Genomic DNA, 144,179 nt, shown 5'->3' with positions numbered 1-144,179 from the left:
AAGTGAGGGAAAGAAAGATTGGATTAAGAGAGAGAGAAAAATGAATCAGAAAGAAAGGTAAACTTTTTTTTAAATTACAGCAAGGAAGAATAAAAAAAATAAAAAATTTTAAAGGTAACATTTTTAAAATCCCCAACAACAATTAAAACCTGAAGGAATGAGACTCCACACTTGTAATAGTTAATTTTCAGTGCCAGAGAGGTTGACTGGCAATAATTAACACTTACCACATTGTTAAAAGGGTTCTTGGATTGAAATGGACAAGACTACACTTTCTGTGGTGAGTTTATATCTACCACGCAAACACAGCAACTTCACACTGGTGAGGCAGACAGTGAGATGCCGTTTTCGCAAAGCTAATGGCGGGTGGCGTATTTTGGATAGCAACTTTCGGGATTCCGCATTTAACCACGAATCTGCTCCTTGCCTGAAGCTGCTGTGCAGCATTTGTGCATAAATAACGGTGAGCACCATTAGCCTCAGCGTTATTTTGACAGCAAATTCTGGCCCAGTATATAATTAATTATTGAGAATTTCATGACAAACCCACAGTAGTGTTGTCAGAAGATGTTAATAATTTTTGTGCACATATATTATGTATCGAGGACATAAGTATAGATCAACCAAAAGTAATCAACTCATTTCACCTTCCATAAATGAGCATTTTTTTAAGCAAGGTTGAAAGTTCAAGTCTGGAATTGGTGTCTGTTACCTGAAAGTGAAGTAAACTAACGATTGAAGATTGGGGTAAAAGGGAGAATGTTGGCAGTGTATTAGTTTTATGGTTCCATTAATTTCTGTAGTTCAACTTCAACATTTACAGGAACGGATTTTTACAATATTATCACAAGGCAAAGATGCATCTTTCAATAGTCAAAAGGTTAAAAGATTGCTAGTATCCCAAGGTATGCTTTAAAATGGTTTGCTTATACATAGATTCAGCTTCACAGAGATGAAAATATACATACAGTACAGAACCACAGTATGCAATTTTCTATTTAGATTACTTGTTATTAGAACTTAGGTGATTTAGTGAGATGAATGACTTCCATTTGTACTCAGTATTTGTATTTTTTAAATCTTATGGTGGAGTTTTGCATTGTTGACTATGGATGGGGGACACACTTCTAGCCCTAATTTTTCAAATGATTGATTTGAAAAGATTTTTCTTAAAAATGTTCAGCTATTTTCAATACAAAAAATAAAAAATAGTCCTAATTTGATCGAGCAACTTTGCCAGATACCCAAGAACGTTCACTTTGGGATGATAATCTCTTGAGGGCTTCATTTTGAATTCCAGAGCTATCTGTTAATATGTGATGCAGCTTATATTCATTATGAGTTCCCCTCCTTTCATGGGAGGTACTCTGCAGAGTAATAGTATGAAAACATTTGTAAATTCAGTATACTGTAGTTACTAGCAGTCACTTTATTTTCATTCTGTCTGTCACAGCCCTTTACTATCAGTTACCAGTACAAGAGTAGACTTACTGCTAATAGAATTGTTGAACCTCACGTTTCCTTGAATATGGACAGGTAAGTAAAAGATTTTACTGCATCACAGCACTAAACCTAAATAAAATGCAAGAGTTCAGGTAAAGAACATAATCTGGCTTTTTTATCAGAGAAATGGGGGTTGAAATTCAACTTTGGTGACTCAAGCCCATTGTACACCCCGCCCGATTTTCTTTTGACTTCAATAAAAAGTAACATTGAGTGAGGTGTATAGTGGCTGCCCAACCACTACTGCCTGATTTGCACTCCCGCTAAAGTTAAATTTCACCCGCATGATGTCAAACAAAATCACACGTTTCCATTTTCTGCCTTCTTCTCCTTTCCATATTTTGGTGCGATGCTATTCTTTGGCTAATCTACCAGAAAGAAACTGTGTGATATGTTTTCCCTCCCTAGTGACCCAAACAAGGAGATAATGGGGCAACTTGTGTGGGGCCACATCAGAAGTAGGAGCTTGGCTGGTGGTGGCTGAAAAATTGGATGCACAAGATTGTATGTCTGATTTGCTGCACACCATGTGATTTGGTGCAAAAAAACAAGGTCATGTTACAGGGAGGAGCAGGCCTCATTTACTTGGCTAAATATTTAAATCAAGTTCCATGCCAAATCTCGTGACTTAAGGCGAGGTTCCACCTAGAGTGTGCATGTCACCCATATAAAATGGGCACACTGGATTCGTGGAACCTGGCCTGCTCAAGCAGTCTTCTTAAAGGGAGATGACAGTTTCAGTTGCTAGTAAAAGGGGGGTACAGTGTGTACCATCTACAGGATGCACTGCAGCAACTTGCCAAGGCTTCTTCGACAGCACCTCCCAAACCCGCGACTTCTACCACCTAGAAGAACAAGGTCAGCAGGCACATGGGAACAACACCACCTGCACGTTCCCCTCCAAGTCACACACCATCCCAACTTGGAAATATATCGCCGTTCCTTCATCGTCGCTGGGTCAAAATCCTGGAACTCCCTACCTAACAGCACTGTAGGAGAACCTTCACCACACAGACTGCAGTGGTTCAAGAAGGCGGCTCACCACCACCTTCTCAAGGGCAATTAGGGATGGGCAATAAATGCAGGCCTGGCCAGCGACGCCCACATTCCATGAATGAATAAAAAAAAATTACATTGTGCTGCACGTTCCATATATGATTTGGTTTCATGGATAGTCTGCCATTTTTGTTTTTTGTCTTGATAATATTTTCCTTCATTATTCTTGGTTGCTGCAGCCATTTAAATCCCATCTATGATTTAGTTTATCTATCATTCCCTTCTCCCTCTCATTTTCCCCCTTCTCTCTCATTTTACAAAGGTAGATATAGACAAGGGAGGCCATTTGCTTCATTTAGTTCATCTCCCACCACAGCACCAAATTGTCTCTTGAATAATTCCAAAGTTCTTGCGTCCACTAACCAAGCTGGAACACTATTCCAGGCATTACTCAATCTTCACATGATTAAATGCTCCCTAATATCCGTCATGAACTTGCGCTTTACTAGTTTGTACCCAAGTCCCATTATTATCCTGCAGTCATGGTTTAACAGTGCTCTGGATTAATCTTTTCTATTCCACTTATATATGATTGAAATAGATATTTCCTGTCATCTGTAAACATTCCTTAATTCCTGTGACACCTGTAGGAGGTGCTGTAATAGGATTTTCCTATTTAGAGCACTAATTTTTCAGTCAGAAAAGCCTGCGATTGAAATTCCCGATTAAAAAGCTTTGTTTGAGTTTGTCTGAAATTACATGGTCTGGTCACTGGAAGCTCTATATTCTTCATAGCAATGAATCACCATCACTTCTGCCGTGTGTGGTGAGTTTTAAATTCTTTTATTTATTCATTTAACATGTTTTAATGTATGTAGTTGTTTTTAAGAAATGTTTTCTCCTTCCAAGTAATATTTTCCTCAAATTTATCTTTGGCCATATCTTGTGCCTAGACTCCCATATCTCCCAGGGCCCTTGAACAGTACTGCCAGTTTTGGGTCTGACACTACTCGTATATTATATTTTGATCTCAAAAATTTTCTATAATATATACTAATATTTGTGGGTTTTTTCTGCTCCATTGCTCCTGCCTCCGTCGGTGTCTATTGTGGGCCAGTGCTTCCCCCATCCCTACCAGTTGGCTGCTCCGTGGATGGCTCTGGGTCACCACTGTAGCAGAGATTTCTTCAAGCCTTCCCGAATCTGTTGCTGGCTGCGGAGAGAGTCTTTGATAAAGATTAAGTGGCAGTGCTCAATTTCTGCTTACAACTCTTGTCAGCCGCTCCCACATGTGACATGCAACTTTTACCCTACTGTCCCACCCCGCTGGCTGCTTGCTGGTTCACTCACTATTGCCAACATCTCCATCCGCCCCCCCCCACCCCACAAAAAAGAGAACCTGAGAGCAGGCTGCCCAGCCATCATACCCTACTAACTGCTTCCCCTCTCCACTTTGGCCTTCCTGGCCAATAATTCACCCCTGCCCCCAGTTGATCGTGTTGGTGGGAGATGCAATCCGTTAATGCTCCTTAGAACCAAAGATTAGTCCTGACATCAAGAAAAAAAGATTAGGAATTGCTCCCAACCTGTAACTGGGGCTTCGCAATGTATTATTTTTTTTGTGTCGATGGACAGCGGCTAGGATGCAGTGGTTTAATGTTAATGAAATACCATTGTATTCATTTTTTTTTCTATTATTAATTGCCAGGTCAAATAATTATTCTCCCCACTCCCCCATCCTGCTCATCCTTCCCCATTCCAAGTCCCTGCTTTTCCTCATCTCCCTGCTCCTCATTGCCCCATTACCCCTACCTCCCCAACCCCACTTTTGCTCCCTCATAGTCTTCTGCTCCCTTTCCCCTGCTTTTCTTCTCCCGTCCCCATCCCTTTTCTCCTCCTCCCCAGCTCTGTTCTGCCTGGGATTACCATACTTCTGTCACTGGTTGCTCCAGTACAGCTACTTCCTCCGGCTCTAGCCATCACCACAATGTCTCTATCTCTGGTTTTATACTATGCTGTACCTTCTCCTTCTTCCACTCTCTAACCCTGCTGTACCTCTTCTTTGCTCCTGGCTTCTAACACTACTTACCCTTCCCCCTAACCCTCAGCCTCTAAACCAGCTCTGCCTCTCCCCTCCCTTAAGCTTCTAATTCTTATATGCCTTATCCCCCCCCGGGCTCTGATTCTGATGTACCTTCTGATTTGCCCCATCCACCTCCCAGCTGCTAACCATTTTCTACTTCCCTGTCCACCCTCTAAATGTGCTCTACCTTCCCCATCCAACGTACCTATAGTACTTTCCCTTTCTAGCCTTCAGCATTGAATTCCTCCTTTCACTCAATGTCCAAATATCTCCCACCCTCTAACCCCATTTGATCTGAATCTACATGGTATCAAACCATATCTCTTCTTTGCACTGTTTCCAAGACTTTTGCATGCCTCAGTGACCAGAACTGAATATACTATTCAGTTTCAATTTCCTCCTCCCTCCAACTCCCATTCACCCCTTTATCTCCCTCATTCCCCCCATTATCTCTCACGCCCTCTTTTTCCTTCTGTTTCTCATTCCCTCTTTATCATGTGTTTCTAATCCTCTGTCGCTCTTGCACACTATGACTATGATGTGGAGATGTCGGTGATGGACTGGGGTGGACAAATGTAAGGAATCTTACAACACCAGGTTATAGTCCAACAATTTTATTTTAAAATCACAAGCTTTCTGAGATTATCCCCTTCGTCAGGTGAATGAGTGAAAGGTTCTCAAATCGCATATCTTATATTAGGCTGGGACACCATCACACCAATCAAAAGGTGTTGTTGGTGTTCAGACAGGTTAGCCACGGAAAACACTAGGTCCCAGTACACTGAATACACATTGTGTCAAATTACACAGACAGAGAGAAAGAGACCCAAATGGCAGAGAGAGAGAGAGAGAATATTAAAAACAGATAACTTTTTTTTCCCCTTGCTGGTGGGGTTACGTGTAGCGTGTCACGTAACCCCACCAGCAAGGGGAAAAAAAAGTTATCTGTTTTTAATATTCTCTCTCTCTCTCTCTGCCATTTGGGTCTCTTTCTCTCTGTCTGTGTAATTTGACACAATGTGTATTCAGTGTACTGGGACCTAGTGTTTTCCGTGGCTAACCTGTCTGAACACCAACGACACCTTTTGATTGGTGTGATGGTGTCCCAGCCTAATAAAAGATATGCGATTTGAGAACCTTTCACTCATTCACCTGACGAAGGGGATAATCTCAGAAAGCTTGTGATTTTAAAATAAAATTGTTGGACTATAACCTGGTGTTGTAAGATTCCTTACACTGTGACTAGTGACAGCTTGTTTCGTGAACTTTAAGAGATGCTTCCATTGTAGTTGTGGATCTGGCTTTTGCACTGCAGATTTCAGCAGCATGCTACAGGATTGCGGCAGCAACACTGCTGCTCCTCACTTGTTCCATGACTGATTTGTTTAATAGCTGAATGTGTTGCAGGCTACCACCGATATGCTGGGCATTCGGAGTTTGATTTAATAGTTGGTATTGTGACTAATTCAAAACATAACCCAGCTGAATTAGAACAAAAGCAGCATGTTTTATTATGATTCAATCAGGATTGAGTAAGTACATAGGTGCAAAAAGCTGCATTTTAGTCACAGAAGATGTCCATGCAACTCCTGAGATCATTCTTTTAATAAGTTAGTGCAAAATCCAAGCTTCATTTTCTGTATACCAGGATGGATAGATTACAGCCCCTGAGTTTGGAAAGTTTGTATACATACAGGCTAGCCAGTGTTAGCTCAGATCAGAAATTTGAGTCTGATTGCCCATTTGTGTCTCTTGGTAAAACCATCTCCTCAAATCTTTCAGTCCTTGTTATTCTTCAAGAGATTCCCTGCTTCTTTCTCCTTTCAAAAAGGATAGGAATAATGATGCATAAGCTAAGCATCAGCATTGAGATTTGAGGCCCTGAACATACTTCCACAGCATGTTACACAAATACATTATACACATGAAGCAATTAGTTATGGTTCTTGTTTTCAAATTAACCATTAATTCTCTCTTTTATGCAACAGAATGCTACCAGACCTTCTTTCTAAACAACTGGAAAACTGGTAAGGAAAGGAATTTCACTACATTAAATAAATGGTTTAAAAAGTGTATTTCAGTGTCAGCCTAATTCAGTGTTGGTACTCCTACCTCCGAGTCAGAAGGTTGGATATTAAATTCCCAATCCAGGAATTGAGCAAGAAATCTAAGATGACACTTCGCTGCAGTACTGAGGGAGTGCTGCATTCAGGTAAGATGTTAAACTGAGGCCCCTTCTTTCTATTCGTGTGGATGTACCATATTCCATGGCAAAAGAGCAGAGGGTTCTCCTGATGTCCTGAGCAACATTCATCCCTCAATCAACATCACCAATTAACTGGTCGTTTATCTCATTGATGCTTGTGGGAGCTTGTTGTGTGACAATTGGCTGGTGTGTTTGCCTACAAAACAACAGTGATGTGTTTTGGGATGTCCTGATGACATGAAAGGCACTGTATAAATGCAAGTTTTTTTTCTGTGTATTAATAAGCCCGTCATTGACAGATGTTAAGGTTAAGATGTTGCTAGGAAAGCATCAACAGTAAGGCGTTCTAGGTCTGGGAGAGGTTCATATTCAAATAGTGGTGGAAAGCTAAGGACAACTCAAATCATGCCATTGGAATACACCTTTTAGCTGTTTGGTCGAGAATGAGATTTTCTCTGCATTCACACCTCTGAATGAAAGGATGGACGTGTTCTTCTTCAAAGTTTTGCTGATGTTGTCTTTTTCTAATTAAAAAAACTTTTTCTGTTCTAATTTTTGGTCTTATTTTCTCCCTTTCTCATCATTGTTCTTATGAGCTAGTGAGCAATGCTGGGGTACAATTGAACAGGCGGCTCAGGTCTTTGGTAACTTAACCAAATGCCCCATCTTTGTGTGTGAGCCTTGTCCAGTATTAGATAGTGGACAGTGAAGGCTTAAGCTACATTCTGGGAATGACCAGAGGGACCAGTGCGGTGACACTGTGCACTCTGGGATTGTAGTCCAGCAGTATAATATGCACAGAGTGCATTCTGGGAGTATTGGCTGAGCCTCTTCATTCAGATAATGCACAGGCACAAAATGGTAGGTGAGGAATGCAGCAGAACTCAAGCCTTGGTTTTAGAAACGGAGTCAGGCCTGAGTGGAGAAAATTTCTTGGAACCATTTCAAGCGTTTCTTCTTTCTTTCATTATGGAAGTTTTCTTTTCAGAATTATTTCTATATTTATTATGTTATAATAATTATGTTATTTGTTATTTATATTAATGATTTGGATGAGAATTTAGGAGGCATGGTTAGTAAGTTTGCAGATGACACCAAGATTGGTGGCATTGTGGACAGTGAAGAAGGTTATCTAGGATTGCAACGGGATCTTGATAAATTGGACCAGTGGGCCGATGAATGGCAGATGGAGTTTAATTTAGATAAATGTGAGGTGATGCATTTTGGGAGATCGAATCGGGCCAGGACCTACTCCGTTAATGGTAGGGCGTTGGGGAGAGTTATAGAACAAAGAGATCTAGGAGTACAGGTTCATAGCTCCTTGAAAGTGGAGTCACAGGTGGATAGGGTGGTGAAGAAGGCATTCAGCATGCTTGGTTTCATTGGTCAGAACATTGAATACAGGAGTTGGGATGTCTTATTGAAGTTGTACAAGACATTAGTAAGGCCACACTTGGAATACTGTGTACAGTTCTGGTCACCCTATTATAGAAAGGATATTATTAAACTAGAAAGAGTGCAGAAAAGATTTACTAGGATGCTACCGGGACTTGATGGTTTGACTTATAGGGAGAGGTTGGATAGACTGAGACTTTTTTCCCTGGAGAGTAGGAGGTTTCGGGGTGATCTTATAGAAGTCTATAAAATAATGAGGGGCATAGATAAGGTAGATAGTCAAAATCTTTTCCCAAAGGTAGGGGAGTCTATAACGAGGGGGCATAGATTTAAGGTGAGAGGGGAGAGATACAAAAGGGTCCAGAGGGGCAATTTTTTCACTCAAAGGGTGGTGAGTGTCTGGAACAAGCTGCCAGAGGCAGTAGTAGAGGCGGGTACAATTTTGTCTTTTAAAAAGCATTTGGACAGTTACATGGGTAAGATGGGTATAGAGGGATATGGGCCAAGTGCAGGCAATTGGGACTAGCTTAGTGGTATAAACTGGGCGACATGGACATGTTGGGCCGAAGGGCCTGTTTCCATGTTGTAAACTTCTATGATTCTATGATTCTAAATGTTATTTGGATGGTTATTCAACTGCATCAGAAATCATATTTGCAACTGAAATCAGTTTGAAAAAATAGAGCAATAAGATTGGTCATTGTGTGAACATACCAACGCTGACAGACAGGAAAAGACCCACTAGTCCATCCAGCCTGTCCCACACAACAGCAATGTCTTGTGCATCACAAAAATACGCTCCCCACCTCACCCGAAAGCCATGTAATCTCCTGAGAGATGTTAAAAACCAGATAAAAACCCAGGCCAATTAGGGAAAAAGAATCTGGAAAATTCCTCTTAAACCCCATTAGGCAATCAAAGCTAGTCCAGGAGACCACTCTGGCCCTGATTAGCGTCATGCGGTACCTACCTTTTGTACGAGGTGATCTCCACCCCAACCAGAAAGAAGTCCAGCTCTTGCTTGAAGGAATTTAGCGAATCAGCGTTCACTGCACGAGTCAGCAGCCTGTTCCATAGGTCCACTATTCTCTTGTTAAAGAACCATCTCCTGACATCTAACCTAGTTCTGCCTTTACATAACTTGAGATTGTGGCCCCTGGTTCTCCAAAACCTATTTAGCTGAAACAAGCTGTCTACACAAACACCATCTAATCGCTTCATTATCTTATAAATCTTGATCAAATCACCCCTAAGTCTACGCTTCTCTAAAATGTAGAGTCACAGCTTTTTGAGCCTATCTTGGTAAGATGCTTTAAACTGGGAATTAATCTTGTTGCCCGCCCCTGCACCTTTTCCAAAGCCTCAATATCACCCATGTGAGGAGACCAAAACTGGACAGTATTCTAACTGAGGCCTGACCAAGGTCTTGTACAAGGACAAAATGATATGCGTTGTGTTATAGTGAATTGTCCTGTAAATACACCCTAGCACCCTATTTGCTCTAGCTATTGCTTCACGGCATTGGTCATGAACATTTAGAGATCTATGCACTACAGTGCTGAAATATCTTTCATTCTCTACCGGCTTTAGTTCTTTTCTAAACCGGTAAGATTATCTTTAAACATGGCTGTGCTATCCCCAAGCTCAACCAGATAGATGGTTCTTAAAAGCTAGCTCGATGCTGTCTGCCAACCAAGGAGCTTAAGTGGAGGCCATCTCTCCTAAATAATTACCTTGACCCGTGAATATCTGCCAGTTGTTGATGATGAAGTTTCTTTTTACAAAAACCCTGAAGCCACATGTTGAATTCAGTGATTCGACTGTTCATCTCCAGCAATCTAGTCATGATTGGTAGTAGCCCTAAGGCTATTACCCTTTCACCCTTGTTCTGGAGGGCTGTTATAAGGTCTTTGCATGAGGACATGTTGCATAAACTTGGTTTGTATTCCTTTGAGTATAGAAGATTGAGAAGTGATCCGATTGAGGTGTTTAAAACATCAAAAGGATTCGATAAGGTAGATACAGAGAAACTATTTCCTCTGGGTGAGGAAATCAAGGAGGGGACATAATCTTAAAATTAGAGCCATGCCATTTAGGAGGGAAATCAGGAAGCACTTTTTCACACAAAGGGTGGTAGAAATCTAGAATTTCACTCCCGCAAAAGGCTGTGAATGCTAGGACAATTGGAGCTTTCAAGACTGAGATCATTAGATTTTTGTTAATTAAGGGTATCAAGAGATATGGAGCTAAGGTGGGCAAATAGAGTTGAGGTACAGATCAGCCATGATTTAATTGAACATTGGAGCAGACTCGAAGGACTGAATGGCTTACTCCTGTCCCTATGTTCCTATGTCCTGCAAAGCAAATGGATTTTTATTCATTATATCGTTTATACTACTATGTAACCTGACTACAGTACCTTGGCACTCACCTCTCATCAGGTTATCCATATACTCCCGGAGATCAGCAATGCTGGCCCCAGGGAAACATAGGACTGCTCTTGAAATAACCTTATCTCATTGAAACATACAAAATTCTGAGAGAGCTTGACAGGGTAGATGCTGAGAGGTTGTTTCCCCTAGCTGGAGAGTCTAGAACTAGGGGCATGGTCTCAGGATAAGGCGTCAGCCATTTAAGTCTGAGATGAGGAAGAATTGCTTCATTCAGAGGGTTGTGAATCTTTAGAATTCTCTACCCCAGAGAGCTATGGACGCTGAGTCATTGAGTATGTTCAAGGGCTGAGATAGACAGACTTTTGGACTCTAGGGGGGGAATCAAGGGATATGGGGATCAGGCGGGAAAGTGGAGTTGAGGTCAAAGATCAGCCATGATCTTATTGAATGGCGGAGCAGGCTTGAGGGACCGTGCGGCCTACTCCTGCTCCTATTTCTTACGTTCTTATGTACCTCTATATAGGGTGCTGTCTGTGTGTCTAATGATGGAGTGAATGCTGCTTCTCTTGATTCCTTGTCAGTGCCTCTGACCTTGTCCTCTTTGTAGCTGATATTATCAGATGGTACATTTAAAAAAATGGAATTATTGAATTGGTTGGTTTAAATTGGTTGGTTTGTGTGGTTTCCTTGTTTTTGATTGTAATCTTTTCACACCTGTCTATACTTGAGCAAATCAGCATGGTTAATTTCAGATAGTTTTTATTTGAGCAAATTGGAAAATATGATAGATGAATTTTTATGCTAACATATTTAATCTGTGAGGCATGCAAAATACAAGGCTTTGAATTGTATAGATTGGAGTATATTTTAAACAGCAGGAATGACAAGCTATCGTCCATTTAAATCTGTGTTTTTAACATTTTTATACAACCCATACACATTATGAAGCTACCAATTTACAATATTATAGTCAATGCTAATTGTGGTCTCTGGTGTGGCATGGTGTGTCAACATTTTTGCAGCAACACCAGAAAGGACAATATAGTGGAAGTTAAAAGGATCATTCTTTCTTTCCCCCTCTATCAAATTGTAAAAAGCTCAAGTAAGAAAAGAAATAGTAGAAATGGCATCATTGCCATTCTGAAGCCCTTCTCCACTGGAGACAAGGGCCCTTGTGTTATGAGAGAGGTTGCTGGGTATAAAAAATACAATGGTGCAATTTACATCCATAAATCCACTCTGGAATTTCACTACCCTTAACATCTATGACAGAATACAGTTTGCAGCATTTGACACACTGCACAAATATGTATTTCCCTGGTTTTGTGCCCTTCTCAATTGGTGCAGCACTAACCCACTGAATCATCATTAATAAAGCAGGGGACAGAATCCTTTTTTTTGTTGTACTACTTTTCTTAAGCATCACACATTGTACTAACACAACCCTAGAACCCCTTTCAGTTATTATAAGTCCATTGGAACTTGGCTCCAACTTTTTAATGTTCTATTTTATTTGCTGTTATATATTTACATATGCACTTAGTATGCACTTCATTAGAATTTGCAAAATATTTGTCCACAAAGCACCATGTGGACTATCTTACAGTTCATACTTTTCTAAATTAGTACAAGAAAATAAATTCAGTACTTGACATTTCAATTTGGTGAATCATATCTGAATGATTTCTCCTAAGGAACAAGAAATTGTCTGCATCACAGAAAGAGGGCAAAAGCCACGTTGATAAGCGAGTCAAACTTACATCTGGAGCTATAAAGGGGGAGAAGAGCAGGTAATGTAGTATTCTATACTAAAGCTACTTAAGTGGTTTGTTTTGAACAGGGCTCAATCCTGCTGCATCATGTTGTAAGATATTTCTATATTATATATTCTCTTAAGAAATCTTAGCTGAGCCAAGAATTAAAAACTTGTACTGGATTTTATTAACTGCTTTCTGGAAGGGGAATCATTTTTCATGCATATATGTGTGTGTGTGTGTGTGTTCATGCTCACATGTGCTGAGAAAGTAGAGCAGATATACAATTCTGAAACAAAAACAGAAAATGGTGGACACAGATTAGTCAGCATCTGTGGTACCAATCACTGCCCCTCTCAGCATTTCCCTCCAGAATGTCTGTTCACTTGTGAACAAGGCCCTTGCCATCCACAGCCTTATTGTGGATGATTGCACTGACATCCTGATTTTGACTGAACTTGGCTCACAAATGGCAACATCTTGCCCCTTATCGAAGCCTCCCTGCTTGGCTATATTTTCCATCATCTGCCCAGCCCAAACTGCCATGATGGTGGTGTGGCCCTTATCATCAGGTCACACCTTGACCTCTTCCTCTACTGCTCTGGTACCTGCTCCTCCTTTGAGCACTTCAGTTTGTTCCACCTCTCTCATCTCTTCTTTAAAATCCTCATTGTCTACCGCCCTCTCAAACACCACCTAAAGTTTCTCCCTGAGATATCTTGGTGATTTCAATCTCCATCGCAGCTTCCCTCGCCCTCTCTCCTTTGAATTCACTGCCTTCCTGTCCTCCCTATAGCTCTCCCCGCCCATATAAGCTCTCCTATTCATATTCATGGCTACCCTTTACCTTGCCATCACCTATGGTCTCTCTACTCCTGTGATCTTGATCACTGACAAAGCCATCTACAACCACTGATCTGATCCCTCATCAACCATACTTCCCTACCCTCTTCCCCCTTCCAACTCCACTTCCTTCTTCACATGCCCCTGGAAAAAACTCTTCACAACTGCATTTCCAAACTTCCAACTACTTAGCCTTTGGCTCTCCGTTCACCATTATATTTCTGCAGCTGTCAATTTACTCAACTACTCCCTCATCTCCACCTTTCATGCTCTTGTTCTCAGCAAAACCTTTACTTTCTCCAATCCTGGTTGTTCCCCGATATGGCCCCCATCTTTGCTCTCTCAAGTCCGAGGGGCACAAATTTGAGCGTATCTGGCATACAATTGGTTTAGCCATCAGTCACCAGATTTGGATGGATCACATCAAATGCTATCGGGTTCACTATCCTCTTCTGAAACTACTCACTATTCTAGGATCATCCCGGTGAGCAAAGATAACCCCCAGCTTTAATTTTCAAGACTGAGATCCATAATTTTTTGTTGGGTAAGTGTATCAAAGGATATGGATCAAAGACGAGTAAATTGAGTTGAGCTACTGATGAGCCATGATTTGATTGAATGGTAGAACAGGCTTGAGAGTCTGAATAGCCTCCTCTGGTTCCTATGTTCTCCATTATCAACAATCTCCTTAAACCTCTCTTTGCTGCCCCTCCACTCTCGCTTCCAACAAGCGCGAGGTGCTCATGGACTTCTACGTCACTAAAATTGAGACCATCCAGTCAGCTTCTTCTGCTGCTCTCCCCCCTTCCCCTTGCCCACCAAGCCAAACCTCCACCCCCGCCCTAGCCCCAAACCCACATATCTTTCTCGTTTCTCCCCCATTTACTCTAATGCCCTCTCTGAGCTTCTGAGACCCACCTCCTAGTCCCATGACCCCATTCCCACTAAATTGCTGACCACCCAACCTCTCCTTCTGGACCCCATTATAGTTGACATCGTAAATGGTTTCCTCTTGTCAAGTACTGTTCCCCTCCCTTTCAAAATCGCTGTCATCGCCCCCTCCCACCCCATCTCCAACCTTCCTTTCCTCTCCAAAGCCCTTGAATATGTTATCGCCTTCCAAATCCATGCTCATCTTTCCTGTAACTCCCTGTAATGCAATCAGGTTTCCACCTCTGCCACAGTACCAAAATGGCCCTAACCAAAGTCACAAACAACATCTTTTGTGATTGTGACCACGGTGCATTATCCCTCTTGTCCTCTTTGACATCTCTGCAGCCTTTGACATGCTCACCCACACCATCCACTTCCACCAACTCTCCCTCTTACCTATCCATCCAGAGCATCTCCAGCAAAGGCTTTCCATCCCACCTCTGCACCATTATCTTTGGAGTCCTCCAAGGATCTATCCTTGGCCCTCTCCTCTTTATCATCTACATGATGTCCCTTGGCGACATCATCTACAAACATGGGGTCAGCTTCCACAATGACATTGATGACACCCAGCTGTACCTCACCTCTCTTAACCCTCTGTTGTCAGAGTGCTTGCCTGACATCCAGTCTTGGATGAGCCACAACTTCCTCCAGTTAAATATTGGGAAGTTCAAAGCCACCGTCTTTGACCTAACCAAAAACTTCATACCTTTGCCACCAACTCGATCCCCCACTCCGGCCGTTATCTCAGGCTGAACCAGACTGTTTGCAAACTTGGATTCCTAATTGACCCCTGAGCTGAACTCCGACCCTACATTCTCTCCATCACAATGACCGCCTATTCCATCATAACATCACTTGCCTCTGTCCCTGCCTCAGCCCATCTGTCATAGAAATGCTCCATCCATGCCTTTATCACCTCGTGACTTCACTATTCCAGGGCGCTCCTGATTGGCCTTGTGTCCTTCCCCTTCTGTAAATATCAACTCATCCAAAACTCTGCTGCCATATACCATCCTGCACCAAGTCCCGCTCATCCACCACCACTGTCCTCCATGACCTATATTGGTCCTGGTTGTCTATCAAATTTAAAATTCTCATCCTTTTATTTAAATTTCTTCATGGCCTCAACCTTTCCTATCTCTGTAACCTCCTCCAACCTTACAACCACCCTCAATCTCTCTGTTCCTCTGACTCTTGCCATTGTGTATCTTCTTCTCCCATCACCCCACAATTGACAACTGTGCCTTCAGATGCTTAGGCTTCACGGTCTGGAATCCCCTCGACCTCTCTACCTCCCTCTCTTTCTTTAAGCCCTTCCTTAAAACCCACGATTTTGGTCACCCTTCCTAATATCTCTTTCTTTGGCTAATGTTCATTTTGTTTGATTACACCTCAGTGAAGTGCCTCTATGTTAAAGGTTCTATATAAATATAAATGGTTGTGCAATTCTAGTGACATAAATTCTCTCCTGATCCTGAAACTTTGCAGCTTTTGCTCTATAGCTAATCAAATTATATATCATTTGTAGCAGATCTTGGGTAATGCTGACACTGGGCATCAGTGCTCATTGACATGGACTATAGCCAGGGCCTCTCAGGCTGGAAGTAATACAGCTGGATTTTGGACCTGAAGCACCCAAATTATGTCCAAGTTAGTTGCAATTAAAGGGCTCTGAAAAAAAATTCTAAAAAGGACTCTAAAAATTCCCAAATGTTTTCTTATTTTGGTCTCAGAAAATGGTTTAAAGTACCAGTGCAGGTTAAGTACTGTATTACTTTTAATGGTTGCCTGTCTATGGAAACTGTCAGCATGAGTAAAGAGGGTTGGGAGAAGCCCAAAGTGTAAAATGGTTAACTTAGTCCGATAGGGTTTAAAGCTAGTTCTAAATCTTTCAACTTAGGCCTGAGAGACTGAAGAGAAAAATACATAATTTAGACGAAGAAAATAAACGTGACTATATTGCAACCCGAAGAGAATTCTTCTACCTTGGTCTGGATTCTTTAAAATCTCAAAGCCCTTATCTCCAAGCTACAATGGAAAGCGCACTGATTAGTTACCTGGGAATGTCAAAGGGCTCTCTGGCAGCAATCAAAGAACTGACCGATTACTACTGTCATTAAAATGGTCAATTACTCAATACTTGAGAGACATTTGTTTTCATTTATTTGATAGTATTATATAAATCTGGATCAAATGTTATACATTTATGTTCATGCTGCGTATTTTACTGCTTTCATTATATGAGTTACTTTTTAAATTACAAATCAAAATTTCATAAATATTTCATATGTTTTATAGTTTCGCAAAAATGAATAAAATTGAAAGTCAAAAATATTAATGAGAAAATAATAGTCTGTGCGTAAATACATGTGAAACAATTATCCAGAGTATTGGCCTTTTGAGAATTCACAGAAATTGAAACTTTTGTTAATAGAATTGTGCTAAAATTTAAAGTCATGATTTTAAAATTGATTTCTTCCAGACCTTTTCAGTTTATGAAATCAATTGGAGTTTGTCTTAAATGCATGGAGACATGAAAATTGTCAGCAAACAATTGCTTCTTTGCTGAAATGGATTATTTTAAAATTAGAACTGGCTGAAGATCCTTAAATTTTTTTTGAACAGTCTAATTTAAAATTTGCCACTTTCCCATTGACAATTGATCACTCCGCTTGCTGGGGCTGTTTGGAGTGGGGTAGGAATACTATCACTGAGCCAGTGGTCACTCCGTCTAAGCGTAGGTATGGAAATACAATTTTCAGAGGCACCCTGCAGTATTCCTCAAAAAGTTTTCAAAATAGATGCCAAATATGATGGGCCAGATTTTGCTGACAAGAATTGCAGCGTCTGAACAACACACGCTATTATTAATGCGCAAATCAGCCAGCAACTTGTAGTCAGAAAGAGATACCCCGTGAATTGCAAATCGCCATAAGTTGCTGGTCGATTTGCACTGCTCCACTGTTAGCTTCGCGAAAATGGCATCTCGCGCTTAACCTCCCCCATGATTTTCATGAAGTTGCTGCATTTGCACATTAATTGCCCATTAAATTCACCACAGAAAGTTAAGTCTTGTGATTAATAGCGTAAGTACCCTTTTAACAATGTGATAATTGTTAATGACTGCCAATCAACCTCTCTTCCCCAGAAAGTAAACAATTATAAATTTTGAGTCTCATTCCTTCAGGTTGTGAATGTAGGAGATTTTTAAAATGTCAAATTTTAAATTTTTGTTCTTACTTTTCCTTTCTGTCTCTTTTCTCTCTCTCTCTCTTAATCCAATCTTGCTTTCCCTCGCTTTATTTCTCTTCCTGTACCTGATTTGACCTTGAATTTATCCACTCCATTTTAACCTCCTTCTCAGTCCTTCCTCTATTTATTTCTTATTGGTTAAGGAGATAGACTGTTTGATCCATTGTTCACCAAAGTTCCAGATGCCCCTTTGCCCTCACGGTGGCATTATCAGGAATTTAAAAAAAAATCTAGACATACATGAACAAGTTTAACTAATGGGGCACGCAGTGAGATGCCCTGCTCCAGCAAAATTTGGCCTGATGGGTCAGATAACAATAACACCTAATTAATAGTAACTGATCAGAATTGCTTACTATTTAAATATTACCATCCCTTCCAAAAATACTGTCTTCAAACAATTCAAAATCAGAATGTTCCGATTCTTTACTGCTCAATGTAGGAAAATGAATGGCTTGTCATACTTGAATACATATAATAAAAGGATTGCTAACAGCACAGTTTGTATGCATGGCTTTGTTCCAATATGTTAATCTGGTTATACTTGTGTGTATAGAGAGAATATTTTGTGAAAAATATTATGCTGTCAAAGAATTTTGTCCCAATAGCTCCCAATCTTCGTTACGCTACAACTAAACAGTCCGTGACTTTTTGCTATCACTTTGGTTCAGATATCAATGACGATTTACTAGGTAAATTTTCAGGAAAACTAGTTAAAGATTTATTTAGTAAGGCTTTATTAGATGAAGTTTTACTAGGTAAAGTTTACCCGGTACTAAGATGATTATTAAGAAAGTAGTAGCAGGACATTTGGAGACTCATAATACAATCAAGGAGAGTCAATATGGTTTTATGAAGGGGAAATAGTGTCTGACAAATTTATTAGAGTTCTTTGAGGAAGTAACGGGCAAGATGGATAAAGGGGAACCATTGGATGCAGTATATTTGGATTTCCAAAAGGCATTCAATAAGGTGCCACATAAAAGATTACTGCACAAGATAAGAGCTCATGGTGTTGGGGTAATATACTGGCATGGATAGAGGATTGGCTAACTAACAGAAAACAAAGAGTCGGGATAAAAGGGTCATTTTCAAAATGGCAATCTGTAACTAGTGGGGTGCCGCAGGGCTCAGTGCTGGGGCCTCAACTATTTACAATATATATCAATGACTTGGATGAAGGAACAGAGTGTCTTGTGGCCTAATTTGCTGATGATACAAAGATAGGTGGAAAAGCAAGTTGCGATGAGGGCACAAAATGTCTGCGAAGGGATATTGACAGGTTAAGTGAATTGGGCAAAAATTTGGCAGATGGAATATAACGTGGGAAAATGTGAGGTCATCCACTTTGGGAGGAAAAATAAAAAAGTAAAATATTATTTGAATGGAGAAATACTACAAAATGCTGCGGTACAGAGGGATCTGGGTGTCCTCGTACATGAAACACAAAAAGTCAATATACACGTGCAGCAGGTAATCAGGAAGGCAAACGGAATATTGGCCTTTATTTCGAGGGGGATGAAGTATAAAAGCAGGGAAGTCATGCTACAACTTTACAGGGTGATGGTGAGACCACACCTGAGTACTGCATACAGTTCTAGTGCCCTTATTTAAGGAAGGACATACTTGCATTGGAGGCAGTTCAGAGAAGGTTCAGTAGGTTGATTCTGAGTATGGAAGGGTTGTCTTATGAGGAAAGATTGAACAGGTTGGGTCTATACTCATTGGAGTTTAGAAGAATGAGAGGAGGCCTTATTGAAACATACAAGATTCCGAGGGGACTCGATAGGGTAGATGCTGAGATGATGTTACCCCTCATGGGGGAATCTAAAACTAGGGGGCATAGTCTCAGAATAAGGGGTCGCCTGTTTAAGACGGAAATGAGGAGGAATTTCTTCTCCCAGAGGGTCGTGAATCTTTTGAATTCTTTACCCCAAAAAGCTGTGGAGGCTGAATCATTGAATACATTCAAGGCTGAGTTAGACACATTTTTGATCCATTTTGATCCATTTAGACACATTTTGGTCCATCACCGGCATCTCCACATCATGACATTTTTGATCAGCAAGGGAGTCAATGGAAATGGGGAAAAGGAGGGAAAGTGGAGTTGAGGTAAAAATCAGATCAGCCATGATCTCATTGAATGGCAAAGCAGGCTTGAGGGGCTGAATGGCCTACTCCTGCTCCTATCTCTTATGGTCTTATGGTCTCATTCTACACAATTTGTGAAATCGGCATCTAAATTCTGATCCATCAGAGACTATGGCCATGATTTTAACATTGAAAAATGGGTGGGGCGGAGGCAGGTGGGGCATTGAAAATCACACCCGTTTCAGACCCACCTCCAACCCGCCCATTTCTGGTTTTCCGGCTGGCAACCAACCCGCTCCCAGGAAGCAGGTAGATGACGAAAACCTTTCAAGGGGGCTGTGGGCCTCCGTTTTTACAGATTTTACAATTTCAATCCCTGGGGTCGGGATTCTCGGGCCTTCTCCTTTATGCCACGTGAGAGGAGGCGAGAAGGCCCGAAACTGCAGGTAAGTGCCTTTATAGCACAGCTTGTGGGCTCGAAGGAGCAGGAGTGCTTCCCCCAGGCCCAATAAGCCTACCTGCAGCAACCCCACAACGATCGCGGAACCCCCCCCCCCCCAACAACGATCACGGACCCTCATGATGACAACCAGACCCCCAACGATTGTGGAACCCCGCAATGATCCCCGATCCCGACACTTCCCCACCCCCCATGACTGACCCCCAATCCCCCTCCCCCCTCCATGATCCCATGCCCATTTGACCCCCCGCCCCCTTCAAAATCATGCCCTATGATGACTTCCACTTTAATAATAAAGGTCAAAAATCTGTGGCACTCCGATTCAGTTGGGGTGATTTTAACACACACTCCCGTAGGGAAACAGGCGGTAGTGGCCTGAAAGTCATAGTGTTGTACATGCTGCCCCATTCCTGCTCGCTGCCATTTTCCTGGGAACCTCCACTTGGGTGGCTCAGGCACCCACCTGTTTCAGGCAGCAGCTTCATTGAAATATGCTAATTGGAGTCCAATGACTTACATGGTAAAACTTCATTGATATCTGTACCAAAAGTAATAGCAAAAATTCACTGACTGTTTCATTGGTACCAGGCATTGTGTGGCCGAGCCAGCAGTCTTTAAAGGGACCACTGCAGGCCACTTGGGAAAAACTAAGTTTAAAAAAAATATATATTTTTGTGACGAATGCTTCTCCTGATCCCCAAAAAAATCTTCCACCCACTGCTGGCCCATGCACGATCCCACTCCTATAAATTGCTTCCACTCCCCCCACAGATAAAATTGCTGGCTTGGCTCATTCTGGAATTCATCCCCTCCCGGCGAGCTGCCTGAGAGCACTGCAGTCATAATGTAAATGAGGCATGGCCTTCAAATTGGCTTGGGCCTCTTGGTGGGTACTTTGGGTGGGTGGTGCAATCACGCCACCCACCGTCCACCCAAACTTAAAATCAACCCACATGTGGGGTGAAGCTTTACTGTAGTCTGACCTATTATCACCATTGCAGGAGTTTTAACTGTAAAGATTGCACCATTTTTTAAATTGCTCTTACACTTGTATATGTATCTGCAGAATACTACTTTTCTGTAAGGGGTAGGAGTCAAACAAAAATGATTGATATACAATTGAAGCACTAACTCCATGTCACCTCAGTCGCCTCTGTTGTAAACCCACTGAATCCGTACCAGTTCTTTCAAATATTCAGCACTGAGGAAGGACAAAATAGTTTCAGAAGGCCCAGCTTAGTGCAATATTATGTCCAAATAGGATAGTGCCCTAGACTAAAATCCATAAAAGCTTCCTTCCAACATAACTGTATTTGTGCTGCTGATATGGCTGCTTATGTTATGGCTACATTGAAAAACTCGACAAGAAACAAAAGGGGTGAAATTAGTTTTGGGCGGTAGCGCAAAACAGGAGATGGTGAATTGGCAGCCCATTTTACATCCTTCCCATTTTTCTTTTCCATTGAAGTCAATGAACGAGGTATGTAAGGCTCCCAATTCACTATCGCCCGTTTTGCGCCAACGTCCAAGACCATTTTCACCCCCAATACCACTGAACACTGGTAGAAAGAATGTAGTTTGTCCACAAAAGGATTTGAGAACTTTGTCTTTTCCCAGATGTCAGAACTCCAGGATTCCATTTGAGATAAAGTCGAAAGATATATATAGCTGCTTTCTCATTAATGTTTATTTGCTAAGTGCACTCAAGACGTTATATAGCTTCAGGTTCAATCAAGATGTCCTTATCGGTCTTGTGAACAACTACTTTGGCACATAATGAAAAAAGATCCCTAGTTTCCATGTAAGTGGTGGAATGCAAGAATGACATGGTGTCAACTAAAGCTGTTAGATGGTTAGGAAGTTTATACATAGATGCTTAGGGACATATGTTCAGTAAGACATATGATACTATTAGTATGAATTGGTAAATCTTTTTTCTCTCCAGCTCATTTCCTCAGGTACAGTCATAATAGTCTTTTAGTGAACTCCTGACTCCTCTATATGTTTAAGGTTATAAATCTATTTCTAATATTGCATCTTTCTAATTAATACATTAAGTTCAGATTATTAAGGAAACAATGATCATGACTGTGTTGATAATATGAATAGTGCGGGGATGGGTAGGTGCTACAGATAGATAGCCAAGGAATGTTCTGCATTGGCTCTGCACCATATCCTGAGGGATGACATCATTTGATGGCATATTGGTAATCTGAAGCTGTCTGCTTATCTGCAAAACACAAATTCATCTGGTTAATTTCACAGATACACTTGTGATATAATTCAGTTTAATACAGAAAATCTTAAACACAGTGGTCCAGAATTTGCTGAGAAAATAATGGTGTGTGAAGGACGCACGCTGTTATTAATGTGTAAATTGGCCAGCAACTTGCGGTGAGGAAGAGATACCCCATGAATTGTGAATCGCTACAAATTGCTGGCTGATTTGCAGTGCTCCGCCATTAGCCTCGCAAAAATGACATCTTGCACTTAACCTCCCCGTGAGTTTCATGAAGTTGCTGCATTTGCACATTAATTGCCCATTAAACTCACCACAGAAAGTTAAATCTTGTAATTAATAGTGTAAACACCCTTAATGACATGTTAATTGTTATAACTGCCAATTAACCTCTCTGGCCCAGAAAGTGAACAATTAAACATGTGGAATCTCATTCCTTCAGGTTGTGAATTGTTATTGGAGATTTAAAAATGTAAAATTTTCTTACTTTTCCTTTCTGTCTCTTTTTTTTCTCTCTCTCTTAATCCATTCTTTCTTTCCCTCTCTTTCTGTACTTGATTTGATATTGAATTCACCCACCTTCTCAGTCCTTCCTGTGTTTATTTCCCAATCCTTAAATCTCGGTGGTTATGGAGATACCCTGTTTGTCCCTTTGTTCACCATGGTCCCAGATGCCTTGTTGCCCTCACTGCGCCATTATCAGCTCGCACTTCCAGCAACTTTGTGGGCAAATTATTATTGAGCGGAAGGGTGCAGGAACAAGTCTGACTAACAGGGCATGCTGTGAGATGCCCCGCTCCTGCAAATTCTGGGCCAAAGATTTTAAAACTGCTAAATGCTGAGAAATTCACCATTTATAATATTGTACTATATATTTTTGTAGCATTTCCAGCCCAAGAAAAACAAAGGAGACTGCTTGAAGTAATACCAGTGGAAATGGAGGGCTTGAATTTCCTCTTGTAATCGGCATAGTAAACAGCTTTGGCAAGGAAACAGCACATACCAATGGCAGTAACCCTTGGTCAAAACATCTGTCAGTATCATTTGAGACTTTCTCTCGTCTTGCTGTGCATTTTTGCATTCCTTTGCTTATTTGAGTAATTCTTTTAATAAAGTTATGTTGAAGAAATGAGAATGGTATTATAATATTTCAGTAAAACATTATGCATTTAAACATGGTTATGCTGCACTAAGATTATTGGGTTAGATTAAAATGTACTTATATTAGCAAGTCCTCTAATGTATTTATAACACCTGTGCATTGTAAGAGCAATTTTCCTTCCAAAGATTTCTCAGTAAAAATGAATATGGAGGGGAAACTTATTTTTTTTTTAATGTTTGCAGTCCACAATAATCATTAATCCTAGTTTTAAATGGACCATCCTCCAATGTTTTTTTTTATTCGTTCATAGGATGTGGGCGTCGCTGGCAAGGCCAGCATTTATTGCCGATCCCTAATTGCCCTTGAGAAGGTGGTGGTGAGCCGCCTTCTTGAACCGCTGCAGTCCGTGTGGTGAAGGTTCTCTCACAGTGCTGTTAGGAAGGGAGTTCCAGGATTTTGACCCAGCGACGATGAAGGAACGGCGATATATTTCTAAGTCGGGATGGTGTGTGACTTGGAGGGGAACGTGCAGGTGGTGTTGTTCCTATGTGTCTGCTGCTCTTGTCCTAGGTGTGGAGATGCCGGTGATGGACTGGGGTTGAGAATTGTAAACAATTTTACAACACCAAGTTATAGTCCAGCAATTTTATTTTTTTAAAATAAAATTGCTGGACTATAACTTGGTGTTGTAAAATTGTTTACACTTGTCCTAGGTGGTAGAGGTCGCGGGTTTGGGAGGTGCTGTCGAAGAAGCCTTGGCGAGTTGCTGCAGTGTATCCTGTGGATGGTACACACTGCAGACACTATGCTCCGGTGGTGAAGGGAGTGAATGTTTAGGGTGGTGGATGGGGTGCCAATCAAGGGGCTACTTTGTCCTGGATGGTGTCGAGCTTCTTGAGTGTTGTTGGAGTTGTACTCATCCAGGCAAGTGGAGAGTATTCCATCACACTCCTGACTTGTGCCTTGTAGATGGTGGAAAGGCTTTGTGGAGTCAGGAGGTGAGGCACTCGCTGCAGAATACCCAGCCTCTGACCTGCTCTTGTAGCCACAGCATTTATATGGCTGGTCCAGTTAAGTTTCAATGGTGACCCCCAGGATGTTGATGGTGGGGGATTCGGCGATGGTAATGCCGTTGAATGTCAAGGGGAGGTGGTTAGACTCTCTCTTGTTGGAGATGGTCATTGCCTGACGCGAATGTTACTTGCCAGTTATCAGCCCAAGCCTGGATGTTGTCCAGGTCTTGCTGCATGCGGGCTCAGACTGCTTCATTATTTGAGGGGTTGCGAATGGAACTGGACACTGTGCAATCATCAGCGAACATTCCCATTTCTGACCTTATGATGGAGTGAAGGTCATTGATGAAGCAGCTGAAGATGGTTGGGCCTAGGACACAGCCCTGAGGAACTCCTGCAGCAATATTCTGAGAGGATTGGCCTCCAACGACCACTACCATCTTCCTTTGTGCTAGGTATGACTCCAGCCACTGGAGAGTTTTCCCCCTGATTCCCATTGATTTCAATTTTACTAGGGCTCCTTGGTGCCACACTCAGTCAAATGCTGCCTTGATGTCAAGGGCAGTCACTCTCACTTCACCTCTGGAATTCAGTTCTTTTGTCCACGTTTGGACCAAGGCTGTAATGAGGTCTGGAGCAGAGTGGTCCTGGCGGAACCCAAACTGAGCATCGGTGAGTAGGTTATTGGTGAGTAAGTGCCGCTTGATAGCACTGTCGACGACACCTTCCATCACTTTGCTGATGATTGAGAGTAGACTGATGGGGCGGTAATTGGCCGGATTGGATTCGTCCTGCTTTTTGTTGACAGGACATACCTGGGTAATTTTCCACCTTGTCGGGTAAATGCCAGTGTTGTAGCTGTACTGGAACAGCTTGGCTAGACGCGCAGCTAGTTCTGGAGCACAAGACTTCAGCACTACAGCCGGGATGTTGGCGGGGCCCATAGCCTTTGCTGTATCCAGTGCACTCAGCTGTTTCTTGATATCACGTGGAGTGAATCGAATTTGCTGAAGACGGGCTTCTGTGATGGTGGGGATATCGGGAGGAGGCCAAGATGGATCATCCACTCGGCACTTCTGGCTGAAGATGGTTGCAAACGCTTCAGCCATGTCTTTTGCACTCACGTACTGGACTCCGCCATCATTGATGATAGGGATGTTTACAGAGCCTACTCCTCCTGTTAGTTGTTTAATTGTCCACCACCATTCACAACTGGATGTGGCAGGACTGCAGAGCTTTGATCTGATCCATTGGTTGTGGAATCGCTTAGCTCTGTGTATAGCATGTTGCTTCTGCTGTTTAGTATACATGTAGTCCTGAGTTGTAGCTTCACCAGGTTGGCATCTCATTTTTAGGTACGCCTGGTGCTGCTCCTGGTATGCTCTTCTACACTCCTCGTTGAACCAGGGTTGATCCCCTGGCTTGATCCCCTGGCTTATTGGTAATGGTAGAGTGAGGAATATGCCAGGCCATGAGGTTACAGATTGTGCTGGAATACAATTCTGCTGCTGCTGATGGCCCACAGCGCCTCATGGATGCCCAATTTTGAGCTGCTAGATCTGTTCTGAATCTATCCCATTTAGCACGGTTGTAGTGCCACACAACACGTTGGATGGTATCCTCAGTGCGAAGACGGGACTTTGTCTCCACGAGGACTGTGCGGTGGTCACTTCTACCAATACTGTCATGGACAGATGCATTGGCGACAGGTAGATTGGTGAGGACGAGGTCAAGTAGGTTTTTCCCTCATGTTGGTTGACTTACCACCTGCCACAGGCCCAGTCTGGCAGCTATGTCCTTCAGGACTTGGCCAGCTCGGTCACTAGCGGTGCTACCAAGCCGCTCTTTGTGATGGACATTGAAGCCTCCCACCCACAGTACATTCTGTGCCCTTGCTACCCTCAGTGCTTCCTCCAAGTGGTGTTCAACATGGAGGAGGACTGCTTCATCAGCTGAGGGAAGGCGGTCGGTGGTAATCAGCAGGAGGTTTCCTTGCCCATGTTTGACCTGATGCCATGAGATTTCATGGGTCCAGAGTCAATGTTGAGGACTCCCAGGGCCACTCCCTCCTGACTGTATATCACTGTACCGCCACCTCTGGTGGGTCTGTCCTGCTGGTGGGACAGGACATACCCAGGGATGGTGATGGAAGAGTCTGGGACGTTGGCTGAAAGGTATGATTCTGGTGAATATGGCTATGTCAGGCTGTTGCTTGATTAGTCTGTGGGACAGCTCTCCCAATTTTGGCACAAGTCCCCAGATGTTAGTAAGGAGGACTTTGCAGGGTCGACTGGGCTTGGTTTGCCTTTGTCGTGTCTGGTGCCTAGTGGTCCGATGCTAGGTGGTCCGTCCGGTTTTATTCTTATGACTTTTTTTAGCGAGATTTTACAACTGAGTGACTTGCTAGGCCATTTCAGAGGGTAATTAAGAATCAACCATTTTGCTGTGGGTCTGGTTGGTAGGTTTCCTTCCCTAAAGGACATTAGTGTTATCTTATTAATTTTAGTCTCAGTGACAATGTTTCTCTATATGAAAACATTACAGGCACATTTATCTGTGAATTGCATTATTAACATCGAAACATTACCAAGAGTTTGTATGGACTACTTAAATACCTGTTATCGAAGGCTGTTAGGTTTCATTTTGATTTGATTTAAGTTTTGATTTCGCCAGGTTATTGCTGGAACATAACCCTAATAGAGATTTCAAACATGTTCTTGTATTCATTCTTTAAGCAATTATATTTGCCCAATTTTTTAAAGACCTCCACTAAATCATAATAAAATAGATTGATATGTATTATGCCCACTATTCTCCATACATTGAGTTCCCAATGTCAATTGTGCTGTTGTTGGGAATAATCAGGGAGTCACCCTGTGTAGCTTTTATATACTTCCTGGTGACTAATTCCAGAGTAACATAGGCCTCGTTCTGGTGCCAGAGACATGGTAAGGAGATTCAAACAAGAAAATACCCTTTCAGGAAAATAATTGTCTAAACTTCACCAAAAATATAAGCATCTGAACAAGCACCCTAGTTTAGAAAACTTCTATACATTGGGGTTATATGTGGTTTGGGCTTAATGAAGAAATTATTTTTTCAGCATTTATAATGAAAATGCTATAATTTTTTTTATTCGTTCATGGGATGTGGGCGTCGCTGGCGAGGCCGGCATTTATTGCCCATCCCTAATTGCCCTTGAGAAGGTGGTGGTGAGCCGCCTTCTTGAACCACTGCAGTCCGTGTGGTGACGGTTCTCCCACAGTGCTGTTAGGATCAAAATGCAATATAACCAATTTTTTGTAATGTGTATTGTTACAGTTTCTAATTAAACAAGATAAAGCTTATGTATATTCTTATTTCTAATAATGGAATTCAATGTTATGTGAATGTGTTTAAGATAATTGCTCACTTCTTCAGCTTTCTTAAAAACTCGTACAAAGTTTAAACCAAGCAGCTTGTTAATGTCATTGTCTGTCCAGTTACGCTGGAGAAGCTCAGCAATTAAAGCAGGATATTTTGAAACATCTTCTAGACCAATTGGACCCCTATTAAAACAAAACAAAAATACATTATTATTTTTCTTACTGTTTCAACAAATGGATAATTCTCGGCTGAGAAATCAGAAACAAATGCCAACCACATACCTCTCAAAACCATCAAAGTCACTACCGATGCCCACGTGATCTGCACCAGCGACATTTCGAATGTGGTCAAAATGGTCTAAAATTACAACAGTAGCCAGTTTAGTAAATGCACTGAGATTTTAATCTGCTCTTATCATTCAAAATGGTCACTGGTTATACTAACCTGCCACTTGGGATAAGGTAGCAGTTCCTTTACAAGAAATAAAGTTGGGATAAAAATTTACCATCACAATGCCTGAATTGTTTGCCTGAAAAATAAACAAAGCAGTCAATTTGTGCAATTAAACTGTATTAAAATCACAGGATACCTGAAGTTACTTGAAAAACATTTTAGGTGTTGTGATTCAGTGAATAGCACCATGGAGCAATGGAAGGTTTTACACACAATAATTTCCCAATCTCTGGTGGGCCATTAAAGTGAGAGGATAAATGAAGGCTCGCTGCTTATTTATGGGTGGGAAAGAAGACATCTTGTCCTATGTTGCTCCCACACACGTCCTAGCAGCAACTCAAGGCTAATCGGACAGAAACCTGGGCCAACCTGGCAGCAGGGTGCCTGACCATTCTTCCTGATGAGGAAATAATATCTGCTTTAGAGACCCTAATAGAGGGAGAAAGCAAATAAAAACGAGGAGAAGCCAAACAAGAAACACATTGCAGTATATTATTGGTCTGTGTGTGGGAAGTATTTAATGCATTTTCATTATCATTTGTGTATTTCTAATATGCCTCATGAATGTAAATAGTATTAAAATGTTTTTAATTTTACAGACTCAGCAGCACCATTTAGATGTTATGATCAATTGTAGGCACAGATATTAGAATTATTATAATTTTCCTGTCACACCATCAATCTGATACAAAACATTCTCAGCTCTTCTAAACTGGTTGAAACAAAATCTTGGGCAAACTGGAACATAGCTAACCTGTCATCTAGTGTCAACTTGGCTCAATTGATAGCTCAATTCTGAATTAGAAGGTTGTGGATTCAAACTCCACTCTAGTAAGAAAAGCACACAATCTAAGCTGGCACGTCAGTGCAGTATTAAGGGAGTGCTGCATTATTGGAGGTGCCGTCTTTTAGGTGAGATGTTAAACCTGTGTCAGTGGTTCAAGTGGATCATGGCACTCTTTGAAGAGCAGGGAGTATTTCCCAGTATCATGGTCAACATTTCCCCTCGATCAACACCACCAAAAACAGATTTTCTGTGTGCTTTGAAAAGAAATTCATTGGTTGTGAAACATTTTGGGATGTCTTAAGGGTGTGATAAGATGCTATAGAAATGAAGGTAATTTCTTTTATTTATTTTACTTCAGAAGATTAATCATGAGTGATCTCTTAATTGAATGTCCAGAGTCATAAGGTATAAAGTACTCAATGTGTCAAATTAGTTCTTTAACTGCAATGTGTGATAAATCAAAGACTTTTAGTATTGAATGTTTGACGTGAGCAGTAATGCCACTGTGGTAAATTGTTGCCCATAAGGCAAAAGCTGATGCCCTATATATACACAACGTAATTTATATGCATCAGTTTAAATATTGTTCCCCTATCAGTAACTATAGTTTTCAAAAGCATATAGATGCATGTATTTCACGGTTGTCTATTGTTATAGCAGTAGTTCTGTTATGTAATTGTAATGTATTGAAGCTATGGCATTTCCTGCAACAATCAATGAAATGAATCCTAATGTTACTGTTTGTCAGATCACTGCATTTGAAATCACACTGATTGCAAGAGCTTGCCACCCGTTGTCGGGAGTCATGACATAATCCTCCCCTCCATCTCAATGGCATGTAAAAATATAGTAAAAATCCATAAAGCTTCACATATTGCATAGAATGCCAAATTCTAGAGTGTTCTGCAAGTCAATGATATATCTCAGGATTCAAATAATGTTAAATTGCTCAAGGTTTGTTCTTATGGTTTCTGACATCTCAATCCCTAAATACAATTTTGCCTGTAATACATCGCAGACTGTGTTATCAAATATAGAAACCCACATTTTATGTTTTCCCTTTTTTTTTGTTAACAATTCAGGTAGAAATTGCCTTCAAACAGATGAAGAGAGAAAATGTATTTATTTTTATTTGAACTGTGAAATCAAATGGTAAATGGTAGTATGAAACATTTAAAGTATGCACATGATTACTCGTACCAGCTTACGGAGAATATCATCTTGCACATTTCTGTAGTTGTGGCATAAAACAAATGCAGAGGAATGACTGAAAATGACAGGAGCAGCTGATACTTCAAGTGTAGCCAACACCGTATCTTCAGAGACGTGGGACAGATCAACCAACATTCCAAGACGATTCATTTCTTTCACAACTTTCTGAAAGGCACATACAGCAAACAAGTTTTTTTTTCCTGTATGAACAATGATAACTTTATATAGTGTCTTTAATGTGGAAAAACATCTTACGGTGCTTAAAATATGAACCTGCTGCCATCAGTCATGCAGAAGTTTTTTTTTATTCGTTCATGGGATGTGGGCGTCACTGGCGAGGCCAGCATTTATTGCCCATCCCTAATTGCCCTTGAGAAGATGGTGGTGAGCCGCCTTCTTGCACCGCTGCAGTCCGTGTGGTGAAGGTTTTCCCACAGTGCTGTTAGGAAGGGAGTTCCAGGATTTTGACCCAGCGACGATGAAGGAATGGCGATATATTTCCAAGTCGGGATGGTGTGTGACTTGGAGGAGAACATGCAGGTGGTATTGTTCCCATGTGCCTGCTGCTCTTGTCCTTCTAGGTGGTAGAGGTCACGGGTTTGGGAGGTGCTGTCGAGAAGCCTTGGTGAGTTGCTGCAGCGCATCCTGTGGATGGTACACACTGCGCCGGTGGTGAAGGGAGTGAATGTTTAGGGTGGTGGATGGGGTGCCAATCAAGCGGGCTGCTTTGTCCTGGATGGTGTTAAGCTTCTTGAGTTTTGTCAGAGCTGCACTCATCCAGGCAAGTGGAGAGTATTCCATCACACTCCTGACTTGTGCCTTGTAGATGGTGGAAAGGCTTTGGGGAGTCAGGAGGTGAGTCACTCGCCACAAAATACCCAACCTCTGACCTGCTCTTGTAGCCAAGTAGGAGGGGTGACCAAGACCTTGGTGAAAGAGGTGGGTTTTAGCCAAGGTCGTAAAGGAGGAGAGGGAGGTGGCGAGTCAGAGGAGTTTAGGGACGGAAGTGCAGATGTATGGAGCCTAGGGGACTGAAGACACAGCCATCAATGGTGGAGCAAAGGGAGGAGGAGATGCACAAGAGACAGGAGTCAGAGGAACATAGTTTGCTTTGGGTGGATGGGGAAGGGAGAGGTTACAGAGATAGGGAGAGGTGAGGCCATGAAACCATTTAAACAAAGTTGAGTATTTTAAATTTGAGGACCAAGAAGTCTATGGGAAGTAAAATCAGGCGAGGTGTAAAATGGGCAGCTGGTCCGCTGCCATCCGTTTCCCACCATGTGGGAACAGTTAAAATTGCGACCCCACCCCCCCCCCCCCAATGTCTACGGATGATGTCACCAAGGTGCAAAGAAGTTAATAAAGTTAAATGTTTATAGTATGCCTAGAACAGATGGGAAACACCTTAAGAAAATAGAAAAGGCTTTGGTTTATATTTTCAGAGGTTCCATATATATACACAAGACTGAATACCTGAAGACTGAAATTTGGCAAATGTTATCCCGATAATCATAAACATAATGAAATATGAGCCTGGGCACACTGGACCAGTTGGTAGAACATCAATAGTGGGGAAAAGTTCAAACATTTTATGCAATGCTATCAATATTCATCCAGAGAACAGAAAGACTATTAGATGTTCTTATGTCAACATAATAGGAAGAAGCAGATTTACAGAAATTCTTTGAGAAAATAGCTAAAATAATGGAAGTAGGCTATCCCGTGAGTATAATTGACTTTGATTTTCAGAAGGTATTTGATAAAAATTCTGCATTGGTTTAAGGTGCACGAAAAGTGGCCTGGTAATAGATAGCATGTGGTGGTGATAAATAGAAAACTTCTGACTTGGGGTAGTTACTAGTAGGGTTAACTTCTGTTCACAGTATTTATGAACAACAGAGGATGGAACTTTTCTTAATAAATTTGCTCATGACACCAAGCCATTTGGGCTGGTGACTAGTTCCAGATAGATTGGTACAGATCCCTTTGAATGCTGTCAATCAAGTGATTAAGAAGAATTACCAGCAGGTAACAAATGCTCCTTTATAAAAAGTATGCAGTAAGGAACTGGGAGAAATGAATTATGGGAGATCCTACAAGAAATTCTCAGTGTAAAATACTCCATCAGGTCTCCAAAAGAAACTACTACCCACTTTTCAAACCAATGATGATTAACGTTGATAAATCAAAATAAATTGTCCTGGTAATGGACAACTTTATGGAACATGTTTTGCACATGGAAAGAGGATCTCTGGGATATGACCATTTGTGGAGTGTAATTAATACCCTTAAAGATGTTCCGTTCTTGATGTCTTTAAAGAGATACAAGGAGAAGGGAAAAGAGCTACTACCATGATGGTTGCCTTAATCTCCATCCTGTTAAAAGTTGAAAAAATACACAAAATGTGAAAGCTATAGAGTAATCACACTCCCCAGTGGGTTGCAAGGTTTTTAGTAAGGCTTATTTGGTCATTTGGCAAATTGGTCTCATTTTCCTGCTTGTTCACACTGATCAGATAGGTTTTGTATCTCGCAGACTGTACTCTAATACTAATGGTTAATATTGGCACACTTTATATACCTGTCAAGTGCTTGAGGGCTTCATAAGGTGCAACATGTCTCGATACAAGCTTTAAGTTTTTTTTTTGCAGTAATCTCTACATGTACATCACAATAATATTCTCTGATATAAGGTCCATGAACTCTGATATAGTACATCATCATGCATGCTTTCTTTCTACACAGTAACATTATACTTATTCGCAAGAGTCTAGTAAACTTTATAATATAAATCAAAGGCAGCTTTTCATAGCCTCAGATAGGGTTTACTAACTTTTCCAAAATCAGACAGTCCATTGACACCAGGTTTTACACTGCCACTGTCCACTCTGCTGGTATCTGCCCTGAAAAATGAAGAACATTTAAAATAAATGATGTTTTGATTAGATGCATTCTGCATTTGTTTGTACAATGTAAAAAAACAAAGTTAGAGATTGCACTGTGGCACAATGTGCTGAAAACCTACATGTTGCACCATGGACTGATGTCAATGATTCTCAACATGCTGAGTTCCCAAGTCTAGCCAAGAACAGATGCTGAGCAGGTAGCAGGTAGTTCCCCATAGCAAGTGAGCAAAAATCAGGAAGAATCATTCTGTACTGTTCTTATGCACCTCTATGTCAGCTTTCAAAGTGATTTTGGGGTAGGCCTGGGAGCAGGCCTTCTGCCTTTCAGTTATGAATGATGCATGGCAAGGGCAAACCATTTTCTGTTCACTCCAAATACAGCAGAGACATGGATCCACTGGATATTTTTGCCATGACAATTTTACAGTTTTGCTTTAATTATTTGTGCTCAGATAACATATTTCTTAGTGGTTAAATCTCCAATTTACAGGAAGACAAACTGGGATCTAGACATTCATAGTGGTTACCACCTTGATGTTAGCATGGTCAAGGCTCCATTATACTGGACATGGAGCTTAGGCACTTTTGCCAGTGTAAGCCCATTATTTGTACTTACAGTCAAAAGAGGACTTCCTGCCATAGCATCAGTACAAGTAATGATGTTACTGTATGAAGGGAAAAATCCAGTATTTGCCAACTCAGAGGAAACTGAGTACTGCCACAAGTGGCTATACTTTTGTATAATAAAGCATTTTCTTACCATGGTGTATTACAGTTATGTGTTAATGTCAGGTAACGGACTCCAAGGTCATAGAACATGCGCAAAGCTGCCAGACTGCTGTCGATTCCATGTCCACTTTCGATACCAATAAGGCTGGCTATTTTACCGCTATTAAATACTTCCATGATTCCTTTAATAGAATTAAATCAATATTGTTACACTTTTCAAAAATATTATTCCTACAGACTGCCTTTTACAACCTTTTTGCTGATGCTTTGACATCTAAAGCTTATAGCAGTATTTTGCCTAAGACTCCACCATCTAGGGCATGGTAAGAACTTCTCCTAAGACAGCACCATCTTTGTCCAATTTCAAAGTCACAAACCATTGCTTAAATCCACAACCTCACTTTTATTACCCAATTCCTTCTTCCAAATCACAAATCTTGCCTCCATGTGTTCTCCAAATAACAGAGGGCGGTCAAGTATTTGTGAACTTCCCTATCACCCTTATGTTATTCTGTTTGCTAGCAAAGTGTACACATTGTATGCATTTAAAATAACTGTTGTGGAAGGAGATAAAACTTCTTTACATTCCTCATCCAAATATGGATTAGATAATGACATACCATCTGCTGTTGTTGTTAGATGAAAATCTTCTGGGAACATCTGTATCATTCTTTTTATCACATCTATTTGCTCCAAAGTGTGCCGGACTGCATCTTTGTTCTGTGCATTACAGGGCGCATAAGCAACCCAAAACTGGTGCAATGAAGCAGAAACACATGTAACACTGGTCCAGCAAAGTCAGGTAACAATGGTTATTCAATCAGAAAAACATAATCATTGGTGCCTGCATTCTCTCCTGTTCAGTCCTTGTTTCTGTCAATTATTTTTTTCTATTATAATTGTCCTTTTCCACATCTGCTTAGTAAGAAAGATATAATAGAAGTACTAATCCTGACATAATTCATGACTATGCATCTCTAATGGTGTTTCATATTATTGAATATTGAAATCCACAGCTAGTATTATAATTTACTTTTATTAAATTCTTGGAACATTGGTAAAGGTGAAGGCCATCTTGTGAGTGAAGATGAACTGTTAAACGTCCATTACCTAGCAGGTAGTTCCACATTATTCATTGTAATAAACACGGTGGGAGTGAATTTCCTCACGATGGTTTGCTACGCTATTAAGACAATGGAAAGACATTTGCATCCGCCGGTGGTCAGGAGAGGTATTTACATGAGGGGTTTCCAGGATCAGTTTATTTGCATACCCTTTGGGGTAGTGCTTGGCCTAAAACCAGTGCAAAAAGGCATGTAATCTGCTGGATGGCATAGAAATAATGAAGCAGTCCGTGCCCGCATGCAGCAAGACCCGGACAACATCCAGGCAAGTGCCTGGCAGTGACCATCTCCAACAAGAGAGAGTCTAACAACCTCCCCTCGACATTCAACAGCATTACCATCGCCGAATCCCCGATCATCAACATCCTGGGGGTCAGCATTGACCAGAAACTTAACTGGACCAGCCATATAAATACTGTGGCTACAAGAGCAGGTCAGAGGCTGGGTATTCTGCGGCGAGTGACTCACCTCCTGACTCCCCAAAGTCTTTCCACCATCTACAAGGCACAAGTCAGGAGTGTGATGGAATACTCTCCACTTGCCTGGATGAGTGCAGCTCCAACAACACTCAAGAAGCTCGACACCATCCAGGACATAGCTTCCCGCTTGATTGGCACCCCATCCAGCACCCTAAACATTCACTCCCTTCACCACCGGCGCACTGTGGCTGCAGTGTGTACCATCCACAGCATGCACTGCAGCAACTCGCCAAGGCTTCTTCAACTGCACCTCCCAAACCCGCGACCCCTACCACCTAGAAGGACAAGGGCAGCAGGCACATGAGAACAACACCACCTGCACGTTGCCCTCCAAGTCACACACCATCCCGACTTGGAAATATATCGCCGTTCCTTCATCGTCGCTGGGTCAAAATCCTGGAACTCCCTACCTAACAGCACTGTGGGAGAACCTTCACCACACGGACTGCAGCGGTTCAAGAAGGCGGCTCACCACCACCTTCTCAAGGGCAATTAGGGATGGGCAATAAATGCTGGCCTCGCCAGTGACACCCACATCCCATGAACGAATAAAAAAAAATTAGAGAGCCGCCTTTTAAATCTGACCACTGTAGCAGCAGACTGGGGGACATACATGTAAATAAGGAACAGCGCTTGGCTCACTCACTTGACATCTTAGATAACTTCACTGCATGTTTTATCAATCATTTTCTCATACTTTAAGAATGTCTTCAGCAGTAATCACTGGAACAAGCAGCAAACCAAGGCACCAGGGCATGGTGCCCAGGCATAGAAGAACCACACAGAATTTACAGACTCGGACCTCCAAGTCCTTTGGAAGGAAATACAGCTAAAGAGACATAGACTGTTGGGTGTCTGCGCCAGCAAACATACCAGAAATCTCACTCGTAGCATCTGGAGGGAGGTGGCATTGGTACTGACAGCCAACACACTCATTCCCAGTACTGCAGACCAGTGCTGCAAGAAGTTCAACCACCTCAGTAAGGCAAGAAAGGTAATGCACTCTCTCCTTTTTCTTCCTTTACAGTGGCACAGGTGCAATGGGCTGAAAGGCCTCCTCCTGTGCTGTAATGTATGTTATTATGTTAAAAACAAAACTTTTCCTGTTGTGTATGGATGATTGCCAGCAATGTTGTGAGCAAAAAAAACAGCCTGGTTTATAATGATGCTTTATATGCAAAAGAGTGGGGCTGAAGGGAAATGATCACCTGCACTACTGTACTGCAAACTTCTTAATGGTACAGATGATTTCCTAACTGATTTCCTTTCCCCCCTTAAGATTATACCAATATATTTTTTGTACATTAAGTCTGAAGAAGAATCTTCTACCTGAGCACCAACCAAACCAGCTTGGAGCTTCTCAATGTTGGTCTGAGTAACATTCCAGGTCTTAAGGTCTACTGCAGAAAGATCATTGTGCACCCTCTTCCTTAGCTGCCACGGCATGTCATTGTGCCTGAAATAATGAAAGTTACATGTCCTCCTTTTTAAAAAAAGAGAGAATAAGTTCTTATACGCTACTGTAGATTAGTACACAGATGCATTACAGTGTGGATTGGCAGAGCTTCATGGAAAGTATCCTCATACAAGTGAGTTCCCATTCTTAACCAATTTTTTTGTGGAGATGCTAAACTGATGCAAGTTATTTCCTTTTTTTGGTTAACTGGTGTCTGACAGATGCAGAAATCTATTACCAATGTTTCATACTGGACATTCTACTTGGGTTTAGCATTACCAACCATTCCTGTAAGCAGACTTTGCATCCCCTACAAACCAAAGTCTGTCGTTACCTGGGTAAACATTAGTGAGATTGAACAAAAAAAACCCATCGCCACTGTACTCTGGTTTACTGGAAAGCACCACATGCCACCATGTGATTCTTACCTTTGGTAGGCAGAATGAATATGCATTCTATCAGACCAAGCCTCAGGCCATAAACCAACAGATATTTAATGTAGAAGTGGTAAATGAACAGTACTCAGTCTGCCAGACCAGGATGTTTATTCTTTTAACTTGCAGGAACAGCCATCCAAAACTAATATTAATTGTGTTCATAATGCAGCCAGCAATACAGAATCCAAAATGATAATTGAACCCAGACAAAAGATATTACATTTTTCACAACATGCTCAAGAGATTTCAAACCAAACTATTGAAAAATTCATATCAAAAGAGTATGGATATGGGTTGTACACTCTTTCCCTGTAAGAATATACCCCAAAGAGAACATGGGGTAACATTTTGTCTTCACCGCCTGGGCAGTAATCTGGTGGCGCAGATCGCTTGGCGATTGTAGAAACCACTAATTTTCAGTTCCATGGAATGAAAATCCGGCGGGTTTTACAATGGGTGAGCGCTCTGCTCTGGCAGATTACCATCCATGGGAGGAAGATGAAAATTTACTGCCACATGTTGGAGTACTATGCTGCTCTGAACCCTATGCAGATGCCACATAATCAGTGAACTTCTGCTGATATATATGAATCACCCATAATGAACAAAGATATGTGACTACAGCATAAGATCAACTCACCCAGAAATTGTTCCTTCCACCTTCAAGGGAAGCAATTGATGATGAGTAAACTGGGTATGTTACATTAGACATCTAGACGATCAAGGTGGCTAGCATGTCACAAGCTCCCTTTGTAGAATCTTTCACCATGCTGACAGCAGCTGTCTGCCAAGTAATTCATGTGAGAATTCTGAGGCTTGGGCAACAGAAGCAGGAAGGCATTACCTGGAGGCCATGTATGTGAACATACTACATAGCCAGGGATTTGGTGCCTAACTTTTTAGGTTGCAGAGGCAAGCAGTTGCTGCTGAAGCTCACAACCTCAAACTAATGGCATCACGTTTGATGGGGTTTGGTATGTGTCTATGCTATTGTCAGCGGGATATTGGCAATGCACTTCTTTTGATTGCAAGTTGTGTCGCTTGCTATGCTGCTTGGGAGGAGTTCTTGATACCTGTTATCTGCAAATCGGGGGCTCAAATCCACTACTGTTAGTTGTCATGACCACTTAGTGACTTATCCTTCTTGGGGAGAGTTGTGGGGGATGGGGGCGCAAGAGGAATTAAATAGAGTATCTGGGGTTGCATTGGCTCCAAACTGACATGCTAAGTGATGGGAGATTTGAAATGATCCAATCATCTATGGCAGACTCAGTACTACCTGTGCCAGGCAGGTTTGCAGTACCCCAGGGCACTACCAATGATGGCAGCCTAATTCATTAATAGGATGGAGGGGTAGATTTGTTAACTCCAGTTAGATCTACAAGCCATTGCCTTGTCAGGTAGGTGGTCCCAGTGTCCTTGTGGGAAGAAATTCTACACTCTATCAGGCAAATTAAAACACTGCTTATGTCAATTTTTTTAGTAATTTGTGTTTGTGACTCTTAAACTGGCAGTGGGGATTTCTGTCAATGCAAGACACCCATCTATCCAACAAAAAAAAAATCTTTGGTATACATTTTTGTAGTCAGTAAAGCATGAATCCTAAACTTATTCATTTAATGGATCTTTCACTTTGCATATATGCCTAAAATAAATGTAAAAACAGACTTGGTAACAACCGATTGGATTTGTCAATATGATCTTATAACATGTATTCAGGGCACAAAATGCAAATATTTGTTTTTGCTCCAGATTCACTTGAAACCCAGCACAGGGTCCCATGTTAATCCAAATATTATCATTTACATTAATTTACATACTCAAGTTTGAAGACATAAGCTGTAATTTTTCTGATTCAGTGAAGAAAACATTAACGCTTAGAGTGTGGCATGCAATTTCCACACAATCGGGAATATAATCATTTACTTACCCATCGATCAATGGCGTTCTTTTCATTAACTGCACAGCTCTTTGACGAAAAGAAAGTATAGCTGTGTCCTTTTCAAAACACTGCATTAAAATTAGCATCAATAAAATATCCAGAGATTTTAGTATCATTTCTACAGGACTTTTAGTACCAGAAACTATTTCTCACAAGAAGTACAATGTGCTTCTTGTTATTTGAACTTTGTTAACATGCCAAAAATTTTTAAACAATGATTTTGTTACAGGAAATAGCATATCCTGTCAATGTACATTATGTTTTAATATACAAAATCAGATGGACGCAACACAGGGCTCAAATTTTTTTTATATAACATAAAACCAGATTATTTTTGATTTAGAATTTGAGGCACAAAATTCAGTCGATTTTGTGCCCCTCTAAAGAACTTCCTGTTTTTAAAATCCTCTTTGCCAGCTTTCAGAAGGCACTTCTTGTCCTTGGTGACAAAGTATATATCAAAGTAATATATTACGATTTAAAACTTTTAAAGGATTTCTCCTTAAATTTTGCTAAAGGCTTTCCATGGGTGTTTGATATGTGGCGCATTGAGGGGTGAGATGAACTGTACCGAGATGGATGAAGAAACAAGAATTAAGGTGCTTGAAAACAGCTCAAAACTTTCTTTAAAAAAGTACTTTTGAATTTTTAAAAATCATATTACTTTGAATACATGTAGAACACTGAACTAAATTATGGATATTTACAAATACTTTCTTACACATTTTTACATTATTTGAATATTGTGTTTAAGACTCAAGCTTTAGGACTTCTGTCATAAGAGTTTTTTTTTAAAAACCTTCATTTTGTATTTGCAAATTGCTTCCTGTTTCACTTTATAAAATTCATATATCCTGTGGTCAGGCTGCCAAAGAACAGTATACATAAGGTCAGGTAACACTTGTAAAACCTCTCAAATGTGCTTCAGCAAACATTTTAGAGTTAAACATAGCAATCAGAAGTATTTTGCTTCATAAAGACAGTTGTTTTCAGTTGGAGGAGGGGTTAAAGGGGTTACAAATTGACAAGCCTAGTTCAAAAGTTGCAATAGAGATTGATGACTTTCATTTTTACCATTCAGATTTTTATGCTATAGTTTTCAATGTGTGTGTGAATTTTAAAAAAAGTATCTATTTTTGTTCACACATGGATGCATTCCCCCAATACACTTATCGGTCTCCCACTGTTCAAGCTGTATGCAAAGCCAGTTGGAGTTTTTTTTTATTAGCAGTGACATTTTTGCAAATGGTAATAAAACTTTTGAACACTTTCATCTGAAATTCAATTCCCAGGTCAACATTTAGGAATAGGTTAGATAGGTGGTTAAAGGAAAGAGGAATAGATATGGGAACAGAGTGGGCACATGGGGTTAGGACTTCTGCTCGTGGAGGATAAACACCAAAATAGACTGGTTGGGCCAAACGGCCTGTGTCCATGTCTGAACATCAAGCACTGAACACTCTCCTGATTGAAAGCAGAACTGCATTTGGAGGATGACACAATAGGTGGAAAAATAGATGATATACTTTATAGAATGTATCTTGTTCAGTTTTTTTTAAAAGACAAAAGTTTATTACCAAATGACAAATGGTATACTGAATAAAACAGAATAGATGACAAACATTACAAGTAAAATAAATTAATCTAAGGTTACACAATAGTTCAAAAAGTACAATAATTACAGAGGTACTACAGGTCTGTTTTTTTTAAAAACACAGAAAAGCTTGATCTGTTCTATAGTAACAGATCCATATAGCTTTTGGCATTAAGGCATGCAGCTTAATGTTCGGATTGAACTTGGATACACATTCCTACACGCACTCACTCACATACAGTTCCATTATTAAAAGATATTTGTCAGTTTTCTAGAGTGCTACGCTTTGGCTAACAAAATGTTTTAGTGTTGTTGGTGACATCCGGAAAGATAAAGTACATGTATTCAAAATAATTCTTCAATTTCAAAAGGCTTGCATGTTACATTAACAGCTTCCATATTCACCTCATACCAAATTTTAAAATTTCCTTGTTGTACAATTATGGATCTTTAACAATTATATATTATATTTTAACTAAGTGCTTTCAAAATATCCAAGTATGGGGCCAATGGCCATCTTATGAAGCTTTTGTTAAATATTTTTCAGAAATTTATTTTGGTTAATACCACTATTTATGATTGGAAATATAAACATAAAACAATACAAATGGGAAACATAGCATCTGTTGTGAATGGGATACAAAAAAAAACAGGAATATAAATAAATTTGTGTTGGGATCTAAAGGCTCGAGTTTAACTATTAAAAGGCTTAACCTGAACGATGTCTCGCAAAAGCAAGTTTCTCCTTACCGTACAACATTTCTGTGTGGCATGATCACATAAAATATACTTTCGTAAAGTAAGGTAGCTTACAGTTTTCTTTCTACCAATGATGCACAGTACTTAATCTTTCAGTCAACCTCGTAATGATTCAGGATTCAGTAATGAGGGTGTACTTGTAAAATCCTTACTAACCAAGCTGCATCCTGCTTAAAGAGTAACAAAAATCTTTCTGACACCAACATTTAAATATAGATCCATACCATTATCCTTTCAGCTCTATAACCTGGAAACACCCATTATCCATAATTTATTCTTAAATATATGGAACTTTATACAAACGCATGTTTGAAGCATTTTTTTTTACAACCTTTAACTATCGAAAGAAATATTAGTGTGTCCTCTTTCCCAGTGTCAGTCACTTTAACTCACCATAGAATGTGATAGGTAATAATGTTGGCTTACAATGGGCTTTGTTTACTGTAGTCAGTAGTAGAATTTGTGTACGATTTAGAGATTTTACCAAAGTAAGCACAGATGTTATATAGTATGTCAAGTACTCGGCATATATTAAATTGAACTCAATTATTTACATCAATAGGATGTTGCCTTGTATATCAATAGGCTACAACAGCCACAATGGATTCAGTTTCTCAAATCTTAGTCCCATTTATACTGTAATTTGAAATCAAATCAGTTTTTAATCTGGTTTGCAAATAACCCTATAAACACCGACACAATCTGGTTTGTGAAGTATCAGACTTTTAACCGTTGGTGGTCTAAACAACCTGCTTTAGGCATAACTGAGACAAAGCCAGGAATTTTCCCGATCCATTCACCTCGTAGGCAGTATAAATAGGGCATTACAAATTGTCAAATATCAGCAGTTGGTATGTTGGTAGCCCACTCAACTAAGCCCTTTGACATTATTGTTATTGCTTCCCATTGTCTTTCACATAACTGCCAATTCACTAAGGCTTCACAAAGTTTTTCCAACCACTGCTAAGTTTTAAGAGGCATATTACTGATTAATAACCTTTGCACCACAGGGACGGTAACAAAAGTAACAAAGTTTTTAAAAAAGTATTTCTTGAAAGTTACTGTGCAAAGTACCCATTTTAATTTACAAAGCACATATGTTGGTTCTACATAAACATGAAAAAAAAAATCAAAATCATACTGTTACTGAAATGAGAACAATTTTAACAAAACCATTAATAAGACCCCCAAAAATTCTTCCTTTCATCATTTCTGCCATTAATATAAAAGGAAACAGATTTTATATTGACAATTCTAGGTTTAGGACAATAAAGGTTTTCTATAAAGCTTGTTAAAAGACTTGAATATTGCCAATAATTTTTGCTGTTTATAAAATGCATCTGCAAAAATTGATTGCCACCAAATATATATTAACATAGGGTTGGAACCAGCGCACTGATTAATTTCACACTCTGGGTTCTTTATAGCCACATTTTTTATACCACTGACCACAAAGGATCCAGACCGTCAGAGGTAAATGCTAGGTAAATCTAAAGGGAGTATGTAATATATATAAAATAAAATGGAATCATAATAGAAATAATTTGCAAGATCACAAGTGCTTGAATTGATAGAAAACTGATCACTGATCATTCTATGTGCTCCAATAGAATTGAAACACTGTCAAATATAGAGAACATTCAAGGAAGATCAGATTGAACTGCTGGTTTTCAAGTAAACTTTCAAACCAGTCTAAACGGGTTCCAATTACACTCCCAGATATGTCAGCAAATGTGGCTAATATATGCAAAAAATTGGGCTTAACCCAACATTGCTGGTGCCCATTTTGGACAGTAGAAAATAGGCTATTATACTCATTTCAATGTTTCATTTACTTCCACAATCTGTGGTGCAAAGTAACTGTCAATATTCAAAGCTTTGAAAAAGTGAAAAGTCAGCCAAAGTTCAACACAAGAACCTTTGCATTTCCTTTCAAGTAACAAAGAAAGTGACTAATGTTTAATACATTTATAAGTTTTCCTGGGCAATAGCAAATGCATCTGCCACTGAATATTCAGTACAAATTTACCTCAATAGGCAAGGAAATCCTCATTTAAATACAATCTTCACGTTTTAAAGACACCAAATTCATGGGAAAGTGTTTGGCGAACCTCTTCTCATCTGTTGACAATCATGTAGCACCATAACAGTTCTTACTGAAATGCATTGTTCCCTTACTTGTTTGTTGTAAACAATTTTACAACACCAAGTTATAGTCCAGCAATTTTATTTTAAATTCACAAACTTTCGGAGGCTTCCTCCTTCGTCAGGTGAACGATGTGAAAGAGGAAGCCTCCGAAAGCTTGTGAATTTAAAATAAAATTGCTGGACTATAACTTGGTGTTGTAAAATTGTTTACAATTGTCAACCCCAGTCCATCACCGGCATCTCCACATCATTACTTGTTTGTGGTAGGGTTCATGATGAAAACAGCACTCTGTTCTTCTGGTTTTTTCACATCCCAAATACCAGTTTTGCCAAACATTTGCATGAAGATAGTGCTGTCTTCATATTTCTCGAAGGGCATATCTTCACTTTAGATACTACTTGGGTGTAAACAGCAAAATATTTTCTCAATATTTGGATTTTAAATAGATTTTAGATTGTTTTATTTGCTATTTATATGGTCAGTTTATTGCTCAAACTAAACAGTTAAAATTTCACGGTGTTTTAAAAATAAAGTTCAAAAATGAACAGTAAATTCAAAAGTAAAACCACAAGTTGTTTAACTATCATTTAGTCACAAAGTAAAACATTTAACTCATTGTAAAAATCTTGTTACAGTTTTAAAATTTTATTCACATCAATTTTCTCGTGTCTGTTAAATGTAAATCCAGCATAAATTTAAAATCTTTAATATATATCTTCAATTACATTGCCAAAATTTAGGTGGATTCCCCCTGCTCTCAAATGGACTATTTCATCTGTCATAAGTTGATCTTAGCGAAGTTCCTTATACTGCTTGTTCAGCTCATATGATCCAGTGTTATTTCTTACAAAATGAGGGAAATCATAATTTAGCAGTAAAATCAAGGATTATAAACTTTTCAAGGACCCATTACAAGTCAAAATGCTAATATTTATTTTAATGTTACTGGCAGTCTCTTGTCGTTGGCTACTACACTGCACCAACAAAAACCCAGGACAATCCTCTGAGGAGTTAATGGTTCTATAGCTATTAGTCCTTTAAAGATGCTTTTGAATAATTCCCACTTGTGATACAACATACTCAAATGTAGATTATGTATACTCCCTTTAAATATAGACCTTGATGCCTAGATATTTTCAGTCTGAAGCATCAAAGCCCTTGTGAATGTTCCCAAACTTTAAATACTGATCTGAAATAAAGGGTACAATAAGTTGGCAGTAACCCCCTCCTCCAAATAAAAAAAAGTTTAAAAATGTCAGTGTACACTATGGTTGGAACAAAGGTGATTTTCCCACTTATTTGAAATAACTCAATAGTATTGTATGGAATTTCAAAGACAATCTGTCTAGTAAAATAAAGTATTCACAGAACAAAAAAATTGTATCAAGCAGATTAAAGCATGACAGCCTTTTAAAGATGTACAAAAAATGTGTTAACATGGGACAAGCTACACAGTTAAGGCTTTTCTCCTTCCTATTTGCAGTGGAGTTGTAAAGCATGTATCAGAGGCTATTGAGTTCTCACCTGAAACGTTAACTCGGTTTCTCTCTCCATTGATGCTGCCTGACTTGTTGAGTATTGCCAGCATTTTCTGTTTTTATTATGTATCAAAGGCTATTGTGTTTATAGTCAGCCTGCTGTAATTCAAAAGTGGAGGAAAACCTGTGTAGACTTAGACAAGATCAGTTCCCTGGAAAATTGTGGTACTAATCAAAGCTTTGAATAAAACCTTTGTTCCAAGCCTAAATTTATACTGCTACTTAACAAAGACAAAGCTTCCACTCAACAACTCCTTCACCTATCCTTGTCCTCAAAAAAGATTTGTTCAGTGATACGCTTATTAAATAGCACCATGAGCAAAGTGCATTGTGAATACAATAACTTCACTGCCACGTAACAGCTGAAAACTACATGCATAAATATAAAAAAGTTAAATAAATACAGAAATACCATCTGTACCTAAAACGTCAGTATTTAGGACACGGGGTGGAGCACTGCAAGAGAAATTGAAATATCAAAATGATCCTCGAGCATTTTGCTTGCATCTAGGTTATTTATATGTATGTTGTTACTTGCAGTAAGTTCTTACAAGGGTGAGAACTGTAATGTTGACAACATTAAAAAAAAAGACAAAAATCACTTTTTGAAACGTTGACATTCACTTTCTGTTCACACTAGTACAAGCTTATTTCATGACTTCATCCACAAAGAGCCACTATGTATTGTAAGTATAGTTTTTCCAGGTTTGATTTAGTCAGAGTTGCTCTGTTCAGGCTGGGAGCAGTGGTCCTTGTTGAGGATGATGTTAATGATCTCACCCTCGTGCTCCTTCATGTGATCCATCAACAGTTCTTTACTGGTGGATTCAAATCCGCAGATACAGCAACAGAACAGTAGGACACAGTACTCCATGCCAGCACGAGTCTGATTTCCACTTTTTCCTGGTGAATCAGAGACATTTATGTCTGAATTCAACTTCTGGCACTTTTCAAGGCTTCTGGTTTCACCAGTAATGTGACACATTGTCTCTGGAGTTGACATAAGCTTGTCAGAATTTATAGAAAGAGGATGAACTGATGGTGGTGATGATATTTCTTCAACATCCTCAGCTGAAGATTTCCTCTGGGGCTCTTGAGACCTAAAACAAGTTAAAGATTTGATATAAAACACATAAACAGAGTAAATAAGTATACCAATTATGTATTAAAAATGGTACATCCTGTCATCTTTCCAATCAAAAGTTCTATGGTTTGTTCCATATTAATTGTGTCCACACCACCAATGTTAAGTGATACATTTTGGTAGGAAGAATGAGGAGAGGTAATATAAACTAAAGGGCACAATTCGAAAAGGGGTACAGGAACAGAGAGATCTGGGGGTATATGTACACAAATTATTGAAGGTGGTAGAGCAGGTTGAGAAAGTGATTAAAAAAGCATACGGGATCCTGGGCTTTATAAATAGAGGCATAGAGTAGAAAAACAAGGAAGTCGTGATGAACCTTTATAAAATACTTGTTTAGCCACAGCTGGAGTATTGTGTCCAGTTCTGGGCACTGCACTTTAGGAAAGATGTGACGGCCTCCATTGTGATGGTCATCCACTTTGGGAGGAAAAAGAAAAAAGCAAAATATTATTTGAATGGAGAAATACTACAAAATGCTGCGGTACAGAGGGATCTGGGTGTCCTTGTACATGAAACACAAAAAGTCAATATACACGTGCAGCAGGTAATCCGGAAGGCAAACGGAATATTGGCCTTTATTTCTAGGGGGATGGAGTATAAAAGCAGGGAAGTCATGCTACAACTGTAAAGGTGCTGGTGAGACCACACCTGGAGTACTGCTTCCAGTTCTGGTGCCCTTATTTAAGGAAGGATATACTTGCATTGGAGGCAATTCAGAGAAGGTTCACTAGGTTGATTTCGGGTATGGAAGGGTTGTCTTATGAGGAAAGATTGATCAGGATGGGTCTATACTCACTGGAGTTTAGCAGAATGAGAGGAGATCTTATTGAAACATAAAAGATGCTGAGGGGACTTGGTAAGGTAGATACCGAAAGGATGTTACCCCTCATGGGGGAAATCTAAAACTAGGGGACACAGTCTCAGAATACGGGGTCACCCGTTTAAGACGGAAATAAGGAGGAATTTCTTCTCCCAGAGGGTTGTGAATCTTTGGAATTCTTTACCCCAAAAAGCTGTGGAGGCTGAGTCACTGAATACATTCAAGGCTGAGTTAGACATATTTTTGATCAGCAAGGGAGTCAAAGGATATGGGGAAAAGGCAGGAAAGTGAAGTTGAGGTAAAAATCAGATCAGCCATGATCTCATTAAATGGTGGAGCAGGCTCAAAGGGCCAAATGGCCGACTCCTGCTCCTATTTCTTATGGTTTTAGAGAGGGTGCAGAAGAGATTTACTAGATTCCAGGGATGAGGAAGCTCAGTTACATGGATAGACTGGAGAAACTGGGGTTGTTTTCCTTGGAACAGAGACGGTTGAGAGGAGATTTGATAGAGGTATTCAAGATCATGACGGGTCTAGACAGAGTAGATAGAGAGAAACTGTTTCCATTGGCGGAAGGGTCAAGAACCAGACGGCATAGATTTAAGGTGATTGGCAAAAGAACCAAAGGTATCATGAGGAAAAACTTTTTCACACGGCGAGTGGTTAGGATCTGAAATGCACTGCCTGAGGGGGTGGTGGAGGCAGATTCAATCATGGATTTCAAAAGGGAACTGGATAAGGAAAAAATTGCAGGGCTACGGGGACAGGGCAGGGGAGTGGGACTAGCTGGATTGCTCTTGCATAGAGCCGGCATGAACTCGATGGGCTGAATAATCTCCTTCCGTGCTGTAACCTTTTTATGATTCTATGACCTGATAGGATTTTCTTATTTCTGTGCGAGTCTGCGACACTGTAGTTGCAGGCACCAGCCACCGAGTGTCACTGTGGAGCAATTTGTTTTCCTTCCCTCAGCTATGAATTGGTGCCATACTGGATGGAGATAAATATATTTTAAAAAAATTTCCCTCCCTCCAGGCTAGAAATAATTCTTAAAATGTTTGTTCAGCCAGTGCTTTTGCCAGGCCTCCTGTCCCTTTAGGGCCTCTGGTGGCAGTGCAAGATTTAGCTATCTAGGGCTGAGCTTCCCAGTGCATCGCTACCCTCTTAAAAATTTTGAAGATTTTCATTTCACAGCATCAATCTCCCCTTAGGATCAAACACCCCACCCACTGCCATACCATAGATGCCACCTCTGGTGTCAGTGTCTCCTGAAATGTGACTCGCTAGATACAGTGAAGAGGCCTGGTATGATGGCATTTGTGTCCCTGAACACCAGCATTCTCCCCTCATAACTTGCCCTGCTGGAATGAACAGTTCACCAAACCTTGTTTACTTGGCCCCAACTTCAGCCTGCAGAGATTAATTAGCTAACCCAAAATTCAGTAGCTGTTAGGAGAATCCCCACCTACAAACCCCTCCCACTTAGAGTAGAAAATTGGAACTGGGATCTTCACAGCTTGCTTCCTCACTGTCACCCAAAATCTCTCTTCTCCCCCCACCTAGCAGAAAATCAGGTTCCCAGTAAAGAAAACCTCCTCTCCCACTGGTGGAGGAAGCTCACCTACTAATCCCCTCACCTTCCCCCCATAACAATGACCAGAAATTGAAGGCCTGTGAGATTGGAGTCTACCTTCTCACCCCCACCCACCCCCCATCCCAAGCCAAAAATCTGGGCTGGGGACCATCTCCTCCCCTACCCAAAGGGAAGGGAGTCTTTTCTTCTACACAACTAAAAATAGTACAGGCATGAATTTCTATCAGTGTAACCTAGCATTGCCAATTATTCAAATCATAGTTCATCAAACACTTAGTGCAATCACTAAATGTGAAGATGTTCAATTACCCACAGTTGAATTAAGTGCTCACGGTGAAGGGACCATTAGAAGTTTCCACACGGACTGCAGCAGTTCAAGAAGGCAGCTCACCACCACCTTCTCAAGGGCAATTAGGGATGGGCAATAAATGCTGGCCTCGCCAGCAACGCCCACATCCCATGAACAAATAAAAAAAATCGAATGCATTTATCCTCACCTGCTGCTTTGAGAAATGGCTTCATTTATGGCCTTATTCACCTGTTCATAATTATAATTTTGGTCACTTGCATGTTTCCACATATGGGACTTCAAAGATGGAGGATGGCTACACACATAACCACATAGAGAACACCTATCAAGAAACAAAATCAGATAAATTGATCCACATTTTTGTTTTCATCCAGGTAAATACAGTACATTAATAAAACCCAATATAACCAAGTAGTCTCACAGGTACAGAAATAGACCCTTAACCATAGGGTCACAAATCTGAATTGCAATCTTGATTAATATTCAAATGAGTCCATTGTCATTGGCTTAGTTTCAAGTTCTTGGACATGTTGCTCAGCCAATCATAAGAGATGCAACAACAATGGCTATGGCAAAGTTGGTGACCAAGGCCAACTTGCTCTCCTGGCTGGAGATAGCAGTGATAATCTAACAGGGAGAATAAATGAAGAAATATAACGAGAAAGGGAAACATTTCCTCTTTTTATAAAACAAGTGCTCCTCATACACCTGGTGAAAAGTAGAAGCCCACATTCTGACTCTATAACGGTCAGGATTTTTCTGAACTTAACATTTTTGACTCCCAAAATGATGCAACACATTATATGATGTAATCAAATGGATATGTAATGATATAACACTTTAAACTTTTCTCTCTGGTCACTATATTTAAATAAATTCTAAAAGGTTAGAGTACTTAATATTTAAGGACACTATGGGGAAAAATCTGAAATTCATTAATTGGAAGAAACTACTTAAAGCTGGTAAATATATTTCAACACTTTCCATAAGTATTTAGGAGCCAGAGGGACTGATTTTTAAAAAAATTACATAATCACACATAAATGCATGCATTTTTCTAGTCATTTTCCACTGGTTTATTATTTGAATACCAAAAGGCCCATCCCAACAATGAACTCACCAACTAGTTGGCTGCACCAGATTATAGCATCTACACATAAAGGCATACATTCTGCAAAGGTATGCCTCCACATACATTGTCAAATTTTAAAATGTAATTTAAATTAACTAGTGAAATGAGTAGAAGTATGTCAGGAATATATACAACACTTGAGTAGTTTACCAAAAAGCTCTTCAGACTCTTGTTTTAGTGATAAACACTTAAAAACAAGGATTAGGTGTTAGTTTAGACTAAATTTAACTTTAGATGAGGGCAAATGTAGAAAAGTACCTCACAGTATTTTACATATCTCCACTTAATGAGCAGTATTGTTTGCTGCAGCTTTGATTCATTGTCTGAGAGTTCAAAAGCTAGTGTGAGCATTGGTAGATTAGAATCATGAATGGGTGCCATCCTTAAAACTGGAAACAGCAAACAGTAGATCCGGCTGGGACTCCATTACAGCTCATGAAAGTCCGGATAGATTTAAAAAGTCAGTGAAGTAGCAAATGCTAGGAATGGATAATGATTTTGCCCCCTCAAATTGTTGAACAGGGCAGCTCCTTGAAGGACTATACTTGAATAAACCTATGGTATGGTAGCTAGGCTAACTGACTGAGTGAATGCAAGCCACACATTGATTTATCTTGAATTTAGCCTTGCAGTTCTGAAAAATTTCATATTCAAACACAATTTTCCTTCATAAAGAAAATAAAGATTTTATTTATTCACCTGCAACTACTGAACTGTCTGTTTGGAATTTACTTACTTGTACTGTTCCAGCAGCTGAACAGCCTGCTGTTCCTGTGGATGGCACCTCATATGACACTTTAAGCTGTTCATATTTGTTGTAGCAAAGTCACAACTACTGCACCTGTAAATCGATCAGGGACTGAACATGAGCATGTATCTTTAAATGTTTGCTTCACTGTAATATAGTATTGACCTTCACTTTCATATCTTACAAACTAGAGAAGTGAGGTTCACTAAAACTCCTCAGCATTTCCCTCAAAAGTGCTAACAGATTGTTTTTGTAACAAAATATTGGGAGCATATATATTTTGAGTTCAAGGTGAGGGTGCCAGGGCTAAGAGAAAGAAACTTCCACTTTTTACACAGGAAAGGATCAGAATTAAACATAATAACTGGAATCACTAGTTCTTTACAAATTCAGGAGGGTAATGGATAGAGGACTCTCAAAGGATTCTGTATCAGATAGGAATTAATTTGTGGGGGAAAATATTTTCTTTGTTTGTAATGAGGTTGCAAAGTGTTCGTTATACACGTGGTTACAATTTCACTTCCAAACAGAGAAAACTTTCCCCTATGTTTCTATACATTCTACTCAACTGTGTTTAAGATGCCATATCACACAAAGTGCCATATAATCAATTTTGCCAAAGGTTCCACGCCTGAAAACATTAACTCATCTGTTCTCTCCATCTGGTCTGCTCAGTGTTTCCAACATTTTCGGTTCTTGTTTCAGATTTCCAGTATCTGCGATTTTTTTTGATTTCTGTTTATATTGTTCAATTCATTGTCACTTCCCTTCCACAAATAGCTATCCTGAAGAAGGTCTATTCCTCTCTTTGATGTGATTTGTCTCTTTTACCCTGTTCACCTTTACTATCTCTTTTCCGTCTTGTATTTCATCTTGTATTTGTTAAGATCCACTTTCACAGCCACATCTAGTCAGCACCTGTCTCCAGCTCCGACTCAGAATTTGGATTCCAGCTCAAACTTCACCCTTTTTTCTCACCTACCCACTCTCAACATCTCCATGATATTCAATGTTCCTACCACAAATCCACCCTCTCCTCCATGTCACATACATTTTCTTGACCTCTCTCTTCAGCAGCAATGATTCACTATTTCAGAGCTGTCCTGGTCCTCAGTTTCATATTATCCATCATACAATCCAGTGCTTTAACAAAAAACTTTTCTTCTTCCTGTCAGTTTGCAAGAACTACAAGCTTCAATTATAGTTGGATGCCAGCCTACCCCCTGATCCCTCTTCACTTTCTTCTGACTCCACCCCCTTTTAATCTCACCCCTTGCCATATTTTCACAATCCTCTCTGGCCTTGCCCTTTCAGATTCTGAACGATCCGTCCTCAGCAAGTCATCAGCTTCATCCCCGTACATCTCCATTAGAAGAGTTTTAACGAAGGGTCCACTCTCAAAACATTAACTCATCTGTTTTCTCCATAGGTGCTGCCTGATCTGCTGACTGTTTCTCGCATTTTCTGTTTTTGTTCCATAGTAAATCTCCTATTTATAGTTCTCCACATTGGAAAGAGGATTAAAAAAAATCTAGAATTGGTCAAGGAATAAAAAAATTGCAAACTTCATTCGTAGAAACAGACATATCAATCTGACGGATTGATGGCATCAAACTGTGGCTACATTCATAATGTATTGGCACTTTGAAAAAAATTAGTAAAGGGTTTTATAAGGAAAGGACTTCCATTTATATAGTGCCTTTCACGACCTCAAGTCATCCCAGAGTGCTTTACAGCCAATGAACTACTTTTGAAGTATAGTCACTGTTGTAATGTACGAAACATGGCAGCTGATTTGTGCACAGCAAAGTCCCACAAACAGCAATGTGATAATAACCAGGTAATCTGTTTGAATGATGTTGGTTGACTGATAAATGTTGGCCAGGACACCAAGAAAACTTCCCTGCTCTTCTTCAAATAATGCCATGGGATCTTTTACGTCCACCTAAGAGGGCAGACGGGGTCTCTGTTTAATCTCTGGAGTGCCCAGCCTGGATTATGTGCTCAAATCTCTGAAGTGGAGCTTGAACCCATAAGCTTCCTCAGAAGCAAGAGTGCTACTATTGAGCCATGGCCGACACATGAAAAGTTATCTTCAAAATGTAATTAATGATGTAACCGAGTAATAGTTTATTTCTAATTCTAGTGAGATCCCTATAGAATGCCTTCACAGGATTAGTTTAGAAATATGTACAATGATGTGGTCACATCTATCAAGATCCTGATCTATGATCCAAAACACGGCTATTGCTTTAACAGAACAAGTTATAAATATGTTCCTTTATTTTGCTGCCATCTGGTGCTCTGGGAATGTTCAAACAGTAAAGCAGCAAAAATCAAAGGCACTCAGCTTACTCAAAGAAACAAACTGATCAGTTACTTTATCAATACAATACAGGTAGAACTGTTGAGTGTTACTTTGTGTCATAATGACTTCCTTGTTGCAGAATCTGATTGACTGAAGAATCAAATAACATAGGAATAGAATTAACTTTGGCCAATGACAGAGTTTGCTACAGATTTTGAATTGAGAAACTATTTTATCAGTGCCCCTCTCAAGTCACACACCTTGTTTGAAATTATATTCTTATACCATTTTATCTTGTAGCACAGGCTGCTGCAATTGATTCAGCTTGAAAGCAAGAAACCTGCAGAAACAGTTAACAGAACTATTGAATTCTAAAAGGAACAAAGTGATTTCCTGCAATACCAAGTGACAATGCGAGCCATGGAATTCTCCACGTGGATATACTGCAAACCTATGCAATTTCATTACAAAATAGTCTATGCTGTTCCCATGGATTCTATTTTGTGCAATCAATTGACAATTCATTGCAAAAGGCTGTTCTAGCACCACTGATATGATAGGAAATCATGACAGGATTGTGCTGCAGAAGTATATGCAAGAACAATTACAGTAACAAAGACAAACATCGAAAGACAAAGAATAATTGCTGCTGATTTTTCCTAAATCTATTTATTTCCAACTACTAAATATTCCACAGTGTAAATTACAACAGCACACTATTAAACCATGTTGTTATCCTGCAGCTACTATTCTGAACCTGGTATCTGTATAGTGCATTGTGCAGCTGGCTGATTCAAATTACATTGCTGGCTGTGTCTTGTTACGAGTCATATTGAGCTCAGTGACAGGTTTAGAAGTCTACTGCCCAGGTGATTGATTTTTAAGGTAAGGTGTTTGGGGGCAGGAGCTTTGCTTCCCACATAACAAATATTTCATACTAAGTTTACAAATTGCTGAGATGGGACTCAAAAAAAATGTTACTTTGCACCAGGCAGGAGTTGTTCTGTTCCTGATGCAAAGTATGCAACAATCAACTGGCTTGGTTAACCCACCCAATGGTTTGTAACTGATAGCTAATTGCCTTTTTAAAAAAAATGGCAGAGAATCAATTTGCAAAACTTAAAATCTACAATTTGTGCATAGAGTCATCACATCTACATACTGGAAACCCTTTCCACATTTGGCAATGTCAATTGTGCCACAATATATTTTCTTCAATGAACATGCACTCAAAACTCTCAACATCATTTGTACTGGTTACATAAAAATACAAGGTGGAAACTTTTTTTTTGGGGGGGGGGGGGGGGGTGTGGAAAAGAAGGTTTAAATAATTAAAATGTCACTGCATCCTATAGTCTTAAGATCTTACGATTGCTCCTGTTTAGATCACAAACGGATCACAATTCCTCAATAGTTAAAATGGAATTTCCTGACATTCTTACTGACAACTTTAGAAAAAAAACTTTGGCATTTGAGGTATTGTAACCGTGGCTTCAAAATAAGAGTTTTTTTGAGCACCAAAAGCTACTTAATGCAGATTGCATTTTTTTAAAACTCACTGCTGCAATTATCATTTATTGCATGCCTTTGTTCACACTTGTGTAACCTTGTTCTTGAAAGTGACTGCAAAGTAGGAAGAACCCCCCACAAATGCATCAAAGTGGGTGCCAGGAAGCCACATGAAACTAGCACTTTCAGGTTTAAGGATGAACACAAAGGAAACAGATTGCCGAACAAGGTCCTTTTTATGGAGATGCTGTGTGTTGAATAAACTGTAAATTGAGTTTGTTATATTAATGCCAAGGTCAAAACCTGAAAATTAGTCCTTAAATTTATTAACAGTTTGGGCTAACAATTAACTTGAAAACAAAGATCTGCTTAATACTAGGATTTCAGGAATCATTCTTAGAAACCAATAAAATACTGACTCTACCCGTGAAGGTAAATATGTAAACCTCAGTGATGCAATTTCTAAATTACAATTTTTACTCAATTTCAAAAGGTGAGAGAATACAAAGCAGCGACTAAGTCTACCACAGACGATACTGTGGCAACTGCAACTTTGATTCAGAAACCTTAAAATGCATCCAAAAAATAAACAACCCAAAATACCACATACTCTTTGTGTGTTAAACAGCTTGTCAGTCTATCAAGAAAGAAAGGCTTTATATAGCACCTTTCACAACCTCAGGACATCCCACAGTACTTTAGAAGTGTAGTCATTGTTGTAATGTAGGAAACGCGGCAGCCAATTTGTGCACAGCAAGGTCCCACAAACAGCAATGTGATAATGACCATATCATCTGTTTTTAGGATGTTGGTTGAAGGATAAATATTGGCCAGGACACTGGGAAAAACTCCCTTGCTCTTCTTCGAAATATTGCCATGGGATTTTTCACGTCCACCTGAGAGGGCAGATGAGGCCTCAGTTTAGCGTCTCATTAGGGGCTCCATGGTCACCTAATTAATGCTATAGTACCTTGTCCAGCTTTCACATTTCATCAGTAAAAACAAATTGTATTTTCCTGTGTTTGCTGGACTTAGAGTTTATGAATAAAACCCATTTTAAGTTGGCAGTTCAATAACCTACTGAGAAAGTCTGACATCCAATTTCATATGAAATCTCCCATCATTAATAGATTATAAAACTAGAAATGTGTTAATAAACCTGAGTCAGAGGCGAGTAGGTTGTCACATAGCCAGACTCCAGAAAATATATTTTTTAAACAGACCTTTTAATAAACTCTGCCCTCTTGCAAACAGAGGTACTTCCAGATCATAGAGGTCACTGCACTTTTATTTGTGAAGTACTATCGATAAAGGTTGCCAAGATTGATATGTATACGTAGATGCAGGTGAATTGGTATTAAACAGTGCTTTAGAATTTTCATCTGCATTAGATAAAGACTTAACAGTTATTGCAGCCATGCAGTGCTTATACAGATGTGCTGCATCTTTCTAGGGATATGTTTCATATCAGATTTTGTCCCAAACTTGTCAATGGAGTTGGGGGGGCGGGGGTGAAAGAGGAGGAAAGTATCTGTTACTAAAACATATTTATCAACCATATATTAACTTGTCTTTAATTCTTTTATAAAGAGATTTAAGCTGAATAGGTGATTGGGTCTAGTTCCATTTGTACAATATTGCAGCTTCACAGTTTGTCTTTTTGTAAAAAATATCAAAAACTAGACAGTAATAAACATCACTGACTTAGTCAGTAAATCAAAATGATACTTCAGTATACCTTCTGCAGTAAAGAAAAGGAATATGATTATACAGCATTTATTGAATGGTTCAAGCTTTATAGGCAAACCACTAAACAAACACAATTATGATCTGTTTAGATGTATGTTTACAAAATTTAGCAAAGTACTTAGCTAGGTTTTTTGACTGCACGCACCTGTAAGGTTTATCAGAGTTGTGGATTCTCCTGTGATTTCTTACACCAACATATGTCGAACTTGTGTAGTCACACACATCACACTTGTACAGTTTCTGAGTTGATAGTATTTCTAGATAAAAAGTTAAAGAATTAAGAGTTGTTTATGATATTAGCTCAGAATGGCAATAAATGGCAATATAAAGATATAAAAACTATTTTCTGCTTGATGCAGGTATCTTTTAGTTACATAATGCATATACAATAGATTTTATATAGGACATACAGTGCACCATGTCAGTGCTTGCTGGTACCCAAGTATCTTTATTTGGGGTGGGGGGGAAGCTGGTAACAAGAAGTGTAGGGATACAGAAAATATAGTTAGTCTATCTCAATGGCACAGCACATTTTCTGTCACCATTCTCAGATTCATGCCAGCAGGACATTGTCAGTCTTCACCAGGCTTGCCCATCATTGCTCAATGGTCAATGCAGGAGGTCTATTATGATGCCCATCATTTCAGATGAGGATCAACATCTGAGACTGTTTGAAAAGAAATCTGATGATGACAGAAAGTCATGGAAGCTACCATTTTAATTAATCTTTGCTGGATAGCCTTGCCATCATAACCTTTATTGCATGATAACCACATTAGTTAGAACTGCTTTAATTGACAAGCAGTTAAAGACAAAGAAATGTAAATGACAATTTTGCTGCTTGTTGATTGTGTGAATCGTAACTGTTGGTGTAAATGTCTCTGCTCTCTTTCACTGAATCAAACCTCCAAGTGTCAATTCCAACATGCAGACAGACCCACAAATATGGAGGAAACAGAGAAAGCTGTCAACAAAATATAAACCTTGAATGGCTCCCAGATAGTGAGAAATCTCAGTGGAGCTATTAAAAAAGATAGCTGGCCACAAAGCTATCAATCAGCTCCACATCCACTTAGTAAAACTTGGGAAAACAATGCTCTTCCAAAAGACATGAAAAAGGTTGTGATCCTGCTTTTTGTAAATGGAGATGGGTCTCTAATCAGATTGTCAAAATATTGAAGGCATTACTCAATCAGTAGCTGCAAAGTAATTTGTGGCTCACTACTGCTCAGCTGAATGTAATAGTGTTTTCAGCACCATCGAAGCATATTGAAGTCCACAGCTAATGCACGTACATCAAATGTTTATCCTGAAACACGTAACCATTCTTCACTGCTTATATTGATAAATAAGACATTTCACTTTTTCAACCACGCTAATTTTAGAACATATGTGTGTGTTTTTGGTAAATTGAATTGAATTCTGTTAATATAGGGATTTGATTCACAGTTCTTAAATGCATCGTAGATGGCTCTACATGAACTGGAATGGGACCTTGAGACCACATGGCCACAGATCACAACTATTCAGAGGACAGCGATCAGTGCAGATTACAGAAATTCCTGTAGCAGTCCTCGTTGCCTTTAATTCAACAACAAAATAATTGGACTGCAATATAAACGGGCAGAATCTGAAATTCCATCACTAACACATTTTATAGTTGACAATTTAGTCCAAGCAATCAGCTAGTATCCTTATTTGCATTCCATAATTGTAACCAACTGTAACATTCAAATCAATGGTAGAGTAGCTGAATGAAGGTATGCACTCACAACCTTTCATTAAAATCTATTAAGCCAACTAAAATTTAAAAACTCTCCTGAGCTTAAGCTGACATTTTCAGTCTGATGCAGTCAATAGCATTTATACATTCAAGCCAGCTACCAGAGTATCCCTTGTGAGCTCACAATAAATGTCAAGTATTAACCTGAATCTTGCATCTGAGGATGTATATTTAAGTTACATGGCTTTGAAGTAGTCTTGGGAGACAATAGCTAGAAGCAGGCATCTGTAAAGGCCATAGGCATAATTTTGACTCCAAGCCAGGAAGGGGACGAGGGGTTGAATTGCGGATGGGAAACACGGAAGTATGGTTTTCCCGGACGTCCTTATGATTTTGACGTAAGAACGTCTATTTTTGTCGGTTTGCCGTCCGACTGGCCGGCCTGAGTGACAGGCTGGCCTGAGTTGGACAGGAGAGCAGTCAGGGAGAGGACGTGAATAGTTAAGTCTTCAGGTAAGTCTTTGTATGGATAGGGTAAGGGGATGGCAATGGGGCACCGATGGGCATGGGGGTCACGGGGAGTCAATCCTGGGGAGAGGGATCGGGGGTCAGTCACGGGGGTTGGGTGGTGGGGGTGTCAGGATCAGGAGTCATCGTGGGGGTCGCTGCAGGTAGGCTTGTTGGGTCTGAGGATAGCACTCCTGCTCCTCCGGGCCCACAAGCTTGCCAGAAAGGGACTTACTTGCAGTTTTGGGCCTTCTCGCCTCCTTTCGCATGGCATGAAGGAGAAGGCCCGGGAATCCCGGCCCCCAGGAGTTGAAATTGCAAAACCTGCAAAAATGGAGGCAGCACTTGAAAGGTTTTAGTGACCAACCCGCCTCCTGGGAGTGGGTTGGTTGCTCATCCCTCGTCCCACCCCGGTGAAAACCGGAAATGGGCGGGTTGGAGGCGGGTCTGAAATTGTTGTGATTTTCAATGCTCCCCCGCACCCAACCCACCCGTTTTTCACTGTTAAAATTCTGCCCCATGCATTCGAAGTACACGCATCACAGAAAGTTAACATGCAGGTACAGCATGCAATTAGGAAGGCAAATGGCATGTTAGCATTTATTGCAAGGGGGTTGGAGTATAAGAGCAAGGAGGTCTTGCTGCAATTACATAGGGCTCTGGTGAGACCACATTTGGAGTACTGTGCACAGTTTTAGTCTCCTTACCTAAGGCCGTACTTGCCTTAGAGGGGATGCAACAAAGGGTCACTAGATTGATTCCTGGGGAGAGATTGAGTAGAATGCGTCTATATTCTCTGGAGTTTAGAAGAATGAGAGGTGATCTCACTGAAACGTATAAAATTCTTAGAGGGCTTAACAGGGTAGATGCTGAGAGACTCTTTCTCCTGGCTGGAGAGTCTAGAACTAGGGGTCATAGTCTCAAGATAAGGGGTCAGCCATTTAGGACCGAGGTGAGGAAAGATTTCTTCACTCAGAATCTTAGGAATTCTCTACCCCAGAGGGCTGTGGCTGCTCAGTCGTTGATTATATTCAAGACTGAGATCGATAGATTTTTGGACACTAAGGGAATCATTGAATCATAGAATGGTTACAGCATGGAAGGAGGCCATTCGGCCCATCGGGTCCATGCCAGCTCTATGCAAGAGCAATCCAGCAAGTCCCACTCCCCCACCCTATCCCCATAGCCCTGTAAATTTTTTCCCTTCAAGTACTTATCCAGTTCCCTTTTGAAAGCCACAATTGAATCTGCCTCCACCACCCCCTCAGGCAGTGCATTTCAGATCATAACCACTCGCTGTGTAAAGAAGCTTTTCCTCATGTCACTTTTGGTTCTTTTGCCAATCACCTTAAATCTATGTCCTCTGGTTCTTGACCCTTCCGCCAATGGGAACAGTTTCTCTCGATCTAGATCCTTCGTGATTTTGAATATCTCTATCAATTCTCCTCTCAACCTTCTCTGTTCCAAGGAAAACAACCCCAGCTTCTCCAGTTTATCAACATAACTGAAGTCTCTCAACCCTGGAATCATTCTAGTAAATCTCTTCTTTACCGTCTCTAAGGCCTTCACATCCTTCCTAAAGTGGGGTGTCCAGAACTGGACACAATACTCCAGTTGTGGCCGAACCCAGTGTTTTATAAAGGTTCATCATAACCTCCTTGCTTTTGTACTCTATTCCTATATTTATAAAGCCCAGGATCCCGTATGCTTTCTTAACCACTTTCTCAACCTGCCCTGCCACCTTCACTGATTTGTGCACATATACTCCCAGATCTCTCTGCTCCTGCACTCCTTTTAGAATTGTACCCTTTAGTTTATATTGCCTCTCCTTGTTCTTCCTACCAAAATGTATCACTTCACACTTTTCCGCATTAAATTTCATCTGCCTTGTATCTGCCCATTCCACCAGCCTGTCTATGTCCTCTCGAAGTCCATCACTATCCTCCTCACTGTTCACTACACTTCCAAGTTTTGTGTCATCTGCAAATTTTGAAATTGTGCCCATTACACCCAAGTCCAAGTCATTAATATATATCAAGAAAAGCAATGGTCCTAGTACTGATCCCTGGGGAATACCACTGTATACCTTCCTCCAGTCCGAAAAACAAGCGTTCACCAATACTCTCTGTTTCCTGTTACTTAGCCAATTTTGTATCCATGATGCCACTGCCCCTGGGGCTGGATAGGGTGGGAAAGTGGAGTTGAGGTAGATGATCAGCCATGATCTTACTGAATGGGGCTCGAGGGGCCGTATGGTCTACTCCTGCTTCTATTTTTTTTTAAAGTTCTTATATCCTGTACAAGTTCTTATTAGGACATATGAGAGTTTTCTTAACCTTCCTAGTACACCTTGAATCTGATGGATATGAGTGTGTGCAACACCTTGAGATGAGGCTTGGATAAACTAATTGTCAAAAGGGGCAGATATGAAGTTGACATAGGCTAAGAAAGGCAGTCACTGTTGAAATAAGGCCAGATAAGAACTTATTTATTTCACTTTAGACATCTGCACTTTTTTCCAACCATTCATTTTGCACTGAAAAGAATAATGCCTGATTAGAAAGGAGGCCATCTGTCTTCAGAAACATAGCCTCTTAATTTCACCTACAGGTCCAAGAGAAACCCAGTTATCTAAGCCAGGCACCTCTAAAGTGGGAACACGAAGGCACCAACAGAAAACTGCTGTAATAGTTTAGCATTCATTTTATGTTAAAGGCTTGCTCCAAATGGCATCAGAGGCTAAAACTAACTTTTGTGCCTTGAATATGCAAACTGTGCAAATCTAATTACAAATAAACCAAAACCCAATTCAACATGTTTAAGCTATTTTATGTCAGAAACAAAGGATTTATCTGGTTTAAATACAAATGTTTTTTGCCTATAAGAATACACACATGTAAACATTTACATTACCCTCTTGTGTGCTTCCGGTTTCCCCTCCTCTACTATGGTCAGTATTTTCATCATTTGTTTCCACTGTTGAGGAAATGTCAGAGAGACTATGTTGTTCACGCTCATGGTTCCGAAGTTGACTCTGTCAGAAAGATGCCCAGAATGTCAAAAAAGCAATGAGCAATACATTTACAAAAGAACGAATCCAACAAACACCAACCTATAAGCACCTCGAAGGGAACTGTTGACTTTATTGGTCATAACCAAAGTCACTTATTTTGTAGAGGTTTAAAGAAAACATTCAGTAACTCTTATAGAATTATAGCGCTGAGTTATAATCACTCGACAAGGAAAACAAATTTAAAAGCATACATTTGGATGGAATTTAAGGACTCAACAGCAAGATACTTTAAATTTTTAATCCAAATGAGAGTATTAAGCATTTTTAAACGAAAACTTAAATAATTGCTCAGAAAGGCACTATGGCTACTTTACAATGTTAAATCCAGCATCTTCTAAATAATGGTGGGCAAGAAGTTTTTTTTAAGAACCTGGTTAAGCCTCTGAATTCACAACCATCTAAAATACTGTTAAATATAGAGAAGCTGCTTTATCTTAAAAGGACAGTATTGTCCCAAACTTACAAATAATTACAATCCAAATTGGACCTTTAACAATTTAATATCTTTGAGAATGCTTTAATGTATCACTTTAACAAACGGCTGTGGTTTTATTTTAGTTTCTATACATATTATTAAGTGTAACATATCTAATAATGAAACTATTTCATTAATACAGTTAGTTTACCTTATAATAAAATGCTTCATTGCACCGTTTGCAGTGATACATCCTAGTCTTGCAGTGGTTTATCATATGACTCTCCAGACTATTGCTATCAGCAGCAATGTAATCACAGATTGGACACTGGTAAGGCTGCCGCTGCCGGTGTACTCGTAAGTGCTGCTTGATGTATCCCTTGTTACCACTGCTATAGTGACAGAGGCGACAACGGTAAGGCCGCTCTGTGTTAGGTATATACTCCACTAAGTTGCCTGGTGAAATCAGATCATTTGAAGGTTGACATTGTGCATTATCCTGTAATTCCTTCAGGATATCTTCATCAGAAGCATTTTGGTCAGTTCGTTCTCTCAATTTCTCAATCACGGTGAGCAGTGACATGCTGATGCCCATTTTGATTGGTACTTCAGAAAAGCCAGATTTAGCCTTATCAAGCTGCAAGTCGCTACTAGTACCATCTACAGAATAACTGTGAGCTGGAGGAATGGAAGTGCTGACTTCCATACTTCTCTGCCCTGTATCAGGCTCAAAGTTTTTAGCACTTGCTCTGGTTAATTCTGGTGCTCTCATTGGCATTGCAACAAGAGCTTCAGCAGCCAATGAATGAAGCCTCAAAGATTCAGAATTAGTTCTCCTTCGTGCTGGTGGAACATTTTCATCAACTGCTACAGGTTCGGCAGATTTCAAAGCATTACTACTTTCTTCAGCATTCCACCCCAAGGAAGCTGCTTTCACTTCAACTGTACTGTTATTTTGCTGATAAATTTCTGAAGCATCTTCACAATAGATCATGTGAGACTTTTCAGAGATAAGTCTCTTCTCAACTTCAATATCTGGTGTCATCAGAAAGTGCTTTTCTGGAACAGTGTCTCCAGCTCCTGGGACACGCTCCACTATAACATTGACATGTCCCGCCTTGTTAGAACGGCAGTTAATGATCTTCTGTGCAGAGGAAAGGAGGCTATCTGTAATTGTGCTTTCCTGTTCACAATCCAGTATCAGAGGCTCCTCCTCAACAATTTGCACTGCTGTAGGAGTGGGTGCTTTTGAGTGGCTAATATCAGAGTCTTTCACAGTAGTCTCAGATACTGAGGGCTTGCAATCCAATGAGTCCATTACAGTAACTGGAGTCACACCACAAAACTGCAATTGATTTGAACCAGTGCAGTGCACACTTTCAGATTTAATTGTTGGTGAAAAAACAATTATTGGTTTATCCTCATGAGTTGTGAGATCTGTAGATGAAACTGCTGAGGTAGCTGGCTCACACTCCTCCTCAAAAATTGGATATGAACAATCTACTTCACCAGCATGTTTCCATGCATGCGTTTTTAACATTCGCTGGCGATCACAAGCATAACTGCAAATCAAACACCTATATATACCGTACTGGTCATATGTATACCACTTTCTTGGGCCTGGTTCAGTGTCCACACCAACATTTCCTGATTTTGCATCTTTGCTGTCCACACTACCTATAGTTCTTGACCTTAATTGCTGTTGAATCTGTGGCAACACCTGTTTTCTCTTCATCTGTGAATCCTCGCGGTGCATCCAAATATGAGCTTCAAGTTCCTCTTGTCTCTTTGAAACAAAGCAACACTCAGAACACATCAATACCACCTCACTTGACTTTCCATGTTGTTCAAAGTGCTCCTTTAACTGTGGAAAAGTCAGTGAACTGAATTTGCATAAATTGCACTGGTATCGGGTGAGTTTACTGTGCAAATATTTGTGTGCTACAAGATCTTTAGAAACCGTAGTGGCAAAGTTGCACTGTTCACATTTGTAGATCTCGGTGTTATGACTACGTATATGTGCATAATAGACAGTTTGCTCTACAGTAACAAAGTCACAGACAGTACAACAGAAGCTCTTTGGAGCTTGAGTTTTAGCTGCAGAGTTCAGAGTCCTCAGGTCCGGTCTGTTACAACTCTTAGGTAGATCTTCTGTCTTAAAACAGGTCTGTCTAACTGAGGTGTCATCCTGTAATTTATCCTTGTTTGTGTCCACTAGTTTTTTGGCTGTGCTCTCACAGCTGTCACTGTGTTCAATTATTGCACTTTTTGTGTCAGAAGTGCTTGTATACGGCCTCTTTTGACCAGCTAGAGGACACTGCTTTGATCTTCCCTTCTCCACTATCTTGCTCAACTTTTCAATAACCTGAATTAACGAGCCTGATCTCTCCATTTTTGATACAATTTTACTGTCCAATGAACGAGTTGCCATCTGCTTCAAAAGATGTCCGTCGCATTTATGCTTTGTTGTACAGCCGTGGCTTTGTAGTTGAGATTCTGCAACACCATCTGAAATCATACTGTCCTGTCCGCTGGTGTGTTGTATTAACAGTGCAATACTGCTAGATTTTTCCATTATACCTACAAAAGAAACAGAAAACACTTAACTTTTAAAAATCTACACGCAAATTACTTATTATTTCTAACAGCGTACATTACTATTAACTTTTGTGGATATTAAAAATAAAACTCAATTTTTCAATTCCTGGCAAGCACACACTTAATTATATTTCACCAGATCCAATTCCAACTTCGTATAGCCCTCAAAAAACAGATTTTGGGAACTTCCTTTTTGAAGAATTATTTAAAACTTCCTTTGCTTACATTGTTAACTTCACTGTTATATACTAAAGTCTATGTACAAACAACTTGCATTTATACAGCGCCTTTAACAGGGAAAAATACCCCAAGGTGTTTTTCCAGAGGCATAAGGAAAAAAATGGACACAAGCCAAAGGAGGAAACAATAGGAGAGTATTAAAGGCAGAGAGGGAGGTAAAGAAGCAGAGGGGTTTAGGGGTGGAATTCCAGAACGTGGGTCCTAGATGGCTGAACGTCCAATTGCCAATGGTGGGTTGAAGGGATGCGGCATGTGCAAAGGGCGGAGTCAGTGGAACGGAGAGTGTGGAAGGGGGAAAAGGTGGGTATTACCAGTGTAGGATGTTACAGAGGTAAGTAGGGGCAAGGCTATGGAGGGATTTAAAGATGAGAATAAGAATTTTAAATCTGAGGCTTGGGGGACTGCGAATGTAAATCAGCAAGGACATGGGTGATGTGTGAGCAGGTCTTGGAGCAGGATAGTATATGGACAGCAGAGTTTTGCATGAGCTGAAGTTTACAGAGAGTGGAGGATGAGAGGCCAGCCATGAGAGTGTTGGAAGAGTCAAGTCTGGAGATGACAAAGGCACGGATGAGGGTTTCAGCGACAGAGGTGCTGAGGTAAGGATGGAAGCAGGCGAAATTACAAAGATGCAAGTAGGTGGTCTTTGTGAGGAAGAGGATGTGAGGTTGGAAGCTCAGCTCGGGAACAAATAACATACTGACATCGTTAACATTCTGAGTCAGTGAGAGACACTAGCCAGCGATGGGGACAGAATCGATGGCGAGGGCCGAAGATAATGGGGTCCACCTTCCCAATGGCTTAGCTGGAGGCTAACTGGCTCACCCAAGACTGGATGTTGGACAAGCAGTCTTGACAGGACAGAAGCAGTAAAGGAATGGAGGGAGATGGAGTAGAGGTAGAGCTGGGTGTCAGCAGAATACATGTGGAAGCTGACATTTGCATGAACATATTTGTCATTTGAATGTTACATCTTTGAGCATTTTTACTTTGTAATCAAACTCCAGATTAATTTGCCAACCTAATTTAACACTTCAAACCCTGTAAATTATATTGACCGTAGTTAACTGGAGGTACTAGAGGTCATATGCAATAATGGTTTTCCTAAGTTTCTCCTCTTCCCTAGTTTCTGAGACAGTGGAAATCTAACACAAACAGAAATTCATTCTAAGATTGCAAACAAATTTTAGTATTTCTCTTACATACCCCCACAGCCAATGTAGTTGCAGTGCAATCACATACTATTTTAACCTTAAAGTGAGAAAAAGGGGAAAGAAGGGATCATGCACCTCCAGTCTCGGGAAACCCAGCAGCTGAAAGGAGGTGAGAACGGTTGGATCCAGCAGGTACGTGCCTTTCCAGCACTGCTTGTGGGCCAGGAGGAGCAGGAGTGCTTTCCCCTGGACCCCCAAGCAAACCTGCCACAACTGGCCTCCTCCCCGCAACCTGCCCAGAACTACCTCCACCCCCCCCCCCCCCCCCCGATCTCTCCCCCATCCCATCACGATCTCCCCCCCCCCCCCACCTCCATGATCCACAACCCCCGCACCCCTCCCCCAACCTCTAACATCTCCCCCGCAACCATCCCTCCTCTCTGCTCCGCTCTAAAAACTGCTGCCTACCAGCACAGGCTTTCTCACACGACAGCCAGCCAAGCCTCTCAATCTGGCTGGCTGCCGGCCCAGGAAACTGAGAAAAAAATTTAAATGAGGTCCTGCCTAAAATTTGACAGGACCTCCGCGTTACCAGCATTTACGGGTTTCCCGGCTGCTACGACCTGCTTCCTCCTCATCTCCCCGTAAATGTTGGGGCTCTTGGTGACTGAACCACAATATATTGGTTACAGAATTCTATGCCAATTTCCACCTTTTGTTCAGGTAATGCATAAGAATTCCCAATTAGTCATTCTCCTCTTTCGTAGTCACAAATTTCTACCTAAATTGTCTTGGATTTTCCTTCATTCAAAATGTAAGATCAGCTCTTTTTAGAAGTTTATGGTCTTCCCCGTCAGCAATATTACCCATATTCCTCCTCACTCAAATTCATTCTATTCCCTCCAGCACCGTCTTAAAATGCCATACTATTTTTGACTACTGTTTGGGACAAATAATTGAATTGTAAGTAGGTAGTGCAAGTGTTACATTTTTGTAACTGGATACAATAATAAACCCATTACAACAATCAAAACAAAAAGGATTGCCTACTTTCACAGAACTTCAGCATGGATTTGTTCAGGGAAGGTCATGCCTTACAAATCTGATTAAATGATTTGAGGAAGTGACAAGGAGGATTGGTGAGGGTAGTGCAGTGGGTGTTGTCTACATGGATTTTAGTAAGGCATTTGACAAGGTCCCACATGGCAGACTGGTCAGAAAGGCAAAAGCCCATGTGGCGAACTGGATCCAAAATTGGCTCAGTAACAAGAAACAAAGGGTAAAGTCGATGGATGTCTTTGCGAATGGAAATCCGTTTCCAGTGGTGTGCCACAGGGCTCAGTATTGGGTCCCTTGCTGTTTGTGGTATATATTAATGATTTGGACTTGAATGTAGAGGGCATGATTGGCAAATTTGCAGACAACACAAAAATTGGCTGTGTAGTTGATAGTGAAGAGGCTAGCTGTAGACTCCAAGAAGATATCAATGGGTTGGTGGAGTGGGCGGAAAAGTGGCAAATGGAGTTCAACCCGGAGAAGTGTGAGGTAATGCACTTAGGGAGGGCAAACAGTAAAAGGGAATGCGCAGTAAACGGGAATATATTGAGAGGGGTAGAGGAAGTGAGAGACCTTGGAGTGCATGTGCACAGGTCCCTGAAGGTGGCAGTACAGATAATAAGGTTGTGAAGGCGGCATACGGAATGCTCTCCATTATTAGCCGAGGTATAGAATACAAAGGATGTAATGTTGGAACTGTATAAAACGCTGGTAAGGCCACAGCTGGAGTATTGTGCGCAGTTCTGGTCACCACATTACAGGAAGGACGTATTTGCTCTGGAGAGTGCAGAGAAGATTTACAAGAATGTTGCCAGGGCTTGAAAATTGCAGCTACGAGGAGAGATTAGATAGGCTGGGGTTGTTTTCCTTGGAGCAGAGGAGGCTGAAGGGTGACTTGATTGAGGTGTACAAAATTATGAGGGGCCCAGATACAGCAGACAGGAAGTACCTGTTTCCCCTAGCGTAGAGTTCAAGAACTAGAGGACATAGATTTAAGCTGAGTGGCGGAAGGATTAGAGGGGACATGAGGAAAAACCTTTTTACCCAGAGGGTGGTAGGTGTATGGAATTCACTGACCGAATTGGTGGTAGAGGCAGGGACCCTCAACTCTTTTAAAAAGTACCTGGACCTGCACCTCAAATGCTGTAAGCTGCAGGGCTATGGACCGGGTGCTGGAAGGTGGGATCAGAATGGGCACCTGGTTGTTCTTCGAGCTGGCACAGACATGATGGACCGAACGGCCCCCTTCTGTGCTGTATCTTTTCTATGGTTCAATGGTTCTTCAGAAGGACAGGATTTGTAGCTGGCTTTAATATACTTCATTGATATACTGAACAAACAATTATTTGCTTTATGACTAAAAAAAGAGTTGCATTTATATAGCACCTTTCACGACCTCAGGGCGTCCCAAAGTGCTTTACAACCTATGAAGTACTTTTGAAATGTAATCACTGTGTAATGTAGGAAACATGGCAGCCAATTTGCACACAGCAAGATTCCACAAACAGCAATGTGATAATGACCAGACAATCTGTTTCTTAGTGATGCTGACTAGTGATTGAGAACTTTTCCACAACTATTGCCCTCGTCAAAGCATATTTGAATTGTATATTCATTAATCTCATATCTCAAGCAGCCAGAAGTGCAAATTAGGAACTTGCTCCTTTTGACTCAACTAAATGTATACCAGCAACTACAAGAATTCTTCTTGTTGACAGCTGCTGACACGGTGATTCTTTTAATCACCCATGTCTGAGCTGGATTTCAATTATATCCAGAGGACAGAACTAGTGATTTGCATTAACTTAGAAAGATGCTTCTTCTAGGTCCCAACTTTGCACAATTTCAAAGTAATCTCAGGATTATTACCTGAGCCACATGTGGCATAGGGACAAACAGATCAGGAAAGTAAACATGTGGCTGAAGGATTGGTGTGAGAAAGAGGGGTTCCTTTTCATGGGACACTGGCACCAGTATTGGGACAGGAAGGGGCTGTACCGTTGGGACGGGCTGCATCTGAACTGGATTGGGACCTAGGTCCTAGTGGAAAAGATAAATAGGGTGGTTTATAAGACCTTAAACTGATAAAGTTGGGGGGGGGGGGGGGGAAAGAGGGAGGGTTCAGGCAAAAATATTCGTAAAGAAGATAAAGTCCAGGCCAGTATTGCAGAAACCATAAATACTCCAGGTCTGGAAATCATTAAAATAACTGAAATAAACACAGCAGGAGTGATAAATAAGAAAAATGATATGGTAAAAAGAACAACTACTAAAAACGATTTTAACTGCCTGTACAGCAATGAAATGGGGGAACTCGAGGCAATCTGAAGCGAGGAACCAGATGTAGTAGGAATAACTGAAACATGGCCAGTGTCCCATGAAAAGGAACCCCTCTTTCTCACACCAATCCTTTAGCCACATGTTTACTTTCCAGATCTGTTTGTCCCTATGCCAATTCGCATGTGGCTCAGGTAATAATCCTGAGATTACTTTGAAATTGTGCAAAGTTGGGACCTAGAAGGAGCATCTTTCTGAGTTAATAACAGCACTGGAAACCAAATATTGCAGATTATAACTTAATCAGAAAGGATAGGGAAGGAAGGAAGGAGTGGGGTGGGGTGGAGTAGCTGTAGTAATTAGGGATAACATAATGGCAGTAGAAAAAAATGGACATAACTAACAGAAGGGTAGAAACAGAATCCACATGGATTGAAATAGAAGATAAGAAAGGATCGATCACGCTAATAGGGGTATACTACAGACCACCTAATAGTGGAAAGGAGGTAGAGGAAGAAATATGTAAGCAAATATGTGAAATGAGTAAAGGGCATAGAATAATCTTGGGAGGTTTTAACTACCCCCAAATAAACTGGCAAGACTTAGGTAAAGGGGTACAGGGAATGGAGTTTTTACAATGTGTGCAGGACTCATTTCTAACCCAGTATGTAAAAAGCCCAAGAGAGGAAGCACTGCTGGATCTAGTAATGGGAAATGAACCAGAACAGGTAAGAGAAATGTGGGAGAACAATTAGACAATAACGATCACAACATAATAAAGTTTAAGATAAAGATTGAGAAGGATATAAGTAAGACAAAGACCAAAAGAATAAATGGGAAAAAAGCTGATTTTGAGGGGATGAGAATAGCACTAGGAAAAATAAACTAGAAAAATTTAATGACAAAGAAAGAAATAGAACAGCAGTGGGAAATATTTAAAATGGTGATCAGTAGAGTCCAGGAGAAATATATTCATCTAAAAAGCAAGAACTAGCCAGTAATGACACACCATGGATTAATAAAGAAATAAGGGCAAAATTGAAACTAAAGAAAAAGGCATACACTAATACATAGTCAACAAAGGAGAGGATGACAAAAGGGAATATGAAAAGGTTAGGAAAGAAGTCAAAAAAAATTAGGAAGGCAAAAAAACCCCACAAAATTAAATTATCAAGGAATATAAAAAAATAGTAAAGTATTCTACAAAAGAAAAATCCGGATAGGGGCAGGGCCACGAAGGGATACATATGAGAAACTTACAGGCAAGGAGAGAGAAATGGCATAAATATTAAATAATTACTTTGCTTCAGTATTTGCCAGGGAGACTAATATGGTGGGCATGACATTAGAAGAAGAGATCAAAAAAGATGCAAAGACATTTAAGATAGAAAAGGGGGATACACTAATCAAACTTAAGAGAGGACTATCTAGTCCGGAGAGATTGCATCCGCGTATACTAAAAGCATGTTGGGGAAGAGATAGCAGTGGCACTATTACATAACTCTTCCATCACCATTCCTGGGTATGTCCTGTCCCACCGGCAGGACAAACCGACCAGAGGTGGCGGTACAGTGATATACAGTCAGGAGGGAGTAGCCCTGGGAGTCCTCAACATTGACTCCAGACCCTATGAAACCTCATGGCATCAGGTCAAACATGGGCAAGGAAACCTCCTGCTGATTACCACCGACGCACGATGGCTGCAGTGTGTACCATCTACAGGATGCACTACAGCAACTCACCAAGACTTCTTCAACAGCACCTCCCGAACCCGCGACCTCTACCACCTAGAAGGACAAGGGCAGCCAGCACATGGGAACAACACCACCTACACGTTCCCCTCCAAGTCACACACCATCCCGACTTGGAAATATATTGTCATTCCTTCATCGTCGCTGGGTCAAAATCCTGGAACTCCCTACCTAACAGCACTGTGGGAGAACCTTCACCACACGGACTACAGCGGTTCATGAAGGCGGCTCACCACCATCTTCTCAAGGGCAATTAGGGATGAGCAATAAATGCTGGCCTTGCCAGCGACGCGCACAACCCATGAACGAATAAAACAAATATAAAAATTCATTAGAAAAGGGAATAGAACAGCTAATGTGATTCCTATATTTAAAAAGGGAAATCGAACAAGTTCAGGGAATTATACACCAATTAGCTTAAGGTTGGTGGTAGGAAAGATAATGGAATCCATACTCAAAGATGTAATAGAGAAATATCTAGAAACCGAAAATATAAAAACATGGTCAACAGATTTCAAAAAGAAAGGTTATGCTTGACCAACTTTATTGAATTCTTTGAAGTATTAACAGAAAAAGCAGACATAATATATTTGGATTTTCATGTAGACTCATGACTAATGTGGAGTCAGGGACAAGTAGCAGAATGAATAGCAAGCTGGCTACAAAACAGAAAACAGTGTAGGGGTTACTCAAACTGGCAAAAGGTGGGAAGTGGTGTTCCACCAGTATTAGTGCTAGGACCACTGTTGTTCAATATATATACATACATACACACGCGTGCGCACACATATATAAAAACAATTTGGACTCGGAAGTACAATTTCAAAATGTGCGGATGACACCAAATTGGGAGGTACAGTTAATATTGAGGAGGGCTGTGACAAAATACAGGAAGACATTAATAAACTTGCAGGATGGGTGTGTAATTGGCAAATTAATTTCAATATAGATAAGTATGAGTTGGTACATTTTGGTAGGAATAATAAGGAGGGCACGTACTCCTTGGAAAATAAGAGTCTAAAGGAGATAGAAGAGCAGAGGGATTTAGGGGTACAGATACACAAATCACTAAAAGTAGCGACACAGGTTAATAAGACAATATTAAAAAAAGCAAACCAAGCTTTGAACTAATGGGGTTCATTTCTAGAGGGTTGGATTGAAAAACAGAGAAGTTATGCTAAACTTGTACAGAACCTTGGTTAGAAAACATTCGGAGTACTGTGAACAGTTCTGGTCTCCACACCTTCTCCAGTGCCTCCACAAAAAAGGATATGGAGGCACTGGAGAAGGTGCAAAAAAAGATTTACTGGGATACCACCAGAAATGAGAGGTTATACCTATCAGGAAAGATTGAATAGGCTGGGGCTCTTTTCTCTAGAAAAGAGAAGACTGAGGGGTGACCTGATAGAAGTCTTTAAGATTATGAAAGGTTTTGATAGGGTAGACGTAGAGAAGATGTTTCCACTTGCGGGGGAGACCAGAACTAGGGGCCATAAATATAAGATAGTCACTAACAAATCCAATAGGGAATTCAGGCGAAAGGTCTTCACCCAGAGAGTGGTAAGAATGTGGAACTCACTATAAGGAGTAGTTGAGGCGACTAGCATACTTGCATTTAAGGGAAAGCAAGATAAACACGAGGAAAAAGAGAATAGAAACATTTGTTGATAGGGTTAGATGAAGAAGGGTGGGAGAAGACTCACATGGAACATAAACACAGGCATGGACCTGTTGGGCCGAGTTGCCAATTTCTGTGCTATACATTCTTTGTAATTTGTAATCTTTCTGCCAAAAGAGTAATTTGCTGTATAAATACATTTCAATCCCATCTGTTAAATGCACACTACTTATGAAATGCTTAGCAACTTGGCTCAGCAAGGCAGCTAAGAACAAAGTCTGCCTGTTGGAGCCCCTTCATAGATTAACATTGACAGTTTCAAATACAGAACCAAATACTACAGGCACAAATCAGAACTTCAGGTGTGCACTTATTTATTACATTACATTCCCTTTGAAAGATATTTGATCATCCATGAATGTAACTACAAATGGATTTAACTCGGAACATGGTACTCAAGTGTTTAGTTTCTGGTTCAATGTATTTATACTTGAGCTCCATTACTTGCCATCATTTCCAATAGCATGAAATGTCTGAGGGGTTGTCTGCAAATATACAGGGATAGTATATTGTTTTATTTTTTGGGGGTCAGGGGGTGAAGGAGGAAAGAAAGAAGGAGGAAAGAAAAAAGGGAAGAATTAACGTGTACATGGGCAATTTCTTCTCTTTGGAAGCATTAACAGAAAAGCATTTTTAACATGTATTGTTCTACAAATTATTGACGTAATTAACTCTAGAAAGCCAAGATCCTTCACTCAATTTGGGGGCATAATTGAAATCTTGCATTCGATTAGTCAGAAGTTTATTCTTTTATATGCTTGAAGTTCACATTTCATAACCTTCCTCTATAGGGATCCAACAATTCATCAATACAGTTCTTTAGGTTTATAAACAGGATCAAAAGATAGACTCTCATGGACCTTGAGGAGTATTTTCTTGCCCAAGCAGGGCATAACTTGATTCCATGGAAAAGGTGTTCTTTTGTTTTGGGCAAACAGCCTGCAACTAACATAATGTCAAAATGAGGTATTAGCATGAAACAAAATCAAGAACAAAAACACTGATTAAAGGAATGGAAGAATGAAGCAGTTACCATTGTTAAATACAGCAATTAGCAAACTTTTGCAAGTTTTAAAGTTAAAATTATCAGTGAGAATTATTCTATTATAAAATGCACAATGAGTTAACTTTTTCCCTGAAATATAGAGCATCACCTCCAAGGAGCCGGGGGAGAGATCAAGAAAGCCACTGCATAAACAGATGAGTAAGAAAAAGTGTAATTACAAATCGAACCTCTTCATGAAAAATAAAACCCAATGGAAAAAAACAATTTTTCTATATTATAGCTATCTTCCCTCCTAACACTACATTAAGCAGGAAATAGGCTCTCAAAAAATATTATGGGGATCATTAAGTGCTATTCTTTTGCTTGCACGTTCCAGTGATGTTTTGGGCCTAACGCAAGATGCCGAAGTATCTAAAATTTGAATAAGCTACCAGTTAATTAACTTGTGTTGAGCTAATGACGGACAGGAGCAATTTAAATCAACAAAATTGTCCCAGCAATCAAACATCAGATAGACCAGGTGAGTCGAACCTCCAGCCTTATGACCAGGTGACCCTCAAGCCCTTCCAATTCAGTCTTCAAAGTCCAGAAAACTTAACCTTATTTGTGCTTGTTTCTTACTTGCTGTTTTTTCCTGACTGAAATTATAGATCTGTAAGTTTGGAAGGGGCTGTTTTTAGTGCTGTTGCCTCATTGATGGTAAGTACTTAACCAGAACACCAAGATGTGTTAGTATCATCAGCTTGAGATATATGTAAATTAATGGGAACCTGGATTTAAACTTTATATGTGACACTTCAGGCTCCAATGTATGCACCTATGCGCCTGACAAAGACAAAAGCTTGCACATTCCTTATAGACTATTCCAAATTACATGTAAAGATCAGCAGGTCTAGGTTTTAAAAATGATTTGCAATAAGTCTCTGAGTTCCAAACAACTGCAAATCTCTCTCCCCTTCCAAATGATCCCATAGTTCAAAATTCAGAGAGTAATTTTGGCATAGATACTGCGTGATCTTGATACTTCAACTATCTATACCGATGTGAAACCTCTCCTCAGGTAACAAGGTTCATACAAACGTCATTATTGTTGTAATAGTGGTTATGTTACTGGATTAGTAATCCAGAGGCCTGGACTAATAATCCGGAGTCATGAGTTCAAATCCCGCCACGGCAGCTGGGGAATTTAAATTCAATTAAATAAAATCTGGAGTTAAAAAAAAACTAGCATCAGTAATGGTGGCCATGAAACTACCGGATTGTCGTAAAAACCCATCTGGTTCACAAATGCCCTTTTTTAGGGAAGGAAAACTGCCGTCCTTACCCGGTCTGGCCCAGATGTGACTCCAGACCCACAGCAATGTGGTTGATTCTTAATTGCCCTCTGAAATGGCCTAGCAAGCTACTCAGTTGTAAAATCTTGCTTAAGAAAGTCATAATAAGAATAAAACCGGACGGACCATCCGGCATCAGACCACTAGGCACCGGACACGACAACGGCAAACCAAGCCCAGTCAACCCTTAAAAGTCCTCCTCACTAACATCTGGGGACTTGTGCCAAAATTGGGAGAGCTGTCCCACAGACTAGTCAAGCAACAGCCTGACATAGCCATACTCACAGAATCATACCTTTCAGCCAACATCCCAGAATCTTCCATCACCATCCCTGGGTATGTCCTGTCCCACCGGCAGGACAGGCCCACCAGAGGTGGCGGTACAGTGGTATACAGTTAGGAGGGATTGGCCCTGGGAGTCTTCAACATTGACTCTGGACCCCATGATATCTCATGGCATCAGGTCAAACACGGGCAAGGAAACCTCCTGCTGATTACCACCTACCGTCCTCCCTCAGCTGATGAATCAGTCCTCCTCCATGTTGAGCACCACTTGGAGGAAGCATTGAAGGTAGCAAGGGCACAGAATGTACTCTGGGTGGGGGACTTCAAGGTCCATCACCAGGAGTGGCTCGGTAGCACCACTAATGACCGAGCTGACAGAGTCCTGAAGGACATAGCTGCCAGACTGGGCCTGCGGCAGGTGGAGAGCGAACCAACACGAGGGAAAAATCTACTTGACCTCGTCCTCACCAATCTACTTGTCGCAGATGCATCTGTCCATGACAGTACTGGTAGGCGTGACCACCGCACAGACCTCGTGGAGATAAAGTCCCGTCTTCACACTGAGGACACCATCCAACTTGTTGTGTGGCACTATCGCCGTGCTAAATGGAACATATTCAGAACAGATCTAGCAGCTCAAAACTGGGCATCCATGAGGCACTGAGGGCCATCAGCAGCAGCAGAATTGTATTCCAGCACAATCTGTAACCTCATGGCCCAGCATATTCCTCACTCTACCATTACCAACAAGCCAGGGGATCAACCCTGGTTCAATGTGGAGTGTAGAAGAGCATGCCAGGCGCAGCACCAGGCGTACCAAAAAATAACGTGCCAATCCGGAGAAGCTACTACTCAGGACTACATGCATGCTAAACAGCGGAAGCAACTTGCTATAGACAGAGCTAAGCGATTCCACAACCAACGGATCAGTTCAAAGCTCTGCAGTCATGCCACATCCAGTTGTGAATGGTGGTGGACAATTAAACAACTAACAGGAGGAGGAGGCTCTGTAAACATCCCCAACCTCAATGATGGTGGAGTCCAGCACGTGAGTGCAAAAGGCATGGCTGAAGCGTTTGCAACCATCTTCAGCCGGAAGTGCCGAGTGGATGATCCACCTCGGCCTCCTTTCGATGTCCCCACCATCACAGAAGCCAGTCTTCAGCCAATTCGATTCACTCCACATTATATCAAGAAACGGTTGAGTGCACTGGATACAACAAAGGCCCCAACAACATCCTGTCTGAAGGGCTGAAGACTTGTGCTCCAGAACTAGCCGCGCCTCTAGCTAAACTGTTCCAGTACAGCTACAGCACTGGCATCTAACCGACAAGGTGGAAAATTGCCCAGGTATGTCCTGACAACAAAAAGCAGGACAAATCCAATCCGGCCAATTACCGCCCCATCAGTCTACTCTCAATCATCAGCAAACGATGGAAGGCGTTGTTGACAGTGCTATCAAGCGGCATTTACTCACTGATGCTCAGTTTGGGCTCCACCAGGATCACTCGGCTCCAGACCTCATTACAGCTTTGGTCCAAACATGGACAAAAGAGCTGAATTCCAGAGGTGAGGTGAGAGTGACTGCCCTTGACATCCAGGCAGCATTTGACCGAGTGTGGCACCGAGGAGCCCTCGTAAAATTTAAGTCAATGGGAATCAGGAGGAAAACTCTCCAGTGGCTGGAGTCATACCTAACACAAAGGAAGATGGTAGTGGTTGTTGGAGGCCAATCATCTCAGCCTCAGGACACTGCTGCAGGAGTTCCTCAAGGCAGTGTCCCAGTCCCAACCATCTTCAGCTGCTCCATCAGTGACCTTCCCTCCATCATAAGGTCAGAAATGGGGATGTTTGCTGATGACTGCACAATGTTCAGTTCCATTTGCAATCCCTCAGATAATGAAGCAGTCCGAGCCCGCATGCAGCAAGACCTGGACAACATCCAGGCTAAGTGGCAAGTAACATTCGCGCCAGACAAGTGCCAGGCAATGACCATCTCCAACAAGAGAGAGTCCAACCACCTCCCCTTGATATTCAACGGCATTATCATCGCTGAATCCCCCACCATCAACATCCTGGGGGTCACCATTGAGCAGAAACTTAACTGGACCAGACATATAAATACTGTGGCTACAAGAGCAGGTCAGAGGCTGGGTATTTTGTGGCGAGTGACTCACCTCCTGACTCCCCAAAGCCTTTCCACCATCTACAAGGCACAAGTCAGGAGTGTGATGGAATACTCCCCACTTGCCTGGATGAATGCAGCTCCATTAACACTCAAGAAACTCAACACCATCCAGGACAAAGCAGCCCGCTTGATTGGCACCCCATCCACCACTCTAAACCTTCACTCCCTTCATCACTGGCTGCAGTGTGTACCATCTACAGGATGCACTGCAGCATCTCGCCAAAGCTTCTTCGATAGCACCTCCCAAACCCGCGACCTCTACCACCTAGAAGGACAAGGGTAGCAGGCACATGGCAACAACACCACCTGCATGTTTCCCTCCAAGTCACACACCATCCCGACTTGGAAATATATCGCCATTCCTTCATCGTCGCTGGGTCAAAATCCTGGAACTCCCTACCTAACAGCATTGTGGGAGAACCTTCACCACACGGACTGCAGCGGTTCAAGAAGGCGGCTCACTACCACCTTCTCAAGGGCAATTAGGGATGGGCAATAAATGCTGGCCTTGCCAGCGACGCTCACATCCCATGAATGAATAAAAAAAATTAATAGTGTAGACTGAATGAATACCCTGATCTGCCACAGATTTCAAATCGACAGGAAACACTGATGTGATGAAGGAGTTTTTACATCATGCTTAATGGAACTTAAGAGTTCTGCAGTAGTGCAAGTATTGGAGATTAGTACCAGAGGTATTCAGGGCACCAGGATTCCAAGTGCGGTATGAAAGGATGGACACATTTTTTTTTGCAACACTGGGCTGATGTTTTTCCGTTTCAGGAAGTGGGGTGGATATGCAACTTGCAAAGCAGAACCACTTCCTGCAGTTCTACAATAGACTATAGCAGCAAATGGCAAGGTAAAAGCAGAATTTATTCCCATTTATGCAGCTTATTAGTTTAGGCTACATTTTAAAAGTTAGTTGCTCTGCTGCAAAGCCAGGAGTTGACTTCACTGAATACATAGTAGGATTCTTCCAGTCCATTCATTCAGTTGTACAGTTGCGATTTCGGACTGATGCTAAGTTCACTATCAATCACAGCTATTTGGTTAACTGATGGGGAAAACAGGTAAGCAAATGTGGTTGGAGCTCAGAACATATTAAGCACTATAGTGGGACTCCATCCTACTAATGTAAACAAGTCTTGGTACATTCAGCACAAACAGTATTTTTCTTTTGTTAATTATTTTAGTTACATACAGGCAGTGTGAGGATATGTCATGTGTCTCAGAAAGGAAGACTGTACTTGGCAAATCTGAGAGTTCTCTGAGGAAGTGACGGATATGGTTGATAGGGGAAAATGCAATGGATGTGGTGTACATGGACTTTCAGAAAGCCTTTGAAAAGGTACCACACATGAAAATATTGAAGATTAAGGGGTAAAGAATTGGGAAAGAGTAGCAAGTTGGATTAAAAATTGGTTAGAAGGTAGAAAACAGAGCAAGAATTGAAGGCAGTTTCTCAGAGTGGTTGGACGTGGATAGCAGTGTCCCACAGGGCTCTGTTACAGGACAGCTTCTGTACACTGTGTACATCAATGATTTGGATACAGGGCTAGAGGGTGTGATGTCCAAATTTGCAGATGACACTAAGATTGGAGGCATAATAAATAATTCTGAGGACCAAAAGAAGTTGCAGGGGGATACTGATAAGCAGGTAGAAAGGGCAAAAAAGTAGCAGATGGAATTACATGTCAGTGTGAGGTGGTATAGTAAGGTTTAAAAAAAAGTAATACTTTGGGGAAAGATTGGATGATGAGCAGAGATTCACAAGACATTAAAAGCACACATGGCAAAACAAAAAACTAATGGAATTTTGGGTTTTATGGCAAGAGGTATAGAATATAAAAGTCGAGATGTAATGGGGAACCCGCATAAAACTTTCGTAAGAACACAGTTGGAGTACTATGTGCCGTTTTGAGCTCAACAATGTAGGATGGATGTTGAGGTAACAGAGTGAGCACAATGCAGATTTATTAGGATGCTGCCTAGTACAAGGAAATAAATATAAAGACTTGAAAAATTGGGGCTGTTTTTGTTAGAATAAAGGCGATTACATGGTATTCTTGGTAGAGGTATTTAAAATGGGACATGGTAGACAGAAACAGACTATTTTCAGTAGTTGATGGATTTAGAATGTGGGGACATAGATATAGGGCCAGAATTTACTGTGAAAATAACGGGGAGGCTAATGGTGCTCGCCGTTATTTATGCGCAAATTCTATAGCAACTTCAGGCGAGGGGCAGATGCGCGATTAAAAAGGGAAATCCAAAAGTTGCTGTCCAAGATGCGCCGCTCTGCTGTTAGCTTCGTGAAAACGGCATATCACTGTTTGCCTCACCCTTGAATGCCCTGAAGTTGCTGTATTTGCACGGTAGATACGAACTAAACTCGCTACAGAAAGTTAAGTCTTGTCCATTTCAGTCGAAGTACCCTTTTAACGACATGATAAGTGTTAATTATTGCCAATCAACATTTCTGGCACCGAAAAGTAACTATCACAAGTGTGGAGTCGCATTCTTCGGGTTTAATTGTTGTTGGAGAGTCTAAAAATGTAAAATTTTTAATTTTAAAAAAGTTTACTTTTCCTTTCTGTCTTTTTTCTCTTTCTCTCAATCCAATCTTTCTTTCCCTATCTTTATTTCTCTTTCTGTACCTAATTTGACAATGAATACACCCATTCTAATTTACACTTCCTTCTCAGTCCTTGCACTGTTAATTTCACAATCCTTCAATCTGATTGGTTAAGGAGATATATAGTTGCTTGCCCTGTTCACGCAGGTCCCAGATGCCCGGTTTCCTTTATTGCACCGTTATCACTTCACACTTTCAGCAACTTGCCACGCAAAAAAATGTTAAAACCTAAATGTCCAATGGCAAGTCTAACTAATGGCACATGCCATTAGATGCCCTGCCACAGCAAATTATGCACATTATCTTAAATGCAAGAGATTTAGGGCAAAGAGCAGTAGAAACTTACAATCCTCTATTTTAAAAAGAAGTGAGGCTGTGGAATGCAGTAGCAGAGTTAATGATTGAAGCAGCGACCTTGTCAACTTTTAAGGATAGGTAAGAAAGGTGGTTGAAGGAAAAGGGGATAAAAGGGGATATGGGAACAGGGCAGACACATGGGATTAGGACTACTGCTGGCGTGGAGATTCAACACAAGCACAGACTGGTTGGGCCTAATCAGCCTGATTCTGTGTTGCACTCTCTATATTGTCAATCAGCAGGGTCCTACTGTATTATAGATGTTATTTTTCATTGGCACTAGTAGCATTTTTTTAAAAAAAATACAATTTTAAATTTGAGATGTAATGGGGAACCTGTATAAAACTTTAGTAAGACCAGAGTTTCTTGGTCTTGTAGATTCTAACAAAATCAAGTTTCTAAACCTCCACCCCTTCAACACAACTCATGCCCCTTATTTCCATACTGTTGAGAGTGGGTGCAAATCACTTCAATGAATTGAATCACAAAAACAGTGTTACAAAGAGCAGGAATCTCCTAACATTTTAATAATTTCAACACAAAAATGGCTAACTTATGAAAATACTTATATCCTGGTGTACTTTTACATACAAATTGTATTTGAAAATTAAATTTCCCTTAAGCTATTATAGCTAATCTATTTTAAAAAGTAATCTGACTGAAATTATATAAATCAAATAGATGCCTAATCTGTATAAAATTCAGCCTAGCATCAAATGCAAAATGATGGGCCAACAGCTCATGTCCTCTGTCTCCAGTGGCCCAAGAGTTAATTTGAATCTCCTGAGCTGACTAATATTTATTACAGGTAAACAACTTACAATTTCTATTAAACCCAGATCTGTTTCCACCCCATCCGCTATTTTCTTATCTCCACTCATACTTCAATTGGGAGGATGAAAGGATCACGTGTGGCAAGTACACAAACTGCAGTCATTAAAAATTGAGCGCTTGTAATGTTTTTGAACATTGTTTTTATTTTACATTTTTTTTAAAGCAGATTACTAGTTCAACTAGGGTTCTCTCAAATTGATAGCACAGTGCTGGGTAGAGACAAAAAAAATTCATGTATTGAACTGCAATGAAAATCTGAAGCTAGTTACTCTGCGAGCTATCTTTTCTGTGTCACATAAGATCTTTAAATGCTTCCAATAGCTGTATGGGCCTTCAGGCACAATAAGATGTTAAAATCTCCGTGGTGTTTTCATAAAAAAACAAAAACAGACATCTTACAACTTGCCCATTTTCTAACAGAAATTCCATATGGGAAGAAAGCAAGTCACTAATGAAGTTGAAAATATGAACAAGTATTTGAGATGACTGTTAATGTTTGGGTTTCTTCAGATACCTTTTCTCATGCCCAACACAAAAGACAGTTCATGAACTGAAGTGAAATCTTATGTACAAAGTAATCTAGAATGGTGAGCCTTGGATGAATAGACCCATTTATCATCTCTGAATTACTTATAGGATTTCCACTCTATGTCCACATCACTTCAGAGGACGATTAATATTAATAACACCAGACACTTAATAGATTAAACAACCGAATAGGCTTATCCCATAGATAAAATCATTGCAGAACCAAGCAATAACTGTGAACTGTTGAAGTGTGTCCAAGTAACAGTAGCTTTGAACCAGATCACGAAAGAGAAAGCCATCAGCTAAGTTCTGGGCAAATAAAGCCAAAACGCATCTTGGAAGGAGCAGCCTAGCAGTTACATTCTTTCTCAGAATTACGTTCCCATCTACGATGCTCCATTTTACCTCTTGTGTATGTTGCAGCCAGATCGAAATTATAACTAACTAGTTTGTCAAAAAGTGGTAGATTCTTATAGCCATAAAACCCTGTGAAATACAGTCTTGTTTTTAAAAAGTCACAGAGGTACTTTACTCAATAATGGAGAGCAGACTCCATAAAATATACAAAAGTGTGATGATACTCATCTGTGGCATTTGATAAGTGCTGCTTGTGTTAAGGCTACTAGTTAGATTACGTTGATCAATAACCTAGCGACACTGGGATGTGTTTGATGAATGTTTACCCAGATGCATACTTCTATTAGTAATCAAAGAGTATTGACTTGAATTGTCTTTTCTTTATATATTTTGTGCATAGTCACAAGAACAATCCTGAAAAACATTGCTACCCAGATAATTGGATAAAGTTTGAGATGTCTGCAACAAGTTGCCCTCAGCAAAAGTTTTTGATAAATATATTAAGTGAAAGAAAGTGGTAAAGGAGAATATGGGCCCATTAAAGACGGATGCAGGCAAGACTATAATGGATAATAAGGAAATGGCAGACTTGTTAAATGAGTACTTTGTATCAGTTTTCACACTGGAGGAAGAGGATAAAATACTAGCGGTACCAGGGAATGTAAAAATAAGTTAAGGGGATGAACTTGGTGCTACCCAGAGTATTAAAAGAAATAGATGAGGAAATTGTGGATGCAATTAGTCATAATTTTCCAAAGTTCTCTAGATTCGGGAATTTCAAATATCATTCCATTATTTAAGAAGGGAGGAAGTTAGAAACCAGGTAATTACAAACCTGTCAATTTAGCAGCAATTGTGGGGAAGTTACTGGAATCTATCATCAGAGACAGAGTGACTGAGCACTTGGACAAGTATCAGTTGGTCACGTCATATCTGACTAATCCAGTTGAATTTTTTGAGGTCACCAGCATTGTGGATAGGGGAGTATCTATGGATGTTGTCTATATGGACTTCCAGAAGGCATTTAATAAGTTTCCACACAAGAGATTATTAGCAAAAATGAGAGCGAACATTATTGGAGATAATTGCTTGGGAGGTAGGAGACAAAGTGTAGGGATAAAGGATCATTCTCTGATTGGCAGGATGTTACAAGTGGTGTTCCTCAGGAATCTGTACTGGGACCTCAGCCTTCCCACAGATATATTAATGACTTGGATAAAGGAATAGAGAATTGTATATCCAAGTTTGCAGATTACAATAAGTTAGGAGGCACAGTAAGTTATGCAGATGGGAGCAGGATGTCTAAGCAAGTATGCAAAACTATGGCAGATGGAATTCAATGTATTAGAGAAAGATAAGATAATCAGAATATTTTCTTGATGGTGAGATACTAAGAGCTGTGGAGGAGCAAGGGGAGTTAGCTGTCCATGTACACAAATTAAAAGTTAGTGTACAGGTACAAAATGTAATCAAAAAGCTAATGGAATGTTAGTCTTTGTCTTAAGGAAATCAAAAGTGAGGAAGTGATGCTCCAGTTGTACAGTCTTGGTCAGACCCCATCTGGAGTACTGCACTGAGGTTTGGGCACAGAACCTCAGGAACAATATGTTGTCTTTATGAAGGGTACAGCGCAGATTCACCAGAATGATACTGGGCATTAAAGGGTTAAATTATGATGGGTTGCATAAATTTGGCTTATATTCCCTAGAGTTTAATGGATTTGTTTTAGGTAAGGGTATCAAGGGATATGAAACAAAGGTGTGTAAGTGGAGTTGAGGTACAAATCAGCCATGATCTAACTGAATGTCAGAACAGGCTTGAGGGGCTGAATGGCTTCCTCCTGTTCTTGTGACCAACAGAGCAAAAAACAGACATTAAAACAAACAGCTGCAGTTTTTATGCTATTCCTGTGGAGCTACAATACCCAGAACATATCGTGATCCAGGCAGGATATGTAAAAATAAGTGAGGGGCGAGTGACAGAACAAAAAGATTTAATTTTTTTTAATATACAGTTTAACCATTAAATAAAAGTTCTATGTTAATGGCGGTGTTAAGGATAATTTTTTTTCCTATGTTGCTAAGGGATCTGATGTTTTCCCCAGGGCCAAAGGGTGATGCGATTTTCTGCTTGACTGCAGACATTGCAACCAGGGGTAAGTAGCCTGTCAGACCAGACTATTACGAATAGTCACGTGCTGGTTGGAGACTCAATAGTGGGAAAAATGTCCTTAGCACACCAATGAAAGTGTCAGTGAGAACTACAAATCCAATGTAGGAGATGATTGGTGGGGGAGGATGGGCATTCTTTTATTAGGTTAATAGCTCAGAAAAGTTTTGATGAGGGAGAAACAGTTAAAGTACTTACATCTTAAGCAAATACTAAAATCCGTTGTGAGAAAGGGCAAAAAATATTTTGGAATAGGATTTCAGACTATGCCTTGGTATAGGGGGACCTTGATGTATTATGTTAAAAATGCTACTATTGAGCTATGATGTGGAGATGCCAGTGATGGACTGGGGTGGACAAATGTAAGGAATCTTACAACACCAGGTTATAGTCCAACAGTTTTATTTGAAAATCACAAGCTTTCGGAGGCTTTCTCCTTTGTCAGGTGAGTGTCGAAGTGTCACCTGACGAAGGAGAAAGCCTCCGAAAGCTTGTGATTTTCAAATAAAACTGTTGGACTATAACCTGGTGTTGTAAGATTCCTTACTATTGAGCTAAACTTAGTTCGCGCAGGGTTAAATCCACAGGACAGCAGGGCTGGCAGGTATCAATTAAGTATCAAACAGGGCATCTGAACCAGCATGCTGCAGACAAGGAATCATAGTTTGATATCCAGTGATCATTCACGCTCATTGCTGCTGCATCAACTCTATTCATTTGAACTTGGCAAGGGCCATTGCCAAGTTAGGCTGGTGAATTCTGCTCTTTTTGTGGAGGGGGATGGGGGGAGACCGGGTAGTCAGTTTAACTAAAAGCTGACACTGGAGACAGACGAGAAAAAACAGCTGCAAAAGCTGGAAGCAGTCCAAAGGGCTGCAAGAAGGATTGCATACAGAGGAGAATTAGAAAATTAGCTTTAAATCTAGAAGATGACCCACTGAACTGTGGTAGTGCAGTGTACTCATTCTTTTTCTATTACGTGAAGACAAGTTGTTTTGAAAGAAATAAGTGAAGCCGATCAGAACTGTTATTCTGTATGTTCATCTGAAGGGAAATAAAACAGCTTAACAATTCGTATCGAGTCTCATCTCACCAAGTGTTTGCTCAGTCTGCTTTCGGAGCGATATGGTCCTGTCATTATATCCCTGGGTTATCCTATTGTAAGAAAGGAAAAGATTTGCATTTATATAGTGCCTTTCACGACCCCATGATCCCCAAAGCACTTTACAGTCAACAAAGTCCTTTTGAAGTGCAGTCACTTTTGTAATGTGGGAAATGTGGCAGCCAAATTGTGCACAGCAAGGTCCCACAAACAGCAATGAAATAAACAACTAAATAATCTGTTTTAAGTGTTGGTTGAGGGATAAATATTGGCCAGGACACTGCAAGAACTCTCATGTTCTTCTTCGAATAGTGCTGTGGGATCTTTTATGTCCACCTGAGAGGGCAGACGTTTAACATCTCATCCGAAAGATGGCACCTCCGATAGTGCAGCACGCCCTCAGTACCGCACGGCTGTGTTCTGCTGCACACCTTGGCCACTGCCTGCCTGCACTAGGCCTGCTTCTCCCTGGCTTCTAGCTGTCTACCTGCATGTATATTTAAAGTAAAGGCAGTTCCACTCATCCTGTTTTTTGTTAAACTAATTATACTGAAAACTACCATGGAAATTTATTTCACTTAAAAATAATTTCATGCATTCAAACTTTTGTACTTTAACCAAAGTTTGGGATTATATAATTTACTTTAACCATTAGAATTCTGGAAAGTTTTATATTTTAATAGCCACCTTTTAAAATATTATTTGAAGTATTTCAAAAGATCTAGAAACTATTGCTAAAGGTGTTAGCAGATAAATGCTTTGCACATTTGTCTGTTATTTCAGTGGAATCATTAACTTATTTAAAATAAATGGGCTGCAGGGCTATGGGGAAAGAGCAGGGGAATGGGAGTAAGTGGATAGCTCTTTCACAGAGATGGGCATGATGGGCTGAACGGCCTCCTTCTGTGCTATAGATTCAATACTGAGCTGGACAATGGGGGAGAGGTGCTGAAGGAAGTTGGTAGCTAAACATGTCAAAGACTACAGAGAATTTGAGAATAAGGGATAAAACCTGCTTCTGTGCTATAAGATTCTAAATATACTAAGTGTTCATCCATTAATATCTGCAACAGTAATTTCTGACCTTAAATGTTAACAATTGATAGTTTTAGGCTTTGGTAATTTACTTGAACTCTTAGTGCACTGGACTGGTCATTGTGAAAAACAAATGAAATATGAATTATTCCTAGCCAACCACAAACAGATTCACAGTTTGAATTTAATTCCTTTGGGCATTAGCAGGATTGAGTTATTGAACTGGTGTGTGTTGAAAATCTGTACACAGAACATCCAAATGATCCGGCTCTAATTACCAACACACCTCATTCTGTACAGCATGTATAATGGAAACCAGTTCATAACTTTCATAGTTAGCGAAATTTTGTACATGGTATTTTCAATATCAAAAATACTTTTCTCAAGTTTTTTCTGGTGCTACCTCGTGTCTAAGAGTACGAATTAAACTAGCTCCATTTCACATAGCATTTAGATTTAATCTGCTAATGCCTGCTAACAAACATTCATCATACTTCAATCATAGCTAACTAAAAATAAATTGTTCAGCCTTCCAGGGTTTTTGTTCATTCTAAAATCCAAAGTGCACATTTTGTCTCCTCTTTTTGGTGGGCACGCATAATGGTTGCTTACAGCTGCCAATAATCTAAATCTTAAATTGACTCACTATCAAGGTTAAAGAAACTACAGGTGGACATTTTAAGTACCACTCCAGACTATTCTGAGAATGTTTAAGCTGCATTCTGAACCCAGAAAAAATAAGATGGAAAGAGGAAAATGGCTTCAGTTTAGGCAATTATGACAAAAGCAAAGTTTGGCTTCCAAAATTCTGCAGTTGAAACTATTGAGGAGAGCTGCAGTTGCATTGCAATTTATTTCCCCCAAGTGAAAATGTATTTTATATTTTTAACTCCCAAGTTTCCAAATATTGGATTGTCTGAGCTACTGCTTCCAAGTTAAAGCAATTAGCTCCAAGATAATCTTTAAATGAGCGTACAGAAAGCACTTTGAAAGCAATGTCTATGTGAAAAAAGTCACTTTTAATAAAAATGATTAGGGAAACATTCTGAAATACTTTTCTTGTAAAGGGACTATTTTTCTCCTCCCCCCACCCTGTTGTTGTAGTGGATAAATGCACCATGTGTTGTGCCACTGGGACATTCACATCAGAAAGGTTTAATCACTGCTCTGTGCTGAAATAGACAATTATTGCAATCTACAATATTAAAACTGAAGTGGAAAGGCACTTAAACTGCCCTGTCAGGTCTGCTAGTTTACAGACTGAACAGAGACAGTTGTGAGTTCTCACCTACAGTTATACCCTGTTCCCGAAGCTCAGCTTGGAATCAGATAGAACACAGAGGTTGTGAACAGTCTGATTCAGCCTGAGACAGTCGGTGGGCAGGAGGATGGAATCGGAGAAGAGGGTAAAGATGTTGTGGTGGAAGCTGAAGACTATGGCTTCGATCTTTTAAATGTAGCTCACCTAGGATTGTACGTTGAACAAACAGGCTGACAACACAGAGGCAACGGAGGGGTCGAGAGGTGTTGAAGAATTAGAACTGAGCGTCGTCAGCGTACATGTGGAGCATGTCTTTGGATGATGTCGCCGAGGAGCTACATCTGGATGAGGAAGAGGAGGAGGTCAAGGATAGATTCTTGGGGGACTTCAGAAGTCTGGGGGAGGAAAGAGAAACCATTGCTGGAGATGCTCTGGCTACAATTGAATAGGTAATATTGGAACAAAGCAAGGGCAGTCCCACTCAGCTGGACAACGGAGGAGAGGTGCTGGAGGAGAATGATGTGGTCGACCGTGTCAAAGGCTGAGGTCGCGAAGGTTGAGGAGGGAGTGCAGTCACAGAGGATATTATTTGTGATTTTAATTAGTACCGTTTCAGCGATGTGGTGGAAACCTCATTGGAGATATTCAAACTTGGGAGTTGCAAAGATATGCATGGACTTGGGAGCAACATGTTCAAGTACTTTGGAAAAGAAAGGGAGATTGTTGATGGGGCAGTAGTTTGCAGAGACAGAAGGGGTGAGGGTGGATTTTATGAGGAGGAGGGTGATGACAGCAATTCTGAAGGGGAAGTGGACAATGGGTGAGGCAAGGGAACCATTTACAAAGTCAGCTAGCATGGGGGCCAGGAAGGGAAGTTGTGTGCTCAGCAGTTTAGTGAGAATGGGGGTTGAGAGAGCAGGTAAGTCTGCTGGACAAGATGAATTCAGAGAGGGCATAAGGGGAGATAGTAGAGAAGCTAGAGATAGATGTGCTTCTGGCTGGAGGGTGGGAAGAAACACAAAGAGGCAGCTGAACAGATGGTCTTGATCTTAATGACAAGTCCATGAGCTCCTCACACTTGTTGGAGTTGAGGGTGGACAGGCCAGGGGAGGCTGGTTTAGCAGAGGGTTGACAGTTTGTTAATATAGTATCTCACACCAGCAATCATTCCAATGTTTAAAAAAGTGTCTATGGCATTTCTATCACATTTTATTACAGATGCAAAGTAACCTTTTAAAAAAGAGCCACTAACATGCAGCCCAAAATTTACAAGCAATTACAAATAGCCTCCGATTGATCTCAGCAGCTTATAAGTAGGTATAATTATCTAGAATTCTAAGAGCAGTGGCCTTTAAAGGGACAAGCCAGGCTAGGTTAAGAGTGAAATATAACAACCATATTGCACACCCTAAGCTACCCATGAACAACATCAAAGGAGAGCCACTGTTCGGATCAAAAAGCAGAACCCAACAATTACAAGCAGGTCCTAGGTTAGTGTGCGTTCCATGACTTTAACCGATTGGATCTTGTCACTTTTGACAGGTATTCCGATAAAAACAATTACATAATCACCATTCCGTTGAAATGCAATGTCAAATGCTAAATTTCTCCAAAATAAATTAAACTGTGTAAAAGACAGAGCAGATTAACCCAACATCTGAAATTTCGCATTTCAAAACAGGATTGAGTTTCTTTTCCAAAGTAATTGCAGCTGTCACCAGTGAGTTTATAAAAGTTTAGCTCAAATCCCAAAATTCTGACATGGACGCAATTCGGTTTACAAGACATACACTGAATGAAATGCATTTGCTGACTGCCAACATGGCAGGATCTACTTCCAGCAAACTTGCATTAAAGTAACTTTCAGCAGCAAGTAAACTCCAAAAGGAAAACAAAAACAAAGCGTAGCAATAGGCAAATCTAATCCTAATAAAACGACCAAATCGCATTCACTTTAGGGGGATATTTTGTAGTCACAATTTCTTAAAACCAAACGGAGCTGTTAATGCTGTGCCCGAGCTACTATGCAGCGGCGTGGACCCTGTAGAATGCCGACCCTGTCACTCCACCCCCACACATCACACACTGCACGTCAGTCACTTTCAACCAAAGGCCGCGGAGCCAGGGATGGGGGCGGGGGTCCCTTTACAGTGGGTGGGGGGGTGGGGAGAAGGGAGTATTCTCTCAGGGTGTCCCATGTAATTTAAGGTCAGGCCATCTGTAACACTTCCTAAACCAGAAGGTGAGCTTTTATTTACCTGATAATCCCTATCTCCAACTCCACGCTCGCGTCACCCTGAACAAAATGCCACCACTTCCCACCACCGCGCATGCACCAAGCTGGAATCTCGCGATATCGCGTCCGCCGCGAGCCTTCGGGATACGTCACGGGGCGCGCGGCGAGGGTCGGTGAGATCGTCGGAACGTACCGGCAAAGGGGGGAGGGGTGGTGTGTGCAGTTCAGTTTAGTTCGCCTGGGTACTCTCTGATCAGGTGCAGCTTCAAGGTTTCCAGGCCCCAACTTTTTCAGGTATTTGACCCATGAAGTCAATTCTGCTTATCATAAGATTTCTGGTCAAGTCCACCTCCAGGGCAGTTAGTTCAAGGGTCCACTCCCAAAACGTCAACCTGTCTTTTCTCTTTACAGATGCTGCCTGCCCCACCTGCTCTGCATTTCCATCATTATCTGCTTTATTTCAGTTCCATTTATTTGAAACTTAACTCTGTTTAGATTTGTCCCCAATGATTTCAGATGAAGTCTGCCACGGTCAAGGCAAATTCCAGGAGTATAGATCTGCGAATCTTGGTTAATTTGATCCCCAGGATTCCCTTTGTAACTGCCTGCACAGATACAAAGCAAAATGCTCAGTTGTTGAGTATATTGAAGACTGAGATCGATGGATTTTTGGACATCAAGGGATACGGGGATCGGGTGGGAAAGTGGAATTGAGGTAGAAGATCAGCCATGATCTTATTGAATGGTGGAGCAGGCTGGAGAGGCCACGTGGCTTACTCCTGCTCCTATTATGCTCTTATGTAAAAATACATTTTTGTACATTTGGTAAAGCTCGTTCATCCGAGACCTGCTGAAAAATACAAAGAACCCTAGCTTCCTCTCCACAGGTGCTACCTGACTTGCTCAGTGTTTCCAGCATTTTTGTTATTACTAAAGAAAGAACTCACATTATATAACACTTTTCACACAATTGAGATATCCCAAAGTGCTTCACAACCACCGAACTACACTGCTTATGGAGTGTGGAATAACATAGATGACATATGAACAGTTCAGAACATTCCACAAAGGTTGGGAAATGTCTGGGTTGTGAATTTGGTTTCCAGCTCACATTTATATTGTTCTGCTAGCAGTGCTTTTGTGTTGCTCTCTAAACTTTTTTTGCCCTTTTTTTTTATTAGTTGCTTTCTATTTCAGTCTTGTACTGAATGATTTGAACAATTCAAACCTATTTAAATACCTCTCCAACAGTTGCTGGGACTTGTTGGATTTAAATAAATCTCAATTCAAGAGGAACTGCCAGTTATAAATATAACCAAACAAATCACAGTAGATTTTTGTATGAATGTGGCATGCCTTCTTCCCTCAAACTTTCTGTAGCTTTGGAAACAACCAAATACACCTTTGTGACATTTGTATTGAGTTAGGCTTTCTACAACTGGTTTCTAAACTCTTTGGGCCCAGTTTTTCTGGCAGCCCTCTGCCCTGGCACTGGACAGGAACAGGTGAGCCTGAATTTCCTGGAGAGCAGCAGTCAGAAGATTGTTCAGACCTCACTTGTCAACTTATTTCAATGTTAACTTGCAATAACAAAATTGGTAATTATTAATGGAAAGCAAATTGACATTTATAATAAGTTTATATGCTGCAGCGTGTTGTTTTTTTCCTTAATTAGTACAGTCTTGAACTGGTTATAAAAAGAATATGGCTAGTTTACTTCTACTTTGTGCTGGGAAATTTTTCCCCTGTTTTCCCAGTCGCATAACAAAGAAAAAGGACGGCGACCCATGATGCTGTGCCTTCACCCCCTTTACATTGTTCTGCTATTTCTGGGGTTTGGATTAAGAAAGAAAGGAAAAGTAAGAAAATAATTAAAAATTAAACATTTAAATCACTTAAGAACTTACTACATGCAGGAACGAGACTCTACAGTTTAAATAGTTCCCTTTCTGGTCTGGAGAGGTCGATTGGCATTGCATTAATTATCACGTCGTTAAAAGGGTACTTACGCTTTGAAGTACCAACTCTAACTTTCTGCAGCGAGTGCAAAATCTGCAAGTTCTTAAAAATAATGGGGAGGTTGAGGACGTGCTGCTATTTGTGCAAGGCAAATGTTGGAGCAGGGTATATCGACCTGCAAGTTATGGCAATTTGCAGCTCACACCGTTTCTCTTCTTCGCCTGAACTTGCTGGCCGATATGCGCATTAATAACTGTGTGGGTCGTGAACGCACGATTTGGGTCATTAAATTTGCTAAGAGTAAATTCAGTGTGTTATGAGTTAGAGATAGGCTGATATATTTCATTTGCCGATGTTATATCTGCCATTAGGATCAAGGTCACTTTACTGGTAAGCGAAAGTGTTTGTGGTCTGCTCGGAGTTTCCTGATTACCGCCAATAATGATCTTATGATGGAGTATTGCCAACATGTGGACAGATAAATATGTAAATTGGGTATCTCTCATAGAGTGTCTACTTTTGAAAGTGTATATTTGTATCCTGATAATTCCATAATAGAAAATGATCCTTAAAAAGTAATTTAAGACTTAAAAGACTTTTTTCTTTTAATCATTTGATATACATATTAGCTTAAAGCTGACCCACGAGTGTTAAATGAGGAGCTGTTCCAAAATTATATCTACAATAGACCTGAGTACTTTCAATAGGTTGGGGAGCTTAGGTTAGTATTAATGCTTATGATAAGTAATCTTTATGTTGATTTATATGGGCAGGGCTAGGAGAACTTGACTGCAAGTGACTCATCAGGGATCAGAGTCCTTGCATGATTCAAAAACAACAAGGAAAAGCAAATATGTGCATTAAATTTCATAAGTGCAGCAATCATTCATTCAAAAAGCATGTTTATTATCTCTGCTAATATATGAAAGCCAACAATTGTTACATATAGGGGCACCGAAGTTCCGCAGGGGTTTCATTGGACTTCTGAAATTTTAGCCGTGTGATCCTGGAGGAATCCATCAAAAAAGACAGGGACCCAGTTAAGCCATGTCCGTACCAACTCTGGGAGTTCTAGTTGGCAGTAAAAGGGGCTGAACTTCCCCTTGCCCCTTACAAAGCCAATGATCCCAAAGAGGCAGATATTCCCTAGCCTGTATTCTCTAGAGTTCTCTTTTCCCTGGCTCAGAACGGACCTTGTGTATTACTGGAGGCTGCTATGCTTGGAGAGATGAGGCGTATTAGCTTCCAGATGGGCACAAGTGAGCCACACCAGCCGAGCCTTGGTGAGGGGAATAGCCTAGACCCCAAAGGAAAGAGATTTCTTCAAAAAGTAAAGCGGCTGGAGTCTTGGCGGCGGAGGGGGTGCCTGGGGCTCACCCCTGCCCCGATGGCAGGCAGATTGTGGATTTTTCAGCCGCGTTGGGGAGGTGGGTGCCAGGGTTATATCTGTAGTAGTGCCGGTTCCATGCAATGAGTTGGCGTGGTGCTAACCATACAAACTCCATTAGGGTTAGCGCTGATGGGTGTGCTCCCATAGAGAAGATAGTTCCACTTGCAGGGCAGACCGGAACTAGGGACCAGAAATATAAGATAGTCACTAATAAATGCAACAGGTAATTCAAGAGAAATTTCTTTACCCAGAGAGTGGTTAGAATGTGGAACTCGCTACCATAAGGAGTAGTTGAGGCGACCAGCATAGATGCATTTAAGGGGAAGCTAGATAAACACGTGAGGGAGAAAGCAATGGAAGGATATGCTGATAGGGTTAGATGTAGTCGGGAGGGAGGAGGCTCATGTGGAGCGTAAACACCGGTATGGACCTGTTGGGCCGAATGGCCTGTTTCTGTGCTGTACATGCTATGTAATCTATGTAATTCATAGATTTTTCGGGCTAGGGTATTTCTGGGTTGGTAGTCCTTCAATATTTATGTACTTTGGTCTATATAATTCAGCCTTGATAAGATCAATGTCTTTCAAAATTAATAAAAATAATCATTTTAAATATCTTAAAAATTTTCTACAATCATACTATTGTACTTTTATACTTCCTAAAATGTACATATGTTCCAGAACATTTTTATTAACCAGTCAATTTGGATACTAAATAATAGCTGAAGACAATGAAGGTTATATTTAATCCTCTCCACTCCCAAGAAGTACATTTTGTTAATAAAATGGTTCACCTTGCTTAGCCTTATTAACTATCACATATAAAGTGACCCAACAGCAACAAGAATTTCTCAAAATTGTGGCAGCTTCAAATAAACTTTCAACTAATTCAGACCAAGTATGTTCACAACAGTTTAAACAGTAAAGTGTAGTGCAGCTTTGTTTACAGGAGGCAGCAAATTCAAACATATCTTTATCTTATCTGTTTTTCATCTTTTTTGGGTTCTCCCAAATCCACATTAACTATCCGAAGCGTTATTTGATGGTGTCATTATCTGTTTACTAGGTGAAGTGGGATGACTAAAAGCATTGGCTGCAAAAGGAAAAAAAAGTAAACTAAAAAAAGACATTGACTTGCTCTGACCAATGGAATGACTGCAGCTAATAAACTGGAATGTAATTGAAGAAGGGAATGAAGCAGCTGTCATGGAATTTGTTAGAACTTGTTGGCAGTTATATTCTCCTACCATCTCACTCTCAGCATTCAAGGCTAGCTACTTACTACAGTGTGAAGACGTGATAAAATAGCACAAACCAGAGCCTAGACACTAGCTAAACTAGGTAAGGAATGAAACACAGTTTAAATGACATATTACAATTCTGGGTTTTTAGAAAGCTGACTCCGCCCAATGATTTAAAGCAGTTCCTATAAGCCGTCTTTGTTCTCTACAATCCTGAAGAAGTACCTTTTCTATAATCCGTCTTAGAGGTGTGTACCTGAGGGACTAGCATTTGCAGTAATCTGCTTACTGGGTTTGATGTGGTCAATCATAACTAATATATAACATATAAGTATATATATTAATAGACTAATATATAATATATAAGAACTAATATGAGATCTGAATCATATAGAAGCCAAGTGTCTTTATAGGTAACGCTTGGTCCATGTGCTCTGGACTGATTTTGAATGGTGGGGTGGGGGAGGGGTGGGGGGGGTGGGGGGTGTGGGGGAGGGGTGTGGGGAAGGGTGTGTGGGGGAGTGGATGGGGGGGGGTGGTGGTGGTGGGGGGGGGAGGAGGGAGGGGAGGGTTGTGGGACGGGGGTGGTGGTGGTGGGGGGAGGAGGGAGGGGAGGGTTGTGGGGGTAGGGAGGGGAGGGTTGTGGGAGGGGGGGAGGGAGGGGAGGGGAGGGGAGGGGGGTGGTGGTGGTGGTGGTGGGGGGAGGAGGAGGGAGGGGAGGGTTGTGGGGGTAGGGAGGGGAGGGTTGTGGGAGGGGGGGGAGGGAGGGGAGGGGGGTGGTGATGGTGGGGAGGGAGGGGAGGGGTGTGGGGGGAGGGGGTGAGTGGGGGGTGGGGTCGGGTGGGTTGGTGGGGGTGAGGGGTGGCTTGGTGGGGGTGGGGGGGTGCGGAGGGGTGGGTGATGAAGTCCAGTTATCGTGGTGTGGGGCGGGCTTGATGGACCTGCTGTTCTTTCTCTGCCCGTCAATTTCGTATGTTCGTTTGTATTTATTTACAATATATATCAGATTTCAATATAACAAATATCTTAAATCAAATAGTGGGGTGATCCTATTATAGTAGCAGAAAGTTGTACTGAATTTTACTTTCATTGAACATATTGATGTGAAACTTTGACATGTGAAAGTAATTTTATGATGCCACATTCACCTACATCGCTCTCTTTGACCTTCTTCTCTCCCGTTCTTTGATGGCTTCCTGAATATGCTACCTTACCTGTACTGTATTCTTCCATTTGGTCTGACTCAGCCTGATATAAATGCTGTGGTAGCAGACCTGCTACAATACTCTCCAACACCAGTCTGTCTGTCTGTCTATCTGTCGGTCTCCTGTTCTGCTCTCTCTGACTCCCAGTCAGTACAGAAACGAGAAGAGTTGGAACAGTCGACGCTATTCCAATGCTGCAAGATTTTTCTGTTCGAATTTGGTGGGCCCAGTAGCGTTGAAAAAATCTTTTCTCAGCCATGCTGCCCATTGAATAATGTATAAGATTGATCCAACTAAAATGCACCACTTTGAATATAAGAAAGCAGTTTCATCGGACTTGCATTTATATAGAAGCAACTAGAGATGTAAGTAAAGAATGGACACTGAGCCAAAGGAGAGATTAGGAGAGGTGACCAAAAGTTTGGTCAAAGGGATGGGTTTTAAGTGGGTCTCAAAGGAGGAGAGAGTTGGAGAGATTAAGGGAAGGAAGTCAAGAACTTGGGTCTAGGAGGCTGAATGATCAGCTGTCAATGATGGGGTGAAGAGAGGAAGAATGCACAAAAGACAGGAGAATTGAAGGAGGAGGTTGTAGGGCTGGAGAAGGTTACAGAGCTAGTGAGAAGCAAGGCCGTAGAAGGATTTAAACACAAAGATGAGAATTTTATATTTTTGGTGTGGGGGAATCATGAGTCAATGTAGGTTAGCAAAGACAGGGGTGATGGGCATATGGCAGGGTGCAGTATAGGATATAGACAGCAGAATTTTGGATGAGCTAAAGTTTATGGAGGTTGGAGAAAGGGAGACCAGCTAGGAGAGTATTGGAATAATTGGTTGTTTCTTGGGGTGGGGGCGGAGCAGTCTGCACCCTCGGTGTCGACCTACTTTTTCCTTCTCCCAAGCTCCTGGGTCGCTGGATCCTGCTCCATTTTGCCAGTTTTTTGTGCTTCCGTTTCTACTTGCCTCACCCCCCATTGCCTCAGCTATTCAACAACAACTTGCATTTATATAACGCCTTTAATGTCGGGAAACTTCCCAAGGCGCTTCATAGGAGCGTAATCAGACAAACATTGACACCAAGCCAAAGAAGGAGATATTAGGAGGAGTGACTAAAAGCTTGGTCAAAGAGGTAGGTTTAAAGGAGGGTCTTAAAGGAGAACAAAGAGGTGGATAGGCAGAGAGGTTTAAGAAAGCATGGTTGCCAATGGTGGGGCAAATGGGGTGTGGTAGTTTGCAGGGACAAAGGGGTCAAGGGTATTTTTTTTTTTGAGGAGGTGATGACAGCAGATTTGAAAGGGAGGGAACAGTAGCTGGGGAGAAGTAACTGTAGTCAATTTGACTCTTTGTTCAATTGTTCGAGACTGATACCGAATTGGTTTATAGCCATATGACTTTATTTATCACAAGCATGAATCAATACATTACGGTATTTAACAGTAGTTTACAAAGCACAATTGTGAATTATATTACGCTGTTCTTTGGGTAGAGGCCGTGACCCTGTTCCTTCATTCACTTACTCTCACTCTCGTTCACCCGTCTGGTGCTTTCTTTTCTGTCCTCTAACTAACAAAGTCTCAGACCCCCCCCCAGTTCTATCCCAAAAAACTGAACTGCGGCAAAATACATCCAATCAGGTATTTTCTACAATACTCCCCTTCATTTACTCAATCATATGGACAGCGCGTACTTGTCCAGATGAGACAGTGCCTTGTGGCTCCTTTAACTCTCCTTATTTGCAATAACAAGATTCATAGCACAATGTTACTCTGTCCCTGCAGCGGAGGGATCATCCTGTAGGTCTTGAAGGTAACAGGAGTACTAGATACCTTCAGCATTCCAGTATGTCTGAAGGAGTGGGGGTACTGTTAGTGCCTCCCATGGTTTGCAATAACATGCTTATGGCTGTTAGCCATTTGCAGCTTTAGTAGCTTAATTTAAATGCAGTCTTTGTTATGCCACAGTAGTTTCAGCTAAAGCCTTGACTATTTAACCTTTTTGGACCTGTTCTTTTTTTATTCGTTCATGGGATGTGGGCATCGCTGGCAAGGCCAGCATTTATTGCCTATTCCTAATTGCCCTTGAGAAGGTGGTGGTGAGCCGCCATCTTGAACCGCTGCAGTCCATGTGCTGAAGGTTCTCTCACAGTGCTGTTAGGTAGGGAGTTCCAGGATTTTGACTCAGTGATGATGAAGGAACAGCGATATATTTCCAAGTCGGGATTGTGTGTGACTTGGAGGGGAACATGCAGGTGGTGTTCCCATGTGCCTGCTACCCTTGTCCTTCTAGGTGGTGCTGTCGAGTTTGGGAGGTGCTGTCGAAGAAGTCTTGGTGAGTTGCTGCTGTGCATCCTGTACATGGTACACACTGCAGCCATGGTGCGTCGGTGGTGAAGGGAGTGAATGTTTAGGGTGGTGGATGGGGTGCCAATCAAGCGGCCTGCTTTGTCCTGGATGGTGTCTAGTTTCTTGAGTGTTGTTGGAGCTGCACTCATCCAGGCAAGTGGAGAGTATTCCATCACACTCCTGACGTGTGCCTTGTAGATGGTGGAAAGGCTTTGGGGAGTCAGGAGGTGAGTCACTCGCCACAGAATACCCAGCCTCTGACGTGCTCTTGTAGCCACAATATTTATGTGGCTGGTCCAGTTAAGTTTCTGGTCAATGGTGCCCCCCAGGATGTTGATGGGGGATTCAGCGATGGTAATGCAGTTGAATGTCAAAAGGAGATGGTTAGACTCTCTCTTGTTGGAGATGGTCATTGCCTGGCACTTGTCTGGCACGAATGCTACTAGCTGCTTATCAGCCCAAGCCTGGATGTTGTCCAGGTCTTGCTGCATGCGGGCATGGACTGCTTCATTAACTGAGGGGTTAAGAATGGAACTGAACACTCAATCATCAGTGAATATCCCCATTTCTGACCTTATGATGGAGGAAAGGTCATTGATGAAGCAGCTGAAGATGGTTGGGCCGAGGACACTGCCTTGAGGAACTCCTGTAGCAATGTCCTGGGGCTGAGATGATTGGCCTGCAACAATAACTACCATCTTCCTTTGTGTTAGATATGATTCCAGCCACTGGAGAGTTTTCCCCCTGATTCCCATTGACTTCAATTTTACTAGGGCTCCTTGGTGCCACACTCGGTCAAATGCTGCTTTGATGTCAAGGGCAGTCACTATCATCACACCTCTGCAATTCATCTCTTTTGTCCATGTTTGGACCAAGGCTGTAATGAGGTCTGGAGCCGACTGGTCCTGGCGGAGCCCAAGCTGAGCATCGGTGAGCAGGTTATTGGTGAGTAAGTGCCGCTTGATAGCACTGTCGACAACACCTTCCATCACTTTGCTGATGATTGAGAGTAGACTAATGGGGCGGTAATTGGCTGGATTGAATCTGTCCTTTTTGTGGACAGGACATACCTGGGCAATTTTTCACCTTGTTGGGTAGATGCCAGTGTTGTAGCTGTACTGGAACAGCTTGGCTAGAGGCGCGTCTAGTTCTGGAGCACAAGTCTTCAGCACTACAGCCGGGATGCAATCAGGGCCCATAGCCTTTGCTGTATCCCGTGCACTCCGCCGTTTCTTGATATCGCGTGGAGTGAATCGAGGTTCCCCTAAATACCTTCTAAATCTATATTTCCTTACATAACCCTTTACAATGTCAGCTAGCATGGGGCCAGGAAGGGAAGTTGGGATGTTAGCAGTTTAGTGGGAATAGAGTTGAGTGAGCAGGATGTGAGTCTCGAGGACATGAGGGGACATGGGAGAGAAACTAGAGAAAGATGCGGTGTCAGGTCTAAGGTGGAAGGGAAGATAGGGTTGGTGGGCAAGGGGAAAGGAGGGATGCGGATCAGACTGCCAAACGGATGGTCTCAATCTCCGTGACAACGAAGTCCATGAACTTCTCTCACCTGTTAGAGGTGAAGTGGAGGGGGCAGGGAAGAGGGTTTAAGGAGATGGTTGGTAATAAAGGAAGGCATGGGTGATCTTTGCCCTCCACAATGATCCTGGCATTGTGAGCAGTTTTTGTAGAGGAGAACAGGGCCATGGTGGGTGACCTCAAGCAGCTCTTGGCTTTGAGGGCCTTGCTGCAGGTTGCAGCATCTCGGCGTGGGCGAGGGCAGTCTAACCCAGTTGGTTGTGCGGCACTAACAAGGGCATTACTGCTAAATAAATCTGTTTGGCAGTTTATAGGTTAAGCAGTGGTCTAGTGCAGTACTCTATTGCCTTCCGAAATTGAGGAAAATCATGTGAGCGCCTGTGATAAAACCCATAAGCCAACATAAGATGACAAGGGTTTTCTGTCCGATGCCTGGGTTCACTACATTTGCCTAGATGATAAGCTGGTAAAGGAAAACTCTGGACTGTAGGCAGTAAACATTCACCGATGGAAGTGGTCTGAATCAGAGAAAAACATCTGGAGTAAAAAAAGATAAATGTAACCAGCACAATTAGAACCATGTATCATGGATTTCGTAGGCTGGGGGAGTCTGTTCAGGGCCTGGAGGCTGCTGTAGTTTGTAGTGATGCCAAGACTCCTAGTTTGTAAAACGATAATTGTATGCATCCAGTGTGGCTTTGATTTTGACTTTCATCAAGTTAACTGCAATGTCAGTGCTTCACCACAAAACAGCAAAAACTGAATGAAATTATACTTTTGAGTTAGTGGACAGCTTAGTCCACAGTCTCCACCTGGTGGCAACAGAAACACATTGAATAAAAACTGCCTTCCACAGCACCCAAAAAGTTTTAGGTATTTCATTATAGCCAGTGTCAAGGTAAGGTAATTTTATTAGTAATTTTCTGACAGATTTGATGCTTGATGGCTGGCAAGAAAATTAAGGGTACTCTGATGACATCATCAATTGCACCATAAACCAAAGCTGGGTATTTTAAATCATTAGAACTTTGAGATTCAATTATTATCTTAAGTCTATCAGGGATTTTTTATTCATTATAATGTGTCCGGTAACAATTACATTTATTGCAAACTAGTTGCATTACTTTCTTTTAGCAGTAATTAATTCTTCAGTGAAGTCTATGAATGATGTAGTATAGAGGCAGTTTATTGGCTGCATTGATGTAAAAATCACACCTTCATGAAGGTCATAAAATCCTACATGAAGCTGTAATTTATGGATTAGATGTTACAGTAGGCATTAGGGAATATAGATGCTGGAGTGATGTAGATGGTTGCCATCAGATCTGAAAATATACAACACATGACTGTGACTGCAGTAGTAGTTACAGGAAACTATAAAAGTTAGAATATTCTATGGTTCGGTTGACAAAGTTGTTTCTAGGGATTTTAGTTTGAAAGAATTGTTATAGACACAGAAGAATGAGAAGTCCCAGCGTTACCTACACTTGAATTTTCTGATTAAATTCATGTGATTTATTCCTCAAAGTGCAAATATTAACATATACAGGAAATGTATTATTTTCAATATCTAGTATTGTAATTCATTAGTAAAAGGTGTATTTCTGAAGTTAAAATTCTTGAAGTGTGAGTTGTTGCTTATTTATGTGGTTGAAGTTGCAGATGTATGACTAATCCTCAATGATATATGAAACTATGTTCTGTATTATACAATGCTATTAATCTCTTCTACATAAACAGTAAAACAGCTTGCAACAGTGTATTGTAATAATCATGTTTCCCAGTTGCAGCTACCTCATTACCCCACTACATCAAACACAATCTGCAACTTACCAGCTATGTGCAGGAGCTACTGCAATACTCTTCACAGCTCCTTTCTTCTCCTGCAAATGTCCCTTTACTCATAGCTGAACACATAGGGAAGCAGTGGAAAATACATGATTGATATTTTATTGCTAGCATCTATTCTTACCCCTATTAAGGAATGCCTTTTTAACCCTAGATTGCATTCCATATGATGATACACAGAATGCTTTCACACTCTATTTTCTTCTTAAAGGGAATATGAAGAGAAAATAATTAGCTGAGGCAGGTCAGCAGCTATTATGACTGGAAAAGACGCACTTGTTGCCATTGAGGTGAGGACTGACATTATTTCTGCTCTTGTATGCCAATCTTGGTGCTTGTGTCAAAGTTAAAGTTTGATACCAGCTGGGACTTAACCCGATACTCAACAGTACCAAACTATTAATAGTGATGCTTATCTGCGTAACTAGCCTCACACTACAGCACAACCTTTGTCTCATTTATTGTTACCTCTCGGAGTCTGTCATATACTTTCTAGTGCTAGAAATAAAAATAGAAAATGCTGGAAGTATACATGTTTGTTCGTATCATAAAGAGAAAACATGGGTTAATGTTTTGAAGGTTCTACATCAAAAATGACAAAGTGCCTACACCTACACCCATCTTTTATTTTTACAGTGCTGACAAATTGTGTATTTTCTGCATATTCTGTTATTATTTCAGTTTCCAGTATTTTCATTTTTTTCTTTTTATCTCTTTCTGGGCCTTTGTAGAACCAGGAAGGGGTCATTCTATTACGTGGTACACCTTTCAAATGTCCCTTGTATCCTTTTTGGGGTAAAACCCTTTAATGAGATGCAACAATAATAAGGTAAATTTAGCAATCCCACATTCCCAGTGGGAAGCTGTGCTTGAAATGTTGGGTTGACAGTGACAAGGGGTCATCTATTTAAAAGTATCCAAGAGAACAAAAAGAGAAAAATGTCTTTACACAGAGAGTTGTTAGAAGTTAAAATGCTTTGCCACAGAGACCACTGCATCTTTTAACAGGAAAATGGATAAATATTTGAAGCAGAAGAAGACACAGGGCAGTGGGATGATAGCAGGGCAGTGGGATTAGATTTAATAAAGAGGTAGGATGGACTCAATGGCTGAATGGCCTCCTGTGCTGTAAACTTCTGTGGTTCTGTGGATTGGAGAATTGGTGCTATGGTGTTGTATCTCCTATTTATGTTTCCTCTGAGTCTGGTTCCCGACTGGGAGCGCAGTACCACTCATTTCTTTTGAGGTTCAGCTTGAAACTAATCTCAGCATTGCTCCTGATGCCATGTTCCTTCATTTTTTAACACACTCACCACAGGAAACAATAATGATTCCCATTTATCTCACATGATGAGGAAGAAGAGGAGGATAAGAAGGTATTCCACAAGGGTGCCTTGCTGATCAGACATGATGGGAGGCATTTAGCACTCACCTGCAGTTATCCACACATGGACATTTACTGATCAAGGTGCTCATATCTGAATCTCAGCAATGAGCAATGCATGAGAAGGCTGCACTGAGTTGTGCCAAATGCTTGCTAAAGACCCAGAGCCCACATTTATCATAAGCTAATTAACTGCACAACATTGTGTTAAACATCTTTCTGTTTTTTTCTCTCGAGTTGGGCAGTTCATCACCTTCTCTGTGGATATTGTTCATCACTGAGAGAGAGCTGTCCACTTTTATCGATTGACAGGATTTCCATAGGTTTAGGGGGGGTCGTTGACTCCATGCATGTTTCCATATGTACCCCATTCCAAAATACCATCATCTTCCTGAAAAGAAAAGGTTTCAGTTTATTAATGTTCAGTTGGCTGGTGATCAACAATACTATGGGCCATATTATGCTGCGAAAATAATGGTGAGGCTAACAGTACTCACCGTTATTTATGTGCAAATCGGACAGCAACTTCCAGCGAGCGCACATGCACAGTTAAACGCGAAAATCCGGAAGTTGCGTCCGAAATGCGCTGACCCTCCGTAAGCTGCGCGAAAATGGCATCTCGTCGTCTAGCTCCCGATTCAAATGCATTGGATGGTGTAAAGTTCCTGAACTGACGTCGTAGATATGGACTGAACTCTCCACAAAAAGATAAACTTGTCCATTTCAGATTAAGTACCCTTTTAACGGTGTGGTAAGTCTTAATTACTGCCAAACAATCTGTCTGGCACTGAAAATTTAATTTTACAAGTGTGGAGCCTCATTCCTACAGCTTTAATTGTTGTTGGAAATTTTATTTAAAAGAAAAATTAAAATAATTTTTTCAACTTTTTCTCTGACTCTTTTTTTCTCTCTCTCTTAATCTAATCTTTCTTTCCCTCTCTTTATTATAAGAACATAAGAAATAGCAGCAGGAGTAAGCCTACGGCCCCCAGCGCCTGCTCCGCCATTCAATAAGATCATGGCTGATCTTCTACCTGAACTCCACTTTCCAGCCCTATCCCCATATCCCTTGATTCCCTTAGTGTCCAAAAATCTATCAATCTCAGTTTTGAATATACTCAACGACTGAGCATCCACAGCTTTCTGGGGTAGAGAATTCTAAAGATTCACAACCCTCTGAGTGAAGAAATTTTTCCTCATCTCGGTCCTAAATGGCAGACCTCTTATCTTGAGACTATGACCCCTAGTTCTAGACTCTCCAGCCAGGGGAAACAGCCTCTCATCATCTACCCTGTCAAGCCTTCTCAGAATTTTATATATTTCAATGAGATCACCTCTCATTCTTCTAAACTCCAGAGAATATAGGTCCATTCTACTCAATCTCTCCTCATGGAACAACCCTGTCATCCCAGGAATCAATCTAGTGAACCTTTGTAGCACCCCCTCCAAGGCAAGTATATCCTTCCTTAGGTAAGGAGACCAAAACTGTACACAGTACTCCAGGTGTGGTCTCACCAGAGCCCTATATAATTGCAACAAGACCTCCTTACTCTTTTACTCCAATCACTTTGTAATAAAGGCTAACATGCCATTTGCCTTCCTAATTGCTTGCTGTACCTGCATGTTAACTTTCTATGATTCGCGTACATGGACACCCAAATCCCTCTGAATACCAACATTTCTTAGTCTCTCACCTTTTAAAAAATATTCTGCTTTTCTATTCTTCCTACCAAAGTAGATAATTTCTAATTTCCCCACATTATACCCATTCACTTAACCTTTGCCGCCTCTTTGTGTCCTCCTCACAGCTTACTTTCCCAACCATCGTCAGCAAACTTGAAAACATGATGCTCAGTCCCCTCATCTAAGTCATTGATATACATTGTAAACAGCTGATGCCCATGCACTGATCCTTGATGCACCCTACTAGTTACAACCTGCCAATCCCACAAGCCCGAATCTTGTGTAACAACCTCTTGTGTGGCACCTTATCGAACGCCTTTTGAAAATCCAAATATACATCCACTGGTTCCCCTTTATCTACCCTGCTAGTTACACCCTCAAAAAACTCTAATAGATTTGTCAAACACGATTTCCCTTTCATAAAACCGTGTTGACTCTGCCTAATTATATTATGATTTTCTAAGTGCCCTGTTACTATATCCATAATAATAGATTCTATTATTTTCCCTACTACTGATGTCAGGCTAACTGGCCTATAGTTCCCTGTTTCCTCTCTCTCCTTTCTTGAATAGCAGGGTTACATTTGCTACCTTCCAATCCACGGGGACCATTCTGGGATCTAGGGAATTCTGGAAGATCAAAACCAATGCATTCACTATCTCTGCAGCCACCTCTTTTAAAACCCTAGGATGTAGGCCATCAGGTCTGGGGATTTATTGGCTTTTAGTCCCATTAATTTCTCCAATACTTTTTCTTTACTATTATTAATTACTTTAAATTCCTCACTTTGATTAGATCCTTGGTTCCCCACTTTTTCCGGTATGTTTTTTGTGTCTTCTATTGTGAAGACAAATACAAAATATTTGCTTAACGTCTCTGCCATTTCCTTATTCCCCATTATAATTTCTCCCGTCTCTGCCTCTAAGATTAGTGAAATTAACTTTCACTAATCTCTTCCTTTTTACATACTTGTAGAAGCTCTTACAATCTGTTTTTATATTTCTTGCAAGTTTACTCTCATATACCAAATTTTTCCCTCTTCATCAATTTCTTGGTCATCCTTTGCTGATTTCTAAAACCCTCCCAATCCTCAGACTTAGTACTCTTTTTGGCAACATTGTAAGCCTCTTTTAATCTAATACTATCCTTCTCTAGTTAGCTACGGTTGGATCACTTTTTCTGTGGAGTTTTTATTCCTCAAGGGAATGTACATTCGTTGAGAATTATGAATTATTTCTTTAAATGTTTGCCATTGCTTATCAACCATCATGTCCTTTAATATAATTTCCCAATCTACTTTAGCCAACTAGCCCCTCATACCTACGTAATTGGCTTATTTTGCTTTCTGTACCTGATTTGACATTGCATTCACTATTCTAACTTACACTTCCTGGTTCAGACTACACTGCTCATTAACGATTCTTCAATCTTATTGGTTAAGGAGATATACAGTTACTTGCTTGCCCTGTTCACACCGGTCCCAGATGCCCTGTAGAGGGTGCTGCGCTGTTTGGCTGACTGCAACTTGTCATGCAAAACACCATAGAAAGTCTATGGGCAAGTGCAAGTCTAACAAACTGCTGGCGCCTTTCGTTCGCTGCTCGCTGCAAAATCTGGCCCATTATGTTGCATGCAAATACTCTGTACCCAGGTAGCTGCCATGCTTTCTTTATTTTGAGGCATTGTAACATACTTGCCCTCTTTGCTGCTGAAAGGTACTTGTCTAGGTGGCTCCTTGGCGATGGGGCCTATCTGCAGCAACAGCTTATGGTTCCAGTTCAGTTCCTCGTATCCAAGGTGAGGCTCGTGTTTCTATCAGATTTGCCAATAATTGGAATTCTGAAAGCTTGCTTTGTATGCCTTGACAGATTGGCAGTGCTCTGTATACAATCTTGGCATAGTTTATCATTTAGTGGTGGTGCGCAGTGTGCTCCATAATTTGGCACTTTGAAGAGGAATGCCCAGGAGGAGAAAGAGGAAGGAGCACAAGTCCAGCATGGTGAGCAGGCAAGCGAGCTTGCACTGAAGAAAGACACAGTACAGGACCATTGTCATCTGCAAAACAACTGAGGTAACAGCTCATCCAGGAAACCTCTTCCTAAGTTCCACTTATGGCTATTGCATATAGCCAAGCTACCTTGATTGCTCTCAACAGAAACAACAATTCATTCCACTCCAAACATTTCCATCTCCACCACAACCATATGTACCATGTATGAAACATTATGCTAAGCATTCTTCAAGACATTCTGCCATCATGCCAAAAAGTATACTGCACGTATACACCTGGGTGTCAGTAATCCTTCCTTAATGGAGTGATACCAGGTGCAGTAAACATACCACCATATAGGCTTTTCTTGCTTGCCTTCACATCAGTCATGATGTGGAGATGCCGGTGATGGACTGGGGTGGACAAATGTAAGGAGTCTCACAACACCAGGTTATAGTCCAACAGCTTTATTTGAAATAAAGCTGTTGGACTATAACCTGGTGTTGTAAAACTCCTTACATTTTCACATTAGTCTGTGAGGGGCTTGTAAGTTTTTATCAATGAAGTTGCAAGTCCTCTTTCCAGCTACCTTAGTTTTCTGCCCAGCAGGTACCGATGGCATTGGGTGGTCACCTCTGTGAAAGGATAAATGAAAATGCTGTTGAGATACTAGAAATGCACTGAGTAAAGACATTAAAAAAGTAAGAGAGAGTAGCACTGTCTGACACTTACAGACTGCTGCTGAAGAATGGCATTTAAAAGACGCTTTGGTTATTGGTTACACCAAAGATGCATGTGTTCCATGCCAGTATTTATGTTCTAGCATAAGTAAATGAGCCTGCAGAAAACTGGCGTGTAACTTCTTGTCAGCGCAATCAGTGAACGTAATGACTTAAATGATGGCATATTAACAGTCTAAATTAGATGGAGGAAATTCCAAGCCATAGTTTCTCTTGCTTTTTGACTTTGTTGTTGAAAGAGTAATTTGTGTTGCAATTAGCAGCAAAGTATTTATTGAATTTTTGCTGCTTCCTCTTCCTTTCCTAACAGCACAAGAGGCAACCCATTTCTTCCGCTGCTTTTACATCCAGGAGATGGTGCTCTAGGTTGTTTTTGTAACGAAGACTCTCTTTATATGTAAACAATTTTACAACACCAAGTTATAGTCCAACGATTTTTATTTCTATAACTTGGTGTTGTAAAATTGTTTACAATTGTCAACCCCAGTCCATCACCGGCATCTCCACATCTCTTTATATGGACAGAGCGTTAGCCTGACTCACAATCTCCTACCAAGAGGACCAGCTAGATATAGAATCATAGAAGTTTACAACATGGAAACAGGCCCTTCGGCCCAACATGTCCATGTTGCCCAGTTTATACCACTAAGCTAGTCCCAATTGCCTGCACTTGGCCCATATCCCTCTATACCCATCTTACCCATGTAACTGTCCAAATGCTTTTTAAAAGACAAAATTGTACCCGCCTCTACTACTGCCTCTGGCAGCTCGTTCCAGACACTCACCACCCTTTGAGTGAAAAAATTGCCCCTCTGGACCCTTTTGTATCTCTCCCCTCTCACCTTAAATCTATGGCCCCTCGTTATAGACTCCCCTACCTTTGGGAAAAGATTTTGACTATCTACCTTATCTATGCCCCTCATTATTTTATAGATTTCTATAAGATCACCCCTAAACCTCCTACTCTCCAGGGAAAAAAGTCTCAGTCTATCCAACCTCTCCCTATAAGTCAAACCATCAAGTCCCGGTAGCATCCTAGTAAATCTTTTCTGCACTCTTTCTAGTTTAATAATATCCTTTCTATAATAGGGTGACCAGAACTGTACACAGTATTCCAAGTGTAGCCTTACTAATGTCTTGTACAACTTCAATAAGACATCCCAACTCCTGTATTCAATGTTCTGACCAATGAAACCAAGCATGCTGAATGCCTTCTTCACCACCCTATCCACCTGGGACTTCACTTTCAAGGAGCTATGAACCTGTACTCCTAGATCTCTTTGTTCTGTAACTCTCCCCAACGCCCTACCATTAACGGAGTAGGTCCTGGCCCGATTCGATCTACCAAAATGCATCACCTCACATTTATCTAAATTAAACTCCATCTGCCATTCATCGGCCCACTGGCCCAATTTATCAAGATCCCGTTGCAATCCTAGATAACCTTCTTCACTGTCCACAATGCCACCAATCTTGGTGTCATCTGCAAACTTACTAACCATGCCTCCTAAATTCTCATCCAAATCATTAATATAAATAACAAATAACAGTGGACCCAGCACCGATCCCTGAGGCACACCGCTGGTCACAGGCCTCCAGTTTGAAAAACAACCTTCTACAACCACCCTCTGTCTTCTGTCGTCAATCCAATTTTGTATCCAATTGGCTACCTCACCTTGGATCCCTGAGATTTAACCTTATGTAACAACCTACCATGCGGTACCTTGTCAAAGGCTTTGCTAAAGTCCATGTAGACCACGTCTACTGCACAGCCCTCATCTATCTTCTTGGTTACCCCTTCAAAAAACTCAATCAAATTCGTGAGACATGATTTTCCTCTCATAAAACCATGCTGACTGTTCCTAATCAGTCCCTGCCTCTCCAAATGCCTGTAGATCCTGTCTCTCAGAATACCCTCTAACAACTTACCCACTACAGATGTCAGGCTCACCGGTCTGTAGTTCCCAGGCTTTTCCCTGCCACCCTTCTTAAACAAAGGCACAACATTTGCTACCCTCCAATCTTCAGGCACCTCACCTGTTGCTGTTGATGATTCAAATATCTCTGCTAGGGGACCCGCAATTTCCTCCCTAACCTCCCATAACGTCCTGGGATACATTTCATCAGGTCCCAGAGATTTATCTACCTTGATGCGCGTTAAGACTTCCAGCACCTCCTTCTCTGTAATATGTACACTCAAGACATCACTATTTATTTCCCCAAGTTCCCTAACATCCATGCCTTTCTCAACCGTAAATACCGATGTGAAATATTCATTTAGGATCTCACCCATCTCTTGTGGTTCCGCACATAGATGACCTTGTTGATCCTTAAGAGGCCCTACTCTCTCCCTATAATGGCTGAGGTTGCCACTCTACTCCCATCGGACATGAGTACCCCGCTGGATGACAACCCAGTGTTCAGAGACTGGAGCTCTCATCTCTGCTTGCGGGGCAAATTTTTTCTTAGTGGCGTAATTCTTTCCTGATCTACCAACTCCAATTTTAAAGCTTTATGCATGTGCTCTTGTTCTTGCCCCATGTCAAAGTGTTCCAACCTATACATCAGCATCTTCTTTGTAAAGTTTCGTCTCAGTCCTGAACCATGAAATTCTTTGTTCTATGCTGACTGGACTGATGACTGACTGAAGTTTAACTTTCTGGTGGTTTGAATTTAGATGGACGGAGACATTTTGTCCTCCACAGATAACTGCATGATTTACTCAACTTCTCACCCAAATTATATGACTAACTGATTCTCAGAATCGCAGAAAGTTAACATGCAGGTACAACAAGCAATTAGGAAGGCAAATAGTATGTTAGCCTTTATTGCAAGGGGGTTGGCGTATTTTTTTTATTCGTTCATGGGATGTGGGCGTCACTGGCAAGGCCAGCATTTATTGCCCATCTCTATTTGCCCTTGAGAAGGTGGTGGTGAGCCGCCTTCTTGAACCACTGCAGTCCGTGTGGTGAAGGTTCTCCCACAGTGCTGTTAGATAGGGAATTCCAGGGTTTTGACCCAGTGACGATGAAGGAACAGCGAGATGTTTCCAAGTCGGGATGGTGTGTGACTTGGAGGGGAACGTGCAAGTGGTGTTGTTCCCATGTGCCTGCTGCCCTTGTCCTTCTAGGTGGGAGAGGTCGCGGGTTTGGGAGGTGCTATCGAAGAAGCCTTGGCGAGTTGCTGCAGTGCATCCTGTGGATGGTACACACTGCAGCCACGGTGTGCTGGTGGTGAGGGAGTGAATGTTTAGGGTGGTGGATGGGGTGCCAGTCGAGCGGGCTGCTTTGTCCTGGATGGTGTCCAGCTTCTTGAGTTGTTGGAGCTGCACTCATCCAGGCAAGTGGAGAGTATCCCATCACACTCCTGACTTGTGCCTTGTAGATGGTGGAAAGGCTTTGGGGAGTCAGTAGGTAAGTCACTCGCCACAGAATACCCAGCCTCTGACCTGCTCTTGTAGCCACATATTTATGTGGCTGGTCCAGTTAAGTGTCTGGTCAATGGTGACCCCCAGGATGTTGATGGTGGGGGATTCAGCGATGGTAGTGCCGTTGAATGTCAAGAGGAGGTTGTTAGACTCTCTCTTGTTGGAGCTGGTCATTGCCTGGCACTTATCTGGCACAAATGTTACTTGCCACTTATCAGCCCAAGCCTGGATGTTGTCCAGGTCTTGCTGCATGCGGGCACGGACTGCTTCATCATCTGAGGGGTTGCGAACGGAACTGAACACTTTGCAATCATCAGCGAACATCCCCATTTCTGACCTTATGATGGAGGGAAGGTCATTGATGAAGCAGCTGAAGATCGTTGGGCCTGGTACACTGCCCTTTGGAACTCCTGCAGCAATGTCCTGAGGCTGAGATGATTGAATAAGAATTGTATAAGAATAGGGCGGTTTTGTTGCAATTATATAGGACTCAAGTGAGACCACAGCTGGAGTACTGTGTACAGTTTTGGTCTCCTTACCTAAGGAAGGATATACTTGCCTTAGAGAGGGTATAACGAAGGTTAATTCCTGGGATGAGAGGGTTGTCCTATGAGGTGAAATTGAGTAGAATTGGCCTATATTCTCTGGAGTTTAGAAGAATGAGAGATGATCTCATTGAAACGAATAAAATTCTTAGAGGGCTTGACTGGGTAGATGCCGAGAGGCTGTTTTCCCTGGCTGGAGAGTCTAGAACTAGGGGTCGTAGTCTCAAGATAAGGGATTGGCCATTTAGGACCGAGATTAGGAAAAATTTCCTCACTTAGAGGGTTGTGAATCTTTGGAATTCTCTACCCCATGTTAATTGTATCCATGTGATTTATATTAATTAGTGTTAATTGTATTCAGGTGGTGCGTATCAATTGGGGCTTTCTTGTATCCATTTAAAGAGAGCTTATCTAGGATGTGATGTGTGTAATGTGGAGCTCTGAATAAAGGCTTGGAAGCAACTGAAGACCAGGCTCTAGTATTCTATCCTTCACCACCAGGTATCCAGCTTATAACACCGCGGAGCGCTGCGGATGCTCAGTTGTTGAGTATATTCAAGACTGAGATCGATAGATTTTTGGACATTAAAGGAATCAGGGATATGGGGATAGGGTGGGAAAGTGGAGTTGAGGTAGACGATCAACCATGATCTTATTGATTGGCGGAGCAGGCTCGAGGGGCAGTATGGCCTACTCCTGCTGCTATTTCTTATGTTCTTGAAGTGGAAATATATTCTCTCATAGGAGCCATGATGGTGGCTTTCAGTGTGTTCCTGTCTGTACTTGCTCTACAAATAGCTGATAAAACCTATTCAACAAACAAAGATTTATATACCCTTATTAAATAATGTGAATCTGCCTAATTAACACAAATATAATACTGTTTGTAGAAGTTTGGAATTCCTGAAGGATTATCTCAGAATGAACTAAGAAGACTAATCCCCAACACAGATGTTATGGCAAACAGGAATTACCTAAATCCCTGCGCATCTGCACACGGAGAAAAACTGCAATGAACCATGAGATATACCCTCTACCGAGATCACTGCAGTTATAGCTTCACACCCTCAAGTGCTGCCACCTACTTGCCTGTCATCTTCCATCTGCTGTCTGGTTTCCTGTCATTTCCAGCCTGTTGTTCTTCTGTCACAGTTCCCCAGGTCACGCCCAATTTGAATGTATGGTGGACAGTGCCAATGTGTACCTCCAGTAGAAGATTGGTTACGGCAGACATGAACTCCCACACTGTCTAAACTGAACAGCATTGGAACGGTCAGATGTTGGATTTTTATGTCAGTGACTAAGTATTTAGTCAAGTGGCAGCAGAGGGGGCTTGAACCAGTACTTTGGAAAAACACAGAAACATAAGTCCATGTATGAAAGTCATCCTGTCTGGGGTTAGAGTCAGATTTACTGGTTTCTTACACACTCATTGTTTGCCAATGATAGCAAAGGCAAGAATATATTCGGGTGACGTACCATCTTTTTTCAAAAGCATTAGTAAATCATGGTTCTGCTCCTGACAAATCAATACAACAGTAATGAAAAGGGAGGTGAGGCATTGTAATAATTTGTTGAGTCAGGAGGAGGTCTGCTGATTTATACAAATGATGTATAAGAACTTTCTTTGTCAATAAGAGGGAGTTCTGTTACTTTTAAGTATGCAATCATGTCAGATCCCTCATCTGCTTTAGAATTTGCTCAACTAATGCAATGTGGTTCCATAGCACTTAAGTGATCAATCCATAGTGCTTTTCTTAAAAGAATGTTTACTAACTCTGCTACTCTTACGAAGTGCTCCCCCAGTGGCTGCAGCAGAGCTGGTGGAAGGGTATTGTTCATGTGCTCATTGTTGCCCTTGAGATGTTTGTGGCCGGCAACTTCTGGGAACTCGAGCCTCTGAGGGCCCGGCTGCGGACTGCGGCACTTTGGCTGCTGCTGGAGCAATTTGGCCCAGCTGGCTTTCTGGCAGCATGGTTGGGTATGGGTTGAGGGTGGTGAGGGAGCAGACGTGCTGACATCCCGAGAGAGGACAACATGTTCCGTTAATGCTATGTGACTGCCAATCCCATGGGACCAGGGCTCAGAACGTTCACTGATCTATGGGAGAGCAGATTACAGAAGACAAGTGACTCTTTGAAGTGCTTCCTGCACTGGGTCCTAGTGGTGATGTTCCTGGAACTGCCAATCTCAAATCTCTCTCCATGTCTGGTGAACTTGGTGTTTAGGCATCCTCCTCCCACTGGCTGGTAAGAGAACTTTCATCCTCACCCTGAGCTCTTCCAGCAAGATATCCAGGGAGGCTTCAGAGAACCTGGAGACCTGCCTGCGACTCATGCTGAACAGTTTCTTCCTTCACCACGCCAAATCAGCCAGAAAGGAATGCGACCTCGATTTAAGAAGTGCATTCCTGCTTTAAATAGGCCTTTGCTCTGACAAAGTGGGCCGGTTTCCCATCATGTCAGTGAATCGGGTCGGAAACCCATCCGTGAGATTCCCAATGAGGCCCGGGAGTTAATATACTCCAAGCCTGTTTTTTGGTGCTGACCATGAGTTTCGAGCTCACCCCGCTATGCACCCACCCAGAGTTAAAATCGGGGCCTTGGAGTTATTAAGCCCGAATAAAGCATAGTTTTGGAAATAATTCAGTCAATCTGAAAGAATTTACTGACATCATCAATGAACTTCCCATAATGTTCTTGGACTTGCATGTCACCCTTAGAAACATATTCCATCTTTCTTTGCTTTACATTCTTTGGGTCCAGAAACCCGTGATCCTGATTCACCACCATAACGATGGCGGAGTGGGACATCTGTTGGAGTGCCTGACCCTGTTGGATTTCATGGGGTCAGGCAATTTGCATATTCATCAGGGGTGTAAGTAAAATGTAGAGCTGGCAGGTCTGGCTGGAAACGTCTGAAAAAACCTGAAATGGGGTCCTTCACAAGAATGCCCATTTCTCTGGAGCTAAATGTGCGTTTTGTAAGTGTTTAGGCCTCAAATTCGGTCTGGAATATTCTTGTGGGGTACATTTCTGCTCATGGTACTGTATACCTGCTCCTTTCAGGTGTACAAGTTTGTTAGAGGTATAGGAGGTGGGACTACTGGGAATTCCAGTGAATGACACCATCCTACCTCCATAAATGACATCAAGCTGTAAGGGGGTGGATGCAACAGCCATCTGCCCTTGCCCTTACAGGAAATTCTGGTGTAACAGAATGGGGTGGAGACCTGATGTGATCGGATCCTAGCCCAATATCCACCACTGATCTTCGCTCACCCCAGAAATATCCCTAATATCTTGGCGGGTACATGGATTTCTAGGATATTTTTAAAAATTCATCTCAAAAGAATTCATAAAGTTGTGTTCTTATAGCACCTCTCTTGAAAATCTTTCAAATAATTACAGTTAACTTTAGGTCTGTTTCCTGCCTGTTGATTAACTTTCACAAATATTTTTATTGGAACAGTTGACCACTGGTAACATTATTGAGAAACAAGGATTATTTAGTCTTCCAGTGTGAGAAAGCCAAAATAACTAACAAGTCATTAACCTTGGGTGAATAGGTCATTTAAATATATGTGCTTAACTCTCAATGCCAGACTTAATAATTCCTCTAAGGCAGTTTCTCTGATTGTATCATCAACACTCACTTTTTAAATAAAAATATTCAACTTCAACCTAGATTTTTTAAAAAATCAAGCTAAAGTTAAACAATTCTTTGTTAGTGATAGTCCCAAAGGTGCTTAGCGCCATTTGCTCCCTTTGCTCATTTTAGTGAAAAGATATGTGAGTAAAGAGGTCACATGACTAAAAATGTTGGTGGGAAGCATTAACAGACTATTTCTCCATATTAGCAATGATCTGAGGGTTCCTATTCCTTCAAAATGGATTAACCACAAATGCAGAAATGTGAGCAAAAAGTCAATGTGTTAGGTTTATTAATGATGAATTAATGTAGCATTTTGCAGCAGCACAATCAAATTTAGCTGTATAGTATATTTTTACTCCAGGTCAAACCTGGCATTATTGAGTTTAACAAAGGGGAAGATTTTGAAATACCACCAAGGTAGTGACAGAAGTGAATAGTACAGAAGAGTTTTTAAAATTAGAAAGCATAGGTGTTGCAGCCATTGGGAGGTATATCACAGTGAAACAGGAGTAGGGAAGGGCAGCCCAGGAGTGGAGAGGCCGTAGGAGGCACATGACTCAAAGTGGGTATTACCCCAGGGAGTGGGTCTGTTGCAACAGTCAGCCCCCTGGTCATAGGGAAGGAACATCACATAAGAAGACTCAGCTGTGATTGATATGTGCTACCTGGTCCAAAAAGACATGCAATGCACTACCAGTTAGCCATCTGCAGTGTAGTACCAGTGCCGATGAAGCTCACTATCGTCCTCAACTTCAATCTCTCAGACCTTTCCAGGCATCCACAGGGTTACTTCAGGAGTAAGTCACTCTGTTTGCCTTTTGGACAACTTGCAGCTTTTCTGCACACGGAATGAATCATGGACTCCAAGGTATAATAAAAGTGAATTCATTTTATTCAACTGTCCAGTGATGGTTATACATATAATACAGTAATATACATATTTAATGTTTCTTGCTAATGCATTTGCCTCTTGTGTGTTGTGAGCTTCTCTATGCTGGTTATGCTCTACTTCCTTTATTTGAAGGAGGGTGTGTGGCGGCACCATTGGCGAGCTTCAGAGAAGACCTGTGATCTATATCTCCAACTCAGTGCAAGGGTCTACTTTTTCTGTAGTCAGTAAGTTCATTGCTTTCAGAGATAACACCTACTCTTGTTTAAGGCACCATGATGGCACAGAGCATGAGTGCCAAGCTATCTGCTTGTGTGGCACTCCATGCATGCCACTACTGACGGCATTTCCACACTGATCTGTCTGATTATAGTATGGTGGGCTCCATCTATTGTATGTTAAAAATGCTGTGTGATGGCAACATTCCAAAGTTATTACACCGTATGCATCAAGACCACCTAAACAAAAATTAGTAACGCACCTTTGGAACTACCATCCCCCTGCCAAAACAAAAACTGGACACCCCCAGCCCCCTTACTGATGTAAAATTTGCACTGACACCCCTCCCCCATGAAGGTAAAATCTGAAATTTAAAGTGAGAACAGAAAAAGAAAATTTTGGGGGGGAAAAATTATGTTTGCATGGTCAGGATAGATGTTCGGATTACATGTGGGTAAAGCATTGAACAATTTATGGTTAGGCTGGTTGCATTGGTTATTATGCTGAGGTTATGATATGGCCCTTAATGTAGAAGTGCAATACACTAGCTTAATATTTACTGAAGCATAATTTCTAAAATGTATACAAAATAGAAAAATATGGAAAAAGTATACTCATACTAATGCTGATTTAGACAGCGCTTGATAAACTTAGTCATAAAACAACTGTAAATCAAAGATTGTATTTTAGGATGCAGTGAATAAATGATGACCAATAAGGTCCAATGAACTATTTTATGAAATGTTCCTTGTAGGTATAATTCCCCTCTTTTAGGCATGATTTCAAACACACTGGTTAGTGAACTTAAATAGCAGTGTTGCAGTAACATCTCCCACTTGCTCCCGGCCTGCAATTGAGAAACAATATCAAATTGCAGTGATTGTCCATGTTGTTCCCAGAATGACAATAGGTGCCTAACTGCCTTCACCTCTGAAACTAGTGGTGGATTTTTGGAGAATGATGTTACAGGTTCACTATCTAATTTTATTATCCATGATGTCATGCAGCATCCTGGTTGTTTAGAGCCAGGTTGCTGTGTTCAGCAACAACAATGACAACTTGCATTTGTATAGCATTTTTAACATAGAAGAATGTCTCAAGGCACTTCATAGAGGCATAATCAAAAAAAAATGGATGCCCAGCCAAAGGAGTAGATATTATGAAGGGTGACAAAAGTTTGTTCAAAGTGGTGGGTTTTAAGGAGGAGAGATAGGTGGAGAGGCAGAGGGGTTTAGAGAAGGAATTCCAGAGTGTGGGGCCTAGGCAGCTGAAGGCATGGCCACCAATGGTGGAGTAAAGAGAGGGGGAGAGGCACGAGGTCAGATTCAAAGGACCGGAAAGTTCGGGTTCTGGGAGCAAAGAGTCAACGTTATCAGGAGAGCAGAAAAAATGGCAAGAAACAAATGGTAGAGATATAGGCCCTGAATTTCCACGTGCCTTTTGGTACGCTTCTGGCATAAGTCCGCTGGGAGTGCGGTGAAAGGCCTGAGAATTAGGCTGGGTCCCAGCCTTCGCTCTGAGATTCTGGGAAAGAGTGATTGTCCTGTTTTGGCTGGAACCTTTGTCTGCCCCAATCATAGCCCCTTACGTTAGAGGAGGTGTGACCCGGAATTTCCTCAATCTCAGCCAGGTTTACGATGGAAAGCTGGTATGTCAGGAAGAATATGGAGTACCAGCATTGCCAACAACAAAGGAGGAGAGAGAGGCGGAGAGGTTTAGGAAGAGAATTCCAGAGCTTGGGGCCTAGATGGCTGAAGGTGTCAATGGTGGCGCGAAGGGAATGGGCTGGAGGAATGCAGAGTTTTGGAGGGTTGTAGGACTGGAGGAGGTTACAGAGATAGGGAGGAGCGAGGCATGGAGGGATTTGAACACGAGGATAAGAATTTTAAAATCAAGGCATTGGCGGACCGGAAGCCAGAGTAGGTCAGCAAGCACAGTGAGCGGGACTCGATGTGGGTTAGGATATGGGCAGCAGAGTTTTGGATGAGCTCAAGTTTATGGAAGGTGGAAGATAGGAGGCTAGCCAGGAGATCATTGGAATAGTCAAGTCTGGAAGTAACAAAAGCATGCATGAGAGTTTCAACAGCAGCTAAGCTGAGCAGGGGTGAAGATGGGCAATTTTAAGGAGGTGGAAGTAGGCAGTCTTTATGATGGAGAGGATATGGGGTTAAAAGCTAAGCTCATGGTCAAAGAGGATGTGGACATCTGGTTCAGCCTGAGACAGTGGCCAGGGAGGAGGATGAACTCCGTTGCGAGGGAACAGAGTTTGTGATGGTGGCCGAAGACAATTGCTTTGGTCTTCCCAATGTTTAATTGGAGGAAATTGTGGCTCCTCCAGGACTGGATGTCGGATAAGCAGTCTGACAATACAGAGGCAATGTAGGGGTCAGTGGTGTATTTGGGACCCACCTGGAGGTCCTAGACTGGATCCCAAAAATAAAGCTGGCATTTATGGGGCTTCATTGGTGAATGGCCTGTGCTGCTTTTCCCATCCCGTCCACCCCAGCTCAGGCAGATGCTTGAGATGCAGCCATAGTGACATGGGTGTCCGCCAATAACATGTAAATCAGGGAACTTCCCACTGACCCCAGAAATACTCTGGGGAATGTTCCAAGCAAGTGCATCCCAGCCCTTGGGTTTTCGGGCTCATAATTTAGTTGTAGGATAGTGTGTAATATAATAGGTTAACAGCCTGGCAGAAGCAAAGAGCATCATGGGTTAGTATAGGGAGTTACAGAGAAAGCATAGAGAGAGAAAGAGAAAGAGAGAGGGAGAGATAGAGTATGTGCATACTAGCAGGGGAGATGAGCTGAATTCTGCTGAATATACAGAACATGTTGTTTGAGCAAGAATAAATACAAAAACAGAACTAAAAGCATCTGGCATAGATGTGACTAACCGCAGTACTGTCTGGCGCTAATTATGGATAAGTAGATTGCTTAGCTTAGATGGAACTTGAATCATGGTAGTGTAAGGGATAAAGTACTGCCATGGACAGAGAGCCCAGGCCTGATGGAAAAGTACTGGAACACAGAACAATGTAACAAAAACAGAATATGGAGACCTTGAGATAAAAACTGGGTCTTGAGGTAACTGCTAGCAGTTTTGTGCTGAAACCAGTCAAGTGATATACTCCAGAACTGGACAGAACGGGTTTAAATCAGTTTCAAACTATGGAACGAGCACATGGTGCTAAAGGTACTGCAGGTTAGAAATGGTTAATTCATATCTATGACAATGAAGGTGAGCTCAGACCAGGAGTGTGAGGAGGCTAAGAACAATAAGAGAGAGTTAAGTATATTATGGTCAAGATAACGGACCCTAGGTCTGGAGGCTGAGGCATGTAGAACTGGTTTAATCTGGTTTTGGAAATGGAGGAGACCTAACATTCATGAGGAACTAGGGTACATCATGATAATCAATGTTAATGAAAAGGTTAGTGTTTTACTATAATTATGTAAAGCCTATAAGGGACAGCTGCAGACCCTATTGTGAGGAGCTGGAATGAAGGCAGTCCTTGGTTCTTAGAAAATTCCCGATGGGTATTCCATTTGTAAGCAACTAAATGTAATGCTTGCATATGTGCAAACTATTACTGCTTAACTTAATAAAATCTTGTAGTAAACAGCTGCTGGAAGATAAGGAAGATGCTCCAAACCTAACCTGACTTTTTTGATCATGTTCATATCTCTATTGTCTACCATTTGTTTAATGGCAATTTTCTGGGTCATTCATGATGAGATTACCAAATAGATGGGGTATCCAAACCATGGTCTGTGGGCCGTATGTAGCCCATGACACCAGGCAACTTAGGTTGTATTTGTGCCTTTTTTTACTTAAAGGTTTGACCCATGGGCCAGAAGATTTGAAAATTGTTCTTGGAACTATTTCTTCATTGGTGGATGAATGATCAATCAGAGCACCAAGATCTGTTAGTATCTGCAGCTTGAGATATGTGCAAATTAATGGGAACACTGATTTAATACTTTAACAAAACAAGATATGTACATAATAAGAAATACAAATAAAGCAATTTTAAAACAGTCACATGTATAGGACATTAAATGGTGCTCCTTGCAAAAAAATATGGGGAGTTAGCTTTCAAATGGTCTGATACTGGTTTCACATAGCGTGAATAAAGTCCTTACTTGAGAGTATGTTATTTATATCCCATCAGACTTTGTGATTCTCAGTAATTGTGCAATGACACAGTTCACATCTAAAGTCATCCAACCATTTAGCAGTTTACCGGGAATATCGAAACCAATTTTGCTGATGCAACTGAACCTGCTGTAAAACATAACATAAACAGGACCACATGTTGATGCTATTAAAAGCAAAGTGGATTGCTGAAGATGTTACAGGGCAAGTAGATCCTTAAATAGCCTACAAGAAAGAGCCTGAGTGTGATTTTTTTTTTACTAAGCCTCGAAAGATGCAGCACCTTAAACTAGTTTACATCTGTCATCCCAATTGCATTGATGGATTTCTGACACTGTAACATACAGTATTGAGTGGCGTTGGATATTATAGCATCCGGGCTGCTGCTTGTCTCTGGAAACCTGTCAATTCATACATTATTGCTGTACTGGTTGATAAATGATAGTAATTTTATTAAAGAAGAGCTTGCAAAATGTGCTGACTTGTTTGAAGCTACTAAAAGCTAGAGGTCAAAACAATATAGAACTTAAAAAAAAAGTGACTCTTCTGCTCATGATTTGAGTTTGTGATACTTTTCCTTCAAGCTAAAATATTAATAATAAAATAAAGAAATTCTAGACAGGAACATTAGCTGATCTTCCTTTAATGAGTCATTATTTGTGGCTTTTGTTTTAAAGGAAAAAGTCCTCATTGCCTTTTATTTTCTCACAAGGGATTTGTATGCACATGACCTCCTTCACCTAAGAAGGCACTGCTTTCAAGCAATGTATTCCTTCAGAACAAGAATTGGTTGCAATTCCACAAACAATTCAAAGGAGGCACATTTGGAGTGGGACAGGATGGACAATGTCTGTTTCTCTCCCCTTGATATCGAATGCTTGTCTACGGTGAGTTTAATGCAGGCACCTGATGGTGAATTTTCTTATTTGGATGCTAAAGCAGTAAGACTATGGAGCAGCAAACTTAATGCTCACTGATATTGTACTGGGCTGATATTGCGGGATTTCTTGAGGTAGGTTCTAATTATTTATTGATGGTAGGGTCCTCATCCCCATATTGGACCTGGTGCAGTGGCGTGCCAAAGGGGGAAGGTGGAAAATTGAATGCATGAATGGCTCTTGAAGGGCTACAGTCAAAAAGGCTGCATGGGGTAAAAAATAGCTGGAACAAACCAAGGAAGTCAAAATAAATGTAGATACAGGAAACAGCCAGTGGCCAAGTGATGAATTAGTATAGCATCCAAAGCCCATTTGGTGGCTGGAAAAGTGGAGGTGCTGCTGAATGAGGTGATTGCTCTGATTGACACTTCAGGGCACCCTCTCCAAAGAACAACAGTGCAACATACCTAGCAGCTGGCGGTGGCCAGGTTCAACTCTTTTACAATGCCCGCATGATCTTGTAGGGTGTTTTGGGGTTGTTCTCACCCTATTGATCGGTGCAGATATCTGGTCCCCGGTCTAGCCAAGGAACACTTATACCTCACGGATCGGGGGTTCAGGAAAATGGGACTTACGTTAACACACCCGGTGATGGATCACGGAGTCGAATAGCACAGAGAACACACAAACTCTGTGTTTGAATTGAATTGGAATGTTGGTTTTATTATACAGTCAACACGAAGAAGATAATGATACAAACGGTCCTACACAGTACATTGAGTTACACACACCCACTACAGTACTTTATCCCGCTAAACTAAGAGGTTGGTGGGGACCCTGGAGACACCTATCACACACTCACACGTATGGTCGAGGCTCACCAATCCTTTGCACTTGCAGGTCTGGCTGACCGGTTCTCTCACATAGGGTTCGTTGGTTTCGCTGGAAGCTGCTCTCCTCCACGAGACAGGCAGAACAAGAGGAGCAGAACAGAAGAGCAAGCAAGAGCCAGAGAGAGAGGGGGGTTTCGAGTTTCCACTTATATACCCCTCTCTTACAATGGTCTTCGTCACTTAAATGAGGCACTTGATGTCTGTTTAAACAGTTCTTACAAAGTCCTTAAGAATCTTTGATGGCTTTTGATGGTCCCTCATCATGTTGCAATTGCTTTTCTCGATGGGCCATTGTTAATTCCGATTTGTTGATCACCTGGTATACCGGGCTCCTTTTGTATCTAACGTCCTAGGTGTTGATCGGTTTTGCTTTAAAACAAAGACATGGCCCCACCATGTCTGGAGCAGTTGCCTCTTTCAATGGCCTACTGCCTTTCTGATCGTCGACCACCTGCTGTAGGTTTTGCATTAAAATAGAGACATGTCTGAAGCAGTAATTCTCCCACATTCCACTGTGTGTTGTTGATTCGTCTGGTGACCTCTCACCTATCCTTCCATCTTAGGATTTTAGTCAATGGCCAAAGTTTTCCATACTCTGGGAAAAGGTGGAATTCCCAGAATTCTTACAATCTGGAAATGGATACAAAAGAAGGAAACTGCCAAAGTAAGCTTATACAACATTACAGTTTACCATGCAGATGGTTCAAATATGCATGCCACAAAGTGTGCACTGTCAACTTTTTCCACATGGAGTAGAGTCCCTTAGTGACCAGAAAATATACCTCTAGTGCCTCGGTGAAAATTAAAGTTATCTCAGCTTTGGCAGGTGAACTTGAGTGACGCTGAACTCTGCGACATGAATCAGAGACAACATTTTATTTACCATGATGCAATAATATAGATTATATTGAAATGCATCAATGATTCTTGGTATCAGTAGCCTGAGTAAAAGACATAGAGGCATATAGGGGGTAATTTTAATCCCCCAGGATGGATGGGGGAGGAAGCTGGGGGGGGGGGGTTAAAATGTCAAAAATGGGAAACCCAACCTCAACCCACCTCCTTCGCATTCACTTCTGTTTTAACGGAGGTGGGTTTGGGTGTGGCTGAGTAACCTGCACCCGAGAGCCGGATCCCTTATTATAATATGTTAATGAGAATACTGTCATGAGATTTTTGCAGCAATTTGATATTAACGTCTGCAGCACGGGTTTCCCAGGACTCTGGAAACTCGTCAGTAAAATAGAGACGAGATTAGAGTGGCATTTCATGGGGCTGGTTAAAGGTCAGGTGTCCCGATATGAATAAAGGCTCAGTGCTCACAGCTGCTTTCTCAAAACCCTCTGGTAAATGGCTTGCTGAGAGTTCTTGTGGTGACAGACGTATTGGAGAACTTTGGAGGTTTTCAAACCTAACATCAAGATGGGCCGCGCCATGGCTGCTTTAGATTGGACTTCGGACGAGGAAGACAATCACCATCCACGGCGGCAAGGTCGTGCTGTGATGTACAACAGAGAGGGGAGTAACAGAAGGGCCATGTTCACAGGAGGTATTACCCACCTAACAGGGTATACAGACCGAGGCTTATCAGTGGCTTTATAATGCATCTCTGATCTGCACCAAGCTGCTCCCCAGCAGAGTGGTAGGAGGGATGGTGCCGCTGGCCCAGGGGAGGGATGATGGCGAAAGGAGATATAGAAGTGGAAACTCCACTCAAGGTCATTCAGACCTCTCTGAAGAGCAGTGCTTCCGGAGGCTCAGATTGACACGTCAGGTGGTCGCAGACATCTGCAGCCTCCTACACTAAGAGCAGCTCTCTGCTAGACCTGGTGGCCCCGCATTGCCAGTCGCTGTGGAAGTCACCGCTGCCCTCAATTTCCTTGCCTCTGGCTCCTTCCAGTGCACCACCGGAGACATATCGAGGAACTCCCAGTTGGCTGCACATAAATGCATAAGGCAGGTGACGGATGGGTTGTTTTCCAGGGCGACCACTTATATCAATTTCCCCTGCGACGATAATAGCCAGAACGACCGGGCACTCAGATTTGCATCTCTGGCTGGCTTCCCACAGGTACAGGGTGCCATCGATTGCACACACGTGGCAATCCGAGGACCACCAGATCAACCAGGAGTATTCATCAACTGCAAGGGATTTCATTCCATCAACGTGCAGCTGGTGTGCAACCAGAAGAAAAGGTTCATACAGGTGTGCACCAAATTCCCAAGGAGCTGCCATGACGCCTTCGTCCTGCGGCAATCCAACATCGCCGACTTTTTCGTACCTGGAAGCAGACTTAAGGGATGGCTGTTAGGAGACAAAGGCTACCTCCTTCAAACTTGGCTGTGACGTCTGTAGGAACCCCACCAATGAAGCCCAAGAGCCATACAACGAGAGCCATATCACCACCAGATGTGTCATCCGGCAAGCGATCGACATGCTGAAGGTGGGCTTCAGGTGCTTAGATAAGTTTGGAAGTGTCCATCAATACTCCCCAACGAGGGTCTCCAGAATGATCATGGTGTGCTGCGTTCTGACCAACATTGCGCAGCATCGCGGATTAGAGGTGGAGGATGAGGCAGGCGCTTGTCAATCATCTGATGACGATTCTGATGAGTAAGAGGAGGAGTACGAGGAGGAGGAAGATTAAGATGGGGCACCCTATACCAGACCAGGTGCTCACATTGCTGTTCGGGATACCAGGGTTGTTGTAATAGCTCAAAGGTTCAGTTAGTCACTCACACTGGACCAAATTAACTATCACATACCCTAGACCTCCCCACCCCAGCCCCCACACTCACACAAATCCATTCTCTAACCAACCATCCACGCATTGCACATGCCACAATTGGTCCCATCAAATCATGTATTCGCATTCATCACCAAGCAACTGAAAAGGCGAGTCGCCACTTGGCACGCAAGAATGGGCAACATGGGGAAGTGGTGCAAATTAATAAATTTTATGTGAGGTAATAACAAAAGAAAACTTAATAACATAACATTTTCACAAACACCTAGATGAATACCCTTGGTGAATTAAAATTTATTTTTCTTAGTTTGCCTACCGCGCCTATATAGTGCAACCTTTGTACCTTCAGCAGAGGTAGAGGCAGGCTGTTCAGATTCCTGCTCTGACTGCTGAGATGCTCTTGGCCTATGACCTCTGGGTGTTGGAGCATGCCAAAGACTACTCCACCTGCACCTGTGCAGGGGCAGACTCGGCCATCGGGAGATGAGGCAGCATGTCGGGTACTGGTTGAAGAGAGAGGGGCAACGGGTGAGACATGGGAGCGCATTGAGTGGAGTTTCCACTTCTATATCTCCTTTCGCCATCATCCCTCTCCTGGGCCAGCGGCACCATCCCTCCTACCACTCTGCTGGGGAGCAGCTTGGTGCAGATCAGGGATGCATTATAAAGCGAATTATAAGGTATCTGTAATCCTATTTAAGGCAGCAGACATGCTGGCATCCAAAGTCTGCATAGCCATGGTAATGGCATGCATGAACTGGTTTGATAGCTGTGCTTGAAGTTCCACGGAGGCGACCACGGCAGACATTTTCGCAATGGCCTGCGACATCAATTCACAAATGTTTGAGCTGAACTTCTCCATCCTCTTTACTATTATGGAGAGTGTGCGTGGCACGTCTGCGATTTCCTCGCAAATTTGCTGCTGTCCCTCTATAAGTCTCCTTTTCATCAATGGCCCCAGGATTCAGCATCTGTGTCCTGCAAAGCAGAGCTTGGAGAGGAGTGTGGCCTCTAACGCGGACTCTCCACAGCTGTCCCTGCCACCAGTGTCTGCTCGTGCTCACTTGTGAACTGTGAATCACCAGGTGAAAACCCACCAAGCTATCTAACTAGATCCACCAAAGTGCGCGTATTTGCCCTGATGCCTGGCAGTATGTCCTCTGAGGGTGCATTATCAGAAGGAATCAGGTCCTCTGAGGAACAATCCTCTGGAAAGTCGACAGACTTTCTGCTGCTGTATGCATGAAGGCCCTGGAGGAGAGAAGAAATGGATATGAATTAGTACTAGGAATGTAGCAATGTTGCCACTCAGCATAATTATGCTTATCATATTTCACTTGTTGCTGAAATCAATTCAACATGACTGAGTCTTGTTTGAAATATGGGTCAGAGATATTTAATTCTGTCACCAGGCAGCTGCGAAGTTCCGGTCTCTCCTCCGGTGGTCTGAGATGTCACTGATCTCCATTGCCTCTCCCTCTGCATCTGTCAGCTCCACAATTTGTGGCCGGCCACCTCCAGTCCTCTCCCTCTCCCTTCTGTTTTGTGCTCTCATCTGCAACAGACCTATGAGTGACTGTAAGGCGCATTTTCACCCAATGGAAACAGTGCAGTCGGTGAAGATGTCTATCAGGCAGATACATCACATTGCATTAGGATTGGGGTGAGTGGCAGTGGTGGATGGATAAATGGGGAGGTGAGGAAGTGCATAGAAAGTGAACGATGGATGCTCTTGAAACTTAAGAGGGTGTGAGGAGTGATGTGATGGAGTAGGCTTGACAAGATAGAGTGAGAGGAGGAGTGTTGTAAACCACAGGATGTAGGTGAATCTGCAACTGTACTCACCTTTCCTGACCTGATTAGGTCATTAAAGCGCTTCCTGCACTGGATCCAGGAATGGGCCACAATGTTCCTGCTGGTGACTGCCTCAGCCACCTCCAACCACGCCTTCTTTGTGACAGCATCAGGTTTCTTCTTCCCGTTGCTGGGGAAGATTATCTCCTTCCTGCTCCTCATTGCACCCAGCAGCACTTCAAGTGAAGTATCGTTAAATTGGGGCGCAGCCCTTGACTGTCCAGAATCCTTGTTTAAATTTCACCGTCTCTTTGCACAAACTCCGAACTCCTCCAAATTCTATCTTTGAATTGGCCCTTTAAATAGTCGAGTTAAGATCGCGTCATGCAGGTGCACATCACGCCTGCGGTCAAGCATTGGAGATGCAAAACCTGAATGTAAGGTTATAACTAGGCAGCCATGTTGAAATCGGACATTCCGACACACCAAAACTTCTTCTAGGTTTTACGCCTGCCATTACCTCCCACCCCCCGCCCCGCTCAGAACCTGCCTCTGCGTTATTACCGGGCCCATAGTGTCTGTTGGAATGTAAGCTGTCAGTCGGGCGCATTGCGGGGTGCTACACCCTCAGGGATGTTGAGGAAACTAACAGTCTGGTTCAACTGGGATCAGATGTTCATATTTTTAAAAATGATAAATTTAGTGTTTTAATATTGTAGTACATTAGTATAGTACATATATTTAATTAAAATGGAGATTTGATTGCCTGTCAAAACACATACTAATTCCGATTGACCACTATGTTCCTAGAATGTAAACATCAAAGTAGTGTTGTTCAGGAACTGAGCAGCATAGAGCTCTGAGCTATCTGTGCAAAAAAGATTCACAAGGATGATATCAGAACTGAGAGAATATACTTATCAGGAAAGACTAAACTGGCTGGAGCCCATCTCTAGAAAAGAAAAGGCTGAGGGGTGACCTGATAGAAAATAGGAACAGGAGTAGGCCATTCGGCCCTTCGAGCCTGCTCCGCCATTCATTATGATCATGGCTGATCCTCTATCTCAATGCCATATTCCAGCTCTCTCCCCATACCCCTTGATGCCTTTTGTGTCTAGAAATCCAACTAGCTCCATCTTAAATATATTCAGTGACTTGGCCTCCACAGCCTTCTGAGGTAGAGAATTCCACAGGTTCACCACCCTCTGAGTGAAGAAATTTCTCCTCATCTCAGTCCTAAATGTCCTACCTGGTATCCTGAGGCTGTGATCCCTTATTCTGGACCCTCCAGCCAGGGGAAACATCCTCCCTGCATCCAGTCAGTCTAGCCCTGTCAGAATTTTATACATTTCAATGAGATCCCCTCCCATTCTTCTAAACTCGAGTGAATACAGGCCGAGTCGACCCATTCTCTCCTCATACGACAGTCTTGCCATCCCAAGAATCAGTCTGGTGAACCTTCGCTGCACTTCCTCCATGGCAAGTATATCCTTTCTTAGGTAAGGAGACCAAAACTGCACACAATACTCCAGGTGTGGTCTCACCAAGGCACTGTATAACTGCAGTAAGACATCCTTCCTCCTGTACACAAATCCTCTTGCAATGAAGGCCAACATACCATTTGCCTTCTGAACTGCTTGCTGCACCTGCATTTTTGCTTTCAGTGACTGGGGTACAAGGACACCCAGGTCCCTTTGAACATCAACATTCTCCAATCTATCACCATTTAAATAATACTCTGCTTTCTGTTTTTCCTTCCGAAGTGGCTAACTTCACATTTATCCACATTATACTAATAGAGGTCTTTAAGATGATGAAAGGGTAGACGTGGAGAAAATGTTTCCACTTGTGAGGGAATCAAAAACTGGAGGTCATCAATTTAAGATAGTCACTAATAAATCCAATTGGGAATTCAGGAGAAAATTCTTTACCCAAAGAGTGGTAAAAATGTGGAACGGGCTACCACAAGGAGTAGTTGAGTAGCATTGATGCATTTAAGGGGAAGCTAGATAAGCACATGAAGGAGAAAGGAATTGAAGGATATGTTGATGGGGGTAGATGAAGTAGGGAGAGAGGGAGAGACTCAATGTAACTCAATGTAAATCTGTCGATAGCTGCAGTATAAGAATGTACAGCGTCTATTTAGTAACAGGGGACCCTGAGCAGGTTAAATCACAAGGTGATAATTTTCCCTTTTGTATTAATTGACCTACATATTCCTGCACTACATAAAGAAATATCTTTTGTTAGGTTTTTCATGAATACAAAAAGTGCACTTTGATATTTTGTGATTTTTTTTGTAATAATAATAAACTTCTGAGTAAAAAAGCACAATTCTGTAAAACATATTTTCTGTAAATGTTACTGGAATATTGGAATGTCAAACTCGGACTATATATTCAATATGTTGATGTATTTAGTTTTTCAAATTAATGTGTTTACTGGTGATTCGACAAACAATATCGGAACCAATAAACTGTATTAGAACCAGTATTCCAATACATAAAACAATTAATTTATGTGTCATTTGACAGTTCCATTATTAGGTCAACAGAACGGCCCTTTGTTACAAGGTGATATTTTCAAAACCTAAGATTCCTAAATATATTTTCTGCATTCCACATGGATTTATGTAGACTTCTCTATATTTAATGATGACATTAATTGGACTTTTATTTGCATCTTCAAAAAGTAATTACGTGCAAATTTTTTCCATTCCCCATTGGAATTCTCTTCCTTGAATATGTGATATCCATATTACAACTCCAACAAAATACATATAATTAATCAATAAAAAATAAGTCAGCTGTAAAAAGAAAGCATCTCAGAAATAACCCGAGTGCAATTTAAAGACAACTTGCCCTGCAAAGACTTTGTAAATGATTATCTATATGCTTTGAGATGGATACTTGTAGAAATACTTAATACTGCTTACCAAAAGGCTATTTTGTTAATGGCACTTGTTCGTATAAGACCTTATTCTCTGCCTTTGTGGGATAGTAGACAGATATTAATGAGCAGATTAGTGGAGCCTTATTGAATCAGAAAGGTCTTGTGGCAATCTTCTGCAGACACTAGGCTGTTGAAAATGGTGGTGTTTTACCATTTAGTTAATAAAAAACTGCAGTGTGTCGGGGTATGGGTCAGGTTAAAGTGCTCCTGTTCCATACATCACTGAGAAATGTCAGTAATTTCGTCTACACTGGATTACTCAGGGGAATACATGAGGACCTAAGATGTCAGAACAGATGGAAAAAAGTAGTTAAGGATTAGATATTGGTAAATGTATTTTATTTGTAATGCTACAGGACACTAAACAAAACATAACCTTAATGTTGACGGTTTCTAAGACTGCGAATTTATGGCAGGATGAAAAGTTATTTGTATTATTATTTTGCAACATGAACTTTCAAAACTAATCTCTGGTCATAAAGTTGGCACATATAATACAAATCAGTTTAGGATTTACTACGTTTCAGTACTTTTGCAGCTTGTATGAGGCAAATTGTGGGGAAAGCTGCATCATCAGTGGAATGGTGCAAACTGTTGTCACAAAAACAGAATTGTTTAATTTTTCAAAGTACAAAGGTTTTAATTCAGAACATGCTAATATTAGAGCGGCACCACAATGGCCCCGATATTTACGAGGAGGCAGGGAGGGAGCAGGGGAGCGTGTTTGCAAGGGGGAAACCTGGAAATCCCAGGAATACGGAGGTCCTGTCGAATTTAATGGCAGAACCTCATTATAATTTTTTTATAGAAAGCCTGTGGTAGTTGGGGACGGTCCCCGGCAATCGTCAAAGATCGGGGGTCGAAGGGGGCGGACCTGCAATCGGGAGGGATCGTGAGTTGAAGTGCGGGGTCGGAGCGGCAATTGGGAGGGAGGGAAAGATCGTGGGGCAGAAGGGGTGGGGGGGTCTGCAGATGGCGGGGCAGCAGGGGTGGGGGGGTCTGCAGATGGTGGGGCAGAAGGGGTGGGATTGCGGATTTGGTGGGGGGGGAATCAAGGAGAGGCCACGATCGGCAGAAGGTTTGCTTGGAAGGCCGGGGGAAGCACTCCTGCTCCTCCTGGCTCACAAGCGGTGCTGGAAAAGCACTTGCCTGCTTGATCCAGCTGCTCCCGTCTCCATTTAGTTGCCTGGTTTTGCGAGCCCTGGGAAACCTGGCCTGCTAGCGTTAAACTTAAATCAGGCTCCCAACTGCACTGTGGGAGCCTGATTTAAATATTATAATGAAGTGTCCCGCCACTCGAGAGTGGGATACAGACACAGCATGCAACCCGCCACCGTAAAAATGGTGGCAGTCGTGTATGTGGTGGGTTGGGGTCGCCTTTCGCGATTTTTAATTTTTACCCCCCGCCCAACCCACTCCCGCCCGTTGTAGGGGGGGGGGGTTGGGGTTAATATTGACTCCAGTGTCTCTACATTGCTGAAGCTGACCGGGACATCCAAATTTTACGTTTTGACTGACGTTCACACAGTATTTCTCTGAGAGGCCAATTTCACCCATTTGGATGCTGCCTGCGAATCTAACTTAGGAGAAAGAGGCTTCTTCCCTCTATGCTGAAGCGTGCCTCTTGGTAATTAATGACAGTGACTGCATTCATGACAATGTCTGTAGGTTGAACCATTTTTGGTTTTCCTGCTGAGAAGTACAGTAGGGTGAATGGGGAAGAGAAACTAGTGAAAAATGTGGGTAAGTGCTAATCTTCACCTGTTCATCAATGGTTGCTTTGATGTCCTTCAAAAAAAAGGACACCTTTTTAATGATCGCCTGTTGCTACTAGTCTTGTAATTGTCCACAGACAAATTATCCTCTGTTTTAAAACTTTACTAAGATCATCTATTTCCAGTGAATAAAGAACTCTCTGGACACGATTGTGTATTTGATCCAATAGCAACAGCGAAAATGGAAAATGTTTGTTTCTCCTGGAACAGTTGCATTGGGATCCTACAACCTACTTGATTGTTTTAAATAAACCATGTTTTAGAATTGTACGGAATAAAATAATTTCTTTGCTTGTCTTTACAGTCTAGATTTTCCACCTTTTTTTTTGTATTCGTTTATGGGATGTGGGCGTCGCTGGCAAGGCCAGCATTTATTGCCCATCCCTAATTGCCCTTGAGAAGGTGGTAGTGAGCCGCCTTCTTAAACCGCTGCAGTCCGTGTGGTGAAGGTTCTCCCACAGTGCTGTTAGGTAGGGAGTTCCAGGATTTTGACCCAGCGACGATGAAGGAACAGCGATATATTTCCAAGTCGGGATGATGTGTGACTTGGAGGGGAACGTGCAGGTGGTGTTGTTCCCATGTGCCTGTTGCCCTTGTCCTTCTAGGTGGTAGAGGTCGTGGGTTTGGGTGGTGCTGTCGAAGAAGCCTTGGTGAGTTGCTGCAGTGCATCCTGTGGATGGTACACACTGCAGCCACGGTGTGCCGGTGGTGAAGAGAGTGAATGTTTAGGGTGATGGATGGGGTGCCAATCAAGCGGGTTGCTTTGTCCTGGATGGTGTCGAGCTTCTTGAGTGTTGTTGGAGCTGTACTCATCCAGGTAAGTGGAGAGTATTCCATCACACTCCTGACTTGTGCCTTGTAGATGGTGGAAAGGCTTTGGGGTGTCAGGAGGTGAGTCACTCGCTGCAGAATACCCAGCCTCTGACCTGCTCTTATAGCCACGGTATTTATATGGCTGGTCCAGTTAAGTTTCGGTCAATGGTGACTCCCAGGATGTTCATGGTGGGGGATTTGGTAATGGTAATGCCGTTGAATGTCAAGGGGAGGTGGTTAGACTCTCTTATTGGAGATGGTCATTGCCTGGCACTTGTCTGGAGCGAATGATACTTGCCACTTATCAGCCCAAGCCTGGATGTTGTCCAGGTCTTGTTGCATGCGGGCATGGACTGCTTTGTTATCTGAGGGGTTGAGAATGGAACTGAATACTGTGCAATCATCAGCGAACATCCCCATTTCTGACCTTATGATGGAGGGAAGGTCATTGATGAAGCAGCTGAAGATGCCCTTTGGAACTCCTGCGGCAATGTCCTGGGGCTGAGATGATTGGCCTCCAACAACCACTACCGTCTTCCTTTGTGCTAGGTATGACTCCAGCCACTGGAGAATTTTCCCCCTGATTCCCATTGACTTCAATTTTACAAGGGCTCCTTGGTGCCACACTTGGTCAAATACTGCCTTGATGTCAAGGGCAGTCACTCTCACCTCACCTCTGGAATTCAGCTCTTTTGTCCATGTTTGGACCAAGGCTGTAATGAGGTCTGGAGCTGAGTGGTCCTGGCGGAACCCAAACTGAGCATCGGTGAGCAGGTTATTGGTGAGTAAGTGCCGCTTGATAGCACTGTCGACGACACCTTCCATCACTTTGCTGATGATTGAGAGTAGACTGATGGGACGGTAATTGGCTGGATTGGATTTGTCCTGCTTTTTGTGGACAGGACATACCTGGGCAATTTTCCACCTTGTCTGGTAGATGCCAGCATTGTAGCTGTACTGGAACAGTTTGGCTAGAGGCATGGCTAGTTCTGGAGCACAAGTCTTCAGCATTACAGCCGGGATGTTGTCGGGGCCCATAGCCTTTGCTGTATCCAGTGCACTCAGCCGTTTCTTGATATCATGTGGAGTGAATCGAATTGGCTGAAGACTGGCTTCTGTGATGGTGGGGATTTCGTTGTGATGCAAACCAATAATATATATTCAAACACAATGCAGAAAGTTCTTACCTAGCCTGATTATTGAAAAGTTATTGCATTTTACAAATACAATAAACACGTTTATCTTTAGAGGTTTTAGAAAAGAAAGAAATACTTTAGAGTAATCCTTATTTCCTGTGATTCTTGGAACTGGACGAATAGTCAAGCAAAGAAAGTCACCCTCACAGTAGTTTTGTTAATCAAAAATAATTATTTAATGTTATAATTCATACGAGCATTTATGAAGCAAAATCAAACCATACATATGACATTCCTCTATAAAATCCCGTTATTCACTTAATAATTTGCAACGTTGTTATGTAATGACGTAACAATTGATACACACATCAGGCAAATCATTAATACATAGACAACCTTTAAACCAAGGATTTTGCTCATCGAGGCTTGAAGGTGATCAGCTCTTCAATCCACGAGGTCCTCTTCTTCTGCGAAGTTTGACTGCAGTGTGCATGGTGGTTCCTTTTGACTACCATGTGATGAAGAGACTGTTCTTCTCTCAAAGTCTTCTTATATTGTTTTTACCAGTAGGACGTAGGAATGGTGGTGGTCGGGGGTGGGGGGGGCGGTGTCTGTCATTCTTTTGTCGAATCGCTTCCCGTTGCTATGCCTCAATCATTAGCATACCTCAATGATTGACAGGTTAGGCTTTGCTCATGTGACAGGAATGGGTAGACCCTTTGATGTAGAAAAGACTATGTGCTCAAAGCATGGAATGTAAAAGTCCCCTTTACTATCTTTTTTATTACCTTCCATGCAGACATCAAAGTATATGCAGCCCCTTTTCTTCTATACACAGACTAGGTTTTACAATCGTCTTGTCTTCAATTCTAGTTATGATGTGGAGATGCCGGTGATGGACTGGGGTTGACAATTGTAAACAATTTTACAACACCAAGTTATAGTCCAGCAATTTTATTTTAATTTTCACATCGTTCACCTGACGAAGGAGGTAGCCTCCGAAAGCTTGTGAATTTAAAATAAAATTGCTGGACTATAACTTGGTGTTGTAAAATTGTTTACAATTCTAGTTACTTCAATGGTTTTAAATCAGTCCCTAATACTATTTACCTTTATAGTATACCATATTCTGGATGCAACATTATCTGATGTTTTACAAATCCCAGTTCTTTGAACAGATTACCAGAGAGATATAAGAGCCCTCATGCCTTTTCACACCTATCATTGCTTTCCTGATCCAGAGCCTTTGATGTATGCCCTAGTAGCAACATGTTCCCTTCTCTTACATTACCCCCTGCTGTGTTGAAAAGCTTGTGTTTCCAAAAGCCTACGTGTTTTAAAAGCTTGACAACCCTCCAAGCTCAATACTATCTATCTAGCTTACTTATTTAATAATCTAGATATCTATCCGCAGTACAATGTCTTCTATCCCGAAACTCATACTTCTCCAATGCCATCAGCGTCAATGAGGGAAAACAGGATTTGCGAAAACACAGATTACTATGTTAATGTGTTTGTAGGTTTTCAAATGCCTTTGTTTAAAGGGGCACAGTTAACCCTTTCCTTCAAATGTCTTTTGTTAAAGGGGTTTTGAACCCCACAGTACTTTTATTTAAATGTTGCCTTATCACAACTTTCAGAAGAGATTTCACATAGAATTAATTACTTTGAAGTGCAATGATATTGCTCGGTAGAAAAAGCATTTGTGGCATCATTGGTGGCTTAGTGTTGTTATGCTTGCAGCATGTTACGCTACTGAGTGGCAGGACAAGGATTAATACCACATTTTAAGAGAATGTATGACCATTTAAATTTTTAAAATTTCTTGTCACTTTTCTCCTTCCTTCCTTCCTCTGTTGAAGACATATGCCCTGATAGTCCTTCCTGGTTGTAGGACAGGTGGAGCATATCAGGCAGTTCTAGCTGCCAGCCTTGGGGCCTCCTGGCCTTGAAGTACCAAAATCTGCTCTCTCTGTCATTGAGAGATCAGTAACCTATGTACTAGGTTCTCATCGCCTTGCCTCCAGTCTGAAGGAAGTCCAACAAGGCCCATTGCTAACTTCCTGAGTTCGGGTTCAGATCAAGATAGTTCCACGGCACATGTCAACAGACTTGAATTGCAAGCAGTGTGACACTTTCAGTGCATCTCTAGACAGACAACACAACAGTCATCAGCTACGTCATCAAATAGGATCTATTAAGATTTTAAATGGAGTGTGCAGATACATAGGTCATTAAAAGTGGCAGCACAAGTAGATTAAAAAAAACAAACAGAATCCTTGCTTTTGTATGTAGAAGCATAGAATATAAAAATTTTCCTCTGGTTTCGGGCAGGGAGATGAGGCCCATGAGTTTAAAATCTCATGGGCCTCACGCTGTTGAGGTCAGGGGGGTTTGCTGCTCGCCTCATCCCCCACCAGTCTGATTCCCACTCAAGGTTAAAATTAGATCTCTTGTGGTAATGATGCTCCCATTATGGTGTTAAGTGGGAAATTCCAGAATTTGGATTCAGCGACATTAAAGGAATGATAGTATATGTCCAGGTCAGGATGATGTGTGACTTGAAGAGGAACTTGAAGGTGATAGCTTTCTCATGATCTTGCTGCTCTTGTCCTTGTCAGTGGTAGGGGTCACAAGGGTGTGAGATGGTGTTCAAGTAAGTTTGGTGAATTGCTGCAGTGCATCCTGTAGGTAGTACATACTACAGCCATAGTGCATAGGTAATGAAGGGGGTTGATGTGCGTTCCATGTAGGATAAGAAATTTATGTTATTTATAAAATAGTGTTATATACATGGAATGAATTCACTTATCTGTTAAAAACTACAAAGGACTGTCATAAATCTGCCACATTTGGGTGCTTTGCACCAGTAATGTCACTGCAGTAGCTCACTACATAGTACGAAGGCTGTAAGATTGGATTTTCTTTCTATGGAGTGGGTGATGAAAAATTTGAAAAGATAAGCTTAATATTTTGCCATTTATATTGAGTCACGGATCCAAAAACAATCATGCTAACTCAAAATCTCAGTACTCACTGGTGAAACAATTGGTGCTCAGGACTGAGATAGCTCTACTTATTTAACACTAAGTTCCTGTTTAGGACATTTTTAGAATAGCAGCTCACCACTTCTGGTTTGAGATGGCTTAAACAACATATAGTATTAAAGCACATTCAGGATTTATAATAATCCTTATTGAAATAAACTATAACTTAAATTAATTATTTTATGACCAAAGCATTAAAACAAGAGGTTGGCGATAGCTTTACTATGATTTTTTTTAGAAAGAGCTCATCTCCAATTCACGCAGCATGGAAAGGAGGAAAGATAAAATAATTTATATCCTTATACCTGGCTGGCATTTAGCATGGCCAAATGACCCCTTCTCGCATTTCCATTGGGGGCCTCCCTATTTATGACATTGAAGTGATCTAACAGGTTACTTAAATGTTCAAATACAGGACTTAATGGTGGCAGTGGAAAGCATTTGGATTATGCTATTAGTGTTAAGCTTTTACTGCCCAGTTACTGATGTTTACATGAGCAATGGCAAATATGTTGATGTTTGAAAACTGTTCCGTGGTGCTAGCAATGTCAGCTGAAATGAGTAGAAGAATTTTCTGGTGCCATCAATAAAGTTAAAAAGCTGGTCCTTTAGGATAAACTGGCAGGATATATATGTTCATATAACTGACATTTCCAATTTGTCAAAGTCGATATCCAAGCATTAGTGGAGTATGCCACATATGTCAACACATCAGTGAATTATCCCTCCATCCCAAATATCTGTTGATTTTTATTTTGCGTAAAGTGCTGCCATGTGCTTAAATTTAGAGACACGTCATATGTCAGTGTGTATAAATAACCTGAAAGCTATCACATGACTATCTTAAAAGGCCAAACAAACTGTATGTTGTAGGTGCTGTTACATTTTGTAGCTATTAGGTGTACAGTAAGAAAGCTAGCAGTTCTACTGAAGGCAGAACATGCTTTGTCCGTGATACAGTTTACTATCCAATGCAGCTGCATACAATGTCAATAAGTACTGTACAAGTAAATGGAAATATTTATTCAAAGTTTTAAATATGTTTCAATTACATTTTGCTCTTTAGTTCGAAGTTGCTATGACGGGCTGCAATTACGCCTGTTCTCTTCCTAGTACTTTTTTTCAAAGAATAAGAATTAAAATAAAAAAAGAATGTTTTTAAGTGCTGTGTTTATTGGCTAGATAGTTGTATAATAGCAGTAGTAGTCATTATTGGATGATTGTATTTGTATCATGTATAATCATCTTGTGGTCATAGTTATCAACTAATTCTGGATGATGTTTTATCAATTATTTTCTATTGAAGGAGGCAAATTACTGAAAGCTAAGTTCTTTTGTTGGAAAATAACTGAGGCAATAGTTCAGATCAACATTGGTTTCATAAACAGGTTATAAAAGCGGAATTAATCATAACCAAAATGTGTAGTGTCATATTCTTGTCATTTCATTTTAAGTGCCTTTGATATGTTTTAAAACCTAAGGAGTGTTGCAGAAGCTTGTCTGGTGCCGAGTGCCTGATGCTTTTTAGTGGTAACATAGCAACTTGAGTAGTGGATAGTGGATAGCAAGTGGCAAAGATCAAATGAGAGGCTGCACAAATATTGTGTTCTGGATTTATTGTTTTAATTAAGAGTATGGCAGTTAGTCATAAACAGTTTATGGTGTTTTGTACAGTGCAGCATTTTGAAATCAGTTTTTAATGAAAAAATAATGTCAGCTGTAAGAATTCTAAATATTGGAAGGGTGGGAAAAACATATTGACTAAGAAGAACTTTATGTAATTTTTACACATTGGAAAGAGCTTAAATGATTGCTTTTAAATCCATTACTAAGGTCATATGGACACCACTCTGGCTCTAAAAGGAGCTAAGGTATGTGAAGAATGTGGTATGTACCATTTTATTGAGCAATTTGAATGAGCATTGTCAATCTATGAAACCATTCAGAATGAAATTGCAGAACTAGTCAATTTAATGCTGGCTCATTAAAACTGAAGTCATTAAGAGCATGCAAAGAATACAAAAATCTTAAATTCTGTTTAATAAAGAATCCAAAACTGAGTAAGGAAAATAAATGTTGTACTTCAGTTTTATTTTTCTGCTAATTTGTCTAGATGTAAGATAAAGCACAAATGGTCAGGTTTCCTACACTGTGGAATTATTGCATACCCGAGAGGTTTAGTTTGTACAGTAGTGGTTCAAAAATATGATTAAAACATAAAATATAGGTGATAATGTCAATAGAGACTGAGCCATGTTATTTTATTGATCTTTGTGACTATTTTGTGCTCTGTTCAGTCAAGCTGTATATATGTCTTATTCTACATTATTTTATTAACTTAATATTTGTACCTTACATTACCAGACATGCCTTTCATTCAGTGTAGCACAGAGGCACAGGTCTCTAATCAGAAGTGACAACCTATATACTTTCTTTCAGCCATTATCCAATCGCCTAGAGCTAAGGACCCTGTTCCCTGAGAGCATTCTGAATTGGGTTATTTTTATTGAGGTATTAAAGTAATTTTTCAGTTATTCTTAGGTTATTCTTTTTAACACACTTTTTTTTGGGAAAAATATATTTTAAATTTCAAGACTTCAGTTTTAAGATGTAAATTCTATATATTTCACTATTACTTGTGGCTTTATAGTCTTCAGAACTCTGCAGGGTTCATGTTAAAAATGGAGTCCCTGAACTTAATTTTAGACCACCTAATAGACTATTGTGTTCTGATAGTTCTTTCTACAAAAACTGACTTTGGCCCATTGAAAAATGACCATGAATTAATAGACTGTAGTGAAACATGCTGGTATATTTTATGATATTTCTTTTTTTACTTGTTGACTGATACAGGAGAGGAACTGTTGTGAATTATTTGGGCATTGGATTATTGTGGGGTTATTTTTGTATTTCTGCGGTTAAATTCAGGTTATTGTGCATTCTTTCCCTTTTTATTTACTAAGATTGTTGGGTCATTTATTATCTTACTAAAGTCTATGGATCCAGAAAACTGTGTGTATATGTGAATGCGTGCGTGCGTGCTTAATTAAGTCTAATAAGGACTCTAATATCTCATGTTCATATTAAGTGCTTTATCACAAGATGTACCTTATGTTAAATTTTGGGATATTCTGTTGTTGGTACATTACAAAAAAAAGTAGTCTTTAAAACACAGCTCACCCAAATAGAACATAGGAACAGGAGTAGGACATTCAGCCTCTCGAGCATGTTCCACCATTCAATTAGATCATGGCTGATCTGTACCTCAACTCCATTTTCCCGCCTTTGTTCCTATTCCTTGCTACCCTTACCTAACAAAAATCTATCAGTCTAAGTCTTGAAAATTTCAATTGACCCAGCATCCACAGCTTGTTGGGGGAGCGAGTTCCAGATTTCCATTACCCTTTCTGTAAAAAAGTGCTTCCTGACTTCACTCCCAAATGGACTATCTCTAATTTTAAGATTATGCCCCCTTGTTCTAGATTCCCCCACTAGAGGAAATAGTTTCTCTGTGTCTACCCTATCGAATCCCTTAGTCATTTTAAACACCTCGATGAGATCACCCCTTAACCTTCTAAACTCAAGGGAATACAAGCCAAGTTTATGTAACCTGTCTTCATAATTTAACCCTTTAAGCCCTGGTATCATTCTGGTGAATCTGCGCCGTACCCCTTTCAAGGCCAATATATCTTTCCTGAGGTTCGGTGCCTAAAACCAAATGAAGTACTCCAGATGGGGTCTGACCAAGGTTCTGTATAACTGAAGCATCACATCTTCACTTTTGAATTCCAAACCCCATGAGATAAACCCAACATTCCATTAGACTTTTTGATTACTTTTTTTTAACCTGTGCGCTAGTTTTTAGTGATTTGTTTGCATGAATACCTAAATCCCTTTGCTCCTCCGTAGCTCCTAGTCTCTCATCGTTAAGAAAATATTCCAATTTGTTTTTCTCAGATGCAAAGTGGATGACCTTACACTTCCCCACATTGAACTCCATCTGCCATATTTTACCCATTCATTGGACACAATTTTAATATGCTGGCGGGAAGAGTCCGGGGTGTGGGGTGATTTGCGGGCGCCAAGCCCAGAAGGGAAGTAGGGTTGCAATAAAGGGTTGCTATTGCAACCCTAATGAGGCCAAATAAAGCCTCTTCCGGGTTTTGCACCCAGCAGCCAGCCTGATTGACAGGCCGGCTGCTGGCAGGAGCTGCACATCCGAGGGGGGGGGGGGGGAGACAAAGATTGGAGGGGGGGAGACATCGGACATCGGAGGGGGGGTGTAGGTGACAAAGGGGGTGGGGAGCTGCAGATGACATCATTTGTAAGGTATGTTTATTTTTTTTTACAATGGGAAATGTAATTATATTTAATTTATTTAGTTTATTTTTCACTGATCCGGCCCTTCCCACCTGGTTTGACCAGGAGTGAATTGGAAACCGTGGGAACGTCACCCAGGTTAGGTTAAAATCTTTTTGACTACCCACTACACAAAAAATAAACTACCTTAAGTACCTAAATGAAGTACACTTGCTGCTTTAAATATTGTCCCGCCGGCTTTAATTGCCGGCGGTACTTCCGGGTTTGGGAACGGTCCGCTCACCCAGATGACTTTGGGTCGTGCGTGTTCTTTAATGTGTTGGAGCCGAGGTTCCTGCCCGCTCCAAAAAATCCTGATTTTCTTTGCCCCCCTGCCCCCAACGCACCCGGACGTTTATTTTAAAATTGAGCCCATTTAGTCTGTCTATGTCCCTTTTGTAACTGCCTGCTTCCGTCGACACAATTTACTGTGCCTCCTAACTTAGTGTCATCTGCAAACTTGGATATACAACTCGCTATTCCTTCATCCTAGTCTTAATATATGGTGAAAAGCTGAGGCCCCATTATACAAATGGTTAGGGTTAATAGCTATATGACTACTTCAATTATAGTATAAGCTTATGGGACCTTGACTCCTGATTGTCTAATACTACAATTTATGCCATGCTACAGTGCAACTTCCACAGTATACAACTTGTTAAAACACACAAAAAGCTTTGTTCTAGTAGGCGATATGATAACAATGAAGTAAAACATTACTTGCTGCACTGCAAAAGGGGTGTGAGAATGCTGACTGTACAAATGAATGGTCTATGTGCTTATTTGCGACACCCAAACTCACTAAGTGTCAGTTTACTGAATGACATTTATTGTGGAACTTTGTCTGCTTTTTGCAGTTAGTTGAAGAAACATGGGCCCGTAAATTGCTGTGAGCGGTGAACCAACAATGCTCGCTGCTCAATAGATTTAAATTCACAAACTAAGTTGCCACGTTCTTTTTGGCGGCAATTTTCTTGAAATTCGAGTTGAAGAAACAGCAGCGGTCTTTCCCGGGCTGTGTGAGTGGGGAAAGGATCTCTATGTCCCCATAACCAATCAACTTGAAGCAAGCCATGCTGTGAAAACCAGGAAGTGAATCTCATTGACAAACCACGCAGACTAAAAACCAGGAAGTTCCCAATAAGGTAAGTACATCTACTATAAAATGAGATAGAGAAAGCGAAATAATGAGTGGGCAAGATTGAAAGACTGAGATAAAAGAGACAGAAAGAAAAAGTAAAAAAAAATGTTAAAGTTTTTTAAATTTAAAAATATATATTTTTTAAATGTCCAAAAACTATTAAAATCAGGAGTAATGCGATTCCACTTTTGTAAAAAGTTAATTTTTAGTGCCAGAGAGGTTGTTATGCAATCATTAATACTTACCACGCTGTTAAAAGTTAGTTTAGACCTAAAAAACTCAGCGTATCTTTTTTGTGGCGAGATTAGTTAGTTTCCAGCTGGGCAGGAGAGCAAGTTCGCACTGGTTCATTAATTGCAGCCGACGAGGACCCTTTAACGTGAAACTTTCAGATGAATCAGCAAGAGCAAGTTCCGGATTTCCATGTTTCACTGCGCATATGCGGTCGCCGGAACTTGCTCTTCGATTTGCCCATTAATAACGATGAGCGCTGTTAAGCTCACCGTTATTTTACGAGCAATTTCCAGCCTATTATACGGTAAATAAAAGATACTAAGAGCTTTCAACTTTAATTTCATACACTACTAACATTCTGTGAGGCATGAGCAATATAGTGATATCCTACCACCAGTCAGGATGATAAACAACTTGTCCATAACCAAACTTGCATAAAATCGAACAGATATTTAATTACTTACTATGTAGGGATCCAAATTGGGATGGTACAGTTTTCGGAAGTTAGGATGACAAAAATTAATGTTGAGTTCTGTTTTGTCATGATGTTTGTGAAGTATGTGTGACTTTACTGCAATATGGAATCGTTGCATCAAAACAAGATCCAAAGATTTCAGCACAGAAGGAGATCATTCAGCCCATCATGCCACATTGGAGCTAACTACATTCATCTCATTTTCTTGCTGTCTCCCCATATTTTTTTAACAATTTTCCTCTTCAAGTGTTTATTTAGTGCCCTCTTAAATGCCATGATTGACTCAGCTTCAATAGCTACTTGTGATGATGTATTCCAAATACTAATAGCACTTCTTTTAATGTCTCTTTATATGTTTTTAGTACTAATCCTAAAATTATGCACCTTTTCCTCATTTATCAACAAGTTGAACTTATCTTTCACTATTTACCACTTCAAAACTTTGAACATCTCTATTAGATTCCCCCCTTAACCTTCTCTGTTTTAGTAAATACAGGCTTAGTTTTTCAAGGCTTTCATCATAACTATATCTTTTCATCCTTTGTATGATCCTAGTGAATCTATATTGTATCCTTTCTATGGCTGCAATAACCTTTCCATCATGGGTGCCCAAAACCACAGCATTCTCCACTGTGGTCTAATCAATATTTTGTAGAGGTTCACCAACACCTCCTTGCTTTTGTAGTCAGATGTAAAACCCAGTAGATGTTTCCTTGCAGCTTTGATGTATCCACTCAACTTGTACTAGTTTTAGAGTTTATTTTGAAACAAAATGAATTGACGGTTTAGGTCCTAATGAAACAATATTGAGGTGCTAGATAGGCTGCTAGTTGAAAGATCCAGTAGGAATTATTAGGGACTTTAAAAATGTGAATCTATAGACATGCCGAACATATTGAATTAACTTACACTTTACATTAAACTCCTTACATTGCATTCACCAATGCATTTTATAGAGAAATGCATACACTACACATGGAATGCAAGGGTGAAAGTGTGTTAGCAGACAATGAGGATTTTCATATGATTTTATGAATAACAACAGAGTGTAGCCAGAAACACTGTGATGACGATCGATCTCTCACAAAGTTTGACCTGGAGGTTTGCTGGGAGTGTGGAAAGACTAAATGAAATGCAAGAGCAAAACTTTCAACAGGAAGATGTGTTATGTCCTTGCTGGTAGCAGTTGACACAGTGAACAGCAATGGATGGCAGGCTCCTATGATCACATTGTGGTTTGAACTGAAGTACTGTTGTATCTCTTGATTTAAGAACATAAGAAAACATAGAATAAGAAAAGGCCATTCACCCCTGTCAAGTTTATTCCAGCCACAAAGTATTTAGAGCTGTAGTGATGTTGGGTTTTATTGCACAGAATGTTACAGAGGAATAGCATGACAGAGGAATAGCATGCTC

The 144,179-nt window shown here is 41.2% G+C and overlaps 2 protein-coding genes and 1 long non-coding RNA gene across 6 annotated transcripts; 1 reads left to right on the top strand and 2 right to left on the bottom strand.

Moving 5' to 3' along the window:
* Positions 1-21,592: 21,592 nt before the first annotated feature.
* On the bottom strand, positions 21,593-39,273 carry LOC137333331 (dipeptidase 1-like). Its single transcript, XM_067997486.1, has 10 exons — positions 39,146-39,273; positions 36,652-36,778; positions 34,340-34,472; positions 33,751-33,901; positions 32,918-32,987; positions 30,073-30,249; positions 28,077-28,161; positions 27,914-27,989; positions 27,679-27,814; positions 21,593-22,142 (listed from the first exon to the last, which is right to left on the bottom strand). Exons 1-10 carry the CDS (start codon positions 39,271-39,273, stop codon positions 21,972-21,974), a joined length of 1,254 nt encoding a protein of 417 aa, XP_067853587.1. The 3' UTR covers positions 21,593-21,971.
* Positions 39,274-43,820: 4,547 nt separating this feature from the next.
* On the bottom strand, positions 43,821-90,404 carry znf507 (zinc finger protein 507). Of its 4 annotated transcripts, XM_067997974.1 has the most exons (9): positions 90,339-90,404; positions 88,285-88,475; positions 85,776-85,837; positions 62,444-64,812; positions 61,658-61,778; positions 56,660-56,771; positions 50,937-51,041; positions 49,256-49,390; positions 43,821-46,297 (listed from the first exon to the last, which is right to left on the bottom strand). In XM_067997974.1, exons 4-9 carry the CDS (start codon positions 64,805-64,807, stop codon positions 45,910-45,912), a joined length of 3,225 nt encoding a protein of 1,074 aa, XP_067854075.1. In that variant the 5' UTR covers positions 64,808-64,812; positions 85,776-85,837; positions 88,285-88,475; positions 90,339-90,404; the 3' UTR covers positions 43,821-45,909. The 4 variants fall into 4 exon arrangements, with proteins under 4 accessions (XP_067854075.1, XP_067854078.1, XP_067854076.1 ...); XM_067997977.1 differs by lacking the exon at positions 50,937-51,041; XM_067997975.1 differs by lacking the exon at positions 88,285-88,475.
* Positions 90,405-94,926: 4,522 nt separating this feature from the next.
* Positions 94,927-121,400, top strand: LOC137333330 (uncharacterized). Its single transcript, XR_010965861.1, has 4 exons — positions 94,927-95,005; positions 102,039-102,117; positions 116,275-116,366; positions 121,232-121,400. It is a non-coding gene; the product is annotated as an uncharacterized lncRNA (long non-coding RNA).
* Positions 121,401-144,179: the final 22,779 nt, after the last annotated feature.

This window comes from Heptranchias perlo, chromosome 16, assembly GCF_035084215.1.
Source record: "Heptranchias perlo isolate sHepPer1 chromosome 16, sHepPer1.hap1, whole genome shotgun sequence".
NCBI lineage: Eukaryota > Metazoa > Chordata > Chondrichthyes > Hexanchiformes > Hexanchidae > Heptranchias > Heptranchias perlo.
The sequence above is the reverse complement of the archived record's forward strand: the minus strand, read 5'-3'. Positions and strand labels throughout refer to the sequence as shown.

Excerpts from the sequence above, each read along its gene's own strand:
- LOC137333331 (XM_067997486.1), bottom strand. The coding sequence starts at position 39,273 with ATGATACTAAAATCTCTGGATATTTTATTGATGCTAATTTTAATGCAG. Across the intron at positions 30,250-32,917 it reads GACTGTCTGATTTTGGAAAA|AAAGTTGTGAAAGAAATGAA; the intron begins GTTAGTAAACCC and ends TGTGCCTTTCAG. Across the intron at positions 22,143-27,678 it reads TTTTTAAGAAAGCTGAAGAA|ATAAGCAGACAGCTTCAGAT; the intron begins GTGAGCAATTAT and ends TGTGTTTTGCAG.
- znf507 (XM_067997974.1), bottom strand. The coding sequence starts at position 64,807 with ATGGAAAAATCTAGCAGTATTGCACTGTTAATACAACACACCAGCGGA. Across the intron at positions 51,042-56,659 it reads AACTCTGATAAACCTTACAG|GTGCAGTAGTTGTGACTTTG; the intron begins GTGCGTGCAGTC and ends ATCGATTTACAG. Across the intron at positions 49,391-50,936 it reads CAGCTGCTGGAACAGTACAA|GTGTTCTCTATGTGGTTATG; the intron begins GTAAGTAAATTC and ends GTTTCTTGATAG.